The sequence below is a fragment of the Caretta caretta genome, chromosome 1 (assembly GCF_965140235.1).
Source record: "Caretta caretta isolate rCarCar2 chromosome 1, rCarCar1.hap1, whole genome shotgun sequence".
NCBI lineage: Eukaryota > Metazoa > Chordata > Testudines > Cheloniidae > Caretta > Caretta caretta.
The window spans coordinates 201,398,920-201,533,559 of NC_134206.1; the positions used below are offsets into that span (position 1 = coordinate 201,398,920).

Consider the following 134,640-nt stretch of genomic DNA (forward strand, 5'->3'; position numbering starts at 1 on the left):
CACCTCCTCATCTATTGTTGGGAGTGGACCACACTCTGATGGAATTGGCCCTGTCAACACTGGTTCTCCACTTGTGAGGTAACTCCCTTCTCTTCATGTGTCAGTATATTTATGTCTGCATCTGTAACTTTCACTCCGTACATCTGAAGAAGTGAGGTTTTTACCCACAAAAGCTTATGCTCAAATACATCTGTTAGTCTTTAAGGTGCCACCGGACTCCTTGTTGTTTTTGTGGATTCAGACTAACACGGCTACCCCCTGATACTTGACTATAAAACTCGAAGATAGACAAAATAAAGACTGTATCATAATGCATATGCACAAGGTAAGCGCATATGCAAAGTAAGGTTGCACAAGCAATGTAAATCTGGTATTTCTTTACGTTTGAGTGGTTAACTTTGCAAATGTTCTTTTAACATAGTTTTTGTCTGTAATTTACAGTGAGTGTTTCTAAAAAACGCTGTTTAACTGACTGCCCCTTTATTGCCACCTAGTGATCAGAGCAAGTAATTCCAGTTTCCTTTATTACTGGGTTGGTAACTATAGCCTTTATCTGCACTGGAGTTTTTAATTTGAGACCAGAGAAAGCCTGCTGGTGCAAATCACAATTTGCACTGATGCAGGTACATCTGTGTATCTACCAAAAACCCAGTAAAGACCTACCTCTAGCTTGTTTCTCCTTCATTGATTTGAAATGGATAAACTGTAGGATCTGCTTCAGAGTAGCAGCCGTGTTAGTCTGTATTCGCAAAAAGAAAAGGAGGACTTGTGGCACCTTAGAGACTAACAAATTTATTTGAGCATAAGCCTTTGTGAGCTACAGCTCACTTCATCCGATGAAGTGAGCTGTAGCTCACGAAAGCTTATCCTCAAATAAGTTGTTAGTCTCTTAAAGTGCCACAAGTCCTCCTTTTCTTTTTGTAGGATCTGCCTTATCCTTATTATTGGGAGTCTGGCTGGGAACACTGATGGTCCAAAACCATATTCTGATGGGCTAGTTGAACCTTATAGTGATGACATGGCTGTGCACTAACTCCCAAAAATGCATAATAAAACCTCCTGAATAAAAAAAACAGAAATCCCCACACCCACAATGGGGTTGACAGCCAGGAAATTAACAAGGAGAGAGGGGTTCTATCATAATTATCTGTGTCTCCTATTTTTAAATTGAGTATTATAAGCATTAAGTGCAAAGGCAGCCAAAACCCATTTTTATGCCACCTTCTTCCTCTTCCCGGCCCCCCTTACTTTCCATCCCTACTAACCCCCTTCTGGGGTGCATTTAAAGTTGCGTTGTCTGCTTCAGTGTTCGCAAAAAGAAAAGGAGGACTTGTGGCACCTTAGAGACTAAACAGTTTATTTGAGCATAAGCTTTCATGAGCTACAGCTCACTTCATTGGATGCATAGAGTGGAAAATGCAGTGAGGATGTTTTATACACACAGACCATGAAAAAATGGATGTTTATCACTTCAAAAGGTTTTCTCTCCCGCCACCCCACTCTCCTGCTGGTAATAGCTTATCTAAAGCGATCACTCTCCTTACAATGTGTATGATAATCAAGGTGGGCCATTTCCAGCACAAATCCAGGGTTTAACAAGAACGTCTGAGGGGGAGGGGAGTAGGAAAAAACAAGGGGAAATAGGTTACCTTGCATAATGACTTAGCCACTCCCAGTCTCTATTCAAGTCTAAGTTAATTGTATCCAATTTGCAAATGAATTCCAATTCAACAGTTTCTCGCTGGAGTCTGGATTTGAAGTTTTTTTGTTGTAATATCGCAACTTTCATGTCTGTAATCGCGTGACCAGAGAGATTGAAGTGTTCTCCGACTGGTTTATGAATGTTATAATTCTTGACATCTGATTTGTGTCCATTTATTCTTTTACGTAGAGACTGTCCAGTTTGACCAATATACATGGCAGAGGCGCATTGCTGGCACATATCACATTGGTAGATGTGCAGGTGAACGAGCTTCAGTGTTGGAGTTGCTCTTCACTTGGCACCGTACAGTTGAAGGTCCTTTAAGAGCCAGCCCACCGCTTTCCTGGAAGGGGAAACCACTTCTCTTTCACGTGCCGCTGCCCAGCCTCCGGGCAGAGCAGTGCTGGGCTGCTCTGAAATCCACTGGCGCTGTAGAATGCAGAGGCGAGGTAGCTTAAAGATGAACTGCAAAGGGGGGTGGGGGGGGAAGGGGGTCTGAGCTTTTCGTCATCTTTACAAGGGGGAAGAAGGCCTGAAAGGTGGGGTTCTTCCCTCCCCATTATGATGATTTAATCTCAGAAATGAGCGGGGCTGTACAGTCGGATCATGCCTGCTTTTGGAGGGCTTACATATGCAGGGGGAGCCTTCTCTGCCCTGAAATGGGAAAAGGAGGCTGGATGACTCTTTAACAAGGACACCTTTTGTCCTGGGTTTATCGGGCGCTTGAGTTAAATAGGAAGTAACACAATTTCAAACCGTGTGAATAACCTCTCTGCCCCTCTCCATTCATCTGCTTCAGCACCGGCGAGCTCATCCGCCCGGGACTGGGGCTTCTCCAGCTGGCCGGCCAGGGACGGGGCGGTGAGCGCCCAGTGCGGGTGCAGAGTCTGGAGGTGGGGGGGGGGGGCGGATGGGGGCGCGTGGCGCTGGGCCCCAGGGGCAGTCCGCGGGGGGGGGGGGGGGGGGGGCGGGTCTCTGCTGCCCGGTGCCTCTCCCCGCCCCTCCATGCGGAGCCACCGCCCCGCCCGGAAGTGAGCGCCCCGGCCGGGGTTAAGGGCGGCGGAGAGGTCGGGCCGCCGCCGCTGGGCAGAGCGTGTCCCTCCCCGCCGCCATCGCAAGCCCGCGGGAGCCCCCACTGCCCCCCCCCCCCGCGCTGTGCTTTGGGACCCTTCCGCCCTCGCTGCGCCCGGCGCCGCTGCAAAGCGCCCGGCCGCAGGGGGCCTGTCTCCCGGGCCGGCCTCTGCCTGGGGCTCCGCGCGGGACCCAGCCGCCCTCCACGGACCTCCTGCCTGCCCGGCGCGGCCGCCTCAGCCCCACTGGGTGACTCCGTCCTCCCCAGCGGGGGGCCCTGCCTGACACCTGGGCCGGGGACGCTTCAGGGGCACCCGTGTGTGTGTGGGTGTGTGTGTGTGAGAGGGGGGTGCCTCTCCAAGCGCCCTCCGCTCAGGCCTTTGAGCACGACCCACGCTTTCGGGAGCCTGGGCCGCGCGGGCGGAGATGCTCCGGCTCCAGAGGGTGGGGCGGCTGGCGGGGCCAAGCTGCCCGCTCCGGAGACGCAGCGCTGCGTGGAGGAGCGCCACCAAAAATGCGTCGGTTTCGGAAGTGCTGCAGCTGGAGGATAAAAAGCTCACGGGCGTCGTTTTCCCGCTCCAGGGCCTAGAGAAGTATCTAGCCCCGGACGTGAACACTGCCAGCTTCCGGACTTTCAGCCCCAGCCTGGGTGACCTCCACAGGGCGGAGGGGTTTTTCAAACCCTCGGGCAGACACGTGATTCATTACTTCAGTTCTGCCATCCGCATGGACCATGCACCGCAGCTGTCGCAGCCTGAGGTGAGGCCATTGCCTGGGATGGAGAGGAAGGTGGTATCCTTGCTCCTGTGGTCAGAACACCTCCTGTCAGGGAGTCCATCCTATACAGCGTTTTATCTATCTACTCTCCTCTGAAGTCATGCATTTGGGTGCTGTAGTTTTGGCAGTTGGCTTGACTATGTGGAGCCAAAAGAGAGCGTCTCTGTGCCGCCTCCGCCCTCTGTGAACCATGGGGGCTGTGTCAGCATGATCTTATGTAGGGAAACCTGCTCTGCACTGTCAGTTCCCTCAGAGCAAGTGGTGCATTTTTGTCTACACTGGGCAGGGGAACTGATGGAAGGGCAGCTTCTGATGGGCCTGGGGTCCAAGGAATAGACTGAAGCCCTGGGCTTTCTGCAGATGTCCCAAGATTTTACAGATCCTGGAACTTCTACAGAGCTGAAGGACTAAGTCCGTTATGAAGGGAACAAAGTATTTTATCCCTACAGATAGGACAATTACATGGAAATTTCATGTTGTCAGGGCTACTAAGTTTTCAAACTAACTTGGCCCTTTCTCTGGCTTTTGGTATAGGAGGGTATGAATTAGCACCAAGACATTCCCTGAAAGCGAGTCTCTTAGTTACGTATATGACCCCCAGCACCATGGTATCTGAGCACCTCACGATCTATAATATGAGACCCCTGTGAGATAGGGAAGTGCTATTATCCCCATTTTACGGATGGAAACTGAGAGGCTACATGACTTGCTCAGCTTTACACAGGAAGCCTATGGCAGGGTCTAGAACTCCGGTCTCTCAAGTCCTGTGTGAGTGCCTTAGTCACTGGACCATCCTTCCTCATCTAAGGTGCTAAGACCATGAGAACAAATTGAGGGATTTGCAGGAGTGACCAATTCTTGTTGCACAGGTGGGTTTGGATGTGGGAGAGAAAACTAACAATGGTATCTCCTTTCTCCTGTCTCTCTCCAGGTGTGCTTTTTGGGCAGAAGCAATGTTGGGAAATCCTCCTTAATAAAGGCTTTGTTTTCACTGGCTCCAGATGTTGAAGTCAGAGTGTCAAAAACTCCAGTAAGTGATGTTACAGAATTCCCTCCATCTCAACTGGAAGCTCCTGCCAGTCAGGGGAGATGAGAGAAAGAGGTCTGGGGTAACACAAAGCTCTGGGAGCATAAGCTGGATTCTTCTCTGGCTTGCGCATCTTCAACAGAAATTTTAAGGTTCATTTGCAAAAGTCTTCTTACTGGAAATATGAGGTGAAAAGAACCCAGCTTGACTCTCAGAGCCCAGGATGAGTTTGCAGGGCTAGCAGTTGGGAGGAAAAAAATAATCTTTTTACTCGTACGCTGAGCATATTTGATGTGCAGTCACTGAGACAAAACACACACACAGCCCTACCAAGCTAATTTGTAGTCACTTTTTGAGAGTAGTTTGGCACTCGGAGCTAAATCCCCCTACTCAGGTAATGACTGTGGAAGGTCTTTGAAGTAGTGGAACTGTCGCAGTCTGTTCTGCACAGAGAAGAGCAGGCCACAGGGAGGCTGTGCAAGGGGTCGCCACACCCTATGGTCCCCAGAGGGAAGACTTGGAGGCATGGCCAGTGATGCCATGACTCTGTAGATCTATTGGCTTAAACACAACAATTTTTAGTGTGTTACTGATGCTACTTCAGCACAGAGGCTTCAGTGGTGGTTCTGGAGCAGTTCCCTAGGTATCCTGTGTCCTGTGTTCAGCATGTGAGGTGGGGAAAGTATTCCAATGTCCCCAGTACCCATCCACGGTGCCCAAACTGAGACCCTCCCATAGGCAGAGACTAGGTTCTCTGGCTATGTGTGAAGACCAGGATCCGTAAAGCAGTGGTTCTCGACCTTTCCAGACTACTCTACCTCTTTCAGGAGTCTGATTTGTCTTGCGTACCTGCAAGTTTCACCTCACTTAAACTACTTGCTTACAAAATCAGACATAAAAATACAAAAGTGTCACAGCATATTATTACTGAAAATTTGCTTTTTCTCATTTTTACCATATATTTATAAAATAAATCAACTGGAATGTAAATATTGTACTTACATTTCAGTGTATAATATAGAGAGCAGTATAAACAAGTCACTGTATGAAATTTTAGTTTGTGCTGACTTTGTACTGGTGCTTTTTATGTAGCCAGTTGTAAAACTAGGCAAACATGTAGATGAGTTGATGTACCGCTGGAAGACCTCTGTGTATCCCCAGGGGTATGTGTACCCTTGCTTGAGAAACACTGCTGTAGAGTGTTTCCTAAAATCCTTTCTGATACCATGGCTAAATAGTACGGTAAGTACGAGTGTTCTGCTCTAGGGTTATAATTTCAGAAAATATAAATCCAGTACATTGTGTGCCTACTGGACTCTCCTACATGAGCTCATACAGCATCTCCCTCCTCTCAACTACATAGATTTGTGTAGTCACATTTAGACAAACTTAAGCTTATGTATCAGTCGCTGGGATGGTATCCTGTTTCTACTAAACCATGAGGTGCTTCCCTCATTATCAGCTTGTCAGTAACCCAGGACATGTTATAAAGTCTATTTGGCATTTTTAATGAATCTAAAACAGTTTCCAGTCTTCTAGGCCCATCGGATTCTTGGTTCTTGTCCATATTCAGCTCAGATATCTAATGTTGGGCATAAAGAACCTTTTAAATAAATCCATAATCCCATGGTTGTTTAGTAATATTTAATAAAGCCCAACCTTTCTCTCTGCAGGGCCACACAAAGAAAATGAATTTCTTCAAAGTGGGGAAATACTTTACGGTGGTGGACATGCCAGGCTATGGCTACCGAGCCCCCGAAGACTTTGCTGACATGGTGGAGGCCTATTTACAAGAGCGTCAGAAGTAAGAGAACCGTTGCATGCTGTCGTGTTTTACCTGCAGTCTCACAGTGCATCAGAACAGTGGGATGTTTGCATAGATTATAAAAAGGTGGAAGAGTTAAGTGTAGATATCAAGAAGTTATTGCCAACAATGGGGTGGAATGTATTGAGACCATAGTATAGCTTCCAGAGTGAAGTGGTGACGTTACCATTGTTTGAGTCCTGTTTTGAAGCTTGGATGGATCAGAGCTCTGGAAAATATTCCCCTTAGGTGCTATCCTGTATTGACTCCTCTCAGGATGGGAAAAGAGAATTAGTCTCATCTAGTTCATCTCCAAATCCTGTGAGGTAGCCTCTCAGTCCCCATGCTAGTTAACGTAGAAACAACCATTGTTACATTGCCCCTCACTTGTGTTACTCTCTGTATCTTCGTTAGCTTGAAGAGGACATTCTTATTAGTGGACAGCTTGGTAGGATTGCAGAAGGCAGACGACATTGCCATAGAAATGTTGGAGGAGTTTGGGATCCCTTACGTTGTAAGTTATACTTTCTCTTTAAAACACGAACCAAAATAAAAATGCAAATTGGCTGGGCTCAAGGGCATTCTCTAAACATTTTGTACCTTCAGCTAGATGAGCCTCAGCAGTAGAGCTCTAGCAGTAAGTTAAAAAGGTGATCTGCATGGGGGAAAAAGTTGTCTTCCCCCCCTCCCCTTTTTTTTTAATTCATACTGTATAGGGAGGCCTGAAAATCTATTGTCTATGATTGGTTGCGTTTTTTTAAGATCTGAATTTTCAAAATTGACCTTCTTTTTGGTGCCCAGTTTGACACCCCTTAAAGAGGTCTGATCTGAATAGGCTCAGCATTCATGTATTAGTATCCCATTTAGATAGGACATGAAGCAGTTTGAAAGCAGTGGGAGGGTGATACATCTTGGCAAACATTTCCAGGGTTACAGTAAAGCAATGTTCTACCCACCCCCCGCCCGCTCCCTAAATCTTCTCTTTATGTATTTGTGCAGCTTGTGTTAACCAAAATCGACAAAGTTCCCAAGGGACTGTTGGTTAAAAATGTACTGGAGATCCAGGACTTTGCAGAGAAACACACTCAGGGGTGCTTTCCTCAACTCTTCCCAGTCAGGTAAAGCTCACTTCTACTGATGTCTTATTTTTAAGCACCTGAAAAACACCAAACTCACTGACAGGTCTGACAGTTTGGGAGACTGAACTCCTATTTATGCCCAGAACAGGTACAGTGGGCGGTGTCGGGGCAAGTCACCCCCATGCTGACCCCACCCTGTCTGAGGGAGAACCCCCTAAAGAGGTGAGAGGAGAGTTCAGCTTTCAAGGCCCATTCCTCCTTGGGTCTTTCAGATGAGACTGGCAGCAGAGGCACAACATACGGTTGTGGGTTTTGTGGTGTGAATGCCTGTCTGAGACCACCGCACTCATTTTAAACAGACCACATATGGGCAAGAGCTTGGGGCCAGGTTTGAAATGATTTTGGCTTTCTTAGGCATAAGAAGGATAGTACTTGCAATCATGCTGCCCAATACAAATTAACGCTACTTTGCTCTGACTGTATGCAAAGTATCCCCTCTGCAGATGCGGGAATGGGCAGAGAGGCTAACATGCAGTTCTACTCTGAAAAAGATCACATCAAAATGGCATCTTATGTAACGGCTCTGCTGCCTATGTGCAACTTTAACTTCAGTGTTCTTAGTCCTGTTAGCCCTCCAGAGTCTCCACAACTGTGGGAGAGGGAGCTGGGTTCTGTTTTGGTCCAGCATTAACAGACCAGGTAACCAGTTTCTGATTTTAAGCCCAGCTCTGCCCTTGGTTACATGGGTACCACCTTACTGAACCCAGCCATGTGGTACAAACTTAACTGAATGGAATCTAGCATATAGAATCTTGTACGGGTGATGGATGTGTTGGAAAGAACCCAGCTTGACTTCCAGTTTCTGGGGTGAGACTGTGGCAATTTAAAAAATCTCTTTGTGTAAATTGAGCACGTCAAACATGTGACCCCCCAAACGCTCCTTTTACAGTATCCATTTTCAGAGCAGAACTATGCTAAGGTCTAGAACCACAAAGCTATGTAGGCTCCTAAGTGACTTGGCCAAGGACACACCGAAAACCTGTAGCAGAGCTTGAGATAGACCCCCAGATATCCATTCCTCTGCACTTTGTGAAGTCACTTACCTTAGTGCAAAATGCTACCAAAAATCAGAGCGGTGTAATGTTCTATAGCCACTTGGTATGGTATAAGTGACTATCCAAAGCCTGTGCTTTTAGTATCATAGCTCCTCTCCAAGGGTTGCTGTGCCCTTATTAGCTTCTAGCATATGGGCTCAGGATTTTTTTTATTTGATATTGAGCAGTGAGCAATTGTCAATTTGGGGAGGGTGCTGGGGAGATCAGCACTGGATTTTGTAAGAGGAGAACGTGTAAAAGAGTACACCAGTTTGTAACTGTCGTGATAATGTCCCTTTATAATGAGATCCTGAATTAAGTGATGAGCCACAGCCAAGCTTCCATTTCTGAGTACTCTATACCTGATGAAAGTTCAAGTGTAGCTCCTTTATGTAGAAATGTAAGTGAAATCCTGGGACATTGAAGTCAATAGGCCAGCATTTGACCCATGACATTTAAATTAAGTGGTAAAAATCCTGTGTAACATTTTTCCCTTGTTTAAAAGATTCTCAGCAGAGAGCCCTAGTAAAAATATTAAACATCACCTTATTTTGAACGTCTTGTGAAGTTGTTAAACTTGTATTAAGGTTTGCTGCACTATAAACCTCAGCTGCAGAGTTCAGCAACTCTTATTATTGCAGCAATGAACTAAATGGAAGAATTAACTACTAATTTCATTGGATAGAAAATGTTTAGCACACTACAGAGCTGCAGTTTCGAACTCTTGTGAAGCTGCATTTTTGCACCAGAAAGACAAGTCTTTCCTTCTACCCATAAAGCTAAGGGAAGAGAATCTGTGATGTGCCATAACATTTTTTGCTGATTCCATTCTGTGATCATTCAGTAGGTAAAGTTACAGTTGCTGCAGAAACTATAAATTTCCTGATTTTTGTGAGACTAAATTATTGATGTATCAAAAACAATTGGATGACTTTGCAGGTACCCCTTACTCCAAGGGATGGTGGCAGTTTAGCAGAATTAGGCACCTGCATTTGAAGGAAGCAACGACCTGAACCTGTAAATCTTTGTTTCTACAGTTCCATAGAGTATTCTGGCATCCATCTGCTGAGGTGTTTTATAACCCATGTTACAGGAAACCTTCCCCTGATGAATTCCTGACAGACCTACCTCTCCGTGTCCACAACTCTCCTGTTGTACTCTACCCATCCAGCACAATAGGTACCAAACATACTGCTCTAGACATTGCTTTTTGCTTTGTAAATAGTATAAAATAGTGAAATTATTTTGAGGGTTTGTAATAACTTGTCAATGAAAATTTAAGGATGCTTAAACGATTCATGCAGCAGAATGTGATCTATGATTTTCCAGATTTGTTTATTGGTATTAATTTACTAAATTGACAAAAAGTAATAAAGGATTTTTAAAGGCTATGTTTTAACAAGCTTCCACTTGTTTCCCTTCCTTGTTGTGAAGATAGCCTTAACTGTGAAGCAGGTTTTAAATGAAAGCTCAGATGCCAGAACATAGATGTGTAGCAAGAGATAAACACCAGCAGAGTGCATGGGGCTCTGGCTATAGCAACAGCCTTTATTAAGTACATCCAGAATTCACTGATCAGCTGTGACTTTTTCAGTTAACTTGTTTTAATACAGATAATATATGAGAATAGGGTCACCCTATGGAATTAGAACCTGTTGATGTATGTGTTCAGTTCTAAGATTATTGGTGACAAGGAAGTAGCATGAAACTCTTTCCTGCTGTAGGGCTTCCTACCTGGAGGTGGAAAGGACTTATCCTTTCAGAAGTTATGAGAGGATGATGCCTGCAAAGGAAGTCTGGTATACAGGCTGCATGGAGTTATGTGGTACCTCTGCCAGGAGGTAACGCCACTCTGTGCTCTAAAAGGAAATTACCCTAATGTAATCAAGCACCATTGGCTACAAGCTGTGAGGGCTCTCCACCACCCCATCAGTTCCTAGGAGAAAGAGCAGATGAACTAATAGCAGGAGGAAAGCTGTGACTTTGTTGATGGAGCACTCTGCTGGAAGAATTAGTACTTACATGGCATCTATTGCCTTAGCCCTGGTCTACACTAGGACTTTAGGTCGAATTTAGCAGCATTAAATCGATGTAAACCTGCACCCGTCCACACGATAAAGCCCTTTATTTTGACTTAAAGGTCTCTTAAAATCGATTTCCTTACTCCACCTCTGACAAGTGGATTAGCACTTAAATCGGTCTTGCCGGCTCGAATGTGGGGTACTGTGGACACAATTCAACGGTATTGGCCTCCGGGAGCTATCCCAGAGTGCTCCATTGTGACCGCTCTGGACAGCACTCTCAACTCAGATGCACTGGCCAGGTAGACAGGAAAAGAACCGCGAACTTTTGAATCTCATTTTCTGTTTGGCCAGCGTGGCAAGCTGCAGGTGACCATGAAGAGCTCATCAGCAGAGGTGACCATGATGGAGTCCCAGAATCGCAAAAGAGCTCCATCATGGACTGAACAGGAGGTATGGGATCTGATCGCTGTATGGGGAGAGGAATCCGTGCTATCAGAACTCCGTTCCAGTTTTTGAAATGCCAAAACCTTTGTGAAAATCTCCCAGGGCATGAAGGACAGAGGCCATAACAGGGACCCGAAGCAGTGCCGCATGAAACTGAAGGAGCTGAGGCAAGCCTACCAGAAAACCAGAGAGGCGAACGGCCGCTCCGGGTCAGAGCCCCAAACATGCCGCTTCTATGATGAGCTGCATGCCATTTTAGGGGGTTCAGCCACCACTAACCCAGCCGTGTTGTTTGACTCCTTCAATGGAGATGGAGGCAATACGGAAGCAGGTTTTGGGGACGAAGAAGATGATAGCTCACAGCAAGCAAGCGGAGAAACCGGTTTTCCCGACAGCCAGGAACTGTTTCTCACCCTGGACCTGGAGCCAGTACCCCCCGAACCCACCCAAGGCTGCCTCCTGGACCCAGCAGGTGGAGAAGGGACCTCTGGTGAATGTACCTTTTAAAATACTATACATGGTTTAAAAGCAAGCATGTGAAAGGATTACTTTGCCCTGGCATTCGCGGCTCTCCTGGATGTACTCCCAAAGCCTTTGCAAAAGGTTTCTGGGGAGGGCAGCCTTATTGCGTCCTTCATGGTAGGACACTTTACCACTCCAGGCCAGTAACACGTACTCGGGAATCATTGTACAACAAAGCATTGCAGTGTATGTTTGCTGGCGTTCAAACAACATCCGTTCTTTATCTCTCTGTGTTATCCTCAGGAGAGTGAGATATAATTCATGGTCACCTGGTTGAAATAGTGTGCTTTTCTTCAGGGGACACTCAGAGGAGCCCATTCCTGCTGGGCTGTTTGCCTGTGGCTAAACAGAAATGTTCCCCGCTGTTAACCCTCCCCCCTCCCTGTGGCTGAGGGGGTAGCCATGCGGTGGGGGGAGGCAAAATGCGACCTTGTAACGAAAGCACATGTGCTATGTATGTAATGTTAACAGCAAGGTTTACCCTGAAAGAGTGTAGCCACTGTTTTATAAAATGTCTTTTTAAATACCGCTGTCCCTTTTTTTTCTCCACCAGCTGCATGTGTTTCAATGATCACAGGATCTTCTCCTTCCCAGAGGCTAGTGAAGCTTAGAAAGAAAAAAAAACGCACTCGAGATGAAATGTTCTCCGAGCTCATGCTGTCCTCCCACACTGACAGAGCACAGACGAATGCGTGGAGGCAAATAATGTCAGAGTGCAGGAAAGCACAAAATGACAAGGAGGAGAGGTGGCAGGCTGAAGAGAGTAAGTGGCGGGCTGAAGACAGGGCTGAAGCTCAAATGTGGCAGCAGCGTGATGAGAGGAGGCAGGATTCAATGCTGAGGCTGCTGGAGGACCAAACCAGTATGCTCCTGTGTATGGTTGAGCTGCAGCAAAGGCAGCTGGAGCACAGACTGCCACTACAGCCCCTGTGTAACCAACCGCCCTCCTCCCCAAGTTCCATAGCCTCCACACCCAGACACCCAAGAACACGGTGGGGGGGCCACCGGCCAACCAGCCACTCCGCCACAGAGGATTGCCCAAAAAAAAAGAAGGCTGGCATTCAATAAATTTTAAAGTTGTAAACTTGTAAAGTGCTGTGTGGCATTTTCCTTCCCTCCTCCACCACCCCTCCTGGGCTACCTTGGTAGTCATCCCCTATTTGTGTGATGAATGAATAAAGAATACATGAATGTGAAGCAACAATGACTTTATTGCCTCTGCAAGCAGTGATCGAAGGGAGGAGGGGAGGGTGGTTAGCTTACAGGGAAGTAGAGTGAACCAAGGGGCGGGGGGTTTCATCAAGGAGAAACAAACAGAACTTTCACACCGTAGCCTGGCCAGTCATGAAACTGGTTTTCAAAGCTTCTCTGATGCGTACCACGCCCTCCTGTGCTCTTCTAACCGCCCTGGTGTCTGGCTGCATGTAACCAGCAGCCAGGCGATTTGCCTCAACCTCCCACCCCGCCATAAACGTCTCCCCCTTACTCTCACAGATATGGTGGAGCACACAGCAAGCAGTAATAACAGTGGGAATATTGGTTTCGCTGAGGTCTAAGCGAGTCAGTAAACTGCACCAGCGCGCCTTTAAACGTCCAAATGCACATTCTACCACCATTCTGCACTTGCTCAGGCTGTAGTTGAACAGCTCCTGCCTACTGTCCAGGCTGCCTATGTATGGCTTCATGAGCCCTGGCATTAAGGGGTAGGCTGGGTCCCCAAGGATACATATAGGCATTTCTACATCCCCAACAGTTATTTTCTGGTCTGGGAATAAAGTCCCTTCCTACAGCTTTTGAAACAGACCAGAGTTCCTGAAGATGCGAGCGTCATGTACCTTTCCTGGCCATCCCACGTTGATGTTGGTGAAACGTCCCTTGTGATCCACCAGAGCTTACAGCACTATTGAAAAGTACCCCTTGCGGTTTCTGTACTCGCTGGCTTGGTGCTCCGGTGCCAAGATAGGGATATGGGTTCCGTCTATGGCCCCACCACAGTTAGGGAATCCCATTGCAGCAAAGCCATCCACTATGACCTGCACATTTCCCAGGGTCACTACCCTTGATATCAGCAGATCTTTGATTGCGTGGGCTACTTGCATCACAGCAGCTCCAACAGTGGATTTGCCCACTCCAAATTGATTCCCGACTGACCGGTAGCTGTCTGGGGTTGCAAGCTTCCACAGGGCTATCGCCACTCACTTCTCAACTGTGAGGGCTGCTCTCATCTTGGTATTCATGTGCCTCAGGGCAGGGGAAAGCAAGTCACAAAGTTCCATGAAAGTGCCCTTACGCATGCGAAAGTTTCGCAGCCACTGGGAATCGTCCCAGACCCGCAACACTATGCGATCCCACCAGTCTGTGCTTGTTTCCTGAGCCCAGAATCGGCCTTCCACACCATGAACCTGCCCCATTAGCACCATGATGCATGCATTGGCAGGGCCTATGCTTTCAGAGAAATCTGTGTCCATGTCCTGATCACTCACGTGACCGTGCTGACGTCACCTCCTCACCCGGTATCGCTTTGCCAGGTTCTGGTGCTGCATATACTGTTGGATAATGCGTGTGGTGTTTAATGTGCTCCTAATTGCCAAAGTGAGCTGAGCGGCCTCCATGCTTGCCTTGGTATGGCGTCTGCACAGAAAAAAGGCGCGGAACGATTGTCTGCCATTGCTCTGACAGAGGGAGGGGCGACTGATGACACAGCTTACAGAGTTGGCTTCAGGGAGCTAAAATCAACAAAGGGGGTGGCTTTACATCAAGGAGTATTTCAGGCAGGACTTCACGGAGGGTTCCAATAAGAAATGGTGCACCTAAGTTATTGTTCTTATTGGAACAAGGAGGTTAGCCTGGCCTCTGATTGATACATGGCTAGATTTACCTCGCTGCACCTTCTCTGTGAGTGACTGCAGTGTGACCTAGAGGAATGAGTCCCCTAGACGGGGGAGGAGGCAAATGAGTACAAAACAAATCTGGTCTATTTCTTGTTTTGATCCACTCCATCTATCTTTTACATCTTTGGCTGGCAGCAGACGGTGCAGAAGGACTGCATGCCATCCACATCTCATGGCTGCTCGGCCGAAGATGGTACAGTACGACTGCTAGCCATCCTCATCTCTTGCCTGCCTGGCACAAGATGGTACAGTACGACTGCTAGCAATCCGTATCGCCTGCCTGCTCACCATAAGATGGTTCAATAGGACTGACTGCAGGACTAAAGAGAATGACCTGGTCAAGTCACTCCAAATTTAGTCCCTGCGCCCATGTCTGCCCAGGCGCTCCTGGCCGACGTGGCCAGGAGCACCTCGGACGTGACGATGACGGCTACCAGTCATATTGCACCATCTGCTGCCACAAGGCAATGGGTTGCTGCTACTGCGTAGCAATGCCATACCACGTCTGCCAGCACCCAGGAGACATACAGTGACCGTTACCTGAGCGGGCTCCATGCTTGCCGTGGTATGGCATCTGCACAGGTAACTCAGGAAAAAAGGCACGAAACAATTGTCTGCCCTTTCTTTCAGAGGGAGGGAGGGAAGGGGGGCCTGACGATATGTACCCAGAACCACCCGCGACAATGTTTTAGTCCCATCAGGCATTGGGATCTCAACCCAGAATTCCAATGGGCAGCGGAGACTGCAGGAACTGTGGGATAGCTATCCACAGTGCAACGCTCCGGAAGTCGACTCCAGCCTCGGTACTGTGGAAGCACTCCGCCGAGTTAATGCACTTAATGCACTTAGAGCATTTTCTGTGGGGACACACACACTTGAATATATAAAACCGATTTCTAAAAGAACGACTTCGATAATTCAACTTTATTCCGTAGTGTAGACATACCCTTAGAGAGCAAGGCCTGAGGATTTCAAGGTAGGGGGTTCACTTCTCCTTTTTGTACTGTGTTCTCTTGTTTAGTACTGATTTCACTGTGCACATCTCAGAGAACAAGCCAAAATTCTTTAGTGATGACAACTGACCATAAGGGAGTGAACTTCAATGGCAAATGAGGTACATGCTACATATCTGGCCCTACATTGTCCCTCAGTGGTAGCCTCTTATTCAGGGGCACATAATAGTGTGAGACGTTTATCCCACAGCTAAGTTGCATCTATTCAGCAATGCCCCCGACATGGCCTAGCTGTAGCGTTACTGATGGGTAACAGAGGAACAGCCGTGTTAGTCTGTATTCGCAAAAAGAAAAGGAGTACTTGTGGCACCTTAGAGACTAACCAATTTATTTGAGCATGAGCTTTTGTGAGCTACAGTGAGCTGTAGCTCACGAAAGCTCATGCTCAAATAAATTGGTTAGTCTCTATGGTGCCACAAGTACTCCTTTTCTTTTTACTGATGGGTAAGATTTTCTTCCCTGAAGATTGCCCATTCTTAAGCTCTGTTTACACTGATGGTGTGTGGAGAGTACAGGCTCTGTTCACACTTGTCACGGCAGTGGCTAGCTGTATGCCATGGCAAAAGTTTTCAAGAGTGGGAAGTGGCTGGAGCTTTTCATGGGGGCAGGGGAAGGCTTGAGTAGGAGGATGTTACACTGCTAAAAATAGCTCTGTAGAACAAGGAGGTACTCCTGGGGGTTCCAGTGTGTAGGGCACTCTGTTCACCTAAGCAGTGCTGTTAATACCAGTGTAAGCTGGGCATGCTGTGCCTGTACTCTACATGTGACTTAAGTGTAGATTAAGAGGCTGCGTGGTCTAGTTTATGTCTGCTCATAAAAGGAAATGCTTTTTACCCAACCTAGTTGACCTCAGGAATTCACTGTTATTAGATGTTAATCCTACTACGTGATAGTAGCCATTCCTCGAGACTGGGAGTTGCTGGAACAGTAGCCTAATGCAGTACGCTCATTCCTATGTGCTGGAAGCAAGAGAGATCGATCAGAGTAGTTAGGCGTTATAGCCCTGACTCTCCCTTTGTTCTGCTTGAAGGATCTGATTCAATATATAACCATTGTTAGAAGTGCTCAGTATCATAACAGCAGATGTGCTGTCCCAGATGGTACAGCTCTCAGGGGCAAAGTGTGCGCCACATGTTATAGCTCAATATCCGTTCTTGGTGAATAGTTTCAGCATGCTAGCAAACATTTTTCAGAAGCATCCACTTAGTTTTGAGTGCTGCATGCTCTGGGGTCTTCCAAGCTGAGCATCCAAAATTAATGGACACTTCTGCAAAGTGTGTCTTAAATCCTAGAGCTTGATATACATCTGCCTGCAAAACCCAAGGTTCTTAAAAAAAAAAACCCACTACACCAACTGCTAGCAAAAATCTTTACAAAATACCTTTGACTGATTCATTTTTAAATACATAGTTTACATTTGTAAGAATTTAATAAATATATACTTAGAGACAGCACAGTATGGACCAGATCCTGTAGTCCTTGTACATATGTAAATATCATTGGATTGACTTCCTTGGGACTTTGTGGAAGGAATGTAGGACTGGACCACATTACAGTTGTGCTACAGAAAAAATGCCTAGGTGAAGTCCTCCATGCAAGGGTTATAGAGCATCAGCTTTACTTTTATAGTTGGCTAGGATTTGTTTCCCGTTGTCCAAGAGATCTTCAGACATAAATTCTTCAAACACCATATCAGCTTTTTCATTTTGCTCAGCCAGGTATTTCTACGAAGAGAATGTTACCAGTGAGATTTCCAACTTTCTTTTTTAACCTAAAAGACATGGAGCTTGTGTCAGCACCATGTGCATCTTTTATTATTATTCACTGCATTTGGTATCAGGCCATCTATCTATAATTTAAATATTAAAACTGGTTTCTTCAATAAAAAAATTAATCAAATAAACTCCAAGATCTGACTTGATAGTAAAGTAACCAGGTTAAAAACAGCTGTGTTTGACAGTGGTATGCCACCACACTTTGTAAATTCCTAGGGCACAAATCTGATCCCCAGGAGTTCTTGTGAATGAGACACAGCCATGTTGCCTATTAAATCTCAACCCATAGGCTGATGGTATAAAAGCCAATCCTGTTCTTGAGGGAGGTTAGCAGGGCAGAACACTGAAGAAGCTTGGATAATTTGCTGATTTTTAGGAAGCTTTAGATCCCTCTTAAATGTCTGCAGAGTGACTGGTAGCTCTCTGCTCTGTGGCATAATCCCTCTTATTCACAGACCTAAGACTTTTTTTTTGCTATTTCCTGGTACAAACCTTCAGAGAAATCCCAGTTTCATTGAAGTTAATGGTGCAGGATTTCACTCTTAATATCTAAGTATGCCTCTTCTCTCTCCTAGTCTATCATTAGTTGTTTCCACATTTCTCCTTCCTATTAATGTATATATTTCAGATTGGAAACATGCAATCAGAGTCTTGCACTTGGATTACAGTGTCCTAACCATTCACCTTCCCCAGACCTGAAGGAGCGCAGTGAAGCTCATAAGCTTGTCCCTTTCACCAACAGAAGTTGGTCCAATAAATATTACCTCACCTAGCTTGTGTCCAATAGCCTAAGCATTCATCTCACTTCTGTAGCCATCCCCTGCACAGTCACTGCAAGTGTAATTCCATTTTAGAAGGGACTTTGATGGCCCAATACTTTCACTCACCCAGATGATTTACACAGCAAACTACACATCCTTTATGGCTTTAAGTCCTCTTGATTAAAATTGTTTTCCATGAACAAAGGTACTGGCACCATTAATTGTGAAGCAGAAGCTCTAGGGATGGTCAGGAGCCCGGAGTGCTATTTCTAGTTGTCATTTCCCTGCCAGGTGCCCTTAAGTGAATCCTTGGCCCCCTCTGTGCCGGTTTCCCTTCCCACAGTTTGTGTTATCTACTTAGAACATAAGCTTTTTGGGTCAAGGACAGTCTCTGCACAGCACCTAGTACAAGATGTTGGGACCTCTAGCTGCTACTGTAATGCAAACTATAAATCACATCCCACCCTTTGCAGATTGGTAAGTAGGCCTTTGAACACTACAGGAGAGGCTACTGTCATCTTTCCAAAATGATCTCTACATTTCTGATAACGGAAGGTCTGAACAAGCTAGAACATCCACCTACCTTGACAGTACTGAACACCAACAATTCACGTATTTGGAGACCTCTAATTTCTCCTTTTTCCAATACAGCCCAGGAAGAACAATTGCAATTGTTACTGCTATTTCACCCTACATTCAATCAGTGTGGTGACAGCTGTTTTAGGTGAGGTTGGCAGGGCACGGTGCTGTACTTTAGCAGCGCCCAAGCTTTTTGGTAAGAGGTTAGACAGTGGAAGCATTACAAGGGGCCATTTTACCAGTAGACTAGTCGCTTTACTGGCTCTGTTAATAATTTGAAGGGAAGGTAGGGAAGATGAGCTATGGAGTATGAGCGTGTATATATGACTAAGGCAATCAGTCATGAAATATCAATACAAAGAACCCTAGAACAAGAGACTATTCAGCTGCTATTCCCAACACCACACACTGGTTGGGTGCTCTGCTTGCACATGGCAGTTAGTTTCAGCACATTTTTAATCCATATGGAATTTACTATTGTGTCCCTTTGGGAGAAGTTGTGGACTTTTCTGTACAGGAAGGAACAAGGTTCAGCATGCCCAGACAAACAGGAGAGAGATTTGTTCTTTCCAAGGAGCTTGGAGACACCAGTCACTCCCGAGAGAGAGACAGACACTTCTGGGGAGAACAGACCACCTCTTTCTTCATAGCCTGCCATGAACTGGGCAGGACATGGGGAGAGAGAATTAAAGAGGGGTGGAGTGGAAATGTACTGACCGTAAATTGCCTTTTGGGCAATGTACATTTCCTAACCCTGCTTTAGTGTTCATAGTAATGGGTGTGACTTACCTCTTCAGACCCTACATGAAAAGCCACGATCTCCAAGACATGGTACAATTTATCAAGCATTTGCATTTTCTCTTCATTTGTTGTCCTCACAGCAATCTGGTGCCTGAGGAATACAAATACATTCCCTTAATTGCATGCCCAGGCCAAAGAGAAACCCCTTCATTTTAAGGTTGACATGTAATAAATGTTAGAAAAATTCAATAGGCTGGATAATTTAAATCAAGACAATTTAAAAATCACCAAGTTGAAAGCCTCGGTTTAAATAATTGATTTTAACCTACTTTTCCATTTGTACTTCAGTTTCTTTCTACAGGAACGTGCATTCTCATTGGTTGATGAAACTATTAAAACATTACTTTACAACTAAAGCCTTTTCACTAGATTTAGTGCATATTTTTGTTACCTAAGAGGATACACTAGAACTATCTACATTTAAGCAATTATGTATCTTAATATTTTCAGATTAACTGTACATTTTTAGTATGTTAGAAAATGGTGAATGATATTGCTTATTTACTAGATAATTTACTTTTTGCTCTGATTTGTGTCAAGCTGTATTAGGATGGGTAACTTGTGTTTGTTTAAATTCCAAACAGCATATAAAATACCACCTTAAATGTTTTGGATAGATAATCTCTTAACAAAGCACGTTCCACATTTACAACTAAATGATTTATTAAACAGAGAGATTAACTGTACTCAGTGAATTAAACTGGTTGTTTCAGGTAAGCCTGGGAAAATTTTCAAATGAAAGTGACAGTTTAAATTCCTAGTCTCACCTAAGTCTCTTGAAAATAAGACAGTCTCCTAAATTACTCAAGCTGACCATTGTGCCATATTTAAAAAGTTTGACCTCAAAAGTTAGACTCAGGAAAAACATCTTTTATATAGAAAAGCAGCTATTAACTCAGTTTGGTTTTTTTTAAATCAAGGCTCATGGATTCAGCATATTTTTTTTATTTAACGTTTTAAGAGAATAAATTTAGGCCTTAACATTTTGTTTATTTTTATACAAAATTGTAATTTAAATAAAATAAAAATCCAATTTAAAATAAAATCCAATCCTGAAACTAAGACTATAGATAAAACTGAGTATCTATACAGTTTATACATTCTTTAGCAAACATCCAGCCAATTCAGCATGATCAGACATTACAATAACCTTACGTCTAATCTCTCCCAATCCATTTTTAAATCAGTCCAAATATATCAAAAACTTTGTAAAGGCATTGAATCATCCATGTACACCGGAGTATTTTTTAGGTATTATATATAGATGTAGACTAAAATGATAAATCTTAGTTACACAACAATATTATAAGTGCTTTGTATGCTTAAAATATTAACATTCTGCAGTTATATGTATAGGGCTAGACTTTGAACGTACATGGTTTATGTAGCATGGCACAAGATAAAGCAGGGGACTGGGACTCAGATTTGAGTTCTATTCCTGGCTTTGCCACTAGCCTGCTGGGTGACTTTGGCCAAGCATTTTCCTTTTCAGTGCCTCAGTTTCCCTATCTGTAAAATGGAGGTAATACGGACTTCCTTTGCAAAGCACTTTGATATCTACTGATGAAAGGTTATAAGAGCTAGAAGGTATAATATTAGGATTTTTATATGTTCAGCAAATGTGTCAAGTCTTAAGAGCCTTTCTGTAGAACTTGAAAACTCAGACTCTTGATAGATGGGACATGGGGTTGGTGTCACTGGAATGTGTAATAACTAACTTTCACATGACTGGATATTAGAGAATGCATGAACTGTAAAGGATACTGGAACCCTGAACTACAGGATTTCCTTTCTTACAGTCCAGTTACTATTGAAAGTTAACTTCTGAATTTCACAGTATACGAAAATGTGTCCAAACACATACAGGCATTTCGGACTCACTATGGCAGACTCAGGGTAGCAAGGCTGGTTAGAAATGGGCTTTTCCCTTCAAATCAATTTGGTCAGTCAAAAAAAAAAAAAGTTTTCAAAAAGTGAAAAGGTTTTGGTTTCTTGACAAAGTCCATTTTCCACTGAAAGTAGCACGCACTTTTAAGTTTGTCTTTAGTTGAATACTCAGTTTTCCACTGAAACAGACAAAATTTTAACCTGCTCTTGCTCTGCAGCCATAAATTAATACTCCATACTGCAAGGTTCTGGAATGAAAATGTATTAGTGATATAGGAACCATAGTATATGTGCAAGACTAAGGGCTAGTTACACACTCAGTCAAGGAAATCTTATACAAACTACAGAAATTCACCATCAACCCTCCAGAGTATGGTCTTCTCTCTGCATTGATATGCAGTAGACTTCTCAGGAAAAATCTGTTTAAGAAAGAAGACAAAAAAAACCCCACACCTGGATGTGCTGCACTTACTTCTTCTGAATTTCATGTAGCTCATTCATAGCTTCATTGAGGCCCTCATTGACTCCAGTCTCAATTAGGTTTTTATGTATCTCTAGAGCTTGCAGTTCAGCTGCACTTTTTTCTTCTTCTTCTTCAGCCACCTAAGGAAGGATAAACAAATTCTGATCAGCAACATGTTCCTCAGACTAAGTTTACCCACCAATAATTAAAGTCCTAGAACTTGCTAGGAGAATGGGGTCCATCCTCCGGGCTAAACTTAATCTCAAAATCGTGGCCTCTGGAATTGTCCATGCCTGCTGGGATTAGCTTCAGCTTCCGAGCCAGTTTGTGATAATCATCCAGCTGTGCTTCAATCTGGGAAATATGTGGAGTTGGAAGGATGGTAAGAGAGAAAGACACTGAATAGAAAAGGTCAAAACATGGCTACTGCTAACTTTCCATGATGGATCACTATTGTTGCCACCTCTAAGAGGGTACCACTGCCAGGTAAGGCTTCATAGATGCACAGACATTTTGAGACCTCAGAAAAAATCTTTAAAATATTAGTCAGCACTGGAAGCTTTTGAGCGAGATGACCATTTCTGCTATTTATGGAGCAGTTTTTCGGCCATCAATCTCAAGGCACTTTACAAAGGAGGGTCAGTATCATTATCCCAATTTCAAAGATGGGAAAACCAGGGCACAGAGATGTGATGCGATTTGAAGCTCAATGGCCTGTACAGATAGACTTGAGCAGTTTTTAGCTGTCCATTCCTTTCTGAGTAGTTGTATTTTCCTCTCCTGGATGCTTCATAAATGCCTGCTCCACCTATCCTTGAATATTCAAGGAAGATTAGCTAGTGTGTATCCTTGGAAGCTGCCTGTAAAGAGGACAGATGAGATTGTGGAAAAGCATGAGAATGGGAGTGCAGAGATCTGGGCTCTGTTCTCTGCTCTGCCACAGATTCCCTTGTGAACACGGGCAAGAAACACTTCACCCCCTCATGTCTCAGATTGCCGCTCTGTAAAATTGGACTTGTGTAAAGAAATGTAAGATCTTTGGCTGGGAAGAGTATTACAAGTGATAAATAAATTAAGAATACATTTGAGCGACCCAGCCTTACAAATGCAAAGACTGTCAAAGGTACTTATATGGCCCGCATCACCATAGTAGTTGAGTCTCACATTCTGAAGCATTTATTCTCACAACACCCCTGTGAGAGAGGACAGGGCTGTTGTCCCATTTTACAGATGGGGAACTGAAGCAGAGGATAAGTGACTTGCCCAAGGACACTCAGGATGTCTGGAAGGGCAGAAAATAGAACCCGTGTCTCCTGACTCTCAAGCTGACACCTTAACCATAATTGGGCCATCCTTCCTCTCTTGCCTGTGGTTTTAGTCACTGACACAGCTTGGTAAACTTTATGAAGAACAAGGGCCTGCTTCTAAATGGGACATCTCACTATAGCAGTGGGCATGGGAAAGAGGAGAAGAGTGTTGAGTCTGTACGGTCCATGGGACAGGGCATCAGACTGGGACTGAGTCACTAAGCCAGCTGGTTTAAGTCAGCATAGCTGTATTGAAGTCAAAGTTGTTACACTAGTTTACACCAGCAGAGGATCTGGCCCCTTGGTTTAATTCTGTCACTAAATTACTGTGTCTTGAGCAGGTAATGGAATCGCTGTGAGCCTCAGTTTTGTCATCTGTAAAATGGGGATAATTATGTTCAGGCTCTTCAGACTATTTCAAGCTCCTTAGCTATCTCTGCAACTACAGTTGAAAGCAATACACATGCCTGTTGTGGCCTCTCGGGGCCTGGATATCCAATAATTCAAATGGGCATTGAATCAGGCCTTGGCTGCTGATGCACAAACAAGTACATGAAAAAATTCCAGGCCTACTGGAAGCAAGAGCAAAATTGTAAATTATTTTTAATCTGTTAGAGTCATTCATAGAATATCAGGGTTGGAAGGGACCTCAGGAGGTCATCTAGTCCAACCCCCTGCTCAAAAGCAGGACCAATCCCCAATTAAATCATCCCAGCCAGGGCTTTGTCAAGCCTGACCTTAAAAAATTCTAAGGAAGGAGATTCCACCACCTCCCTAGGCAACGCATTCCAGTGTTTCACCACCCTCCTAGTGAAAAAGTTTTTCCTAATATCCAACCTAAACCTCCCCCACTGCAACTTGAGACCATTACTCCTTGTCCTGTCCTCTTCTACCACTGAGAATAGTCTAGAACCATCCTCTCTGGAACCACCTCTCAGGTAGTTGAAAGCAGCTATTAAATCCCCCCTCATTCTTCTCCTCCACAGACTAAACAATCCCAGTTCCCTCAGCCTCTCCTCATAAGTCATGTGTTCCAGACCCCTAATCATTTTTGTTGCCCTTCGCTGGACTCTTTCCAATTTATCCCCATCCTTCTTGTAGCGTGGGGCCCAAAACTGGACACAGTACTCCAGATGAGGCCTCACCAATGTCGAATAGAGGGGGACGATCACGTCCCTCGATCTGCTCGCTATGCCCCTACTTATACATCCCAAAATGCCATTGGCCTTCTTGGCAACAAGGGCACACTGCTGACTCATATCCAGCTTCTCGTCCACTGTCACCCCTAGGCCCTTTTCCGCAGAACTGCTGCCTAGCCATTCGGTCCCTAGTGTGTAGCTGTGCATTGGGTTCTTCCGTCCTAAGTGCAGGACCCTGCACTTATCCTTATTGAACTTCATCAGATTTCTTTTGGCCCAATCCTCCAATTTGTCTAGGTCCCTCTGTATCCTATCCCTGCCCTCCAGCGTATCTACCACTCCTCCCAGTTTAGTATCATCCGCAAATTTGCTGAGAGTGCAATCCACACCATCCTCTAGATCATTTATGAAGATATTGAACAAAAATTCATCTTGCCCTGGTTTAGTTTCATTAGAAAAATACTTGACAGCAACCTCTTAAGTTCCCAACTTTCTCTCTTGTATTTTGACCCTTAATATCAAAACTGCAAAGTTGCCAGATTGCCTGTCCCAGTTCCCAGTAATGGTTTCACTCACCGTCTCTTTGCCTCTTGCATATTTTAGCTCCTCAGCCCATAGCTGCTGCCTCTCCGTCTCTAGCTCCTTGGTAAGCTTGTTGATAGTTTGCTGAAGCTCATCTTTCTCATGGTTTATTCTCTCGATGTCTACAGCTGTGTACAGCTGATTATCAACAGTGTGCTGCAGCCGGGCATTTTCCTGCTTCATCATTTCAGCTTCCAATTCTGTAATCAACAACAAAAAGAAGAGGAGCTAGAGATCTCTGGACATTTGCTAAAGGTCACAGTGTCGCCACCCCTGTTTTTCCAGTATAAACATCCCATTCATCAGTGAGGTGTACTCCTAGCAGTAATACAGATGTGTACTGCTTCCATCTTTAAAGTTCTCTACAAACTTAAGCCTCACAGCACTTGTGAGTAGGTTAACATGGGATCTCCACTTCAGGCTCTACATCAGGGGGTTCAAACTGGGAGTCTGGACGCCTCAGGAGTCACGAGGTTATTACATGGGGGGGTCGCAAGCTGTCAGCCTCCACCCCAAACCCCGCTTTGCCTCCAGTATTATTACGTATTTAACACCATTATAAAAGTGTTTTTAATTTATCGGGGGGAGGGGGGGGTCGCACTCAGAGGCTTGCTATGTGAAAGGGTTCACCAGCACAAAAGTTTGAGAACCACTGCTCTACGTGCACATTTCAGAGGGCTATGTCCCTTCTCCCCCAGCGGTGCTGCTTTGTTCTAGATCAGTGAGATCGACTCAGATCTACTGTTCTTTAAATGGAAGGATTTCAACTTAGGCAGGTTGTGCTTTCACTATTCAGGGCTGAGGGATTTTCCTTTAATTTGAGGCAAGAAAGCTTTGGTGCAAGATCGGTCTCTTCCCATAGTTCACTGAGGGAAGGCAGCAAAGGAGACCAACTGTAAGGAAGCTGGTCCAAGAGGGCAGAGTCTACCCCCGAATCTTGTCATCTCCCACACTCGACAGCCGGACAACTTACATGTTTCTGCCTCAAAAGACAATTCTTCTCCCCCTAGAAATCAAGGCCATGTCTTTTAAAGATGCATCCAGCACCTCCTGGTCCAGGAAGCACCTATCCCTGTATGTACGGCCCCACTGTTTTCCCAGAAAGTACAAGATTACTAGCCAAGTAAAATCTGCTTTAGTACAAATTCATCCATGGAGTAAGTGTATGTCCGTTTCAGAGCCTTCAATCTTCAGTACTAGCCAACAAAGGAAGTGATGATGCATTATCATCATCAATCATCTCTGATGCAGCTTCCTTCTCACCTGATGCCTCACACGCCTCAGTGAGGCTATGTAGTTTCTGATCCAGGACAGCTGAATGAGATTCCAGATTGGTCATGTAAGCCTGATATTTTTCAACATCAGCTTGCAGCGAAGCTTTCAGCTTCCTCAGCATTTCTAGACGATCCTTTGAGGAGAAAGAAGAGTGTTAATAACCTAACTGGTATTTAGAAGAATCAGCCCTGCTTTACTGTGGTTACTGGAAACATTAGTAGCTCAATGATAGATTTTCGGCTGCATCTTTTCTTGAATCAGCTGCTACCAAGGCAGATAATTTTCCTTGCAAGCCTAAATGGTGGTGAACCCTGCCATTCTGTCTATCCCTGTACAATCCTTACCCCAAAAGTCTCTTCCCTCCTTTATCTTATTTGGGTCAAATTTTCAGTCTCAGACTACGAGATATAGTTATTCCCAGCCTGATAAATTAGTTCTTGGGAGTTAACAATTTTAAATTTTATCATTACAACGCCAGCTAGATTGAAACATTAAGAAATTAAAACCTACAGGAGGAAATAAGGTCAGAGGTGAGGCTGTCATGCATCTCAGGAGTCTAATAATGCTTGAGTCTCATGTACCAGATGCACTGCAGTAATAAGTCACAGCTCTGTAAGGACAGAGAGACGCTTCAACTCAGATTTTTCTTGCATTTAGAGCTTTAAATGAGACCTTCAGTATTAATTTCATATCCAGCTTTTAGTTTAAAAAAATTAGCAAGATTCTACTATGAGAGCCTGAGACACTGGACTAGACTCTTCCACCAGCTGGGGCCAGGAGTTCTGAGTGTCCCAGATGATACCTATAGCTCTGGAGATTGTTTCCTTTGTAGCACCTCAGCCCCCTTCCTATCACCTTAGGAAGCAGAATTTCAGATACCCCCGATTCAGCTGCCCCCACCACTTGCTCAGTATGTACACATTACTGGTGAGATTACAGCACCTGGAACCCCAATAAGGGAAGACCCAGCTTTGATATAGTTGAAAGAAGTAGAAAGATGGTTTACTAACTGGCTTGCTTTCCTTCTCTCTCTCTAGCCTTGCAATCTCTTCATTCAACCTTTTGTTCTCTGCTTCTAAGGTCTTCACTTTGGAATGGTCTACTTTAAACACTTCGTCTGCAAGAAACCACACTGGGTTTGAATAACCCTAGAGCCTCGATAGTCATACCAGACAACAGTGCCGCAATACTGTAGCACAGTGGTTCTCACGCTTCGCTGCACCACCACCACCCCCTTCTGACAACAAAAGTTACTACATGGCCCTACATGGGAGGAGGCCAGAGCCCAAGCCCCACAGCCCCAGGCATGGGGGGGAGGAGGGGCCAGAGCCCTGCTACCCCAGACTCAAGCCCTCGGGCTTCAGCATCAGCCCTGGGCCCCAGTGAGTCTAATGCTGGCCCTGGCAACCCCACTAAAATGGGGTTGTGACCCACTTTAGGGTCCTGACCCACAGATTGAGAACTGCTGCCGGGCACTTTAGAAATGCTTAAAGGCAGATGGTATGCAATAACAAGAGATGACACTGCCAACAGGAGAAGCCCTGTCTTGGGAACGAAACAGTCTGAAGAGGAAAATGGAAGTCAAAGGGATTTGCAAGGAGAAACCACACCAAAACAGATTCACTCTTAAAAATGAGCACCTTGCAATGTCCTATGAGCAGGCAGATGAGCTGCTGCTATTTCGTTGAGAGGGTGTGGAATCCTGATCCAATATCAAATCAGCTATTTTTAATCAACAGATGATGAGTTGAGGAGGTATATGCCAAAAGTGACAGGTGATTTTGAGAGCCCACCTTGAGAGGCTATAAAGGAGCCTGGTGTACAGAAAGTGTTGAGCACCCACCCTGTGAAAGTCAGGCCCCTTTAAGGCACCTCCAGTTGGGCAACCACAAATTGAGGCACCAAGTCTCTTTGCACTTCTGAAAATGATGGCCATAGTAAAGACACTTCGACCCTCACTTTTAAACATCAACATTTTCCTAAATAAGATATCTAAATATGAATGTGAGTGCTTAACTCTAAGCACTCAATCCATAGGTAGGCAACACCATTTGAAAAATGCTGATGTTGGCCTTACTATAACCCCTGTAAGGAAGGCAATAAGTGTGACAAGGCCCAGAATTCTACTAGCCTGCATGTGGTTCCTTGCAATAGCAAATTCAGATGGCCACCCTTACTTAGTTTTGCCTGTAGTTCTGCATCCATCTCTTCAAAAGCATCTCCTCCATTCATGAAATGATCATAACACTTTTCAGTGTACTCCATAAGTAGCTGAAAAACAAACAATGTGGTTTTTAGAGCCTTTTAAAAACCCATTAAGCAAGCTTGACATACAAAGCCATGGGGCAAACCAACACCTTAGTTAAATATTATTAAAATGGACATACAAGGTCACAAGTTCTATTTTAAAGCTTGAGCTTAATGACAGCCCACACAAACCACCCTTTTAAATCTAAGAAGGTGCTTTAGGGCAAATCCCCAGTTAGAAGATTGGGTTATTTTTGTTGATTTAAAAAGCAGCTTTCACTTCGGGATCTTTTTGTTTCCTGGCCTGGGTGTCCACTTGCTCGTTGCAAGCTGTGACTTGGGTTTCTCTAGGCCTGACGTCAGGCCCAGAGCTAACCAGAACTGCATGGGCAGCATGCCAGGTGCCAACGTGAGAAATTGACACAGATATGTGAAAATCCCCTTCTGGCCCTGACCAAAAAGGAATCAGACTGAGACCCCACAGAGCAAGAAGCTGATTTTATTTGAGGTGGGAAAGGTATTCCCAAATCTGTAACTTGCCATGTGATTTACGGGTGGGCAGAGAGGAGCAGTTAAACAACCAGCTGTCCTCTGGGCTGCAAGCTCTGAAAATAGCTGCTCCTATTTTTGACAAGCCAAGCAACTGGCCACTGGGGTACAGGGAAAAAGCCTTTGACTTGCATGTGTGGTCCCAAAGTGGGACCCCTACCAGCAACTGGCCACTTCCCCTTGCCAGTTCAGCCCAGTGGCATAAGCAGTATGTTCCCTTCATCTACTCCCACTGCTTCTGTGGGAAGAGCAGCATGTGCTGACAGTGTTAGGAAAAAGAGATGGCTTCAGGCAACAGTCCAAGCTATCAGCCACTTGGTAGGGGAAATGGGGGGGGGGGGGGAAATCGAAGGATGGCAGATCTATTCCTCTCCTTCAGCACTGTATTATAAAGGTACAACTGATAAATGCAAACTTATCTGTCTAAAATGATTTGTCTTTTTAAGAGAGAGCACTTCTCATCCATACATCTCAATGTATTTTACAGGGGTAGATCAGTGTCGTGCTCATTTTACACAGGGGAAAACAAAGCTAAAATAAATTGCCCACGGTCACATAGTAAGTCAGTAGCAGAGTCAAGAACTGAGTCGATTCTGATCACTGTTCCCTTCCCCCCATCCCGTGCATTATCCACCAGACCAAATTGCCTCCCAAAGCATGCTAGAAAACAAGGCTGTCCTTTTCTCCCTTCCCTTCTGTAATTAATCCAATAGCCAGCTAAATCCCATGCCAGTTGTAAACCGCAGGTATCTAACTCATTATAGAAAGCAGTGCGGTTTTTTAATTATTATTTTAACAACAGTTCTTACATTTACATTCTGTCCACCTCTTTTGGAAGAGCACTGAGAACCATACACACTTGAGTATGAACAGAAAAAGGGCTGATCAAAATCCAAATTAAAAAACCCCATACCAAAATGGGAATACATTTACTTCATTCGCTACTTTTCCTGACAGTGTAGTGAACATTGTCTGATGAACAATTAATGTAGTACAAATCCTTATTAACTACAATTTCATCTTTAGCCTCTCCTGACCAGCACTGAGCATCGACAAGCACATCTGAGTTATCTCTCATGACACTGTAGATCTAAAAAGGGACAGAGTAAACCTCACAAATTAGAAATGCACAGTGTTCACTGGAGATCCTTATTTGATATCACCCGTCACTAGCCTCCATATCAGAGTCATATTTGTATTAATAAAACAATGTAAGAAGGCAGAGCTAGCCCCATCCGGGTGAGTTGCACACTCTTGGAGCTCTCTGTTTCTTTGGTGTGGAAGCCTCCTTTTATCTCTAAACAAAAAGCTAAACCCCTGGTACTACAGCAAAATGCTGAAAAAAGGAATCTTGGTCCGACAGGGGCTCATAAGGACTAGTGGGAGAGGGAGGTGCAGGGCCACATGGTGATGGGGTGCAGAGCTACACAGGACCAGGGGGAATGGCTGTGTGGGGGCACAGAGACACATGAGGATTGGGGAGTGGGGACAGGGACACACAGGGACAGAGGGAGTGGGTACAGAGCAACATGGGGATGGGGGAGTGGTTGTCTGAGTACGGGTGGAGAGACGTGGACAGGAAGTGCAAGGACACATGGGGATGCAGGAACATATTGGGACGGGGCAGATGTGCCTGACTGAATGGGAGAGGCTACAGGTCTGCCAGGGTCTGCATGGGAATGTTCCCTAGCAATTCCTCCCCGCCACCCCCCAAAAAAAACCCTGTTCTGTACTTTTCCCACCCTCCAAGTTGACACCTAGGCTCCTTCCCAGCAATTACTTCCCTCTCCCTCACCTCCTCCATTCCCCCTGACTCCCTCAAGCCTTTGCACTGCTTCTGAGGGGTGTGGGAAATACTGTTCTGTATTGTAGTTTAAAGGAATTCTTACTCAATTCTGTATTAATATGCCTAGTAAGGAATCTATTTCTCAAAAAACATTTCCTGAATCTTTTTTGTTGTCTGTATTGTTACACACCTACTTGCTGACTGGTATTTTGAAATAAATGACCAAAAATAATTGAAATTGGTGTGATTATATTGTTATTTATTTTAAAACATGCGCAGATTTTTAAAATTTTTTGTTGCAGAATTCCCCCAGGAGTAAAAAAAGTCTCCTTCAGCAAAATTACATGGGAAATGTTGCTCGGTTAACACAGTAACTTGGTCCAAGTGAGCCCCTGACTTTACGGAATAGCGTTACATCTGTTGATGGAGCACTGGAATCTGTGTTAGTAGATGGTTGGCTGTGACACAGTGGCAGTAGGAACGATGGAAAGAATGGATGAAATACCCAGGATTAATGGGAGTGGTACAACATTCTGCTCAGAGCAGCCTGTTAAATTGTCAAAGGGGAAGAGTTCTCTTCACTAAGTGTCAGTATATATAGTCTGACTTTTACAGTGAAACACAAGCCCCTGCACACCACCTAGATAACTGACACATACATCGGAACTAACATAACTGATGTGGTCAAAAAAGATTCATACTGCAGGGATCATACCCCATTCTCTTCAATCTGTTAATGGCAATACATCTCAAAGAGACAAACGCTTTAATGGCATAGCAGATTCTGAGGAAACACTATGAAAATCATGGGAGGATCTCAAAGGGAGGAAAGAGAAAACATATTTTGAGGATAAGCTTAAAGCACTGCAGCTTGACACAAAGTAGTCAACAGGGCAGGTGTACCTTAAATACACCAGGAAGTCCTATGAATAAAATAGCAAACACCACACTGCAAGATTTTGTACAAGAAATGGGTTACTGTTCCCCCGCCCCCTGACATGTGCCCAGCTGGGTATCACCACTTGTAAAGATTGCCAATAAAAAGGAATTTTCTAGAGGAAGACAGAAAGAAGTTGATCGACTGTGGCTAAGGTAAGAGGCAGTTACTATAAAAAAAGCCACTTTTCCTCCAACAGATGCAGAGACATTACCTCAGCAGCCTTGCCTGCTTATATCTGCAGTCAAAAAGCCAGACAGCTTCTGAATTTAAGATATTGCTGTAGGGCCCTAAGGCTGTATGAAGACAATTCTGGATCTTGGAGGATTATAGTTTTAAAACTTCAGTTCATTTCTATCAGAATTTAATGTAGACTGTTTTCTCTTGTTTATTCTTTCCTCTTACACACCGTGGGTATTGCTATTTGTAATAGTTACTACTTTTCATTTCTCTAGCATCTTCCCTTTGAGGATTTCCAGCTACTTTAAAGAAGATAATGAATATATACTCACAACCCAGCCGTGCAGTAGGGAAGTATTACTGGTCCCATTTTACAAAAGGGAAAACTAGGGTATAGGGATTAGGTGTCAGATTTTTAAAGGCAGTTAGGCACTTTTGAAAATCCAACTAGATGCATCTACCTGTGAGGTACATAAAACCCATCAATTTCAATGGGAGTTAGGTTCCCACCTCGCTCAGGTGCTCTTTGAAAATCTCACTACTAGGTGGCTCTCTGCATCTTCAGGCACCTAAATACTTTTGAAACTCTGGCCTTAACTAGTCCAAAGTCAATGGCAGAGCCTGCAACAGAACCCATATCTCCCTGCTCAGCTCAGATCCACTGGATCACAGCTGACCTCCCTTTTTGTCATCATACCTTGATGCAGTCTATTAACCACACTAGTGCAGCGGCAACCTGAGGCCAGACATGCGGTGCACCCATGGTGTACATGGAGCTTTTTGGCCATGGAAAGGGATACCTACAAGGAAAGAAGAGTTAGAGCAGTTTCCAATTACCTGAGCAGTATTGTAATCAGCAGAGAATTAAAAGACATCTCCCTGCCAAATAGATTTGATTTATTGGACACACACAGACTTCTGCCTATTTTTCTGATGAATGTTCACTATTGTTAACACTACAGATCATGAACTGATTTTATTCCTTTTATATGCATCAACTGATTCTGTCAGCTAAGGTCAAATTGCAGTATCTTTGCCACTTGTAAAGAAGTTAAAAAAAAAAAAAAGCACAACTCAGTTTTTGGATACCAGGTGGGGTTTGTGGCACCGGCAATTAGAAAAATACCCTTAAGTTGTAAATTGAGTACTGTGACACCCTGGCACCCCAATATTCACCACTGTCATGCAATTAGGATATGTTTTGTACAAAGTATGCCTTTGAGATATTCTAAAAGTCTTGATCTGCTAGACATTAATATCTCGTTGGATTGTATCTGCTATTGTCGTATGTGAAATTATGAAATTTGGCTACGTATGTGTTATTGAATCATGTTATGAGGTTGAAAACACCCACAAGCAGCCTTTAGGCCTTTTTCCTGTTGTACCTGAAAAAATGGCTTATTAAGAAAATGCACACAAGCACAAGTATTACCCCAGGAACTGCGTACAATAGAAACCTCAGAGAGAGCACTACACAATGGGAAATGTTTGACCCACGTCACAGGAAAAGAGCTTTCCAGCAAGTGGGAGGAAGATATATAGAGGGAAAATGACATCATGATTGTACCTCACTCTCCCTACAACACCACACCTGGAAACACCTGAGGGGCAATGACTGAACTGTGGGAAGTGATGGTCCCAGGCTAGATGGATTTTAGCCTGTGTATGAAAACCTGGGAAAGCCAAGGCAGCTTGTGCCTTAAGAATCTGCCAGCCTGTTTATCACTCAGGGTGAGAATTTGCTAATTCATGTCCTACTTATCTAGTGTGTTAAGCTCAGTTTGCAGTTTTTGTTTATTTACAAAGGTAATCTACTTTGATCTATTTTCTCTCTCTTATAATCTTTTTTGTATTTAATAAACTTGTTTTTTGTTTTCTCTAAAGCCAGTATGTGGAAATTATAACTTGGGGCAGAAAGCTGTTGCATCTCTCTCTCCACATTGAGGGAGTGGAGAATTTTATGACCTTATGCTTTGCAGTTCCCTGTGCAGTGCAAGACGGTATAATTTTGGGTTTACACTCCAGAGGGGGGCCATGCCTTACCAACTAGGAGGTGCCTTAACTGAGCCTTCCAATGCAGTGCTGATCTCAGCATGTGTGTGTGAAGCTGCAGCTGGGTGTGTCCCTATCTGTGTGTATGCTGGTGAAAGAGCAAGCTTGGAGAGCTTGGCAACTTATCACATAACCACAGTGTAAAAGGGAACCCAGGCTGGCGGGTTAGGCAGGCTCAATAGTCCCACAGTTCCAAGTGGCACCCGGGGGTGGGCGGGGGGAAGCGAAGAGGCGGAAACCAGTCACAAGTACAACTTATCTGGAATCACTGAGAAATGACAAAACCCACGGTGTCATTTCAAAGGGATTTCATCAGTTCTGGAAGAAATCCACAGTGGGATTAGTCAGGCATAGGTACATTACTTGAGTTTCCCTTTTCAGTTTAGATCCGAGGCACTGACTGTGTGAAACATCAAATCTACTGCTCAAAGTATTTCCCTGCAATATCAGAAACCCAAACATCACAGCGTTTTGCTAGTGCATGGGAACCAGAAAGTAAAATAGAGCCAGCTAGTTTCACTGTATATGATAAAGGAAGGGCAAAACGTAGAACAGAAGTGGTGAAAGATGTTGTACCAATAAAATAAAAACCAGCAGGATCTTATTAAAGGGAAAAAGGCAAAATACCACATTTATTGTGAATACAGAAAGAATCATAGTAAGCAGTTAGTTCTAGTTATAACATTCCATTCAATCTCATATTTATTCACACATTCATTCATTCATACAAACACACACACACACACACACACACAGGTTCTGCAAGGTTGTTATCATAGTTACCAGCCTTAGAGTTGCTCATGCCAAGCCACTGGCCAGGTGGCCTGGACATGAGGAGGGAGCAGGGCCTTGTCAGATGCTCATCTGATGCTCCTGGAAGTTGGTTTGCAGAATCAGACCCCCAAAGTTCTCACTTTTTAGAGTCTATTTTTATAGGAATTTCTTCCTATGCCAGTCTATGGGAATTGCTTCATCATGCTGTTGCTGAATCAATCAGCAGATAGCACATTCCTGACGGCTCCAAGATGTTATCTTGTTCTTTGGTTCTCCCATTCTTGAGGCTGTTGGGTGGATTCCAGTCTGCCCTCCGAGGGGTCCTCTGGTTATTTCCACTTGACGCCTTCTTCAGCCGATGGACACTGGATTCTTAGGCTAGCACCTCCCTGATCATTCAGTTATTATCCACACCAAGCATCCATCCACATACATCCTCTATCTCTATTTTAATCACAATTGTTAATACAACAAAAGGGTGGGGAGTCTCTGGGTGCTGTTTCTGTTGTTAGAGTATTGCTTTGAGTCTCTCTCTCTGTGAATTGCTTTGAGAATAGACTCTGTCTTAGAATGTACTAACACAATTAGCAGCTTGCAAGTTTCACACATAGAGGGAGAGAAACAGTACCAAAAACCAAGAGACCTCTTAATTAGTAATACCCTGGAATTTAAACTCTGGGGAATCAAACTCATTTGTGATTTTAATACAGAACTTCTTTAATATGATCCAACAAAGTAAGTTATTTTGGCTTTCACAGTTTTGGCATTACTAGTAATAAAGATGGACTAAAGCACAACAAATTATTGAGCTCAATACAGGAGTAGCTGGGTGAAATTCTATCACTTGTGTTACACAGGAGGTTGGACTAGATGATCTAATGGTTCTTTCTGGCCTTAAAAACTATGATTCTGTAACTCTGAAGTCATACAGGGAAACAAATGTTTTAAGCTAGGATATTTAGCCTAAAGATGCCCTTGTACCAGCTTCAAGCATTTTCCAGTGTCTCTTGAACACTGCAACCTAGCAGTAGCTAGAACCTACACTGGCAAATTGAGCCAATTCACAAAAAGAAAAGGAGTACTTGTGGCACCTGAGAGACTAACCAATTTATCTGAGCATGAGCTTTCGTGAGCTACAGCTCATTTCATCGGATGCATACTGTGGAAACTGCAGAAGACATTATATACACAGAGACCATGAAACAATACCTCCTCCCACCCCACTGTCCTGCTGGTAATAGCTTATCTAAAGTGATCATCAAGTTGGGCCATTTCCAGCACAAATCTAGGTTTTCTCACACCCCCACCCCCACACACAAACTCACTCTCCTGCCAATTCAAACGCTTAAAGGCGGAGAAAAATGTTGAGGTTGAAACACTAGAGGACAGCAGAATATCCCCAAGGGAACACAAAGTAAAAAACAACCAGAGGCTGAGTGGAGTCAGACAGTCATGGAGTCTGAGAGCTGCAGTGACCGGGTGGCAATGCCTTCACTGAAAGGAATTGGCACCTTGTATACCAAAAGGGCACCTGGGTCCCATTGCAGGGCTTGACACAAGAACCACTGCCTTGTTCACACACCAGAGCCTGGATTCAACAGTGGGGACCTTCAGAAAAAGATAAAGTGTTATCAATGTTATGTTGTTTTCAGAATTTTTTTTAATCCGGATCTTTATCTTGACTCTGTCCCTTTGAACATAAGGGTGCCCACTTTATACAATCTCTGATCAGCTCTGGTACATACCCAAGTTCTTTAAAGACTTTTGGGATCTCCTCTTCAATTTTAGAATCAGGAAGTTCATAAGAAGGGCACAAAAAAACATATATAAAAGCAAAAATCCTGCAAAAGTCCTTAGTAGATGGAGTTTGGAGAGATTTCACAGACACATTCTGGGCATAGCCATTCTCCACAAGAAACTAAGAAAGGCAACAGACACAAAGATTAATAGAGACTCCTAATCAGATCTTGACAAAGGTGAGGTCAATGTCTGCATTTATCTTGAGGAACATTACATTTTCATTGCTACTAATAGAAGTCAATATACATACACTGATCAATACATTCTGAATGGGTATTTTCAATTTAAAACAAAGAACTCTCCCTCATTACAGCCACACATTTCTGGAAGACTAACATTCAGAGGGGGAGATAGAGAGGCTCAGAAAAAAATATATTCATGTCTGATGAGCCAGTGAATAAGCTGAGATTTGTATATGCTCTCTGTTAAATCTACAACAATGATAATCATAGCAGAAGGTAAACAACTCATTGAAAAAGTGACTGATTGAACAGATGTTCCTTGTGCCAGCACTTCTGATGGCTCAACAGAATCCGCAATAACTAAATTTTCAGTTAAAAACAAAACACTAAATCAAATGGCATTATTCTTGCCCTTCTAGATGCTAATCTTCCAAATATGACCCAATCCCATGCTGCTTTACTAAGATGCAGGAGAGAGATGCAAACTGGCCCTATTCATCTCTACACAATGTTAATTCTCAAGTCTAATTAGGGCAATTTTAATATCAACTGCTCACTGCTCATTTTAGCAGAAAAACTCAGCTATTTTGGGATTGTGGGCATAACCTGATTAGAGCACCACCACTTTTCTCCCCAATCTGAAACCTGCTTATCATAGTTTCTCCACACAATCACAAGCTATCTCAGTTTTATCTTCTGTGTATCACATGTACAATCCTAATGCTGTAACAGAACCAATTAATCTATTGCCAAAGAGAGCATCCCATGTTTGCATTTAGAGTACAACATTGTTATGAGCAGATGCAGCAGATATTGGTGACACAGTGGGTGGGAACCCAGGTATACCTCACAGAGCTGTCAGATGCACTGCTGGATGTAAGTCTTGTCATGAAGTGGCCTGAGATCCTTTAACTTTTCTGTACCAGCAATAAAGCCCCATGGAGTATTTCGCAATGCTCCAGAACCACTTGTCCTGAAACCAAACAGAGACGGTTAAATTGCTTTGGATCACGCGCTGTGGGCTTTTAGCATTTACAGAATACCCAGAATCACACTGGATAGGATATCCAAAGTGTACAAGAACTATAAAATCCTCATGCTTCAAAGCATAAACCAAACATCTAATGAAGGCAGTTAAGAAAAAAAAAACTGCCCCACAGGCAGGTTATTCCACAACTGTCCAATTACAGCGATTCATACATGCTTCAGAGGAATATCTGACCTGCTACAGTGATCTCATACAGGATAGCAATCTTCCTATGCACTTACATTATTCTCATTAACATAGCATTTGTGCACAATTCCTATGTGCCTACTCTCTAATCTAATGAAAGAAACAATCAAACAGAAAAAAAAAAAAGAGCCGGGGGGGGGGGGGGGGAAATCAAATATTTTAGGTCTTCTTTATACATCAAATAGCAAAAAAGGACACATCTCTATTTCCTCCCCTGCCCCCTTTGCAAGCCACTTTTAAAGCCTAGAGTTTTAATTATTCATTATTTTATATTGGAAATATTGACTGAAACAAGTCAGGAGGCATTGTAACAGTACCTTCTCACAGAGAAGTTGATTTTTCCGTCAGAGCCACCAGTGTACTTAGATATGTTCAGCTTCGATAGTTCTCTAGAGAAAAGATCACAAAACATTACACTGTCATTTAAAGCATTATGAGTGTGCTGCCAGTAGTTTCACAACTATTGTTACACAACCCAAGATTATTAGGAATCTATTTTAATTGTATTTCTGTATTTTAAAAAAAAAAATTGATTACTTACACAATGCTGTCAAAAGCACAGTTTCACCACTTCCCCAGTGAAGTCAGTCTTCTCACTTTGTGTGGGTCTTTTACACAGTAACAATGGAAAGAAAAAACACTGAAAAATAAAAAAGTGTGACATAACTCCCCCCCACCCTCCAAAATAGGCAAGTGGATTGATTAGATGGCAGGTGTCATAATAGTTATTTTAACTCATTTTAATTGACAATTTACTAGATTTCAAGTAGACATTGTCCCTTTAAAGGACTTTTAAAAAGCTTTCATATTGAAAATTCTAATGTGGAGTTGATAATACATTGTAAACTATTTTTGCTATTTTTAAATGGACAGTGTTCTGTTAAGTCAAGTCACTGTGGTGTTCTTGTTTCCATGAACCTGCCTACACAAGCGAAATTTACAGGAGGTACTACCAATGCCACCTCTCTGAAATGATGTTAGCCTTAGGCCAGGTCTACACTATAAATTTACATCAGTATCACTAGGTCAGTGGTTCTCAAACTTTTTTACTGGTGACCCCCTTTCACATAGCAAGCCTCTGAGACTGCGACCCCCCTTATAAATTAAAAACACATTTTTATATATTTAACACCATTATAAATGCTGGAGGAAAAGTGGGGTTTGAGCCGGAGGCTGACAGCTCGTGACCCCCCCAGGTAATAACCTTGCAACCCTCTGAGGGATCCTGACCCCCAGTTTGAGAACCCCTGCACTAGGTCACTCAGAGATGTATTTAGAGGTGAACTAGACATCCAGGTGCCCTTTACCGTAACAGTGAATCTCTTCACACCAAGTCCACAACAAATGACCACAACCCTCCTCCTCTCAGTTACATCAGCATAAGTGTGCTTAGAGATCAGCAGCACATACGTTTCTTGAGGTGTGTATAGACCGGCTCTGCTTGCATCCTGAACTCTAACGGGCAGCAGGGAGGCCCGGCCAGTGCTACCGCTGGAAGATGAGCTCTGTTTCATCTTGTTTAAGTTGCAAGACAAAGGCCTGTCAGCCAAAAAATGCAGAAAACAAAAATGGGAAATATTGATCTTACAGGTCAGACAGAACAGCTATTGGAGAACCCAGCTAGAGCAAGAAGCCAGACCAGAAATGGGGGAAGGAGCAGCTCAGAGGATACTAAACAAGTCCCCCATATTAATGGGTCTCAGACAGACTCTTTTCTCAATTTGGCTCGTGAGAATGACTTCCCTGACTGGGCCCAGTTTTGCTTTAATTCGTTTAAATATTTTACGGCCTCCCTGACACAGAAACATGTCCCATCACGTCCACCTACTCCCCCTTCAAATCAAGCCCCAAAACATCTCACATCCCTGGGCCCTTTCCTCTAATACAGGCAGAATCCACGTGTAAAAGGTCTAAGGGGGCTACAGGGGACCACCCCTGAAGCCAGACCCCGCTCAGTCCCCTGTCACCTGGCAGAGAAGAAAAGTTCTTCTGGTTCCCTCCAGGCCTCAGCAGGTGCCTGCCCCTCCTACCACCCAGCTCCCAGCAAAGCGCACCAGTCACAGCACCCCGCCCCACAGGCGCAGGCAGGCACCCCCACCCGGGTAATAGCGCCCGTGAAAACAAAGGGCCCAGCCCCAGGCGGGCGGGTGTCCCGCGGTAGCGCTCAGCCCCCAGCACAGGATGGGACAGGAGCCAGCGCACCCTGCAATCGCCTCAGTGAGCCTCGAGGGGCCGCGTTCAGAGTTTGGCCCCCGGCTAAAGGAAAGCTCCCGGGAATCGAACCCGCGCCCCGGCTGAAAGGCTGCACCCGCGGGAGCCCCTGAGCGGGGCGGCTCCCGCCCCAGAGCTGCTGGTGTCGGTGGCAGAATCTCTCCCCTCCCGAGAACGGCGTCTCCGGGGGGGGGACTGGAGGGGCTCTGCCTAGCTGGGTATTTATCCGCCCCTCCCCCACTGCTGAACACACCAGGGCAATAGGGCTCTGGGTCCTGCCCGCTCCGGTATATTGTGGGGGGGGGGAATCGGGCCTCGGCAGTCTGGGCTCGCCGCCCGTCTGCCTCAGGCGGCAGCGAGGCGCTATAGCCCACCTAGCCGCGGGGCGGGGCCTAGCCGGGGCGGGGCAGGTGAAGCAGCGGGGGGCGGGGCCGGGCCTGGGGCCGTACAACAAGATGGCGCCGCCCAGAGGGGAAGTGCGAGGCTGCGGCGAACATGGCGGACGAGGAGGAGGATCCGCCGGTGAGTGAAGCTACTAGGGCTTGGGGGGCCCCGGTGCCTCCTTCCCGCCAAGGGAAGGTCTCTCGTTCCCGGCCCGGCCCCCGCCGGGAAACGACTTTGGGGATCGTCGGGGTCTGGCTGCCGCGTCTGGCGGGGACCCGGAGAGACTGGCTGCAGGGGCCCCGGGAGAGTGTCTCTTTCTGAAGATCAACCTGGGGCCTTTCCCGGCTGCTTCGCGTGTGCTGGCCGCCGCCGCCCTTCTCCAGCTTGTACCACACACCCTCCTCCACTCCACTCCCCCCCCTCCCCCTCCCCCCCCTCCCCCCCCCCACACACACACACGGGTGCTAGCAGAGGATGTGGCAAGTCACTGGCTTAGCCGGGAATCCCCATTGCCCAGCCCGGGTAGGGCTACCGAGCGGGAACAATGTGTATAGTGGGGGGTGTTGAGAGCCACTGAACCAAACTGAAAAGGAGTCCTTGTGGCACCTTAGAGAATAAATTGGTTAGTCTCTAAGGTGCCACAAGGACTCCTTTTCTTTTTGCGAATACAGACTAACACGGCTGCTACTCTGAAACCTGAACCAGGCTGTAAACCCTGCGTATCATGGGAACCGCTTCAAGCCCCCGGGGGTGTGTGGCACCCCTAGTTCCAGCATCTGTGCTACTGAAGGTTTATGGTCCTGTTTCAGCTTTTGACATAGTCTGTCTTCTGCCACAAACTGGAAGCTCCCTCCCAGGCTGACTGTTGTGAGTACAGAGAGTGAGAGACAAGGTGACTGAGTTAAATCCATATTGCCAACTCCAAACGTTCAACAATCGTGGGTCAGGCTCACCAAAAATCATGAGATCATGTAAAAATACTAGATTTGGTGTTCTTTTTATTTGCCTTCTGCTTTTTGAGGCTTTAGCCTGCACTGGGGTCACATTTTGAGGCTTTCTCCATAGCCTGAAGGGCTAGAAACTTATTTTTTCTTTAAGAATGAAGGCTGAAATCATCACACAACCACTTGATTCCAGGAGCTGGGGCTTTAAGGAAAACAATCCTTCTGATGAGAGTCGTGACACAATTATGAGTTAGCAACACTGGTTCTTGGGCCAGCGTCTCTTGGTGAAAGAGACAAGCTTTTGAGTTTCACAGAGCTCTACTTTGGGTCTTAAGTACAAATAGTTCTCATGCTCAAATGGAATTCATAATTAGACACATATCCCCCCACACTGTAACTCTGGGGTGGCTTGGGAGATCCTTATGGGGAGGTTGAGATGTTGGGGAGCAGAGGGAAGAAGCTTGGGTTGTGTGACCACCTGGGCCTGTCTGCTGTGCTGTTGTCTGATCTCCCTCTCTGGTGTCTGCCTCACCCTAGTTTGAAGAAGACACTGAGGAAGCCGGAGGAGGCCCAGATGGTGGGCAGGGCAAGAGGAAAAGGCTGTTCTCCAAAGAGCGTGAGTCGACGTGTGTGTGTGTGTGTGTGTCCATGTCCAGGTCAGTAAGGACCCCCCATCCTAGGCTCTCTGAGAGTGGCATTTATGGCATACCAGGGTACTCTTCACTCTTCTGGGGATTATAGTCTGTTAAATGAGGATGTAGCTGTAAATTGAAATAAGCCAGTCAAGGTGACAGGCCCCCAGGATCTCTGTGGGAGTATTGTTGTATAACTTGTAATACAGCTCGGTGTAACTGTAAAGAAGGCAACAGGTTGTACTGCTGCCTAATTAGAGTCACAATTTAGATTGTGTAGTCCCTGCACCCATACCACAGGGAATATGATCCCTCAATATGTTCACTTTGGAGACAAGCACCTTACGTTAAGTTCTGGTAACTGATCTAGGATGCTGAAAATCATTGTCAGCTGAAAAATGAAGCCCTTTTAACTTGTTAGATTGCTTTCTGAACTACAAATCACTTTAATCACCATTATAGAAACTGTTCTTTGGAAGCACAGGAACAGCCACCCTAGATCAGACCCAGGTCCATCTAATCCAGTATCCTGATCCTAGAGTTTGTTGTCAAGCATAGTTCCGGTAGTACCACATGTACTGAATGTATTTCAAATGGTTGTTGCTAATATGGTTTCTGTTAACAGCCACATGGCATCTGCATGTCATTCTTACCACAATTCTATCATGTTTGGGTTGCACAGACTTGTAGATTTGCATTTGTTTGAAGAACTTGTTGCATTTGCTAAGTCTGCTGCATAGCTGGAACAAGGGAGCTCTTTCAGTCATACTATGTTTTCTGTTTCCCCAGTAAGATGTATGATGTATGGGTTTGGAGATGACCAGAATCCCTACACAGAATCGGTAGATATTCTTGAAGACCTGGTGATAGAGTTCATCACAGAGATGGTAGGTTATATTAAAAAATGTGCTTAATTTGTTTCTGGACTGTAATGACTAGAAAGAGCAGTCCATTTAAAAACAAATAACTCTTAGTTATGGACAGTGGTTAGGAAAGCCCTTTCTAAAAAAAATCAGTGGAAGGGAATGGTTTAGTTTTCTAAAGACTCTAAAAGTAGGCTTTTTTTATTTTTCACTAAAAAGACCTATAATTTTAAAAAAAATAAACTTGCATAAATTTAAACCATTAATAAATGTCTTGAACTAATCTAGTAACTGGCTGATTAATCATCTGATTTGCACCCCAGAAGTCACTAACCCTTCATCCTTCCAGGGTTGATGATCTCCTGCATTCAACAGTGTGTATAGCATTTTTAGATGATACTTTTAAAGGGAAAAGAAAAGTCCTGCATGCTCTGTGTGGGCATTGGCTCACATTTCTATTGTTGTAAGAGAAGATTTGCCTTGTTGCCCTGAGCCAGGGATTCCTGGATTCCATTTTTTTAACTGAGCTGTGTGTTTTCTTCTCCTGGGATACAGGAGTTTTATATACTGTACTTCCTAATTTCTTCTCACTACCTGCAACTCCCAGTACTCCTCTATCTCTACATTATTTTGCAAGTTAGGCCTGTCCTCCTGTGCACTTGTGGCTACTCTGATTTTGGTGTCATCAGCAAGTTAGATGACAATTCACTACACGCACACGCACTCAGTGAAGGCACAAAGCAGCTGTGCAGGGTGCAGACATAGGCTTGGCTGTGAATTTTATGTTATGTTTGTGACTTTTTTTTTATGACAAAGCACCTTACAATGTAGCACTTATATGTGAGTTGCCACGAAATAAGATTTCCAGATTTTATTTATTTGAGTTTTGGAGTGGGGTGCATATTGACTGGCACAATAGATCCTGGTCCATGAATCTTGCTCATAGCTGCTATGGTATTGCAAATAGTAAATAACTGGTAGGTAATGTTGCTGCTTAAAAGACTGATTTTTTTTTTTTTTTTTTTTTTTTTACTAGTGTGAAAGGTAGTTCATAGACCACCTAGAAAGGCTCTCCTGACCATAGTTTAGCTAGGATGGTGGCTTTCAATCTCTGGAACTATTGGTTTCCTCTTCAAAAGTGCAAAGCCTGGCTTGTTAGAACCAAAGTGTCAGTGTACCATCTAAAAAGTGTGTAAGGTAACTTACAAGAGGGAAAAGGAAGCATAACTTTCAGTGAAATCATTTACTACTTTTTTTTTAAACAGACACACAAGGCAATGTCAATTGGACGGCAGGGTCGTGTACAGGTTGAGGATATTGTCTTTTTGATCCGTAAAGACCCACGGAAGTTTGCTAGAGTAAAAGACCTGTTGACTATGAATGAAGAACTGAAACGAGCCAGGAAGGCTTTTGATGAAGCAAACTATGGATCTTGATGCTTTTGTGTTGTGCAGAGATGGTAAACGTTATGGCTACATGTTATCCCTATACTTTTTTTTTAAAAGCAATTCTTTTTTTCAATACTGAGAAACTAACCCCTACTGCTTTGAGTTTGTTTTTGTGGGGTTTTTGTGTGTGGGGGGTTTTGTTTTGTTTGGGGGTTTTTTTGGATGGATTTCAGTGCTGAAGTGTCTAAAGCAGCATTTACTGGTTAGAACTGCCAGATAAGCCTGTAAATGTATCTTAATATTTTGTATATTCTTTTTATGCTATTTTAAGAAAAGGCAAGGGAGTTCAAACTAGAAGTGCTCTAGAAGTTCTTCATGCTTGTTTGTCGCACCTCTTGTTTTGAGCTATGGCAGCCTGTCATGTACAAGATGACTGACTAGAAAGCTAAATGAGAAGAGATGCTTGGCGACTGTGCACAGTTCTCATTAGATTCATATATCCTTCACCTGATCCACCAAGTTGATTTCAAAGGAATAATTGAAAAATTAGTGTTTGAACATCATTATGTTTGGAGAGGTTTAAACAGTGTAGTTAGCCAAAGTATTGAAACTTCTACTTTTTGCACGTCTTCTCTTTATAAGGGGGTATTTATGAATAATAAAATGTTTTAACAGTTCACTCACTCCTCTTGCTTTGAGTCTGCGATGTTAAATATATTCAAGGCATGTGAGAATATTTCCACATAAGGAACAAGAATATTTGCACTAAAATGCTGCATGTCCAGTAGTCTTAGGCCCTCAATGGAGTTTTAATCTAAAATATGATTTTTATGGAAATGGCTTTGCTTTTTTTGTGTGCACGCTGCCAGATATTAGTGAGGATGCTGACTTTTTAGGATTTAGCTTCAGTTAGCTGTGACTCTCTAGGCTCACCTCCCCTAGATTTAACTGCACTCTAATAGTTCTTTCCACATAATGTAGTCTAGAAAGACAAAACTGGGTTTTCAGGCATTTATTAACCAAGAGAAGGAAGCAGCCAGGGATGAATAAACAGCAGGTTCCAGTTTCCTTCTGGCATAATAAAGCTTAATGATTCTGTTCAGTCAGAAATAATTTAATAGTTCTTTGTACTGGTGGAAGATGCAGCTGCTGTGGCATTTCACAGCTGGTTTAATGTTTGAAACATTACACTAGAGGGAGCCTTTCAAATCTAGGTTTAAATTCCACTACAGTTGACTTACCTTTCATCCTTAAGACACACATTATTCCGTATATTTTACTCTGCGTGGATCTCCTGCAGAAGGCCATAAACAGAAGTCCTGCCTGTTTGATAGGAACATTACAGATCCTATGGTGCTCCTTTTGAAACAGCAGACATTACCATATTTATCCCTGTAACCCATTGGTTCTCAACCTTTCCAGACTACTGTGCCCCTTTCAGGAGTCTGATTTGTCTTGTGGACAGCAAGTTTCACCTTACTTAAACTACTTGCTTACAAAATCAGATATAAAAATACAAAAGTGTCCCAGCACACTATTATTGAAAAATTGCTTTCTCACCATATAGTTATGAAATAAGTCAATTGGAATATCACTATTTACATTTCAGTGTAGTCTATAGAGCAGTACAAACAAGTCATTGTCTGTATGAAATTTTAGTTTGTACTGTTTTTGTTAGTGCTTCTTATGTAGCTTATTGTAAAACTAGGCAAATATCTCTAGATGAGTTTTTGTAGCCCCTCGAAGACCTCTGCATACCTCCAGGGGTATGCATAACTCTGGTTAGGAACCATTGCTCTAACCCACTGGTGACATCGTTTTGTGATTTGTGTAGTGATAGCTTGTAAGTGGTGTGGGATCTCCTAAAAGAAAGGTGTTAAGTGTGAATTATAGTCTACTACATGCCAAGAGAATTTCAGGGGGAAACCAATCAAGCCACTAAAATAGACAGCTTCTTCCAAGATTGGCCTGCTGTATTATGCTGCAGGACTACTCAAGCCTAGTGCCTGAACGTAGCATTTAACCTTGTAAATAACAGCCTAGAGCGGGGTGGCCAACCTGTGGCTTTTCAGAAGTTAATATGTGGCTCCTTGTATAGGCACCGACTCAGGGGCTGGAGCTACAGGTGCCAACTTTCCACTGTGCCAGGGGGGTGCTCACTGCTCAACCCTTGGCTCTGCCACAGGCCCTCGCTCATCCTCTTCCCCCTGCCCCCAGAGCCTCCTGCATGCTAAGAAACAGCTGATGGGGAGGTGCTGGGGGGGAAGAACTGATGAGGGGCTGCTGATGTATTATTGTGGCTCTTTGGCAATGTACATTGGTAAACTCTAGCTTCTTCTCAGGCTCAGATTGGCCACTCCTGCCTAGAGGACTTTTGTAGAAATTTTAACTTGGGGGGGGGGGGGGGCATTTTTATGCATGGGTAATGTGACTTAATTTGAATACTTAACACCAATGGGGATGGTGCTGTATAAAATGTAAATGTGTCTGTGCTGAAGTGAGGTAGGAGACTTATAGGATGAGGTAGCTTTGTTCTTCCATCTATTGTAAAGATTGGTTTTAAGAAGGAATAGCACCTAGATTATTTTGTGTATTATAAGGCTAGCAGATCCAGTTTTGGACCAGCACCCCATTGTAGTAGGTCCTGTATAATAGAGTATTTAATATACCCCCAACATTCTTCTAGGTGAAAACAGATCACTGGGGCATTGTGATAAATCCAAGATTTCAGTGGCATCCTGGTAACTGCTGTATCAGCTGCCCCCCCCCCCCTTACTCTGCTGTGATACTTACAGGAAACTGACCAGAGAAAGTATTTAAACAAAAAATTGCATCCTCCCCCCTCCTCTGGCACTTAAGGTTTGATCCTGGGAACACACATGTAACTATGAACAGTAGTCCCATTGGATTCAATAAGACTACTCCTGTACAGCAGTGATATAGAAGCAGGACCATAAACTAAGTTGTCCTCAGCATGGACCATGGCTCTGTATGTATTTGTACAGTGACTCCTCACTTAGTCATCCCCATTAACATTGTTTCATTGCTGATCAATGGGGGGACATGCTTGTTTAAAGTTGTGCAGTTCCCTTATAAGCTTCACAATCATCATTGCTGTGTAGAGTATTAAATTGTTTAAGACTTGTACTGTGTGTGTGTATATGTGTGTGTATGTATGTATGTGTGTATATATATATATATATATATATATAAAAATTTTTCCACCAAACAAAAAACTTCCCTAGAATAACCCCCATTTACATTAATTCTTTTGGAGAAATTGGATTCACTTAACATTCTTTCACTTAATCACATTTTTCAGGAACATAACTACAACATTAAGCAAGGAGTTATGGTACATACAAATAAATACAAAATACTTCAATGCTCATAGACTCATAGAATATCAGGGTTGGAAGGGACCTCAGGAGGTCATCTAGTCCAACCCCCTGCTCAAAGCAGGACCAATCCCCAACCAAATCATCCCAGCCAGGGCTTTGTCAAGCCAGGCCTTAAAAACCTCTAAGGATGGAGATTCCACCACCTCCCTAGGTAAATGGAACGTGATTGCCATTCACTTACCACAAGTGCAAATGGCATATTGTCCATGTTAGTGGCCAGTGAGATGCTCAACTGCCTGACGATAGCTGAGTTCTTTGTTCAAACTGCCATGAGTCTATCTGGGTTTCAAATTGCCACCGAGCAGTAGTGAAGTTAAGTATTTCATAACTGATTGATTGGTGCTATTATTCTTGCACCTTTCTCTGAAGCAGCTGGTGCTGGTCCCTGGTAGAAATAGGCTTTACTAGACTAAACAGACCACAGGTCAGCTCCTCATGTATTCTCCATCCTTATTTTCAGTTACTTGTATCTTTCCCAGAAAGTAGCCTTCTGAGCTGAAAGCCGCTTCTTAAGCTATGTCCAGCACTGAGTTATGGAATATTCTACTGAAAAGCTTAATTTGTACCTGCCTTTGGCAGTGTAATAACTCCATGGAAGTGGATTTGTGTCCTCTGATGAAGGCAGAACACTTATTTTTAATCATGCTACAGCTAGACTACTTCAGTGCATTATAGTTGGCTACTACCCTTAAAGTAGCCTCAGCTACATTGTGCGTAAGCTGAAACATCAGCTCACCTCTTCCTCCAGACTGAGTTGTTTTATGCACCTAATCAGCACTTCAAATAGGTAAGCATCTTTCAGAACTGGGGTTCTCAATGAAACCCTAACCCCTGTGACACTTATTTTACAGTGTACCTCCAGCCCTGACTACTAGACTTACTGTATGGATCGCTCTTACAGGTGGGGCTTAAACTTCACAGCACCAGCAGGAATGCATGCTCACTGTATGATCTACATTTCAGATCTGGCCAAGCACTGGAGTTTAGGTAGCTTAAAGCAGTGGCTGTCAACCTTTCCAGACTACTGTACCCCTTTCAGGAGTCTGATTTGTCTTGAGTACCCATAAGTTTCACCTCACTTAAACTACTTGTTTACAAAATCAGACAAAATACAAAAGAGGCACAGCACACTTACTGAAAAATTGATTCATTTTTATCATATAAAAAAATCAATTAGAATATAAATAGTGCTTACATTTCAGTGTGTAGTAAAGTTCTGTATAAAATTTTAGTTTGTACTGATTTTGCTAGTGCTTTTTATGCAGCCTGTTAAAACCTAGGCAAATATCTCGATGAGTTGATGTACCCCCTGGAAGACCGCTGTGTACTCCAAGGACATGCGTACTCCTGGCTCAAGGCAACACTGTAGGAGCCAGCTTATGTGCTCCCATATGCTTTAGGCATCAGAATGGCAAAGACTGCTGTCCTCCCTCTAGGATCATGACGATACAAAGACATTTTGGCTTCTGTACTAGCAGCAAATATTAAAGGGGTGACTGAACCTAGTCTTGGCTTGTTTGAACACCACAAATACTTAGAAAGTATTTTAAATCTTCACTCAGGGCAAGGGAGGGGTTCCTTTGATAGCCAGAAGCAGGTGGCCTGGCTCTTTCCACACGCTAGAGGAATCTTGTCCTCTAGCTGGTTTCTAACATGGTGTTTTATACTACATTCTGTGATTGCAGCACTTATAAAGACAGGTCTCATTGTCATGCAGTAGGACTAAAGAGAGGCATTGTGCTTTTCCTGATGAAGAGATGAAAAACGTATCAAATACACCACTGTTTCCTTAGCAAGGCCCTCTCACCCATGAAGATTTATTGGACTGTCCATCTGAGATATCTCTTCTAAAATACCATTTTGCAAAGAAACATTTAGTAAGACCATCTTCTGTAGTGCAGCCTCACTAGCCCCCACCACGCCGCCCCAATTATTGTGGGGAAATTAAGTATGTGGATTACAGAGACTAACACTTTAGAAGATGGGTTGGGGTCTCCTAAAGGAAACTATTAGAAACATTGTTAAAGGCAGTTATAAAAGCTAGACTGTGGAGTTCTAGAGCAGTAGTCCCCAAATTTTCATGGTTCATACACTGCTCTGTGCACCCCTCCCCCATGTGGCCAGGAGCAGGGCTGTAGCTCCTGGGGTGGGGGTGGGGGGTGGAGATAAACACAGGTAAGGGGGCCAAGGCTGGGGCTGCAGCTCGGTGCGGGGCTGGGAACAGAGCAGGGGCCAAGGCTTGAGGAGGGGCCAAAACTAGGGGTGAGACGGGTGTAGAGTTGAGGCTGCGCATGGGGTCAGAGCAGAGGGGTTGGAGTGGGGTTGGGTGGTGCTTCTTCCCCCACTCCCCATGGGGGCTGGCTTGGGCCCCACTGTGCCCCCCCCAATGTTCTTCCACACCCACCCTTGGGGGGGCATGTCCCACAGTTTGGGGACCTCTGTACTACAGTGACTCACCCACATATCACACCAGTGTTATACACCTATTGCTGCAAAAATGTCATCAATATCATTGTTCTCACTAGCCCCTTTCACTGTAGGTCCAGGGTTTCTTTCCAACGCCACAGATTCAGAGGTCCCCACTTTGTCTTGTTCTCTAACATGCTTGGTAGCACTACAGTCTCCTGCTTTTCTTAAGTGAAGTGAATACTCACACTGCTGAGCAGGAAAGAGGGACACAGCACCAGGCATACTGTCTTCAAAAAGGATGGAAGTGTTTTGTTGAACAAACTCTGGAGTCTTCTTTGAGACAGATTTTGACCTTCTAGACAGTTTGATCTTCCTTTGCTGCCAGGAACTTGCTCTGTGGTACTGCTTTGGCCAACGTGCCTTTTGCAAGCCAGAGAGAAGGTATTTGCAGATAGATGCTTTAACACAGCCCAGTTTTTTCTGCAAGCTTTAAGGTGAAGGGGGAAAAACAAAGCAATTCTTCAGTGAGAGGGGGAAAAAACAAAAGGGTTTCTGCTCTGGCAAAATTCAACCCTCCCAGCGTTGGGAGACTTGGACATTTCCCTTCTTCCCTCACAACTCAGAGGTATCGAAGCATCTTGGAAATCATAAGCCCAGGCTTGCAAAAAATCACCATCCCAGGTAGAAAGAATATTCGCCCACCCTTTCATCTTATTGCAGTGTAGAAAGTATTCATACACATTTATAAAAGCCTCACTGCAGATGAGTGAACAGAATAATGCACCTCCCCTCAAATGCATTTCTAGATCTGTGAACATTCCAAGGGCTTTTCTACACAGGAACTTGCAGTCGTTTCATTGAATTGATTTAATTAAAGCAACTGCACACTGGTGGACTCTAACTTTGGTTTAAGAATAGCTGATTTCTGTCATCTTAAGCCAAAAACCCCACTCATACCAGAACAGCAGTCGCCACTCAAGGTTTTGTACTAGCCTAGCTACATTAGTTTTAATTCAACACTTAGGTGATGCCAATACAATTTTCCCACATAGGTAAGACCTAAATAGTAGGATATATTGAATAACTGTAAAGTGGTGTCCCTGAAAACCGCAAATCCATGTTAAATTACACCTGCCTGCAGCCCTGAGCCTCCACATGCTGCAGCCGTTTGCTTTTCAAAAGTTTGGTTCCCAGAAAGAAAGCTTCTGACTTGAGCTTTTTGCTTTTGCAGCAGAGAACAGCCATTTTGAGTGCTTCAGACAGTTCTCTGAAAGAGCAGGCTTCTCTAAACCTCAACACAAGGGATTTGGCATGCTGGGATCTCGCTGCTTTTGCTTCAGAAAGTGTTAGTCTGAAGTCTACATCCTGAAATAAAGATGAAGGAAGAAATTAGTGTTTAAAAAAAAATCAGTGTCCAATTGATCCTCAACAGGAGAAAAGCTCAGATCCTTAGTGTTAAAGAAACATCATTTACTGCACCGAGGCGCAGTGGTCTGGTTGTTAAGAGCAAGGGACTTAAGTTCAGGAAACTGCAGTTCAATTCCCATCTCTAGCACCAACTGTGAAATGGAGACGGATACCCACATTTGTAAAGCACTCAGATCCGCAAGCAAAGGATAAACTACATCGTCTATGCAAAGCCTCCATGCCAGTCTGAGGAGCTAAGACAAGGTAAGCCAGGGAAAGAGCCCTGGAAGCCACTAGCTTCAAAGTACCAGGGACAGGCAACGCAGAGGGGAGAGAATATTTTCCATCACAAACATACAGAAAAAGCCTTTGGAGCCCTGATGTCCTCTTTAAGAGACACAACGTGTGTTAATTTAAGCCATACAAACCTTTTGGACTCTGGGTTTAAGTTGCCTACATAACGTCTTGATGTCAAATCCCAACTGCTCCCCTAGGGAGGGAGAGAAAGAAAAGATTGTCGCTTAAAAATGGGAAGAGTTAGTTCATGTTGGTAAGAGTCCTTTCCGTAACTGCAGTTTCACCCCAGCTCAGCTGTTCAGTCTGCTGCATAGCCATACAGGAGACATCGGGCCGTAAGCTGCTTACTAACAACTGGCTCACACCAGGGCTCAGCATTGCCAGCTGGCAATGCAAAGAGGGGCGAACAAAGGATCCAGATGTAAGATACATTTCAGCCACCTAGGAGCAAGGAACAAAATGGATGGCGAGATTCACAGAAAGCAACACAGAAAAATTAGGTGGATAAAGAAAGCCATCCATGCACTTTGATGCTTTTGGCTTCTGCCACCAGCCCTCCTGGAAGGGAGGTTTAGTGGTTAAAGCACAGAACTAGGAATCAGAGGATCTAGGTTCTGCTGTATGGGACTTGGCCAGTTTACTTAGCTTCACTGTCCCCTCATTTATAAAATGAGGAGGAGGAATGATAAGAATGAGCTGTCTACTATGTAGACCTACTGAGAGGCTTAAATTGTTCATCTTTGTAAAGGGTTTTGAGATCCTGTACTGTACCGCACCATGGAAGTGCAAAGCATTACTTAACACACTTCCCCCCGCACCAAAAGTCTTCACATATTTCCAGAAAAACAGTAACAAAATTGCAAAGCTTTACACTTCAAAAGAGGACGTGAAAGAGAAGCGTAGGCCAAAGCACACTTCTTACCACTCTTCTGTTAAGAGATCCCAGCATATACCTGGCACAGAGAAGCTTAAAATGAAGCATTTCATGCTGGGACCTGTCGTATCCCTGAGCCACAGGATTTACTCGATTTTATGCAAGTTAGGTAGAACCTAAGGGTTAGGGGCATGTTGCAAACATGGCCCTCCCCACCAACAATACTATAGCAGAACTCTTTACCTTTATTAGATCTCTTCACCAGAACCGGCTTCCCAATGTCAATAGGGCGCTGGATGCTCATCATCTTCTTGCTGCCCCTTGTGGGAGCTGCCAGGCCTCTCTCTTTACTGCACCTGGATGCTACTGCAGGCCCTGTGAACAGTCTGTTCAGCCATCCAGTTGCCTTTTTTGTTGCAAGTACTTTAGGTCTTTTCTTAATCTCCAAATAAAGGGGTCCCAGAAACTCAGTGATTTCAGAAGGGAAGGTAAACCCCTTAATATAAGGCATCTGCTGGGTCCTGGACACCTCCTGCAGCAACCCAGACAACACCCCATATAAAGAAATGAGGCTTTGTAATACACACCTATAAAGAATCCTGGGAAAATAAACACATGGGCATGAGCCAGCTGCAGACACAAGCTGTTTAACTTGTATTCACTAAGCAAGTACACTAATCCTGTACCTGCCTCTCCCTCCCCTTTTCTCCTAAAGAAGTCCCTTTCCTCTTCCCTCCCGCCCCCGACACTTCTGGGTCCTGACTTCATGCTCTCCAACCACCTTTCCTTGCATGTGTTTCGAAACTGGTTCTTCCCTACAAATAGCCTAACCTCCCAATGTAAACTGCTTCCTCAATGCTGATTTCTGGCCTAAGGGAGGGTTAGCAGTTTTGGTTGGACCTATTCCTGGAGGTTTTATCATGATATAATCTTTAACTCCTGGAGACTCCAGGACAATCCTGGAAGCTTGGCAACCCTAAGCATGGGGCAACAGGACAGGACTTGCTCCACTCTATAAGTCTCCATCCAATACCCACCCTCCAGAAACCACTTTTCTTCCCTAGCACTATATCTTGTGGATCTTCCATAAACCCTGGGAATTAGCAGGTTCCCAGGTAACATCCAGCCAAGCCCATTTAACGGGCATTCTTTCATGCACCAAAACATTTTGCATCAATTCAATACAGTTGGGCCTACTTATTTGATATGATACACTTTCCTTTTCAATGTCAACTGGAAAATTATTTTCCTGTTCCAAACGGCTCTTATACAATTTATTATACATGGAGCTATGCCATGCAAGAGAATCTACATTTTTTTTTCAGTCTAATTGCACACTTTGTACACGAAACAATGATGTGACGAGACTGGAACAATGATTTCACTGAAAGAATCAGGAGCATTGAGGACTGGCTCCATTCTATCAATTTTATTTTCAGCATGAGGCAGGTCAGATTGGTTACTGGAAAATCCCAGATGTTAAAAAATGTTGTGGCAAACTGACACCATGTAGTATAGATAGGTATATACAGGGTGAAATGAACTTGGCTAAAGAAAATATATGTTTTGCAGTTCATGTAAAGTGCAGGTCCTGTTAGCAGTTGTGGGAGAGCCTTGAAGGAAGAGGGCTAATTGGAAAAACTGGACCTGGAAGGTAACTGACAAGATAGGAGGGAAAGTCCTTAAAGACACCCTAGTTACCAAGAGTGGTTCAAACTGGTTTAATCAAAAAGAAATTTTCAGTCATGTAGGGTCTGATAACAAAGGTATAACAGGCTGAGTGTTCACTCTGAGTACCTGCCCTGTGCAGCTGGAACCAGCCAACATGGGTTTGAGCATCCCGGGTCTATTCCTGTTGTAAGTATCCACTCCATACTTATAACTGCATGTTATTATATGGGTGTGGTTATTGCTTAGGCATTTAAGACACATTTGGAGCAACTATAAATATCATTTCACCTTTGGATTTAATAAAGGAATTTATGGTTAAATTAGTGTCATGGTAATACCCTGTATTAATAATAAAAAGAAAAGGAGTACTTGTGGCACCTTAGAGACTAACCAATTTATTTGAGCATGAGCTTTCGTGAGCTACAGCTCACTTCATCGGTGAAGTGAGCTGTAGCTCACGAAAGCTCATGCTCAAATAAATTGGTTAGTCTCTAAGGTGCCACAAGTACTCCTTTTCTTTTTGCGAATACAGACTAACACGGCTGTTACTCTGAAACCTGTATTAATAATAATAATTCTAACCACCCTGATTGTGGTATAGTTAAGGTTAGAGAAATTTGCTAAGTGCCAAGTATGCACATTTCACATCCACTACAGCATCCTACAGGATATCCAGTAAGAGAACACAGCTTGTTTGTCGCACCTGAAACTGACAGGTCAAGAGAGAAGGAAGGTGGCACCGACTAGGACTACACCACCCTATTCTGGTGAGACAACTCACTAAGCAGAAAGGCCAGAGTACAGCCATGCCATCTGCTGGTGAAAGTACCCAAGGAAAAGAAGACAGATGAAAAACAGTAAAGATTAGTTTTCAAAATGTACAAACCATAATCTACTTAACAATCCTGAAACCACGGTGTTCAAGAGAATGTATTCTTCCAAACACAGATGCTTAACAGATAGGCTGGAAATTAAGCTGGTTAAGGTTAGACAACACTATAACAATGTACAATGGAACTCAGTGAGCAAAGAGACTTTCCTTAAAAAAAACCTCAAGCAGCAATAGCCTTGGCAATTGTTTAGGCTAGGGATACCCAAATGCAGGCTTACTAGGGGCTGCAATGGCAAATTTGCCAGCAGCATGAGTTTCACACCTAATAACACAAATACACGCATGCATCTTGAAGCTTCTTTAATAGAATTAAAAAAAAAAATTGCTTGGCTGAGTCTAGCAGCAGTTACGAGCCTACAGTAGATCCAGTTCTCACCATGAAGCTGAATGGGGGAGGGCTGCAAGTGATATTTAAGAAAATCATTCTGTAAAGAGAAAGGATACACAAATGCTTTGCAGCAACACTCCAGTAAACGCAGCAAGAGCTTACAGCCTCCCAAGATCTTCACCGCCACCACTTCTGTCACAGGCTGGCTGGGAACTAAGCACTCCCCTGCATTTTCAGATTTACTTTTCCTACATTGTCAGAAGGGTAAGGAGATGGTGGTTACACTTAGCATTTGTATTTTCTTCTGAAGTTTTTAGCAGCTTGGAGGTAATGCTTACTGAGGCCTGGTCTGCACTACAAAGTTAGGTGCCTTTGTGCATGTGTCTATTCTTAAATCCATCTCCCACCTATAAGCACCCTGTTATGGCAACACAGTAACACCCCCTCCCCAAGTGGCGCTGAGCCATGGTCGACGTACTGAGGTTGACGCAGCACAAGTGCGGACACTGTGTTACTTATGTTGACTGTAACAGTCCTCCAGCAGCTGTCCCACAATGCCTGACACAGACTGCTCTGGTCACAATTATGAACTCCACTGCCTAGGGATCACAGAGAGTGGAAGGCCCCCTCCCCTTTAAAGCCCCCTGATTGTCCCACTTGGTGAGCACACCTAGCAGCTCTCCATTGCTGTGTGCAGTTGCCCAGCTGGACATGACTGCTACACACTCCAGACATGCGCCAGCTCAGATTACATAGGAGATATTAGATCTCCTGGGCCTGTAGGGAGAAGAGGCTGTGCAGACACAGCTACAGACTAGCTGTAGAAATGTGGACATCTATGAGCAGATTGCACGGGGGGTGCAGAAGGGGTACGACATGGACCAGCAGCAGTGCCACATGAAAGCGAAGGCACTACATCAGGCATATCAGAAGGCCATGGAGGCCAACAGTCAATCCGGTGCCAAACTGTAGACATGCCACCTTTACAAAGAGCTGCATGCCATACTTGGCAGAGACCCCATCACCACAATGGATACCTCCAACGAGCCTGAGCCACAGGCCCCTGGCATGAACAGCAAGGATGAGGGACAAGTGACCAAGGACCCAGCTATGCTGAGCATCAGGACCTGTTTGAGATTCCACTGCAGTCCAGGCAGTTGAGCATGGGGAAGTCCGATGCAGAGGAAGGAACCCAGGTAAGTGTAACTGTATTTCCCATTACATTGATGTACTGAGCTGTGTCCTGTTAAGGTGGGGGCACCATATCGACTTTTCATTCGTTTACTCATACGAGACGAGGTAGCAGTAGAACAAAGAGAGGTAGCATCGTTATCTGCTTTTCATTGCCCTGTAGAGTTAGGCAAGGGGGCCATATAGAGCAATTTGTTTATACACAGGGATGGCCCTTGAATCCTCCTGACCGATCTCGAAGAAACTTTCATGGAGTTACTCCACAGTCCTCTCCCAAAGGTTTCTAGGAATGGCAGCCTTATTTCTTTCTCACACCACTCTGCGATAATTTTGGCAGGCACTATTGCAGTACACAGGTAGCAGCATAAAGGCCCGGGCAGCAGCTGTGCTCTCTGTTACCCTGAGAATTGAGATATCAGCTAAAATCACCACCCCCCTGCGTGGGAAATGGTGCCAGTATTCAGTGCTGTTGCCTTATACTCACAGTTTCATGCAACTGAGCAATTCCATCCTCATTTTCCTCACGCCCGGCGTGCCACGCTCACTGTGGCTGGTGCTGTGAGTGGCGCCCGGCACAAGCACACCAAAGCAGATGTGTCAATGAGCGTGTCTTGTTTAATTCTTTAGGGGAGCAAGGGATGGGAGTTCTGAACCTCAACTTTCGCTTTCCGTTGTGAATATACTGACAATGGTACCTCTGTGCATTTTATGTTGTTGCTGCCTTGAGGGGTTCCTGCTCCACATCCACTGAACATCTGAGTCAGATAAGGAGGAGAAAGAAGAGGACTTTGGGTGACATGTTCAATGAAATCCTGCAAGCCAGTGCTGTATCAGAGCTCAAGCACAGGGCCTGAAGGGTGAACACTGCAGACGGCCTGGAGAAGGAAAGAGCAGATAGGTCAAAGGCCCAGGAATCCCAGCAGGAAAAGGAGAGGAAGTTGCACTGGGATGTAATGGGGCTTCTCTGACAACAAACACAAATGCTGCAGATTCTTCTGGACCCATAGGTTCAAAAGTCCTGGGCTTGCCTCCCTTTGTAGTCCATGGAGAACTCCATTGCAGCACCTCCTTACACCCCCTCTAACATTCCACATGGCATTATGGGCCGCATCCCTACCCCTATCATTCCACCCCACAGAATATTAAGGGCAACCAGAGCATCACATACACTGACCTGTGAAAGCCACAGTTGCTGTATGTGTAGGTAAAGTGGACATGAACATTCCTTCCCCCTATTTAAGTTCTGTTCCATTAGTTTTTAATGTATTTGCTTTTAAATTGCAGGTTTTTCTTTGCACTTTTTGTTAATTAATAAAATTCTATTATTTCGAAAATAATTCATCTTTATTAGACCACAACATATGCTGTAGAGTGCCTAGCAGTTCTGAAAGTACCCCTTTGTTGTTGGTTTAACAACTCAGAGGATCAATGACCTACAGTGTAATAATCATAAATGTACAGCAAGCGCCACAAAATTAACAAGTACACCGACAGTGTGACATTCAGAGATATACACCAACCACCACACAATTCCTAACAGGCCCCAAACAGCAGGTCTAGGGAGAGCACAGCCTACCACAACACATTCCTGTGACTCACTGTTGATGTGCTCTATCAAAGCCTCCCTGAGCCATATAGCTCCACATTGAGCAATTCTACTAGCCCATGTGTCTGGTTGTTCAAACTCAGCAGACAGCCACTCTACCCCAGCAGCAAACTTGCCCTCTTTGCTTCACAGATATTATGCAGGTCACAGCAGACAGCTGTAACCGTTGGGATGGGTTTTTTTTCCCACTGAGATCCAATCTTGTAAGTGAGCAATACCAGCATCCCTTCAATCTACCAAAAACACATTTAACTGTCATTCTGCACCTACTGAGCAGATAGTTGAATCTCTCCTTGGTGCTCTTGAGGTGGCCGGTATACAGCTTCATAAGCCAGAGGAGTAAAGCGTAGGCTGCGTCTGCCAGGATCACTACTGGCATTTCAACATCACCAATGGTAATCTGCTGGTCGGGAAAGAAAGTGCCTGTTTGTGGCTTTCTGAACAGTCCTGTGTTCTTAAAGATGCAAGTGTCATGCACCGTCCCTGACCAGGCAACACCGATGTTGGTGAAGCATCCCTGGTGATCCACCGGTGCTCGCAAAATCATAGAAAAGTAGCCCTTTCTGTCGATGTGCTCTATGGCAAGGTACTCTGGTGACAAAATAGGGACATGCATGCTGTCTATTGCTCCACCGCAGTTTCGGAATCTCACCACTACAAATCCATCCACTATGCCCTACACGTTGCCGAGAATCACGGTCCAGTGTAGCATGAGACAATTAATGGCCCTGCATGCTTGCATGACAACAGCCCCTCCTGTGGATTTTCCAACTCCACAATGATTTCCCACTGACTGGTGGCAATTCAGCTTTGCAAATTTCCACAGTGCGATTGCCACTTGCTTCTCCACTGTAAGTGCAGCTCTCATTTTGTGTCCCTGTGCTGGAGGGATGGGGCGAGCTCAGCACACAGATCCAGGAAGGTGGCCTTTCACATCCAAAAGTTCTGCAGCCATTGCTCATCATCCCAAACTTGCATTACGGTAAGATCCCAACAGTCAGCACTCCTTTCTCAGGCCCAGAAGTGGCTCTTCACCTTCTGCAGCTGCTCTGTGAATGACACTAGCAACCTTGAATTGGTTCTCGCTATGTCCCACAGCAATCTGTCATCCAAGAAATCATCAAGTTCCTCGCTGATTCGGTTCTTCTTATGGCTCTGCAAATACTGGAGGATCATGCATCCGTCCTATGCTTGCAACACTTATGACAGTAGCACAGAGCTGTGCAGGCTCCATGCTTCTGTCGGAGATAGTGGACAGTGAAGATGGCTCTGCAGTTTCATGGGATTTTTTTTTTTTTTTTTAAAGACAAGAAAATTATGGGATATAGATGGCATTTTGTGATGGAGACAGTTACATACTGAAAAGTTGAGCCCTTGCTCCCAGACACCCCTGCACAACTCATTTCTGCCCCACCATGCATTGTCAAAACTTCCCAAGAGACAGTGAGCTGGACGGTGGCAGGTTGCACACTGGGATACGTACCCATGGTGCACTGCACTGTGCATCGACACAAATACTCCTGGTAAGTATGCACAGAGCCGATGCTAGGAGCCAAGTATGCACGTGCACAAGCAATATACTATCTGTGGCAGCTTTCTGCCAACATAACTTGTGTCGACCAAAGTTTGTAGTGTAGACATGGCCTAAGATACTGTATCACGTAGCAAGAGAATGGGTGGTAAGATATACAGTTTCATGCAACTTACTTGGGACACAACTCCGCCAAGTCTTGAATGGAGCCCGTCAAGTTCATCTGATTTAAACGCTTTAAGCATTGTTCTACCTGGAAAGAGAACAAATACCTTGGGTGGATATTTTCAGAAAAACAAGTTTTTTAGCCTAACAGTTGTCCATTAAATTACGCAACATCTCCCCTTCTCAGTCTGCCAGGGGCAGTAGGTGGACCTTCTGAGTCTTGTACATTGGTACATTCAAATATCCAAATAATGGTGGTGGGATCTCTCTATGACATTACTGTGACAGGAATTTACACTGGGACAAAGAGATTGTTGATTACTGCTGACTCCTGTAGGTTGTATGTTGCTATTTTGGGGATTTAATTAAGTTTTCAAAAATAAAAATGCAAATGACTTCAGAAGGAGGCAGTGTGTCAAGTGGATAGATAGGAAGTCAGAAAACCTGGGTTGTAACCTCAGTTGGGCTACAGCAATGAGCCGCATACTTATTATATTTAGCTAAAATACACCAAAAAATTTTTTTTTAATTGATATTCAGCAAATATATTCAACTTCACTTTTTAAAGCTGCTTTGAAAAACTCGGTTATTTCCCAAGGACAGTTTGCAGAAGTTGTATTTCAAAGGCAATTTGTGGATTATTTTCCCCCACCCATTGAACACAAATATTTGTATTTCTATTATTAATGAATTGTAAGAAGCATGAAATGGATAAAAACATCTAATTACATTTATTTAGGGTCTTAACTTGAACACAAAGGGTCTAAATATTGTTCTTACAGAAATAAATAGCAGAATTCTCATTGACTACAAAGGAGCAAGAATTGGTTCAAAACAAGTGGAACTTACAATGTCTTAAAGGCAAGCAAAGAGAGTTATGAAACTACCAAACCCCACACTTTTGGGATGAAAACAAGCCTGCCAAATTTCTTCCTCAAAAGAAATTTTGAGAAAATTGCAATGGACTAAAAACTGACATTTAGAAGACTCATTCCAACCATAATTATTTCATGAAGCTGCTTCTTGCTGACCTGTTTCAGAGACAAATAGGTTTTATGGTGAGACATTCTGTTGTGGAATGTATAAAGGATCGAATGTAAAACTTTTCCTTCTGCATCCACAGCTTTATTCTTTAGCAATGTGCTGACCTTGTAACATCCTTTAATAACAGCTGGAAGGCATCTCACTGAGGAAAAAATGGAGACATTAATTATTTATTCCATACATGATAAATCATATTAGGACAGCATAAATTACAACAATCCATGTCCCAAAGCACATGGGCCAAAGAAACATACTTCATAAAAGCTAGGAACTACCTGTCTTGTTTTCAAATACATTTGAACAAATACCAGTTTGCTACTCTTGCCTGCAATACATTCTTTAGTCCTTACTTATGATATATAACACATGGGAGTTCCATTAAAACAGAATTTTAAGTCATTTACTTCTCCCCACTTCTTCTGTTTTCCATTTCACTTAGCTTGGACAGTGCAACTTGTGTGTTCTAGTTTAGGCAGTATCACTAGAGCTAGTCCAATAGATTTGGATTTGTGTTCCTAAAACTGCAAGGGAATAGAAATAAAACTGCCAGGAAGTGAGCTGAGGGAGGGGGTTGGTTTTTTTAATCATGATCACTTCTAGTCAGGTTTTGTTCTGTATTTAAACCTCAAACCGTTAGAACTCTGGGACTAAAACTACTAGATCAGACCCTCTAAAAATCCATTCCCAGATCCGTGACAATCCCAGTCACACACATGCTTCACGCAGTGTGCGCCTAGCTGTGTTTTAGAGTCACAGATGATCTGAGAGTCAGGTACTGGTGCCTCAAGTTTGCAGACAGGAAGGGAAAGAGCTAACGGCCCTGTACGTATTGGGGGGAGGAAGAGGGTCGCCACATACCCTGGTGAGTTCTACTTTCCTCCTCCCCAAGGCTGCTTCCACTATAGCCCCCAACCCCAGCATCCTTCCAGTGCAGCCCCCCCGCCCCCAGCATCCCTCCCGTGCAGCCCCCCCGACCCCAGCATCCCTCCCGTGCAGCCCCCCCGACCCCAGCATCCCTCCCGTGCAGCCCCCCCCGACCCCGACCCCAGCATCCCTCCCGTGCAGCCCCCCCCGACCCCGACCCCAGCATCCCTCCCGTGCAGCCCCCCCCGACCCCGACCCCAGCATCCCTCCCGTACAGCCCACCCCGACCTCGACCCCAGCATCCTTCCCGTGCAGCCCCACGCACGCCCCTGCCAACTTCCCTCTCGGTCCCAGCGGACGGTGGTAGGTGCTTGTTCTTCCCAGGGCCCCCTCCCCAGCGCTGCCCTTTGGTCGGCTACCTGCGGGGTGTTGGGCCGGCAGGGCCACCGTAGCGCAGCTCGCCGGCCACGGCACACGCCACCGGTTCCACGCCGCGTCCCCCTGCCCAAGCGCCGCCATTTTGCCGGGGTGGGAAGAGGCGGGGACTCCGAGAGCGGCGATATGGGGGCGGGGCTACAAGAAAGGAGGCGGGGCGGGGCGGAACCAAATGGTCTGGGCGGGGGAAGCGCAGGCTCTCCTGGGCGGGGCCTGGTGCGAGGCTTCCCCCGCCCCCCCCCCGGGCTTCCTCGTGAGCGGCTGAGTCTCGTGGCGCCCCACTGGCCCCCGGGGTCCCTAGCGCGGGGGGCGGGTGAGGCCAGAGCCCCACGTGGGCCGGGTGCTGCCAGGGCCCCGCCTCCGCCCCGCCGGGGCAGCCTGGCCGCTGCTGGGCTTGTGCCTCAGGCCCCAGCTCCTGGAGGCAGGCGATGGGGGGAGAAGCTGAGCTGGCCCCCAGGGCAGGAGGTGTCCCGCCCTCCCGGCTGCAGAGCCCAGCTTGAGAGCGGGACCCCGGGGTAAGCCTTAAGGCTGTGAAGGCGAAGAACCCAGCAGGCATTAGTTTCTTTTTGAGCGCATGAGTTGTAAGCCAATATCATGATTTTTCAGGGGCCTGTAACTTGTGAGCTTTGAACGGCGAGGGCTGGCGGCGCTCCTGCCCCCGCTGAGATCACCCCAGTGGGCATCCACATGGCAGGGATCTGGGGCAGTGTGGCCAAGCCAGGTCACTGCCCCCTCATCACAACTCAAAGCAGCACCAGACGCTGCCAAAACAACAGATGCAAAACCTGCGGCTATATCATCGCTGTGTCGGCTACAATGATCGATGCTCCCCACAGTACACCTTTCAAGAGCCAGGGGTACCACGGGTGTCTATCACAGCATATGGTGTCCCTCATCCAGTAAACTAAATGCCCCATCAATAACTATGTGGGTGAAATGCGACTATCACTACACTGAACTCACACGGGGAAATGATAAAAGATAAAAAACTCCACATGGTCTGTCCATCACAGGCATCCAGACACCTTTCACCAAAGCGGTGTGAAACCTGGGGGCCCTGTCTCATCACTAATGGAGGGGTCGGGCTGGAATAAGCTATACTGATGAAGTCACAGGTTTGCCAAGGTACGCTGAGTCCATACTAGGAGTGTTTTACCAGTATAGCTATACCTTTAAAGCACTGTTAGTGTAAGTGTGCCCTTACTGTTAGGTGATCAGGAAGCATTAATGCTGAACAAAAGGAAAAGCCTTCCACCTGCAGCTTGCTAAGAAACTACCCCTTCCCCGTGGTGAGGATCTGGTCAGAGTGATCCATGTATCCATTACCTCCAGTTGGGTAATTGCAACTCACTGTTTCTGGGGCTGAAGGTGGATAAAATGCAAAAGCTCCAGCTTATATAGAATGTGGTTGCCCCATGGGACATGCCTCTGAAAACACATCACCTCCTTGCTGTCTACTGATCCAGAGGTCTCTTTCAGCATCATTAATTACCAGATGTCTCCTTACCATATTGTATAGTAGATTATTACCACCCCCACCAATGATGATTTTGTATTTTTCCATGCTGAATCTGATTTGTTGAGCCCAGGAGCCACGTTTGTTCTAATTACAAACCTGTTGAAGTCAATGGAGTTACGCCAGACATTAATTTTTTCATGCTTATAATCTTTCAAGGTCCCTTTTAATTTTTTCTCAGTCTTCATTCACTGGTGCTTGTATAAATAGAGAGTAGATGATGAAAATAATAGTGTCCCTTTAAGGAGCTGTAGCCTAAAGTTGCTCTAAATGGTCCCACCTGAAGAAGAGACAAGGCAGAATGGATAAAAGACGGCCAGAATTGCCTATGGCTGTCTGAGGAGTGGTTGTAGAACATCCCAGAACAAAACAAGCACATGGGGAGTAGTGAAAGTAAAAAAGTAGATTGTTCAAGCTGTGAATGGAGGAATATCACTAAGGTCTCTTTGGGAGAGTTTCTGAGATGCTGTGACCAGCCAATAAGTGAGGAGCAAGCCTGGGCCCTTTGCTTTCAATGTTGCCATAAAATGAAGCAAAAGTTGGCTCAGGGCCCCTACCCTGTGGTGATTAAAGGTCTGGGAAGCATCCTTATCCATTCTGATGGTGCTGTTTCCTTCATGGTGCATCCTAAGCCTGGTAAGAACAAAGGCACTGGTGGATGGGGCTCTTAAACAAAAGTCTTCACCCTCTGATAATGCTGTGGGTTTCTTTATTGTGCCTATGAGAATGTACAGCCATGTGATTCTGTCTTTGAAATGCTTTCTGTGGTGAATCCCATGAATCAATCTACAAATAAAAAACTAACTTGTAGTATTTCCTGAACTAAATGTCTATGCTCCTAATGTGAAAGGCTGTATTCTCCATAGCAATTAGAGTATCTACAGAGAATGGAGAAGCATACCAGTAGTATTTCTAAAAAAGAATGAGGAGTACTTGTGGCACCTTAGAGACTAACACATTTATTTGAGCATAAGCTTTTGTGAGCTACATCTCACTTCATCGGTTGCATCCGTTAGTCTCTAAGGTGCCATAAGTACTCCTTTTTGCGAATACAGACTAACATGGCTGCTACTCTGTAACCAGTAGTATTTCTAATGGTTAGAGTATCTGACTAGGAGTCAAAGTTTTTGGGTTCTAGTTCTGTATCTACTGCTCTTCACCACCTATTATATGGGGATGAAATACTTTTTTTTTTCTAGTGTACAGGGATGTTTTGAAACTTAATTACAGTTTGTAAAGTATTTTTGGCCAGAAAGTGCTACAGAAGTTCAATGTAGGACTATTCCTTCTCTTCTCTCTCCCCCCCCCCCCCCCCATTATCTTTGATTATTGAATCACTTGTTTTGTGGGATATTTGTACAAATGCTTGAGACAAGGGGCTCTGGTTTGGAAATTGATTGTCTTCACCTACATGGGTGCACACACCCCCAACATATTTATGTTTTAATCTGAAGCTTTGGTGACCTGATAGCTGCTTAGTCATATTGATGTACTTCCTAGCCTGCTTGCTTTCTGCTGTTAGACTTTCTCTGGAAGTAGCAATTGTGCTGGTATGTGTTTGTCAGCATAAGCTGTGGTGGTGAGGGAAGAGGGACAAGTGGCTGATAAAGACTTGAAGTTCATTTTGTGGCAGCATTCAGAGCAAAGCACCTCTCCCACATTCCTTTTTGCTGAAACCTCTCTAAGGATTCTGTGGCTGTTGCTAGATCTTGTATTCTGGAGTGGACAATAAATATGCCTTCCTTTACCAAAGGTCAAACGGTGCAAAGACGGAGCTATATTTAGGCATGTTCTCTTCCTAGCACACCGCCACCACCACCACAGAGACTACTGGATGCAGAAGGAAAGGAGAATTATTCTTTCTTTGGGGTAACAAACATCCACTAACAGATCACCACCACCATGCGTTGCTCGAGATGGAAGATGCGCCAGGCACCTTCTCTAGTGACCCTTAAATAGTCATATTCGGTTTACCTCCTCTGGAAAGGGGAGGATTGATGTGATCCAAGGCTTCTGGAGGTCTCCACTGTGACACTGTACCCAATATTCTTCATAGTGATATTATGTATGATTAAGCATAATGCATTTTATGCAAGATGAGTCAAGTGAGGTGTCATTGGAAAAGTTATGATTTGCTGAATATGATTATCCTATTGATATGCATTTATCATTTTCTTATCTAAAGTTATGAATATTGACTATTTATATCAAATGTAGTTACACCTGGGTGATGCCCACTAGGCAAGATAGTCTAGATAGCTGGCTGGGAAGGACCTATTCAGGGTAATGAGCCCTTAGGGAAAACACTAGGCCTTAGGAGAAGCTTACCTCCCACCTGGTGAGCCTTCCTGAGAATGCTCCACACAGTCTGTAAGTAATGGTTGCTATGACTCCACAAGGTCATGAGACCAGGCCACATTTCTGGACTCCATCTTGGGATCATAGAATATCAGGGTTGGAAGAGACCTCAGGAGGTCATCTAGTCCAATCCTCTGCTCAAAGCAGGACCAACTGACCTTAATATCTATGAAAATCATCCCAGCTGAGGCTTTGTCAAGCCAGGCCTTGTCAGTGTTTTTCCCCAAACTGAGTTTTGGGTCAAAGGGTTCCCAACATATACTAAAGCTATAGAAGGAAGGGAGTGACATCAGTGGTTCTTCATTCCCCATGCAAGAAGACTCCTGAGAACACCTGAGGAACAAAGACTGAACTGGGGGAAGTGCTGGACCCAGGCTAAAGGGATTTCTAGCCTGTGTATGAAAGACTTGAGGATTCCAAGCTGCAAAGCAAGTGTAGTTTGTGCCTTAAGAATCTGAAGCCTGCTTGTATTATCTCTTAGGGTGAGAAACTGCTATTCATATCCAATCTGTTTAGTATATTAAGTTTAGTTTGTGTGTTTTGTTTATTAGGTAATCTGCTTTGATCTGTTTGCTAGATTTTAAGTGATATCTATTGTAGTTTAATAAACTTGTTTTTGCTTTATCTAAACCACTGAGTTGGAGTAAAGTACTTGGGAATCTTAGCTCAGAGAGGCTGTTGCATATTCCTCTCCACATAGAGGGGGAGATGAACTGGATAATAAATTCATACTGGTTGGTGTTTGGACCAGGGCAGGACTGGACCACTCTGGGGTCTTAGGCTGAAAAGCTGGGAGTTATTTTGGCTGTAGCCTTTCTACTGTTGCTTCATGCTGTGGCTGGTCAGAGAACTTGCATGTAACTTCAGCTGGGTGTGTCCCTACCTGGGTGAATGCTGTGGAAGTGTAGGATCAGGAGTGGGTCTGCAGCTTGTCATATCAGCACAGTGTGAGAGGTCAGAGGGCTCAGTGGTATCCCAGTCAAATCCACCGCCAGCAAGAAACCAAACGCCGACTCCAATTGCCCTCTCTAGTATGGACTTAAGTCTGTAGGGATTGGTAAACTGCTTTATCTTTTTTTCACTTGTTTTCCTTTCAGATGTTAATGAGACTCAACAACTGGAGGAGCAGGTAAGACTCTGGAGTTGAGAGATGACATTCAAGAGCCTGTGATCTTTAGTCTGGCAAATGCACAGATATAAGCCTGCATTGATAAAAGGACTAGCTAAAGGAATCTCGGCAGTCTTGCTCTTCAGTGGTGCAGCAGGTTCATAAGATTCCATGGTCATGGCACTCATGCTATCCCAGTGGCTTGCCTAGGGTGTTGTCTCCTGCATGGGAGTGGAAATCTAGGTGAAGTTCCAGGCTAAATTAAAAAATGACCCAAATTGACTAGGCATAAGATAGACACTGAAGGGGTGGCGGAGGTTGGGTTGTGGCAGGAAATGCTGTCAACGGTGGGTCCGAGATGAAGCAGGCTGCTTTCCCTGCTGCCACAGCTCACTTAAACAATGTTATCTAACTGTATTTGGGTGTTACAACTGAATTAGGCCCCAGTCTCTCATCCCCAGTTGATCCATGGAGCATCTCAGTAGCCGCTTGAATGACAGCAGTAGGATTATGTTGTGTCCAAAGAGGTAGATGGCCTTGAATGTGGGAAAAGGTGCTGGCATGGTTGGGAGGGATAGAAATGTTGGGGTTCCATTTGGGCACTTTATCTCCACAATACCAAATTACTTCAGCATTAATCTGAAAAACCATTTCCTTGGCTTCTGTAGTTGACAGAGTGTCTGGGAATGGTGATCTATAAAGCCCTGGATTGGGGGATTGACAACCATCTGGAGCGAGAGCTGAGTGAATCACTGGAGAAGCTGATCTCCCTCCTCCTGAAATTAGACACTGATGCAACAAAACCAGCCATCACTTTCCAGGATGTCCTCAAGGTTCCCCCCCCCCTTCTTATTTTTACTATACGACCATGTCAAATTCTCTAATGTATCTACACTTACCATACTACCTAGTTGTTCCAGTGTATTCTGGGAAAATCTGGTCTTGGCCCCACCAGCGCATGTGAGCTGGTGCACTCCAGAAGATCCTGCTGTGCAGAGATGGGAAGAAGGGGCAAACTAGTTTCACATTGGTCAGGCTACGTACACATGGCCCACACTGTTTGCAGGAAACCTCATGCCATCTTAGGCCACTGGCAAGGACCCCACACAGTTAGGTGTCATAGCTACTAATTGCAGTGAGGATGGGAAAATACACCATGTGTAATGTCTTAACGACTTACAAACTCAATTAATATCTGTAGCATGGCTAGGCCCTTAAACTCTGGTTCTCCTATGGCTGTCTCCTGGTGCAAGTACCTACCTTGAACTTATGCTCCCTGCAGGCATATTTCTATGAGGTTGTTTGATTCCTACTTCCCTCTCCTTTGCCTGATTTTCCAAGTCACCTGCAGAGATTCAGCTTATTTGGATGGGGTCTAGATAAGCCCCAGGTGGTAAAAAGAAAGTTATGGGCACATCCGTAAGCAAGCATGGTATTAATGCACCTGTCCTGCCTTCAGGAGAGATTCTTGCCGATAAGAGGAGAATCAGTGCTTGCAGCATTCCGTCTACCTAAAACTATTCTTGGCCTGGCAACTGAATGTAAGTGCAGGCAGTCAGGAGAGACTAGTGCAGTGTCAGAAAGTGGACCCTCCCGAGCAACCTTTTCCCATATCCCAAGGGATAATGGGACCCTCTACTCAAAAGCAGCACTGAAGCTAGATGAAGCATTTCCTTTAATCTTAATTAGCCTCTTTTCAGGCCTCTGGTCTCTAGCAGGCAAGACTCTTATGATATAGCTTTGCAAACCCACCTCTAGGCTAGACTAGCCTTTTTACTAGAAGCCCTCCCCATATGGGCAGGTATTTTTGTATCAGTAGAACTTGGGCAGCATGCGGGCACTAAGAAAAACTTTATCCAAAGCAACACATGGTCTCTGGTCAGTGCTCTAGCTTCAAAGCACTGTCCAGACACTAAGCCTCACCACCCCTCTTTCATTTTACATATGGGGAAACTGAGGCACATAAAACCTGATTTGTCCAAGGCCTTATACAAGGTTTCTGAAAGACCTGGGGTTTGAATGCTAATGATTCCTACTTTGTGCTCAGTCCATTAGACTGTTCTCAACGAAGCTTTCTCGCTGCCGGTCAACTGGCTGGTGTGTTCAATGCACAAGCAGCCATAATTTCAGTCTGCCAGGCTTATTTTTAGATTTAAGGAAAACCAAGAATAAAAACAAGTCTTCATGAGAGTACACAGTGGCTTCCTCTAACGTGCTGTCTCTGCCATGTCTCAGAAAAGGGCAGCCTCATCAGAAGACAGTGTTTAAAATTTCCAGTATATAAAAGAGGATAAATTGCATAGCTCCCTACATCATAGTTGGCACAAAATTGAGCTTTCCCTTTCTCTAGTCCTTTTCCCTTTGCCCTTCCAGCAGAAGGGAAGGCTCTTCTGAGCTATAACATGCAAGGGACACAAGAAAAGGTGATCCTAATCTCAGAACCTGAGTAAACTGGAAACTGAGAGATGCAACCTGCCCCTGTCCCCAGATCCTTTATTTCAAGGAGGACTTTTCTCCAACCATCAGTGCTGAGTATATGGCTGAATTTCCTTTCAGATCTGTGAGGAGCATTTGCCCAGGCCCTCTGAGGCTGCCAGCTATTACAGAACAGTCTGCAGGGCTCTCTTTGCTGAGTACATAGATCTTCAGAAACTAATGCTCACCCTACAGAGCTCCAAAGAGGTATTTTGGCACCATCATTAAGCTGTCTTTCTTCCTACCCCACGCACTTAATTCCAGGCTAATCCTCTTGCCTTTTCCCCAAGCAGAAGGTTATTAAGCTAAAGTTCTATTCCCTGCATGTGAAAGGGGTGGGCTTTCTCCCAAGAGCCAGAATACATTAATCTCGTGGATTTGTCTTCCACGTTGTTTTTTCAACTGTTGAAGTTGGCAGTACTGTGACTGGGGCTGGACGGACAGGAATGGTCTAGGAATGACTGGAACAGTACAGACTAATCAGCTCACATCTTCATTTGACAGAGTCTACGAAGAATGGATATGGAGGACTTGCTGGAAAATGACACTCAGAAGGAGAAGGAGAATTACTGGGTAAGGATTTAGAATTCTTGGTGTTTTTTTATACTCCCTCTGTGAGGCCTTCCAGTGACTTCCCAGCTTAAAACAAATAGAGATAAACATAACCAGTTAAAACCCTCTAAATACCAAGTGACACGTTATACTAAATTCTAGCTCTCTCTGGGAATTGCTATCCACACCAAGAGCAGGTCTCTTCTCTTTGGTCTTGTCTACACTGCCAACTTTGGGGAGATCTCCTACTGTAGATCAGCCAGGGACATTCTAGCCACCATGTCACATAGACCTGCTGTGAGCAGGTCTAGATGTCAGGATAGTTGAGGGACATTGGCTTCAACTGTTAGCACCTGTTCAGCTCCATCAGTGCTAAAGCAATGGTGGGAGATTCCCAGAAAAAGCTCATTATAGATATAGCTTCCATATTCTTCTCTCTCCGACCCCCCCTTCCTCTCCATCCCCTCTAGTCTTATCCCTCTAGTTGGTAAACTCCAGGATTGCTGGGGCAGGGACAATGACTTGTTCTGTTCTGTCCAGGCCAGTGAATTCAGTGCTCAACCAAAAGTAAACAGCTCTTCTGATTGGAGCCTTGCCAGGGTAAACCAATGCACTGGAGTCTGCTAAGAGACAGGAACAGCAACCCCCAAGAGACCTGCTCTTTGTCTAAATAGTGTTCACTTTGAAACATAACAAACCATTCATATGAAAATGTTTGTGAAGTTTGTGTTTAGGCATATTTTCAATTTTGTCATGTATTAAAATAAACTAGCAAGTTAACTCTCACTCCCCAGACCACTAAATCAACCTCATAGCTTATTCAGGGAAGACCCAAGCAAATGCATGGGCCTTTGCAGTATGGCCTGAAAGCCCAAGAGACTCCGCTGCACTTAATTAAGAAAAGTGCTGTTTCAAAAGCAAGAGCCCCATTGCCAATCCTCTGCCTCTAGTCTCCCAGATTCAAGCCCCCAAAGAGCCAGTTGCTTACACCATCCTGACAGGTAGCCAGGGCCCACGTTGAGCAGGGCTTCATAGATTCATGTCAACCCCTTGAATGGTATCTGGTAGCTAAAGCAGTCTATGGAGCACAGGATTATACACTTAATATGCTGAATATCACCATTAGGCAGACCCCTCCTTAGGCACATCTGGTGCAGAGCTGTGCTGTCGTAGCTATATACGTATGTTGGAGTATCTAAGGCACCGATCATCTTGACCTCAATGCTTAGATGCCTCTTTGGAATATAACTGTTGCCCCAGCCTTTAAGTGTGAGCCCCCTGACAAATGGCTGAAGTGGGTGGAGCATGTGCATAGCTCCACCCCCGTTTGCATTAATGAGGCTAATGCTGTTAGCTCTTCCTCTGCATGTTGCCCTTTAGCAGGCTAGCTTGTGGCACGGTGTCCTCGGGGAGCTGCAGAATGGTGTGAGGCTGCGCAAGGCCATGGAGCGACCCCGACGTAGCGTTCCTCCCAAGGAATACACCCGCTCTCCCTATGAGCTCTTGACAGAGGACATCCGATGCAAGAGGTACACCCTCCGCAAGGTGAAGGTGAGCAATGGTTCTCAACATGCTTAGTTTGGCATCTGCTACTCTAGCTACCTGGCATCTGACATCTGTTTGATTAAACCCAACCTGTGTCCTCGGAATAACTTCCAGGCTCCAAGGGTGAATGAGAATTCATGAGCTCCACTTGTGCATATAATGGCCACCACATTCACCCACCAACTCACTTCATTTCCAAGAACTAAACTTAGCGCTGTGTAAACCATTCTAGGCTACCTTGTCTGAAGCCACTTCATAAAACTGTCTCTTGCTCGCTACCTTTCCCAGCTCTGGAATCACTGATCTGTCTCTCCACAGGCTCTCCAGGGTGCGTCCTACCTGATCTTCTTGGCAGTATGCCATTCAGAAATGGAGGACTCTTACATGAAATGTATCCAAAGGGAAGCTTACTAGTGGTCTGCCTTAAGCAGAGGGCCTTAAGCAGCACTCACTGACTTGAATGGGGGTTTGGGCAAAATAAGGAAAGCTGAACAAGTTCCCAGCAAGTCCTGTTGTGCTGGCTGAAGTGTTAGTGGGCTCCAAAGCTGCTGATGTGCCCAGAGACGACAATGGAGTTCCTCTAAAGGACTGCAGCATCACCACTCACTTGTCACTGCTTGAGCTAGGTCAGTTTTAAAAGCTGGCATGAGGTTGTGCAGTGTTGCGATGTCTTGCAAGCCAACTCTTTGGCACGAGATGAGAGTTACAAAATAAAAATCTTGCCTAGCACGCTAAACGCCAGTTCTTCAGCTGCTTATTGTATGCCCCCCTAAGGTGAGGGGGAATACCATACCTGGCTCAGCCAAGGCTGAAGAGCTTCACTTTGAAAATCCTCCCCTCGCCCTCCTTCACCAGCTGTCAAACACCAGCCCCTGGACTGTGGTGGTGTCCTTCCAATTGGGCTGAGAAACTGTACTTGAAGCCTGAGTCTGAACGCCGCTAGTAGGGCATACACCATTCACAAGGTGCTTAGATACTCTGGTGATCAGGGGAGAGCAGAGGAAGTACCTTAGAGTAGGCTATATGTAACAGCAACAGACTCCAGTTGTCAGTGGGTGGGATCGAACCTGGGACCTCTGGAGCTTAGTGCATGAGCCTCCACCACATGAGCTGGCTGTTAACTAAGGCTGTAGAGCAGACTTATTGGTCTTTTTATCTCTAAGTGGTCTTGGTGCCACTAGATAAGACTGAACACCACACTCAGGAGGTGAGTGGGTTACGTACACATAGAGGAATAGTGACAGATAGGAGGTGGTATATCACTAGCTGTTATATGTTATGAGGCATAAATTGCAGGTGCACTCAAACCTAAGGCAGCAGCAGAATGAACTGGGTCTTCAATTGTGGTCCATGGATCATTAGTGTCACACATACATCACTGTAACAAAAGCATTTATCAAGCAGTTGTACATGTACCTCCTGCTAGCTACAGTGCAGTCCTTGATCAAAACAGCCTCTGGAAACCACAAGTGAGTCATCAAAATTCAAATGAGCCCCTCTGCACCTTCAGTGCTGCTTTGCATCAGTCTGTATCAAACCAGGGTCAAGTTTGCAAGCACAAATGAGAGGAACAGGCAACACAAGAGGATAAATGGCAAACTGACCTGGAGACCCAGTGCTAGTATCTTCCCCTCACTCTCTGCATTCCCCAGTGCTTTCCTAAAGAGCAGGGCATTAGAGCGAACAGCACAGGTACAAAATACGGCTAGCCAACAAACGCAGCTTCACCCGCTAGACTAAATGGAGTCTGGTTTCACTTTCTCAAAATACTGTCCTCTTGTGACAGCCCTACGCTTGCTGCAGGAGGGGTTGCAGAAGAGGTGCCCATGTGATATAATCTGTTTTAGTGTTCTCCAATGAGAACTTGAGAAACAAACTTGTATGTGTCTGCTAGCTACTTCTGTTACAGTTAACCTGTTTAGGAGCTTCTTAAACTACAGGGGGGTGCTATTCGTGCTTTACTGGGTGGGGAAGTTCTGCTAAGCTCTAATGCATGAAGTCCCCTCTCTGTGTGACCATGGTCTGGATATGTTGTAATTTTGGAGTTGGAGTATGTTGAGGTTTCTTAGAGCCTTGAAACTCCTTATGCTACTTCTATGCATGATCTTTTCATGGGCTGCAGGAATTTTGTAAGCCTTATGCACATACCTAAGTGCTCTACCCAGCTCCCAGTAGATAGTCATGTGCTATTTCTTCACAGGCTTTTCTCCTTGCAACAACATCTTACAATCCTATTGCCCTTTTTACCCTTCACTCCCAAGAAGTGTCTTATAATAGGACTCTTGTTTAATCTCTTGCCTATAAAGATTCTCTTGAGTTAGAGGCACACTTGTGAAATGCCATGAGTGGCTATGTAAGGTCGTGAAACTGTATTTCCTAGTTCATCCTCCATTTCTGGGGAAGGAGGCTTTTCAAGAAAAAATGAACTTTCATCACTTCAGTGTCCTTTTGCTCTTTCAGATCAACAGTGAGCAAAACTGCAAGAGCTCTGAAGGCAACACAGGTCCTTCACAGCCTCCTTTAAAGCCAATAAGTGACTTGTTTAGTTGTGATGGCATGAACAGAAGGATCCCTGAACTGGCTGAAGCAACACTGACCCATCCCATTCCCAAGTCCAGCAAGGTAGCTGGAATGTTAGACCATCCCTTTTTTATATATAGGCCAAATTAAAAGACCCCCTGTGTTACAGGGGGAAGGGAAGATGACTCAGATCTTCAACCTTTTCTCCCCTAGTCATTTCTAACTAATGCAGCTGCTTCTCTTCCTTTTTGCCTCCTAAAATGTTTCTGAACAGTCTTGGTCAAGCTATGGTTCACTTACTATAGCTTCTACTTTGAGTTGGTCCATGGAAATGTTCTCCATTGATTAGCAAAACACTCTATTTTTCCTATAGATTGGAATTTGTGTGGAAAGTGCACAGGTTACAAATGGTGAGAGCGCTGGGGATACAGAATTTCTGGCTGGGTGTGGAGACTGACTTGTGAAACAGTGCACTTCTCAGAAAGGGCATGTCTATATTGCTCTGGGATCTTCATTTTATCCAGTGGCTTTTCATAGCTCTCTACTTCATGTTGCAGGCCTCAGAGAGGAAGCTGAAAGAGAACTCCCCCAAAGAACCCAGTCTGCACGACCTGCTCATGACCGAAATAAAACAGACACACAAGCTTCGACCGTCTTCCACAGAGACAAATGGGAGCAGGCACAAAGGTACCTACTGGTACTGCTGAGCATCCACTAGTAGTAGGCATATGTGTGATGTATGAGTTAGTCATGGGTCAAGTAAGGGATGCTAAGGCACTCGGATCAATTTTCAGAGGCACCAGCATTGCTACTTTTCAGACATAGAATCATAACGTTGTAGGACTGGAAGGGCTCTTGAGAGGTCATCTAATCCAGTCCCCTTCATCTCTGGTTTATGTCACCTGCTAGGGCCCATGTGCCTGGGCTGGAGTCTCACCCCATCTTTCTTGTAAGAGGTGAAAAAGGCTCTACTCCTGTGAGACTAAAAGGAGGCAAAGGGTTGCTGAGCCATCACCGCCTCAGAGGTCCAGTGTGAGACTTATGGAGTCTGTCGTCAGTGTCTTGCTCACTTAGGTTGCAGTTCTTGGTTTGGTTTTGTTTTTTCCAGATACCTTTGTGATGCCAATGTTTTCTTTGAATTCCCTGTGTGGCAATATCTTATCTGTCCAAAATGCCAGTACGGGGCTTACAATTCACAAAGTTAAAAAACAGCTGCTGATCCCTGACTTGCTGGTCCCAGAATTTCAGGTAAGTCCTTTTAAATGAAATCTTGCTATTATAGAGGCTGAAATGGCCAATATATTTTGGCCACCCTGGAACTTCAGGTTCAAAGCCCAGCATGGGCAACTTGGCCCTTCACTCTTCTAGGGTAAATAAATTGGAGTACCAATCAGTTGATATAAGTCCTATCTACCCTCCGGAAATCCAAGCCCTGTGTAAAAATGGATCATTTGTGTAGTATGGATGGAGGCTTTAAAACTGAGGTTCTCAGTACACATTCCATGACTCTTTTCATAAGAGTTGGAATCTGTGAAGCCAATGTTAGCCAAAATGTCTTCTGCTCCCCTTCCCTTTATCACTGATCTACACTCCAGAGATGTCTGCATTTCACGTGTTATGGGATATAGTGGAGATATACTACTCACTGCAAGTTAATCATTCAACCTTCTCTGCTTGTGGAATATCTGAGCAAACAGTTTAATTCAATAAATTAGAATGATCATAATCTTAAAAAATAACCCTATGAGTTGATCATGAACAGTTCTGAGTACTTGGTGTCTGAAATTCAAGCTGTGTTTAATCAGTCACATTTCTTTGTTTTCTGTTCCCTAATGCAGTCACTTTTTTTCTTCTGGCACAAATACTCCCGCACATAAACTGGACATTTTCCTACATGCACTTTTGTCAGTGAAATGCTTTCCTTTGACTTAAGCAATTGCAAATGTGAATGAATATTTGCATAAAATATCTAGCTGTATTTGCACAGCTCCCGTGTATAGTTGGTAGAAACTTGTGATCATTCTGATGACAATGTCTCATATAGCTCCATTGATTCTGAATCCTATTGGTGTATCTCTAGTGGTAAGGCTTGTACAAATGCTCTTGGCTAGCAGGATTGCAGCAGCACAAGCTAACAATTCAGGATTTTAAAACAAAATCCAGTTATTAAGGTTTCCTGTATTCTAAGAATCTCTTAAGCAGTTTCTATTATAGGGTCTTGAACTTCCACTAGTTTAGATTAGAGAGAGGCCAAGGCATTGGTACCTGGAACCATCTGGGGATTAGGCTATGTCACCCACAGAATTTCCTGAGTTGCTTTCATGAGTTCCTGCATGCAAACTGGAGCCAGGGAAAATTTAGCTTCCTGCATGGCCCCAAAGCTGTAGGAGGAGAGCCTAGATTCAAGGGCTTCATCTGAACATCTTCCATCCCTGAAACTTTTGAGGGTGGCTGGAGTTGACGTTAGGATTTGGGTCCCATCTCCACTTTTTAAAATCTTTACTGGGTCAAATTCATCCTTGCTGTAACTCCAGTGGAGTTTGACTCATTATTGCTCTTAATAATCTGGAGCATGGTGTGTGAATTGAGGTGAACAAGCCAGCTAATTTCACCACTACTTCTGCTTACCTTACCACTGCCAGATGATTGGCACTCATAAGAACCCCTGTTGTCTCCCTCATTGTCAATGAGGAGCATATCTGCTATTCTCAGGGGCTATAGATTATGGGGAGGTGACCTTCCCACCCAACCCTACCTCTCTGATGTGGTGTTTTATACCCACTAAGAATCTCCCATCTGTGATCCACAGGAAGCAGACGGGGCATTGAAATACAACTTGGGAGTCATCTCACACAGATCTGTACTGACCTCATGCAGCACAGGTCAGTATGCCCTTTCCTGTCTTACTCTCCCCTCTCACAACATGGTCTAAATACTTGAATCAATGGGTCCTCCACATTCTGATGAGCTGACCCCAGTCCATCTTTCTCGACTTCCTCCTCGTTTTTGAAGTCACTTGTCTGCTAGAGCCATCTGATGTGAGGATCTCCATAACATAGAGTTGCTGGCATGGAGAGTGACCTTTCAAATCAATTCCTGGCTGTGAAACTTCTTGAATCTGTTAAATTTCTAAATAGTAACAAAATTCTTCATGCTTCCAGTTTCAGGCCTCAAGATGTATGTTATGGTAGCAAACATTCAGTGAGGCTTTAGAATGTGTGAATGAAAGGAATAAGTTAATCATTGATTTAAAGTAGGACCCATATATAAACAAAACATCACGGTTTCTTGCTTACATTTCTAATCAGAATGTACCCAATTACTTGGTGCTTCTGTGATTTTTGGGTAAGGGGGAGGAAGGGAAGAGGGTCTTTAGAACAGGCTTCACTGCCTTCAGAAACTGATCAGCCTGTAGTACTTAAGCATTTCACTCATCTAGAGAATCTCTAGAAGTTACCAGATCACATTTACGCTTTAACCCCTTGTTGTCATTTCCTACTTTACCATTTCCAGATTGCTCTGCAGACTGCACATTTACCCCCAAGAGCGTGCCAGTGCGAGGAGACTGTAAAACAAGCAGCTTTCTGAATCTAAATCCGCGACAGCCTTTCTGCCGAGGGAGGTCCAAGTCTTTAAGGAGTGCCCTTCAAATCGAGGAAGATGTAAGTCCTGCATGGGCCTGCAACTCTGCTCCCAGTGGTGCCAAAAGCTGGTAATGAGCTGGCCAGGCTACTGTCCCAAGGGTTGCAGCTTGATGTTAGGATAGAAGTGAGCGCTAAAATGGAACATGGGATGGGGAAAATGGACTTCCCCCAACTTCTGTAATTTGAACTCTTAATAGAGCTGGCCAAATTTTTTTGACAAACTTTTTCAACAAAAAATAGATATAGCAACACCAAAATGTTTTACGAATTTGACAGTTTTGCTGAATTGTTTCAGTTTGAAATTTTTGTTTTGAAAGTGTCAAAATGAAATGTTTAGATTTTTTTGTTTTTAAAATCCATTTTTGGTTCCAAATGACTGTTTGATTAAAACACTTAAATAGTCTAAATCAATCCAAGTTTAAAATATTCTAAATCAAAACACAACGTTTTGTTCAACTCAAACCTTTGGATTTTAGAATTGATAGCAAGCGCAAAAAATCCGTCGTTCACACAACTCTGCTCTTCAGTGCCTGCTCCTCTGCAAGTTAGCACAGCTGGTGCTGTTCCCTTCTAGCTTGGCTCTTCTGAGTATGTGATGGGGTAACTATCCCTTGATGATGAGTAATGTTTAAAATAAATGGTATATGGCTACAGTTCTAGAGCTCCTGCAGAATGTTAAAAATGCACCTGAAAGTGCATGTTCAGCAGAAACTAGCATAACGCACATTCTACTAACCGATAACGTCAGAATCGGTTAACAAGCATGCTACACGGTGCTCCTAACTGAACTTCAGGAATAAGGCATTTCAAGGCGTTGTTAGGAAAACCAAGCCATGACCGACAACAGGTGTCGCACAGGTTCCACTTCTTTCTACTCCACCCCCATCAGTGATGGGAGGTGGGGAGAAAAACCAGCATAACTGCCGGTTTAACGGTGTGCAAGAGTAAGTGTGCTGGCTACTTGGTTCTGTTAGAGATCTAGTGCTCTGTCCTTGTATTTTCCCAGTTGACAAGGCCTAACACCAGTAGTAAAGCAACTGGTACAAAGGGCGCAGCTGTACAGTGGCAACTATAGTCTCAGATCTGGTGTTAACAAGAATGTAGCATCTTTACCAGCTCAGAACAAGGTTCCATACACAGTGGTGAATAGTATGGTGCTCAGCTCCTGTCTGCTAGCAGCAAAGCACGGGTGCTTGAATTCAGGTACAGACTCTTCTAGAAGCCTTCTTCACGCACCCTGTGGACATTAATGCTCTTAATGCATTTTTAGAGTGTTAAATGTAGTAAGATCCTCTCTACTGTAGCTGCCAAGCCTAGAACACTGGAAACAAGAGGGATGGTGAGAATTTGTCAAACATGGCTTATTTTCCCAGTGTGTGTGTGTGACCTAAGGCATATGGTGAAAGCTGGATATCCGAACCCTGTCTGAACTAAACAATGGGCTGTTTCTTGAAAGTATGCTCAGTGTAGCTGTTCAGATGGAAAATAACCTGGGCCTAAGAACTCTTAACTTTCCACATTAAGTGTGGATGCCTTTAGCAGCCATCTTTAATTTAAATAAATAAAATAACCATATGTACTGATTAGCAGGGTGTATGTAGCTTGACTCCTGAGCCTTGATCCAGTTAGGTACTACAACATTCAGCATCACAGTACCTAACTTCTAGGTGTCTAGAAAAATCAGGAATAACAACACAATCAACAAAGTTAGGAGCCTACATACATATACAATGAATGGGGAGAGAGGTGCCTTTAAAAGTGATCGGCAAAGCCAGCATGCTAGGCAGGGAGTCACCTAAGCTAGCCAATGGGAGATGCCAATGGAGGTGTGTTAAGCCCCACCCCTCTCTGAGATAGGCTCTTAAATCCAGGCTACAGGGAGACTCCTATCTGCTCATGATCCAGAAACTGGGAACATTGATCCTGGAGTCAGGCAGTTTAGGCTTATAAATACTTAATTCTTTCTTGCAAGAAGTGCTTGGCTTACTCCACACAACTGTGGGAGAGGGGAGGTTGTGGTGGTGCTGCTCACTTTATAGCTTTTTGTCCAGTGGATAGAGCAGTCACCCAAGTTCAAATCTTCTCTGCCTGGGGTGAAGGAGAAGATTTGAATAGGGGCCTTTCATGTCTCCTGACAGTGTTCTAACTTCTGTGCTATGGGATGTACTGGTGTTTCCTGTTGAAGCTGTTCCACTGTGGATAAACACTTATTGGAGCAAGGGGACTGAAGCTTTCAGGTGGGTCCCTAATAACCACTACAGAATAATCTCTCTGGTGCACTTTAGTATTTATCGATAGAGGAAAAAGCTTCAACAGGAGAGACTGGGGAGCCCACACCAGAATATCCCATAGCTCAGTGGTTGGAGCACTCTTCTGGGAGATTTGAACAGGGCCTCTCCCTTCTTCACTCAGCGGGGACTTGAACCTGGGTCTCTCACATCCCATATACTCAGGGTTTAGCTGATCGCCATATTTGGGGGCAGGAAGGAATTTTCTTCCAGGGCAGATTGGAAGAGGCTCTGGAGGTTTTTTGCCTTCCTCTGTAGCATGGGGCACAGGTCACTTGCTAGAGGATTCTCTGCTCCTTGAAGTCTTTAAACCACAATTTGAGGACTTCAATAGCTCAGACATAGGTGAGAGGTTTTTCGCAGTGGGTGGGTGAGATTCTGTGTCCTGCATTGTGCAGGAGGTCGGACTAGATGATCATCATGGTCCCTTCTGACCTTAGTATCTCTGAATCTATCTATGAATCCCAGCTGAGTGCTCAAACCACTGGGCTGAAAGTTATAGGATGGTACCTCTTCTTCTGCAGGCTGGATTTTGAATGGAACCCAATCTGCTAGGCAGCTACTGAGCATGCCTACTGGATCCAGCCCTGCATGTGAGTTAGCTGGAGGAGCACCACATCTTCCTGGAGTGCTCTGGGAGTTAAGCATCTGGATGCCTAGTGGGAGGCAGCAGTGAGGTCAGGTGCCTAGAGGGTTGACTGGCAGCCAAGTAGGAGTTCTGTGGTCTGCAGTGGAGCCTAAAACTGGGACTAAAGTGCCTAAGTACCTTTGTGGCTCTGGTCCTCCATGCTGAATTTGTACCGCACCTTTAAATGCGGTCCCTTCACTGCTGCAGTAAGACCTGCTGTTTTGTCACCTATCTGCTGCAGAAAGGGATACACCGCATTTTTGTATCGGGGTGGCCTTTTGGACTTATCCTAATACAAAGAGGCCCTTCATTGTATGGGGAGCAGAGAATATAACTGTGGCCTGAAGCTCTTTTTCATGGCTGGTTTTCAAAAACGACTTCTTCAGAACATGGCTCACCTTCCAGCTGGGAGCCAGGTGCGTCCCTTGCCATCCTTCACTCCCCTCAGCCTCTGGCATGGCTGTATTGTGACTCAGAAGGGCACTTTACCAGGCTGCCCTCTTGTCTCAGAACCTGAGCTTGAGAGGAGATGCTTGAGATGACTTGGGCAATTGCTGTGCTACAGACCCATCAGTCACCTGGGGCTGGAGTTCAATTCGGGTTTAGAATCCCACTCAAAGAACTGGCTTTTTTTCTTTGGTCTTTAACTCTTAGCTATCCTTTTTTTGTCTAGGATTACCCCTCTCCTACAAGTTGGCCATCACCAACCATTGCTGAACTGATTGGAAGCAGATATGCCGTGATGTCTGAAATGGAGGGCTCCCGCCAAAGAGATGGTTATAGTAGATCTTCAAGAGCCAGGGTATTTACCATTCCCCCTAGATGTACTGCCCTTTCTTTCTGAAGAACCTGCTGGCTCCACTCCTCTCCATGCACTCCTGTCCTTTCATTCCTGGGAATAACATGTGCCTGATAACCAAATGGATCCCAAGAGGCTTCACTTAACCCTATAATACACTGATCTTCAGGAATCCTGCCCCAGTCCACATGGAAGCTTTAGACACTGCACAGTGTTAAATTTCTAAGTAAGTTTAATTTGCACACTGAGCCTAGACCCTAGCTAGTTCTCCAGTACTCCATGCTGTTGCCCAACAGATCCCTTCTTTCCAAAGTAAGAAAACTCTGTCATAGCTGGCCCACAAGAACCAAATGGGTTTAAGATGCAATACTTAACTAGGATTTCTGACATTCCTAAAAGCTCTAAGCAAATGCAAACCCTAGACTTTTAGCTGAAGGACATTCAGATACTTGGACTATGAGACCAAAGTGTTTTTCTTGAGCAAAAGGAGTTTCTCCTAACATAGTTGTTCACTTCCACTGTCCAACTATGGTGTCCTTGACCCTGAATCCTAGGGTGACCAGATAGCAACTGTGGGGGGAGGGGGGGAGGAAACGGGACAGGGGTGAAGGGTAATAGGCACCTATATAAGGGAAAAAGTCCCAAAAAATGGGACTCTCTCTTTAAACAGGATATTTGGTCACCCTACTGAATCCTCACTTTCTTCACACTTCTGTCGGAGTCCCCAACGCTGCTTGTGTACACCCTGCCTTCTTTCTGCCTCTTCTGTAATAGTCTTCCACGATCCCCTCCCTTTCTTGACTATTGAAACTCTCTCCTCTTTGGCCTCCCCAAGTTCTGGTGCTCCAGGCTGAGACCTGTGGCAATACCACTTCTCACCACCATGTGTGCTTTATTTAAAAACAGAACAAAAAAAACTCCAAGCTATTCCTCAGCTTTTCCTATGGCTCATCCACTTCAGGATCAAAATTTGCCTGACACTTTAATCTCCCTGGAAATAATAGTCTGTCTCATTTCCCTATCCCCACCTTGCTTTCTTTATTGGATGCCTATGGTCGTCCACACAATCTAGCCATCATCAAGAGCAGCTCTTACTGTCTGAATCAAATCTTGTCATCAACACTCAAGTTTCAAATCTTCTCTGAAAACTTCTTTGCCTATGGCTTTTAATTCTTATGTCTCTGCCTTCCTGTATTTGAACTGTTACTGTATGTAGATCTAAAGCCTTCAGGATGCTGAATAATATAGGATATGCTATTCTGTACTGGCAAGAGTTACTTCCCATTGGCATTCATAGGTAACTCTTGTCTGCAGGTCTGTTTCAATTGCCATAAGCAGATGGTCTTTCTGTGGCCTTACAGGTGTCATCTCTGTAGCAGGTAAGCTGATGTAGAAGGACTTTATGGGGCAGGAGAAAGGATCATAAAAACTATTCTAAAGTGTCCAATTGCAGCACTCAATGGAGCAAGTTGTTTATCCCTTTAATTTTGCCTGCATAGTTGAGCACTATTGTAACTGTTTTCTCATGTTGGGAAGACTGTCCCCTTTGTAGTGTCTTAGTTAATTTAATTTTAAAATTCATGAAAGATAATGAAATTCTTACCATTCAAGAACCATCCTTGTTCCCCTATACTTGAGACTGCTCTCCGCTGCAAAGGTGGAATCTGACCGTCCCCAAAGTCCTGGGGCAGATGGTGGCTTGGTTCTAGATCAGGCTCCTAGGCAAATGCTCGGAGTCAGGATCTTATGGATGAACAGTGAAATTATCTGAATGCTTCAGTGACTTGGAACATGTTGAGACCCCTCTGCTTGTTCATAAACTGTAAGATTTGTTCGTGGGGGGGGGGGGGGGGAACAAATCTGGGGCCTGTTACAGACTTAGTCATTTTAACTACATTTGAGGCAAAGCAGTTTGTGAACCGTGGGTCATCCAGCAGCAATCAAACACCGTCATTTGGTGACCCAGTCACACAACCCTAGTACTGAATTGTGAATATTGAGTACATGTGGCAAATAGTGAGTAGTTCCATAGGCTGGAGCTTTTTCAGACATCAGTCATTTAAACTAGTATGTATTAGTCTGTTCACAAATTACCAGTGAACAGGGAAGTTCTAACTGAAGCCAGGTGAATAAGTCAGAATCGCAAATTGTCTTTTGAGCTTATTTGGAAGACACATCTTTGTCTGCAGTATTGAGATCTCCTGAACTCTGTTAAAATAATAACACTGTTTTTTTCCCCTCCCCTCCCCCCTTTAGTGTCATCTGCTGCAATTGCTGCATCAAGGTAAGTCCGTTACTCTGTACAGCAGTTTAACTGATTAATTTCTATGTCTTGACACTCCCCACCATGTCTTACCTAATCATAAAATAATTTCCTCTGTCCCATTGCCTCTTCCAATTTACCTTAAACCTCTCTCTGGGTTGCCTCGAAGAAGATGGAAGAAGCTGTCTCAAGATTCCAAATCAGTAACAAAAATATATACACCCCCAAAAGTATGGTCAGTTGCATAGTCTAAGGGACCAGATGGAAAACAACATATTTTTCTGGCTTCTCTTCAAAGCTTGGCCATTAACTTGCTGTGACGTTAAGAAAGTTGCTTCACTTTGTTCCTCCTTTTACTCCTGTGACAATGGAGATGATGATGCCTATCCATCTTTGTAAAGTGCTTGGAGACCTCTGGGTGAAGTACTTATTACAGTGAACTTCCTGACCCTGGTACAACTAAAATCTCTCCCCCTTACTAGTATATTAATATATCGACTAGTCCTGCATTTGGCAAACTTGCCCTGAGCCATACTGGCTTTTCAAAACTGAGAATTTGTTCTGTTGGTGACTTAAGTTTCATGGCATTCTGGTTCTAGATGTCTGTGCCCTCCAGACCATGTGTGCATCTTCCGCTTAGCTTAATAAAACCACTGAGACTCTCCAAGGAGGAGGACTCGGCTACCCAAGACCAGAAATCCTCACAGTTGTTTTTTGAAGTAGAACATTGGGATTGTTCTAGGTGAGGTTTTTTGTTTTTGTTTTAAATGTAAGACTTTCTATAGTCTCTCACTTTCTGGGTGTCTCAAAGTTCCTTTCAAGGGAAGGCATTGCTTCTGTGAAGTGGGACCAGGGTAGGCAAATACAATGGCTATTAGACATTAGTGCCTTTGGCCAATAGTATGTTACACTGAATGGCTGTCGGCCTACCCATTATCCTGGTTTATTAATGACTCTCTTGAAAAGGGACCATCAGATCTCAGGTTCCGAACAGAGATGGGTAGAGTAGACTACAGTTAACATCTCACCTAAAAGACTTCCATACCTGATATCTGTATCTTTCTCCAAGTTAATGCTATTGCAGAAAAATTCACCCAATAATCCCTATCAGTGTTTGATTTTATTCTCTGGGACATTAAAGCGGATAAAACTCCCTCAGGGTCAAATATATCTTGTATATCACCACAGCTTAGATACAAACTGGGACTCATGTTCAGAGGCAGTAACTTTAGGTGATCCAGAGGAATCCTCCCCTCTGGCAAACTAATAGCATCTTGTGCATAGGCTACAGTATCTGAGTGCATCACAGAATACATAAAGTAGCAAGCAGTCTCTTGGTTCTCTCCTTTTCTGCTAGTATGTTAACTTTTTTTGTCTTCCCCTTTTATTGTGGGAAAGCTATTCCAAAAAGATAGTTTAAAACCTGTCCCAAATGTGTTAAGGTCTGGACATTCTTGGCTCTCGTTATAAGGAGCCCCATAGCTATGGGCCGGTGGCAGGGTAAGGGTTGGGGGAGGTCAGAAGACCTCTTCCTTCTAGTCTGGAGTTGCATTGTCCATTATGAGAGCAGTATTAGGAAACTCTTGGATTTGAAAGGTCTCTTTGGGGCAGACAAGACCTGTCCATTGCAGCATTTGGATTTGATCTACTTTTCAGTGTGGGTCAGTACAGTGTTCGGAGTACAGAGATGATAGCCGTTAGTATTGCTTAACAGGTGGGTAGCTGCATTCAGAACCAGTTGCAGCTCTGCCAGGGTAGCTGCTCTCATTGCAAGGCATGGTACATGGTGGTGATTTGAGGCTGGAGGTGACAAATACAAATCACCAGGGCCAGACCATTTATCAGAAGGTTGTGACCCCCTCTTGACCAACCACAGCTGTAAAGAAAGCACATTAGTAACTGTGGGGATCTATTTATCTGCATCCTAGAGGTCACTGCTATCTTGATCATTGGAGGCCATGTTCCCCCCCCCCACCCCAAATGCAGATGAGCTGGTGCTTGCTTGTTCCAGTCATGTCGTACACTGAAGAGAGTAGAAGGTGCTCAGCACCATCCAGGACTGTGCTCTAGATGAAGTGCTAAGTGGGTGTTGGATCAGATCGGGAAAGGGGTTGGCAGAACACTCCACCTATTTAACTGAAGCCTGGATTCATTTTTGTAACTTTCAGAGTACCACTAGTGTTTGAACCCTATTGCCTAGCACAGTCTCTTGCCTCTCAGAGAGAGACCGTGATGGACTGGCCTTCTATGGACGTCTGTACCAAATGTGAGCAATACCTGTTGCATGTCCTCTCCAGCCAGCAGCAATGCATCCCTCCCAAGAAAAGATCCAGGTCATGGACTGAACTGGAATGACTCCTCTCCAAATGTCTCCTGTCCTATTGAGTCCTTTACATTTTTGTGTTTTTGTTTGTTTTTTTTTCACCTGAAGAAGTGAATATATTAACATAAAGGCCTGAATAAAAGACCCCCTGCTGGATACTCTTGGCTACCCAGAAGGCACAGCTGTTTACTTATAGTGAAATAGTGTAAAACATTGTGGCTCTCAGCAATCTGCTTTTAATTTATTTTTTTAATAAATTAAATAATAAATGTTGAAGCACTATCATGCCTCTAGCATCTCATCCTTCACCACATTGCTGTCACCCATAAAGACAATGGAAATCTAATAGTCACTGCCAAAGGGCAATCCCTATCATCTAAATAGTGAAATAGCACAGTAAGTGGGTGGGAATACTCACCCCAAAGCTCTGTTGCTTAGCAGGGGGAAAATGAGGCTTCCATCACATGATCACAGCACCAAACCCCTCATGCTCACTCTGCCCTTCTTCCTCCCGCCCCCCCAATAATTGGCTCTTTTAACATCACCAGAAATTAACTGCAGATACAGAATAGGATTCTAGCTATGGCCAGCAGACAGACTGCAGGGCTTGCAGCTTGGTTGGTAAGCAAGTCTCTTTGGTGCTTCCAGCTCTTCTGGAGGCTGTCAGTACTGTGCCAGCAGGGCTGCTCCCCTCCTACCTCTCTGTAACTGGCAACCCTCCATCACCACCTACAGTAGTTGCTCTCAGCCCAGTACTTTGCTTTTAGTCTGGCCTTGAACTTTTTCAACTGTTCTGAATTGGACCATGTTGCTGCTTTGTGATGCTTAAGTGGAAAAATAAAGAGCATTTTGGTAAACTCTGTGAAGGGGAAACTCAAATTGTAGGGGTGGAAGGGAAGAGGGTTTGCTGGTATATTTGAATTTTAGAATCCACTTAAATCCTCCCTTTCCCCTTAAGACACCTGTAGAAACAAATGTCATTCAAAGGTAGATTTCTCCTCCCCCAGCTTGTGTGGGAGAGTTTTTCGGTAAGAATTTGACATGCTAGGTAGCTGCTTTCACCAGGACTGTCAACAGGCTTGTGGTGACATTCATGCTGGATGAAGTAACGTCTGGAACTTAAAGGTAAATGGCTGATTCTAGACTAGAGCCACTAGGGCAGAGGGAAGACAAGATGACATCTGAGCTGGATCCATGCTGCAAAACTCAGATCTGACTTTGAAGAGTTTGGAAATTCAAATCAAAGGATGTAAATTGTCAGCTGGGCAGAGGCAGTCCAGACTAACAGTTATTCACAACACAAGCTGAGACTACTAGGCTGTGTGCCTGCCCCAGTGAAGGTAAAGTACTTCAAACACTGAACTGTAGTCCACTCATTAGAGTTGTCCTGAGGCTCCTGTCACTAGCATGCTAGCTTTCTGCTCACTGTGTCATGGTTCAGCTGTAAACTAAGCTAGTCTCCAAGAGACAAGCTGGGGCATACTTTGGTTGTAGAGGACAAAAGTTTACCCCACAGTCCTACTGAACCAGTGCTAAAGTAGAGCAGTGGAAAAACAAAATCTTCTCTCCATTCTTCCTGAAACCTTGAGTTACATTAGTTTGTGACTGGACCATTACAGTAAGCGCTCTGCCCTTATAGGAGAGGTGAACCCACCCACCTCAAACTACAGGTGAGAGTGACTGGCCCATGCCAGTAGTGGAATTTCCATGTGTCATGACCACCGTCAACACAACCCTACAGCCTTTAGATCAACACAAGTAGTCAATCATGAATGAAGAGTGCTCAGGTTGGTACAAGAGGCTGGAACTAGAATGCTGAGACATAACTCTAACTGTGTGTCAGACAAAATATCCCACCAACAAAACTTGTTATATTTCAGAGAAGTCCATCATAAGAGACAGAAATGCCTTAGCTAGGGATTGCTCAAAGAGAGACTTGGCAAACTGATGGAACAAGTTGCTGTGGAGAATGAGGGGATATATAGATATGCTAGTTCTTTTCCATTTTTAGCTAATCCAGCCTATTCCACTAATTTCATAAGTAGGGAGAAGTAAGTAAACCAAAACATCTTTGCCTTTATCTTGTGGTTCAAACAGGGTGAGTGAGGAGGGAACCATGATGAGCTAACACCCATCTCAATACCTGCGATGCTTATCACTTTGTTATACTACAGTAGGCTCAAGTGACTGACCTTGGCTTGGGAAATAGCTTTATGAATTCATCCTCCACCAGTATATCTGTTCTTGTAACAAGCAGGATGTCCATGAATAGTAAAACTGAATTATGTGCTCAGTCTTCCAGCAGAGGGCAGCAAAAGACTGTAAGTTATATTAGCCATCATTTTCTGAACTCTGCAATCTTCTTTCTATTCAGTTGTACCAGTGCAAGAATGGTATTGCTCTCTGTGAGGCCAGGAGTTACATCAATTCTCCCCAGGCAAAGTAGAATCACCAAAATGAAGGAGAATCCTTCAGTCACAGGGATCTGTCCAATCTAAGTGGAATCACATGGTGATTTTAGTCCCTGGTGGAGCAGCATCATGTAACCACAACTATTGATTTCTTCAAAAAAAGAACAGGAGTACATATATCTTCTTACTATATGTTCCATTCTATGCATCTGATGAAGTGGGCTGTAGCCCACGAAAGCTTATGCTCTAATAGATTTGTTAGTCTCTAAGGTGCCACAAGTACTCCTGTTCTTTTTGCTGATACAGACTAACATGGCTACTACTCTGTAACCTATTGATTTCTTGGTGTCCCCTGAAATGGGATCACATGAGTATCGGGCTTTCTTGATGCAGTTAGAGCATGGCCCCATGGCCTTCTGGTCTGACAGGGAATGAAATCAGCTGTGTATTTTACTATGGATATGTAGACCTGAAGAAGAGCTCTGTGGAGCTCGAAAGCTTGTCTCTCTCACCAATAGAAGTTAGTCCAATAAAAGATATTAACTCGCCCCCACCTTGTCTCCCTTACTATGAACAGAATACCTCAAGGCAGGCTGAGAAGTTTTCTGCCATGATATTTCAAGGAACCAGAATGACACTTTCTTCTTTTCTTCACTAGTTGGTTACCTGCAGAGAGACTGCCATGTGCCTTAACAGAGTCCTCCATAACCATTTACCAGCATGAGGAATCGTCATAGACTGTTCAGGCTGTGTTAAGAAACAACAGCAGCTCTTTTCTTTTGCTAGAGACTTAAACTGAACATAATACTTTTGTGTGAATTTCACCCTCTGGCTCCTCAGGCCCTGCTTAGCAGAGCAAGGGTGTATTTCCTTGGCAGGGGAACGCGCTTTGTAGATCTCTTCCTACCTCATACTTGTAGGTCTGAACATGCCAAGAAGCTAAAGAACTTGAAGAGAGTTGGGAGAAGTCCTCTGACAGCATAGCCATATTGTCAGTGTGGGAGTACAACATGTATATGTTATGGACTATCTTCTCCCCTGCCCCGCTGACTTTCCCGGGAATGGTCTCAGCTGAAGTACTGTAATTCTGACCTGAAGGCACTCCCTCTATTTTTGTGCATCTACGGGGACTCACTAATCCAGGTGACAGATTTCTAGGTGGAAGCCTCTGCTATATTGTCCATGTTGTGAGCCAAAATCAGCAGGTCCAGATAACTTGAACCCAAGGGTGTTAAAAGAGCTGGCTGAGGAGCAGCCTAGACCATTAATCTTGATTTTCAATAAGTCTTGGCACACTAGAGAAGTTCCAGAAGACTGGAGGAAAACTACTGTTGTGCCAATATTTTAAAAGGGTGAATGGGATGATCTGGGTAATTTTAGGCCTTCAGTCTGACATCAATCCCAGACAAGATAATGGAACAGCTGATACAGTACTCCATTAATAAAGAATGAAAGGAGGGTAATATAATCAATGCCAATAAACGGGTTTATGGAAAATAGATCCTGTCAAACTAACGTGATACCTTTTTTTTAATGAGATTACAAGTTTGGTTCATAAAGGTGTAATAGTGTAGATATAATATGCTTAGACTTCTGTGAGGCGGTTGATTTAGTACCACATAACATTTTGATTAAAAAACTAGAACCATAAAAATTAATGTGGCACACATTAAATGGATTAAAAATTGGCTAACTGAAAGGTCTCATAATGTAATTTTAAATGGGGAATCATCACTCAGAGGGTGTGTTTCTAAGGAGGTCCTGCAGGGGTCAGTTCTTGACCCTATGCTATTTAACATTTTTATCAGTGATCTGGAAGAGAACATAAAATCATCACTGATAAAGTTTCCAGACAACACACAGACTGGGGAAAGTGGTAAATAATAAAAAAGTCAGGCCACTGATACAGAGTGATCTGGATCTCTTGGCAAGCTAGGTGCAAACAAACAATGTTTTGATACAACTACATCTAAATGCAAACATCTCGGAACAAAGAATGTAGGCCATACTTACAGGATGAGGGCCTCTATCCTGGGAATCAGTGAATGAAAGAGATTTGAAAGTCATGGTGAATAATCAAGTGAACATGAGCTCACAATGCAATACTGTGGCCAAGAGAGTTAATGCAATTTTGGGTTGCATAAAAAGGGGAATCTCAAGTAGGAGCAGAGAGGTTATTTTACCTCTGTATTTGGCACTGGTGCGACTGCTGCTAGAACACGGTGACCAGTTCTGGCGTCCACAGTCCAAGAATGTTGATAAATTGGTGAAGGTTCAGAGAAGAGCCATAAGAATCATTAAAGAATTAGAACACATGCCTTACGGTGATAGACTCAAGGAGCTGAAATTATTTCGCTTAACAAAGAAAAGGTTAACGGGTGACTTTATTACCGTCCTTAAGTACCTGTGTGGGGAACAAATATTTAATAACAGGCTCCTCAATCTAGCAGAGAAAGGTATAACAAGATCCAATGGCTGGAATTTGAAGCGAGACAAATTCAGACTGAAAATAAGGTGTACATTTTTAACAGTGAGGGTGATTAGCCATTGGAACAATTTACCAAGGTTTGTGGTGGATTCTCCATCACTGGCAATTTTAGGATTGATGTTTTTATTAAAATATATGCTATCGGTAAAAAGGTATTATTTTGGGAGATTTGTATGGGCTCTGTCATATAGGTCAGACTGATCATCACAGTGTTTTCCTCCAGATCACTGTGCCAATCTCAGGAATATGGGGTGTTATATGATATATAACAAAACACTGACTGGATGCAATGGGAACCCTACAGGTGAACATCAGTAATGCGCTTGTGACTTCGGTTGCATCTGTTTTATTTCACCTATATACATGGGATATTTTCAGAGCTGCACCTATTTTAGAAACAATCCCTGACATTTACAGTCCGAAACTATTTCTGCATTGGTCACTTCGCACGGAGACGTAGGTCACTGGAGTGGGATGTGTCACGTGTTTGTTAGAACCACTGAGCAGTAGTTTAGGATGGGAATTTTAGAGCAATGCATCAACTAAAACTAAAATGAAGTTATACTTTGGGCTTGTCTATCCGCTGCAGCAATGAGGGACTGATTTCTAAAGCACATTAATAGGCCATGTATTAATTGGTCTGTGTAGATTCTGCTGGTGCACACTAAAAGTTCTCTAGTATGCTTTGATGTAGGACCATTTGAAACAGTACCATGTTAAAGTGCACTAGGGAACTTTTAGTGCACGCCAGCAGGGTCTACACAGATCAGTTAGTGTGCAGCACATCAGTGCACTTTAGAAATCATAGAATCATAGTACTGGAAGGGACTTCGGGAGGTCATCTAGTCCAGTCCCCTGCACTCAAGGCGGGGCTAAGTATTATCCAGACCATCCCTGACAGGTGTTTGTCTAACCTGCTCTTAAAAAACTCCAATGATGGAGACTCCACAACCTCCCTAGGCAATTTATTCCAGTGCTTAGCCACCATGACAGTTAGGAAGTTTTTCCTTATGTCCAACCTAAACCTCCCTTGTTGCAATTTCACTCTATTGCTTCTTGTCCTAGCCTCAGAGGTTAAGAAAAACATTTTTCCTCCCCTCCTCCTGGTAACAACCTAGTAGTCGGCATTTCTGCACCGTGTAGAAAAGCCCTTAGACACAATGCAAATATTATAGTTGGGTGGTAGCACGGCTATTGGTTGAGACTAGCTTACTGCTTAACAACTGATTTTTTTCAAAGAGCTGTAAAATCCACATGCTTTCTTGGATTGTCTTGAAATTTTCTGTACCTCATGGGAGTCCAGAAGGGGGTTAGCAGTCCAAATATGAGATAATTTGAACAAGGTACTACCTTATACAGCGCTTGTATACAGCTTATATACCTCCCAGCGCTTGTATAAAGTGCCATTCAGTCCTTAGTGATTCCGAGCAGTGAGGACCTTGTTTAACAACACTTCCAGCAGCGTCAAACCCCCTGATACATCAGTCCACCCGAACTGAGCACCAGCGATGCTTTCTACAAGTCTTGAGGTTTCCCATCTAGGTACTGTTACTAAGCATGCCCCCTACTTAGCTGGTTTGTTCCAGCGAGATCCCAGGCTAGCAGAGTATGGCTGGGGGCCTTTTTGGCAGGGTTCTCCATGGAGTTTTTATGAGACAATATCTGTCAAGTGTATGTGTGAAGATAAATCAAACAAGCACAGCCATGGCAATTAAATCAATGTGAAATTTGAGCGGCTTCCCCCAGCTGCCACGTGGGCTGAGTGTTTTAGAAGCAGGACAGGGAAAGGTAGCCGGCGGGGGGAAGGAAGAGTGGAAAGGAGACAGTTTCCAGGGAAAGGAGAGAAACAGAGCTGCAGACGGATTTACGGTTGCACTGTTGAAATATTTAGGTCATGGCTGGTTCAGAAAGCAGCTGTTTTGGACCTAGAGGGCATCAGAATGGGAGACTTTAACAATCCATCTGGGATGTGTCTTGCCCATCTCACATTAGCCAGAGTGAGATAGAGATGGGAATTCCATGGGGTCATGGGCAGAGGGAGCACAGTTCCAAGCTGAGCTGAAGTGAAGTGAGTTGGACCAGGGCAAATGGTGTATGCCCCGTATAAAGCCATTGGGCAGATAATAACTGAGCATGGAGAGACCACCAGCTCTCTGCTCCTGCCTCCCCTCCCCGCCAAAATTCTTGAGCTGATCTCTTCTTAGACTCGTTCCCCATTCTCTAACCATCTCTCACCCCTGGAAAGGGAGGTCAGGGTTGAGGTCACTGATGGGGCAGGGAGGGGAAGGTCAGGCATGAGGTTGCCTGCCTGTACCAAAGCTGTCCCGCATAGGAAGAGGGCATTGCAGCTTCCAAAGCCATCAATCTCCTTCTAACTTTCACTAGCTATTCACCTCTCCAAATTTTAAGTGGAAGAAAATACAGCCAAGCTCTTCAGACCCTTGTGTTGCGCCCCTTGGAGCTGCATTCTTGCTCCCGAGTGGTCAGTCACTGAAGCAGAAGAGCCAATATATCATTTGGAATCTCTTTATTTGGAGGTTCAAGTTGGATCGAGGTATCTGCAAGCTACAGTAACCGGGAAGTGATTCCTTGGTTTCTTACAATGGGGCTGCTGTGGCCACTAAGAAAGCATTTGTCATTTCCCCCTGGCTGCACTGGGAGTTTGAGTGCACTTACTAGCTTACGCCCGTGATTCATAAGCAGAGAGAATGGCCTCGCTGAGGAGACAGGACCTAACGCAATTCCAAACCAACAAATCACTTCGGGTTGTAACAAAGCCTGTGGCACTTGCACCAAACGTAAAATGGGAGTTGCATCAGTATTCCATATGCTGTTGACACGTCTTGGAACACAGAAACGTGGGGCATAGATCTGGTGGCCAGATCCTCTGCTGGTGGAGATCAGTGTCTCTCCACTGAAGTCAATGGATCTGGCCCGCTGTAGCGTGGCTTCTGTATGTGACGTCTTGCTCATTTAATTATTGTGATTCAGGTATGATGACAAGTGTTAATTGGAATAAAATTAAAGAAAGATGTATGGTCTTGCTAGTAATAGTGAAAAAAGGCCGTACGCTGTTTGTATGTTGTTTAGTGCAATGGAGTCCTGGTCTGTGACTGGAATCCCTAGGTACTACTCAGTACAACATAATAATTCATAAGCAGTGGATATTAGACACTGTGCCTTCTGTACTGGCTTGGACAGAAGGTTTATGGTCTTATTTACTCAGGGAGCAAATGACCTTTTATCATCAAAAAGCATAGGGAAACTATTGACGAAAACTGGGTTCTAATGATGGGCTAGTTAGATTTATGTGGGTGGAGATATATGGCAGACTGCTTAGCTGAGGCAAATAGCCAAAGCTACTTTGAATGATGGAAATACACCAGTTGACACCAGCCAGAATCCAGCTCACAGTCTTCTACTACCCAGCAGAGATGTTGTAAAAGTCAAATATTCAAGGACTAGGTTTCTGTATGGTTTTTTTAAAATGCGTGTTGTACCAATCTATCGATCCTTATAGTAAATAGACCACCAACCCCCCACCACCACGACTGCAGGGCAGTTGCCAAAAACTGATAATCACAATTTCGGAGGGTTATTTAATATTCAGGATGGACATTCCAAAAAGACAAGAGCCTGTCAAACAAATGGAGTTAGGTTTTTGTTTAAGAGCCTGTTAATGGGAATCAGTTGTTTGCTCTACTCCACAATACTGTGTAAAAAGGTTGCCATGGGGCCACACAACATGACAGTCACAAAGAAACAAGAGGTGGGTTCAACTCTAAAAGATACACCAGCATGTTGCAATGGTGCAATTTTTTGCTAGCCCAAAATAATATTGGGGTCATTTCCATGGTCCTGGAAGACCAGCTTGCAGATCTGAGTTTAGCTCAGGAACCCTGCCAAAACTGGGTGAGGTTTGGATTCAGGGTCCGGCTGGAGCCTATCTGTATAAGAAATCCTTGGTGATGCTTCCCTAGCTGTTCTGCAGCCCCACACTAGTCAGGATGGAAACTACATTCATAGAGGGTCGTAAAGCTAGGGGTCTAATTCACGGCAGTGTAATTACCTTGGAACCGATAGAATTACATTGGCATTAAATTAGAGTGATCCAATGAAGAATCATGCCCAAGATATTTTTAAACCAACTACCTTCAGTCCCCTATACCTCTCACTCCTCATGGTCCACAAGCCTTACCCTTGTATATTACTGACATCAATCATTATTAATTATTATTATTATTATTTGTATTACCATAGTGCCAAAGAGCCCTAGTCATGGGCCAGGACCCCGTTATGCCAGGTGCTGCACAAACACAGAACAAAAAGATAGTCCCTGCCCCGGAGAGCTTACAATCAGAGTAGAAGACAAGAGGCAACAGATGAGCGAAGACGGATGGGGGAGTACAAGGAAACAATGAGACAGTGCCATAATGGGCAGTGATCTCTATATTCCAGCACCCTAACTGTTGTCTAGAGATTTTTGCAGGAATCATGACAAAGAGAAGGGATGATGGAGTCAACCAGTATCTTGGCAGCACCTCTTGGGGCAGGCAGTCATTTGGCAAGGCCTTTGGAACAGATTCCTTAAGTTGGGCACATTTTACTTACCCTCCTGCCTCCCCCCAGAAGCAAGGAATTCATTTTCCTTGTCCTCAGTGAAATATTGCCAAGGCAGCCTACGTCTGCTGGAAAATGGAGAGGAAAAATCATACTACAGCAGAAATGAATGGCAGAAAATCATACCTAGTCCAAGTCTGGGTCGCAACATCTGGGTTACAGCAGCCCCATTGTTATCTGCTGCCAAACCCCTTGCCAGTCTCTTAGTATCACAACACCTCATAGGTTCGCCTCTGAGCCAACGGGCCCAGCTCTGTGTCAGAGCTCTCTACTCAGTCCAGATACTCATTGCTCAGTTCCCACTGAGGCACATAACTGAAGTGGCAACATTTTCAGAGGTGCTCAGCAGCTCCAGTTGTTCTCAGTGGGAACTGATGGATCCTGAGTGCTTCTGGGAATCTGGCCCCTCAGGAATGCTCCTGGCAATCTCTGAAGTTAGGGTTGGATTGCCATTACCAGACTAGCCATGGAGTCCTCGAGCAGGGTGTCTCCACATAATATTTGCTCAGGTGCAGTGTCTTGGGAAGTGATATAAGCTCTGTCCCTTTCCCAGAAAAAGAGTCATTGTCTGCCATGGTTAATTAAAGTTTGCCCTTCACATATACACACACCCCCAGAGTAGAAGTCAGTTTCCCACATTCTCCTTTGATCTAAGTAGCTGTCACCCCAAAATGCATATCATTTCATTGCATACACTTTAGTTAGCATCACATTGGTTTGTGTGTTAATGGGTCCCTCCCCAGGGGCGGCTGATTGTCTTTCCCAGAAGTGTTCCCCAATAGATGAAACCATTCTCTTTTCAGTTCCTAGAATATTCTGTTAGCCTGTATTTGGCACGAATCCACTTTATATCAGCGCTGTTTGCTCCACCAGAGGTCTGTGCTCCATCACAGCTCCATTCAAAGGAAGTGATTGTGTTTCAATGTATTGTATTTTGGAGAGTGAATTTGTCGTCAGGAGAATGAGGGTCAATTCCACCTATGAGGTCCAGGAGTAGTTCAGGCAGGTGCTGTACAAACCTCTTCACAAAAAGCTCTGCATCTCTCTTCTGCCCATGCAGCACCCTCAGTCCTGGGCTCCCCCCATCTCTGCCAATGCACCCCATTCCTGACCTGTAGCAGCCCCTGCTATTCCTCTCCTGGGCTCCCCACTCTCCACAGCTCTGCCAGTGCCCCTCGCTCCTGCACTGCAGCCCCTTTTCTCCCGTTGTTCCAGTCCTGGAGCTCTCCTAACAAGAACTTCCCACTCAAACCAATGTGTAGTGTGGTGTGGATGCTCTGTTTCTGTGGGCAATGTTCCTGACATGTGCTCTCCTTTAAATTTGAACTCAGCAGGCTAATTCTGCCCTCTGCCGGAACAACTGCATTAAGTCTGCATTGGTGAAAGGCCATTGCGTTTCCCCCCAGTCTATCATCAAATCAACGCTCCTCCTGAGTTATACTCCAGGGATGTGGCACTGGGATCCACGGTACAGACCCAACACAAGGAGGCCAGAGCCATCCTCAGGGGAGACAATGTGCAGAGAGAAAGGAGTTAGAGGGGATAAAGGCAGTCTGGCAGCCACCTCAAGTTGCTACTAAGGCCTTGTCTACAGTTTTGCCAACAAAACAGGGGAGGTGTACACGCCACAAAGCTATTTTTGGTGGCAAAACTCCACTGATTTGCTGACAAAATAAAGCCCCCTTGACGAGAGGCACAAAGCTTTTTGCGGCAAAGTTAAAGAGACAAAGCATCAGTGTAGATGCTGCTGTTTGTTTTGTCGACATAACTAGCCTCCCGCAGTATCCCACAACACCTGCCGTGACTGCTCTGTTCACTCTTTTGATCTTGGCTGCCCTGCTGGCATGCACCTCTCCCCTTTCAAAGCGTGGGGAAGTTTTGACATTCCTCAGCCTGGAGAGCTCCCAGAGTTGCTGGGGATGCTGCTCCAGGCAGCTGAGGAGGCTGTGGGAGAACTCGGAGGGAATCACAGAACCATGAGCAGGCAGGCAGAGCCGGCTGGGGTGGGGGGGCGGGGGGAGGAACTGCTGTACTGTACAGAGCTGGGGGCTGATGTGTGGGGGGTGATGTCCCCCTCCCCCCAGGATCGCTTGCTTAGGTTGATGTCTGAACTTAGAGACAGCATCCGACCCATTCTCCCCCACCACACACACTTCCCCAACTCACACTGTCTCTCTCACATATACACTCCCCCCCCCCCACACAATCTCTCACACACTTCCCCAACACATACTCTGTCTGTCTCTCCCCTTTACACACACACACACACACACACACACACCTTCCTTCTGGGGTTTACTTCTCCCTTTCCCCATCTCCTCAACAGGGACTGGGGTGAAATCCTGGCTCTCTGGAAGTCACTGGGAGTTTTGGCACAGACTTCAATGGGCCAAGATTTCACCCCAGTGATCCTGAGCCTTACGCATTGTCTACACTAGAGAGTTTTGTCAATAAAAGTTATGCCACTTTAATTAAAGCATTTTAACTAAACCGTTGTTTCCTGTCCACACTATGCTCTTTGTATTAGCCGAGCGCATCCACAGTAGCTGCTCTTGCATCGACACAGAGAGCAGTGCACTGTGGGTAGCTATCCCACTGTTCAACTGGCTGCAGGGTGCTTTGGGAAGGGTTTGCAATGTCTTAGGGGCTGGTACAGTGTCACATGATGCAGGTTTCTCAATCCCATCTTTCCATGGGCACCCTACTAGATTGCCAGGTGCTTTTCAACTGAAGTGTATGTTGCAGGGGAGGAGGGGGAGAGTGTTTGACAGGGAGTGTGTGTGGGGGGGGGGGGGGAGGGGAACCCTGCAGCTCATGGGGAATAGTCACATCAATCAGTCAAAAATGAATGAATTTGTTCAATAATATTTTCTTTAGATTTGTTAATAAACAAGTTAATAAAGACGAGGGTTGGAATTTTGCTCTCATCTTTTCCTGGCCTCCTCCGATGTCAGTAAGCTCATTAAATCCTATTTATACTGATCATTCTTAGATCCGTGCTTACGTTATGGCTGAAAAAGGGGGGGATGAAAATCTCCATTCAGAAAATGGCTGGCAGGGGATGAAAAAGAATATGCCTTGGTAAAAGTACACTGTCACTCACACTGACACAGACACACACACTCAGAGCTTCCACTGGCCGAGCAATCAGCCCCATTCCATAGAGTTAAGGTCCAAGTCTGGAACACGGAAAACTGTGGCAGCTGAAACAGATCAGCAGATGTAAATTCGTTACAGCAGCAGCAGCAGCAAAGGGCGGGGGGGCGGAATCCCTTGGAGCCTATATCTGATTTGACGGCAATGACCTCTCATTCCTCAAGTAAAGCTCTTTCTTTCCCCAGATCTCCATGTATGGCTGGCATTCCACAATTAGGGAGGCGTCGATAAATCAGTGACAGACAACCATGTGAGGACTTTAGCCTTCCCTGGAAGCTGGAATCGTGCTTCGGAAAGTTCAGATTCAAGTGTTCCCTCTTCATTCCAAGCGGCAGACGAGGAGGCTGGAGTTTGGGAAGGGCGACTGGGTGATGGTGGGGGCAATTGTGCTGGCCAAGCAAATGAGGGGTGAGGATAGCATTGGGTGAGCTGAGGACGGTAAGATAGTAGAGTACTGAGTGAGCCAAGAACTTGGGTGGTAGTAGATATTAGGATTAATCATGATAGAGAAATGTTAGTATTGCACAGTGCTTTGCAACTGGTCAGCATGTGATAGAAACAATGGGAGTCCTGCCCTACGGAGCTTAAAATCTAAAGGCACGTGGGACAAGCAGACAGACACAGTCTGTGCAAACACAGAAGGCAGCATGGTCTAGTGGATAGGGCACCAGGAGGCATGAACCTGGGTTCTATTCCTCGGTTTGCTGCTGCCTTGACGTGTGACCTCAGGCAAGTCACTTCACCACTCTATGCCTCTCTTTTCCCTCTCACCTTTCCTCAGTCCTGTCTATTTAAACTGTAAGCTCTTCAGGCCAGGAGTTGTCTCATAGCATGTGTGTGTACAGTGCCTAGAACAACACGGGCCATGGTCTCCCCATGGGCATCTAGGGACTACTGTAACTCAAATAACAATAAGAAGGGAGCACAAACAAACTGTGGGGCAGGTGAAAATATGTCAAATGCCCCAAGAATTTGGAAGGGAAGTGGTGCTGGGGTGGGCCAAAGATTAGAGAGACTGACAAGGTTGTATAAATGCTAATATTACACAGCCACTTTCCCCTCTAAGTCACTCTTTCGAATCCAGACCAGATTAGTGGGGATCAGAGCTGGGCCCTTATTCAAACAAAGATGTCTCTGGAAATTCAGGGATGGGAGCACAGGGAAGATGCTACATCCCCTTAAAGGGTCTCGCAGCTGGTATGTTCTCCTCACACCCTGGAGAGTGTTGTGTTGTCCTGAGGTACAAGACAGCCTGGGGTTCCCATGAGGCTGATGTAGCTGGGCACCACCCCCAAAGCAGGCCAGTGACTAACAGCCACCATGTAGCCCTAAACTGAGCAAAGTGCTGAAAATGTACTGTGGGTGATGACCCTGCATTAGGCAGAGGGCTGGACTGAGGGGCCTGGCGGGGCTGCCCTGACTCTGATTTTTAGAGGTCAGTAACCATCAGAATCTTTCTCTGGCCCCTTCATCAGAGTGGGACAGGTTATCCCTGATGTAACTCCACTGAGACCAGTGAGGTTATGCCGCGGTGAATTTGGCCCAGCAAGTTGGCAACTGATCATGCCGCCCCTGAAAAGCATGAAGTAAAGCATGAGGCAGTGGGGACTGTGACAAGGGTTCTTTCCTTGGCTGAAGCAGGAACAGGGCCAGACTAGCACTGTGGGCTTTTCTCTGAGGTGCCTCCCTGTCTGGGGCCCTGGACGCGGGAGCTGGGATAGGGGTTAACGGATTTTTTCCATGCTGTTTCTCCAAGATCCCTGACAGAGCCCATCAGGACAGTCTTTTATCAGCGCTGCACACTTTAGTGAGTCTGTCATGACTCACGCACAATGTGCTCCACGCTGGATTAATCCAGCCAGCTTTCATGCTCAGGATGTGGCAACGTGAAGCGAGGGGAGAGAGAGAGAGAGACGAGCAAAGATGGATGCACAGACTAACATGGGCTGGAGAGATCGGAAGCCTGAACCCGGTTGCTTGTCAAAGACAGGATCTCAATTTTAGGGTGATCTGAAGGGGCAAAGAAAGAGCAAACCTAGGTCAATGAGAGAGAGAGAGAGAGAGAGAGAGAGAGAGAGAGAGAGAGGGGTAAAGAACAACAGGTATGTATACTGCCATTTAGTTGCAGATACTTGTTGCTTTCATTATTTATTCATCCCAGGATGCATTGAGCCAGTGGCACTGCCCAAGTTTATTTCCATTGCTACACCATTACTTTTATATCACCCTCAGGTGAGTTTGAGTCTCAGGGATATGTAATATCTCGCAGAGGCCTCCAGGCTGCAGGAAGGCCATTCCTTATGCTAACCCCCTCAAGGGGGTCAGAATCACCACCACCACCCCTCATACACACACACACATACACCCTCCTCCAATTTCTGAGTAATTCTATGGTTTTTTTCCACCGACATAGGCTGGATATGAAAGAGCATCCTACAGGAGAAATTTCCTGCATTTTGGTCCCATCTGCACAACTTACTGAGTCTCTTCAATTCTTAGCCCACCCAACACTATCTTTTTCTCCAAATCCTTGGCTCACGCAATACCAACCCGATTCCCCAAATCCTGGGGTCACTTAGCATTAAAAAACTTTGGAGAACCCACCTATTCCCAAATCACACCAGCTTCAATAACCCCGCCTCACTCTGTGTCTGCTTTCCCAGCACTTATTTCAATAAACTGCTCTGCAGGTGTCAAGTTGAAAAGTCAAGGAGCGATTTTGTGTCTCTGAATTCTAAGAGTCTTGATTTATTAAACTGAGACTCAGTATTGTGGTAAAGACCTAGCAGCTTTCTCAAATGCATGCAGGCCAGTTGGTGGCTGACATGGACCTGGCTATGAACTTTTCAGAGTGCTCTGTCCTTTCATCACTGGTGTGTCCAGAAAAACTTGAGTGGATTAAATCAAGAATCAGTTTTGTATCTTCCAAAATCCTCATTTGGAATCTAGATGGGATCTCACAAGGATCTTGCATCGTTATTGCAATAAAGGATACCACAGAGCACTGTTCACCTTGACTAAAGGATATGTAGGGCCAGATTTTCAAACATGGGTGTACAAAAATGCTTATGCATTTTTAGCACATTTATGTTAGGAATGAAGCTTCCTTCATGCACATGCACTTCTTGAGCAGAAACCTCTGGGGATTTATGTGTCCAAGTAGGATATGGTTGAAAAACTGGCCCATTGATTGCTGCTAACATTTGGCGCTTCCCTTTTACCCCTTTCCCTACTGTAATTTCAGAGAGACCCATTTGTGGTGCTTGGAATTGAGTAACTGTGATTTTTGTTAATTAGATGGCTTCAGAAATATCCAAGATGTTAGTCCTCACTGAAGTCCATGGCAAGTCTAAATTTTTAGAGAGAATACCTCTCCAATGTCCCTCATTTTGAGGGATGTCATTCATTTTAGTCCCAAGTTACCTGTGTTCCACACCAATTTGAGGTCCTCTTACTTTTATTGTTGAAAATTATTTGTATCAGCAATAAATAACCATGAACTTGTACCTATAGAAAGAGTCATTTACAGAAGGAATCCCATGGGATTTTGAGTTCCCTAAATGGGTAATTTCTGCATAACCCTCATTGTGGGTCTTTGTCACACATCATGTCCCATGTCTGAGCCTTGGCAGGTCACGAGGTGTGAAGAAAAGCTATGTTTGATTTTCATGTTGATTGAAAAATGTACCTTTAAGTGGTTTAGCTTCCTAATAGGAGATCGGGGGAGGGCGATGCGTGCACTGTGATGCAGAGGCAGTGGGGAACCATGTGACAAAATAAAGAAGTTCTCTTTGGGATTACTGAATAATCACTGAACTCTGCACAGTCCTCTGAGGAGTGGAATCCACATCACAATTGACAGGAACAGTCCCCCTAGTTGGTAGTCTCAACAGAAATGGACAATGGAGATTGAACTACCTTCTCACCCCTAAAGACAGATCCTTCTAGGGCAGGGTTGATGCATGTGGTGTATTGAAAGCTGTATTAAAATTGACAGGTTTCAGAGTAACAGCCGTGTTAGTCTGTATTCGCAAAAAGAAAAGGAGTACTTGTGGCACCTTAGAGACTAACCAATTTATTTGAGCATGAGCTTTCGTGAGCTACAGCTCACTTCATCAGATGCATACCGTGGAAACTGCAGCAGACTTTATATATACACAGGAGGTATTGTTTCATATTCTCTGTGTATATATAAAGTCTGCTGCAGTTTCCACGGTATGCATCTGATGAAGTGAGCTGTAGCTCACGAAAGCTCATGCTCAAATAAATTGGTTAGTCTCTAAGGTGCCACAAGTACTCCTTTTCTTTTTGTATTAAAATTGTCAGCTCTCACTTTAAATGCTCAGGGATGTTTCCTGATCCTGTTTGTAGGCTAGGGGCCTCTGTCAGAAAGTATGTGGTCTCAACCTAACAGAGTGAGTCTTCAGTAAGGTGAGGTGAGTTGTGCTTCTCTGCCTTAGGGAGCAGCCTGCTTTGTCTCACTCTGTTTTTGTTTCTTGTGTGTTATGGTTCCAAGTTTTTAAGAAATAAAGTGGTGTTACATTGCAACCTTCCAACAAGAGCATTTTATGGTTTTAATCAAACTCCTATGTGTGTATGTGGTGAACATGATAATGCACATTGTCAGGGGTCAGCATGAGGGAAGCTTGCACTGATGCTGCCCATGCTGTAAGTGGTCTGTGATAAAGAGAGTCCTAAAAGGACCTGGACAACTGCTGAGCACCTGCAACTCCAAGTCAGTAACCGTCAACATTTAACCCCAATAGAAAATGTCAGACTTCAGGGCTGTCAGTCCAGCACCTTTCACCTGGCCCAGTTACTACAAATTGACACAAATGTAAGTGAGATCAGAAGGTGGGATTCTCCACTGCCTGGCACCTTGTGTAATGATTTATGCCTGTGCCAAATGGATGTGAAATGCTACCATTCCTTTTTAAACTTTGCATTTATACAGGACCAGACCCCAGATAGTATAAACCGGCTGTTTAAGGGGAGCTTTGCTGATCTACACCAGCAGAAGATCTGGCCCAACATTTTTCCGATAAAACAGCTGTGGCATTCAAGATAGAGAAAAAACAGAATGCCGTGCAACCATATTAGGATGAGAAAACCCTATACACCTTTCTCAGACCTCGCCAATTCAAGAACTGCAGTCATAGTGCTGACAGTAAGATATGTAGAATATTACCACCCAGATATTTTTCACACATCAAATATCCATCCAAGACACTATCAGATTAATTACACCTGATCTGTGCTCCACAAAATGAGACTTTTCACTGATCTTCCTTAGGGTCAGAACCATTAATAACCTCAAAGAATTGATCATCGTTCGCCAATCGTCCTGTTCTGATTGGGCAGTTTTTTACACCTGCTTTCCCCAGGTGCAAGGCCCCTATTCCTCAGAGCACTTAACTTCTTAACTTTAAGCACGTGATTAAGTCTATTCCTATTCAGCAAAGCCGTTAAGAACATCCTTCAGCATGTGCTTGAGTCCCATTGAAGGCAAGGACACAAGTTAAGCACATGCTTAAGTGCTTTGCTGAATTAGGGCTTAAATGACTATGTAACCCACTGCGCAATGTGTGTGTGACCGGCTCCTGAGCCACTGAGGACATGAGTTGTTACAGCCCCGCCTACAGAGGCTTGGCTCTTCAGTACAGGTTGTAGCAGCTCAGGCTTTTAGGTCTAGCGGTCCAAGATGGTGGCTGTCAGGTCCAGTTACTCCATAATTACCTGCATGTACGAGAGATCATTCTCTGTCTCAGGGAACTGTGGATTTACACCAATGTCAAGGAGATCAGAATTCAGCTCCTTATCTAATAGTTACCAGAACAGGGGATCATTGCAGTCAGAGAATCACAGTCAATGGCGCTATTCTGGTTTACACCAGCTAAGAACCCAGAGTGGGGTTTTTTTTGCAATCTGTGCCACACTTTCCAAGGAACAGAAAAACGGTTCTCCAGTCCCTGTGTCCTTTAGAAATGAAAACAATCTCCATTTAACTTTCATGCAGCCTATTAACTGAGCCACCGCCTTGCTCACCGTCTCGCTGCACTTTGCCCAGCTGGGTCGCCCCGGGTGTTCTAATGATTCCCTTTCATTTGATTCCCCAAGCGCTCAGGAGGGCCTTTTCATTTCCCCACCCCAGCAGCATTGTGCCGTTTGGCTCTGGAGCATGAGTTGCTGCCACTGCGGCTTCTCCTTGGCACATGGAAAGGGGCCCGGGTGTCAGAAAATCTCTCCATTGCATGTTCCAGCCCCACCACTCCAGTGTGAAAGGAAATAAATATGGGAGGGGGGAATGCAATAATAACAGTTCCCACTTGTTAACTAAAAAAAATAGAGCCAGGAGGGAGGAGATGGAGAATGGCAACAGCAGGAACTGCTGGGAGTGGGCTAGGGAAGGAGGGAGGAAGGTGGACGAAGGGGGCGGAGGTGGGGGGGAGGTGTCTCTCTCCACAACAGCCATCAATTATACAGGCTGGTTTTTGTTGCATTTTGTTTTGTGAGGTCTGAACTGAAGCTCAGCTGATGAGGGCAAGTTGTGTGTGTGGAGAGGGGGAGGGGGAAGAAGGGATTTTGCCCAATCCAGTAATTCTGAATGGCGGTTTCAGGCTAAATGGAGGGGCCTGAGGCAGTGCAGGCCTGAAAAAGGATTCCCTGGGACTGCGCAGGGGAGAGGGGGAATGGTAGGGGGATAGGAGGCTGGGGGGAAGGGAGGAGAATAGTACAATAATGGGAAAGCAGAGGCCAGGCTGTGGAGCTCTCGTTTCTAACAATGATTCCCATGTGGTTCTCTTTATCTCAGCCATTCAGGAGTCAATAGAAGGAGCTTTTTTATTTCAGCGCTAAGTATGCAGTGCCCCCCTGCCCCTAAGTATGCAACGTTTCTCCCCTTCTGCCACAAAAAAAAAGAGTGAGGGAGATCCTCAATGACATTAAAAAAACCAAAAACACAGCTTGAAAGAACTGGAAGAGCAGTTCAGTCAACAAGTGGCTTTTTTTGCTCCGACTTGCCCTAGGTTCAGTGTGATCGGGTGGAATTGAACATAAGGTTGGCAGAGTTATTCCACCCCATCCCCCCTTCACATACCAGAACTTGATTCTTCCTTGCTGCCCTCCCCCTGCCCACACTCTTAACCACAACACTCCTCACCCACCTCCCCTCCTACACCCACTCCAGCTCCACTGGAGCCTGATTCTCCCCAGCCTTGCACCTGTGTCACCAGTTACACCTGTGGAAGCATTAGCCAAGCAGAATCCTCCCCCTAGTCACCCTGGCAGTAACAATGTACACTCCCTTTGCTAGTTGGAAATGACTCCAGGTGCACAGAACTGGGGCCTCTGGCTTGGGTGGAATTCCTGCTGATTTACGTTGAGGTAAGTGACAGAGAAATCTGATCCAACAGGCCCACAGACACAATGACCCTCTCTCTCCATTATTACCTGGCTTTTGTGGAGGGGTCACAGTTATTTTTTCTGGTGGGTCTTTCTGAGAACACTGTCCATTGTGAGGTGGGAACTATTTGGAAACTGTGGAATTTTAACTTGTATAAAAGGTCCCCAGAGCATGGGCTGGGTGCTTATTCAGTGCTTTTAAATTGAAATGGAAGGATGGGTCAGACCCTTAGCTGGGTCTGCACTGATTTATGCCAGCTGAGAAACTGGGCTTGTGCATGCGTATATATACACCATAGAGGTTTAGCCAGAAGGGACCATTGTGATCAGCTAACCTGACCTCTTGTATAACAGGCCTGAGAGCTTCACCTGGGAATTTCTGCAACAAGCCCATCACTTCTATTTGAACTACAGCATATCTTTTTTGAAAGGCATATAGTCTTTAAAGACTGCGAGTGATGGAGAATCCAACACAAGTTTTTCTGGTGGTTAATTACCATTGCTATTGAAAATTTGTGCCTTGTTTTTACTCTGAATTTGTCTGACTGCAGCTTCCAACTATTGGCTCTCATAATGCCTTTTTATGCTAAATTAAAGAGCTGTTTACTAGCAGAAATCTCTTTCCCATGTAGGTCCTTGTAGACTATGATCATGTCACCTATTAATCTTTGCTTGGATAGACTGAGCTTCCTGAGTTGCTGTTGCTGTTTTCCAGACCTCAGGTCATTCTTGTGGCTCATATTTGAACCCCTTTCCGTATTCAATATATATTGTAACACATGCACCTGCGAGCATGCAGTGCACCTGCAAGATGCTCACTCCAGGGAGCTGTGTCTGCAGTCATGGACTAGATGCCACAATGCACTGGTAGAGTGACAGTCGGAGGGAATACTATATGTGGACATGCTGAACTGCTTCCTGCTGACCAGGCTGGTAAATATGGCTACACTGAGGCACGGGAGGAGCAAATGGTGCTAGAAAAACTTAGCTGCAATGTTTAACCATGCAACTGCCCAGCCCTCTAGCGTAGATGGACCTACAAAGAGAAGACATTATTAGAGATGGAAAAGTCCAACACAATTTAACAGAAAATGATACCCCTGCTGTAGAAGTCTATAGGACAGTTCAAAAAAAAAAAAAAACTACCAGAAGGATCTCAATCCCTATTACATCCTATAGGTTGGTTGAAAGTAAGTTCTTAGAATGCTATTGGTCTCATCCTTTTTAACCCCTATAAGACTTTTGTATAAGGGGAACTGCAGGATTTAGTTCATATTTCAAACCCTCCAATCCCCAACTGAACTTCTGGGGATTTCAGTTAGATTATTTCAGTTCAGGTCCCTTTCTTGCTCCTATTGGTCTAATTCCCCTCTCACTTACTTTGCCATAAACCAGGAGTAACTCCACTGAATTAAAAGGAGTGAGAATGGTATAAAACTGGGGTGAATAAGATCATACTCAAGCCCTGTGTTTAATTGCAGCCATCTAGGGCAAACCAGAGATGTCTTGTGTGATGGATAGATAGAAAGGGATACAGTAACAAGAAAAGTGCAGGGACCAGTTATGTTTAAACACGTTGTATCTATCTAAGGCACTTATATGGTCCCCATCACCTTAGTAACTGACAATCTTTGACTTATTTATCCCCACAATACCTCTGTGAGGTATGGCAGTGTTATTACCTGTGTTGTACAGATGTGGAACTGAAGCATAGAGAGGCTAAGCGACTTGCCCCAGATCACACAGGAAACCTGTGGCAGAGCAGAGACTTGAATCCAAGCCTCTCAAAGCCCTAACCAATGAACCATCCTTCCTCTGCTACCCAGATCAGTCAAAAACACATTGTGGCCCAAGGGCAGCCTTAGTCACAGACTAAGTAGAAAGCTCCCTGCATGAAGGGGCACCACACCAGTATTAGGACTGTCATGGTCACTCACCAACAGGCCAGTCAGTGAACCCTCTTCTCTGACTGCAGATCTTCTACCCCCCTGCCCCAGCCCCTGGTCCCCACACCCAAAGAGCAGAGAGTTGAATCCCCCTTCTGTAGGAGGAAATCACACAAGGGTGGGTCACTGAGCTGGGGGAAAGGACAGGAGAAGGGAGTGGTGGGTTGGTGACTCATAATACCATCTTCACCCAGTACAACTAGGGACAGCTTTGGGAGCACTCCAAATTACTCTGGCAGGACAGGAGATATGAGGCATTGGGTTCTCTTTGGAGTATCAGGGCCCAGACTAGTGGATCCTTCCCACTGCACCTTAATTTACCATCACAAAAGCAATGAACTTAGATGGTACCAGGGCCCAGATCCTCAAATATATTGAGGCCCCTAACTCCCATGGAAATCAATGGAATTTCAGGGCCTGAATCCCTTTGCGGATCTAGCCTCAGGAGACACCAAATATTTCTCCCAACATAGCACTTGATATTAGAGGGGACAGAAATGGGAAGGAAGAACTTTTCTTTGACAGGATAAGTCCTCCTACTCCAGCCCCCAGTTTTTGGGACAGTATGATAGTGATACTCCGGCCTTGCAAACTCACAATGGATGACAGTCCCGTTTCACATGGCAAGTTACATGCTAATGGAGCCCACACATTGGGGTCACTGCTGTGGGAGGATTAGGCCTTGACCCGCTCTTGTGCCACTAGCGTACTATTCCCTGGCTGTGTCTGCAGCAGGCAATCCCAGGCAGTGAGTTAATCGCCTCACTCCCAGAAGCAGCAAGCAGGGGCCCTTGACCCTGTCAGCGATACATTTATAATCAGTGATAAACATCTCTCACACTATCCTGTTTTCAGGCAGCTCAAGTACTAGGGGCTTGATGGGGATGGGGATGGGGATGGGGCGGGGGGAGGGGAGAGGGGAGGGAAGAGGGAGGTGGCTTCTGGTCAGGCCTGCTGAAAAGGAGTTAATTAAAGTGGCCATTTTGCCTTTTCATGCCCTGACATTCATGTCAACTTTTCTTCAGCAGTTCGGAAACCATGTGACCAAAGTGGCCTCCCCTAGCATTTCACGACCAGCTCTCCTCCTTGGCTGGTTTCTCACCATCCCCCTCGTCATCCTCCTCCTCCTTCTGCTGCCCCAACATGTTTCCATTATTTATGAGATGCCTGTTAGGAAAAAGATCTTGCGGTTCAGTCTTTCTTCTTCCCTCTTCTATGCTCTTTAGCCTCTCCTGGCTCATAGCGGTCCATGGCTCAGATGCAGAGATGAGTTTAGCCCTGTGATAACAAGCATAGATTTCCTCCTGCTCCTCGTTCCTGAGACAGGCCATTTTCAGAGAGGTTTTCAAAGTGCGTTAGTTGTGTGTTGCTGTGTGAAATGAGCACTGGGGAAAGATTCTGGATGAGCAGCCCTGGAGACCAAAGTTCTTAGCCACAAAATAGGTACTGTATGAGCAACACTCGTGCAAGGCAGTGCCCTGTCCTGGAGGAGTGGAAAGGTAATTCAAGTCTATAGCCTCTTTTGTGAGGCTGTCAACAAGGTAGCCAATTCTGGTGGCAGTTTTTGTGCTGTGGATACCTGTCCACCAGGAAATGGATCTGCTCAACTCATTTCACATGGACCACCAAAAAATAGACAACTGCCAATTACCTCCTCCCTCTCCTAGACTTGGAAAGTCCCTAACCCATTACTGATCCCTAACCCAGGCTCTGGAGCATTTTGTTGTTAAGAGAAGCAAAACAAACTTCTCCGGCACTATGGTGCTTACTCACTTTAGTGCTGTTATATAGGTATCCATGTGGTTATTTAACCCTTTTAATAAGACCTATAATCAAACACTGGGAAAGCAAGCCACTGGGTCTGCCAGTGACACACTATAGTGGGCTTAATCGGCTTACTGGCGTCCCTTCTCCAGGGATGCACTCACAACGCATCAACAGCCTGAATATTATCATAACTAGGGTTTGAACTTGTATCCTTGTGGTCCATAGGCAGTGGCTTTGCCTAGTAAATCAAAAGCAAACCACCCTCTTGCCAAGCCAATAGAAGCTGTGCTAAAACTAGCTCAGATGGAAGTTGTTCTTTGGCCATCTTATTCCCATGGTGGCCTGGGAAGGTTGTTAACCCCTCTTGGGAAGCAAGATGGGGGACTTTGTCCTGGGAGGTGGTGACTCTGAAAAAGATTTAAAGGTTGTGCTGGATAATAAGCTGAGCTCCCAGTGTGATGCTGTGGCCGGAAGAGCTATTGCCATCCGTGGTTGCATAAACAAGAGCATCTCGAGTAGGAGTAGAACAGTTACCGTATCTTTGTATTTGACACTGGTGTGATCACTGCTGGAATAGAGTGTCACAATTCAAGAAGGATGTTGATAAATTGGAGATGATTCAGAGAAGAGCCATGAGAATGATCAAAGGATTAGAAAACATGCCTTGTAGTGATAGATTCAAGGAGCTCAATTTATTTATCTTAACAAAAAGAAGGTTAAGGGGGGGCGAGGGGTGATCAGAGTTTATACGTACCTACCTGGAGAACAGATATTTAACAATGGGCTCCTTAATCTATCAGAGAAAAGTATTACACAATCCAATGGCTATAAATTGCAGTTAAAAAAATTCCGACTCGAAATAAGACAATAATTTTTGACAGTGTGGGTAACTAACCATTGGGACAATTTACCAAGGTTTGTGGGGGATTCTTCATCACTGACAATTTTAAAATCAAAATTGGATGTTTTTCTACAAGATCTGCTTGAGGAATTCCTTTGAGTGTATGTGTGTGTGGGGGGGGTCCTGTGGCCTTTCTATAAGATGATCACAAGTGGTCCCTTCTGCCTTAGTATCCATGCATCTTGTGAGCATAAATAATAGCAGACCCGCCCCTGTGATCTCTAGATATTTGTGTCTGACACCCCCTCCCCTCCACCCACATTCTTGATATCAATAGCATAAAAATAATAGCTCACAGCCAAACTAAGCCATACACAACTCACCAGGAGTCTGCTTTTGTTATAAACAACACACTCAGGCCAGGTTTGTCTAAACGTTCACTGATGTTCATGAGCTTTTCAGTTGAACCTAGTCCATTCTGAGTACATCAGGGACACTTTATAATTTTTCATCCGTACTACACGTGGGCCCAGGTGGTATTGTCACATTCTGATTTTGGATTTGTCTAAGGTTCAGGGTTCAGTCTGTAGGCCACATCAAGGAATGGGTTGGTAGCTTATTTCAATGGTACGGAAATCTCTGTTGTTGAAGGGTTGCATCCCTTAGAATGGCAGAAATCTCATGAGATCAGCTGCTTGTGCAAGCTGCCTCCAGTGTGGGCTGCACCTCAGGCTTTCAGCCATGTCCCAGACCAAAAACCAGCCTCTCCTTGGTCTGGGTCTGACCAGGAACTAAAACTGTAGGGGAGGATTCAGGACCAGGGATTTTAATCTGACAGTTTGCTCGCCTTCAAAATGTGAAATGGTTCAGATTGAAGTTGCTGGTTTTGAGCCACTCTGATTTAAGTCAGGTGAAACTCATTGGCTTAAATTGGATTGTGCTTTCAGTCTGAAGCACAGGGAAGGGAAAGTGAAGCCACATGGGCCAAAACCAAAGAATATGTTTGCACGTGGCCCAGCTAAAGGGAGGTGACATGACTTGCGAAGGCCACACTGAGGGTCAGTGGCAGAGACAGGAATAGAACCCCCCAAATCCTCTTCTTTACTCACAATACGATCATTGATCTATCAACACTAGTTTGTGTGGGCCAGACCCTCAGCTGATGTAAACTGGGTTAGCTCCAAAGAAGTCAATGGCACTTCATGGATTTTTGCCAGTTTAGAATCTGGTCCAATGTTTGTAAAATGCACTATGGAAGAGTGAAGTGATATTTAAAAATCAAACCAGTTAGGATGATACAAGCAAGGGACCAGGCTGGAAGCAAGTTAACTCCATTTCTAAATGGCAGTGCTACAAGTGACATAACTGGGTCTTATATGATACACACCCTTTTTTCCCCTTCTCTGAGAACGCCATGGGTGTGTTTAGGAGCCCAGTGCCGAGGGTTAGAGAGTGGGGAAACTTTCTCGCCCAAATGATATCTCATTTCTGCAGTGTGTCCAGAGAAACCCCCAAACCATTAAACCCTAAACCTCTTCCTTAAAACCTTGCTGTGCAAACATTCACAGTGAGATTATTGGAGCAACCCGTCCTCCTAGTCCTTTATTGTGTTGGATTTCCAGGGTTGGGGGAGTTGCACTCACATTGGAGGGCAGCAGAAATGGGCAAGAAGCGGGTTCTGGTGAGTGAGACCCACACTTGATACAGAATAAAGTTAACCTTCTGACCTGTCAGCTCCTTCTGAAGGGGGGTGGGAAGGGTTGAAAGGGAGGAGTGAGATGTTACAGACTCAGGGAGTTGAAGCCAAGGGATTTGTAACAGGAGGCCCTTTGGGGCTACTGAGAGAAACACGCAAGGATTTTGAAGACCCCCTTATTTCAGGAGATCAGCTTTCTCGGAGTCTCCTGAACTGAGCGTTCTCACCATCCAGCACAATATACACAAGCACACATCATGTGTGTGCATGCAGATAGAGTGGATGGGGGGGCAGAGGTGGCTGTTAGAAAGCCTTGCTGAGAAAGGTATTTTTCATGGGGGGGTGGGGTGGAGGAAAAAAAAGGGCAGGCCCCTCGCTCCCTACTGAGCCCATTTCTCCTGCTTTGCTGGAGCTGTCAGGCATGAATCCCAGTAGCATTCCGTAACTAATTGACAGTAATGGGGGCCATTGGGAGTCTAAGAATACATGGCATTACCCAGCATGCACTGGAGCAAGGAGGGGAGGGCTGCACAGGGGCAGCTGTAGGGGGAAATAAAGAATGTCTTTTAAACTTCTTTTTTGTGTGTGTGGCTGTTTTGTTACGGAGGTGGGGTGAGGCCAGAGAGGGGCAGAGTGCAAAAGTAATTTTGGAAAAACTTTTATTTATCTGAAGTGAAAAAAGCTGTAAATGGAGGTGAAATCTTGTTTTTATCACAGTTTCCCAGGGCTTTGGGGGTTGCTGCTACAAGGAAAGAGTGGATGGAATTTCAGTTTAAACCCAGTGAAATCTAGGAACTATCTCTCTGTTTTGCATCCCCTCCTGGATTTATAGCAGATTGTAATATACGACCTGCTGGCACAGCTGTTGAGTTGCCATTTCTAGAAACAACCCACCCTGTGTTTTCTTGGCTTAAGGAATCAGCACAGAAAAATCTCCCTCTCCACATGTAATTTGGGATCTCTGGCTCCATACGTTTATTTCCCCCCTCCAAAAATTAAATACATATTTGGGGAAGGGGGGGCAGATTTTCCTCTCTCTTACAACCCTGCCTGTGTGGAGCTGTGCTAGCATCACAGATGGAATTTTGATTTGACTCTCATAAAACCTTTTTCAATTTACAAAAGTCAACATTGCTGAGATGATCTGTTTATAAAAGAAACCGAATGTTTTTTGCTATTTTCCAGATGGAAAGAAATGGAAATCTGTTACATTTCTCAGGTGCCCCTCACCTTAATATCTGGGAAACAGCGAGAGAACTGAGATGCTGGCATTCTTTTAAAAACTTTGATCCTGCAGCAGCTAGGGCAGGATCCCAGCCTCTGTAATAGCCACCATCATGTGTGCTGCTTCAGTGGTGCAAAGTGACTCAAAAGCTGAGCACCTCCTTCACACTGCCTAGCTTAGGAGTATGGCTGGGGAGCCCAGAAGCTGCTGGGTTTGAATCACCCCCCTGGCCCCCGCATTCCAGGGGATGTGAGGATTTTAAAGTGGCATATCAGTTCATCGACTCAGAAGAGACCATTGTGAACATCTAGGCTGACCTCCTGTAAAACACATTTCACTCAGCTATCCATGCGTGGAGCCCAATAACTTGTATTTGACTAAAGCATATCTTATACAGCCATCTTTCGTCCCCTCACATGTCTGGGTAGTGTGTAAAACACAGCTCAGCCAGGCATGAGTGCTGGGCCTCTACTGTTTAGAAAAATATTTACTTTGCGTTTTGAATTTTGCATTGCCTAAATAAGTGCTGTATCTACAAATGACCTGCAGTACGTGATATTAAAGTAATAAGGTCTTCAGAACGAGGACCATCTCTGACTCCCAGTGCAGTGCAGTGGGGCCTCAATCTGGGTGGGACCCCCTAAGACATACCATAATACAAATAAGGAATAATAATGTACCATCAAGATCAAAGACATCTATTTAAAAAATTTCCTCAGCAGCTCAGGTTATTAAAACTGGGGAAAGAACAGGTAAAAATACCAACAGACCAGCCTGTCTCCTGTGCCAAGATATGCTTGGTGCAGAAGACTGTGTGGATGGGGTGGGACATGGTGCCAAGCATATCTTGGCACTTGGATAATTACAACTCCCTGATTCTCAGGCTCCCCTGGCCTCAACTTTGATGTAAATTAGAACAGCCTCAGAGCTGCTCCCACTTACAACACCTGACTATGGTCCCTCAGGAGTCAGACACCAGCTGAGAATTGTTATAGGGGAGCAGAGCTCCACTCCTCCCTCTCTGTCTTCCAGCCCCATCATGCCCCCTACACGGGCAGGGGGAGCAGTTGATGTAAGAGCCAGCACCATCACCATTCACCAACTGAGAGTTGTTCTCCTCCCTACTTTGAGGGCTTAATTGGACGTCAGTGGTGCGTGCATAGGCATTTTGGTGTCTCTCTTTATGGGGATGAATTCCCCCCTGATAAACAGATATTTTCTTACATGATTTTGTTTCACTCTGTAACAGTTGAACAGATCCTGTACAATGACAGAAATAGGGCATGATCACGGACCAAGTTATACCCCCATAAACAGGGGGAGTTACAGACAGCTAGAGATGCAAGCCTTGGGTGCATTGTCAGACAACAGGGCAAAGGCTGAGGGCCTTTAACCACCCATAAAGTGGTCCAATAGCTAACTAATGCCCACCCTGGCTGACATGTAGCTTATTAGTGTGTGGCAGATTATTATTTTTTAACATTTACAAATACTGGAAGAAAGGAGTGCAGTACGCAGCAGCGCCTTCCGTTACAAAAAAGAGTTCCTGGTAGAAGGATTTAAAAAAAGCAGGGACTGGGAACTCTTTGAAATATACTTATCCATGAATATTTTGCTAAACTTTTCTCTGTTACGTTCTCCCAACTCTCTGGTTCCATTCTCCACCCGCACAGATGCCCAACTACAGTCTCAAGAGCAGTTTGTGACCCAAGCATCGTTTCTGGCTCAACGTGTGTTATAAAAACTACATTTGGCAGATCAAACAAGGCCCACATTTGGGCCTACCCAGTTCCCATTCAAGTCAATAGACAGATTTCCATTAACTTCAGGGGGAAACGGAATCAGTCTTTATACCAAACAAAAGTTTAAAATGTCTGCAGAGCCACAAACTGTCTCCACCTGGTGCCCTTAGTCTTACACTCTGTTTGTTAACTCTTTGGGGCAGGGACCATCTTTCTGTTCTGTGTTTGTACAGCACCTAGCACAATGGGGTCTCCTGGTCATGACAGAAGTTCCTAAGCATGATGGTAATACAGAAGCAGTTTGTTGTTATAATTAATTTGTAAGGACATATGGAGTAATGAAACTGCATTTATTTTCTGCATTATGCCTTTATTTTCTGTGTATTGTAACTTTAATTTGCAGCACCAACCGCCATTTTGTTCTCAGAGTTGCTGCTGGTTGGTGTGGTGGAGACACACACTCTGTGCTCTCTAATGGAGACGTTACTTCCATTCTCTTTCTTTCTTGCTATTGTTCTTCCTTCATCTACAATAAAAATCATTCAGGTTTAAATGATGTGTATGGAAAAATGGAAGGGACATTATAAAACTGTCCCTTTTTCTCCTCCTGATTGCCCCAAACCCTGTCCCTACATTTCCTATTCCCTCTGCCCACCTCTTCAAGCTTCCCTTTTGTCTCCCCTATTAACTTCTTTCTCCACTCATTTAACAGCCAGGATGTAGGGACCTTCCAGTATTTCTCAGGATGAGGTTCCAGCTGTGCACTTTTAGAAGTTGGCATCTGTAATGTTCCTTACAGTGGAGAAGAGACAGAGCTGGGCCGTATTGAGTACAAAGGGGATTCTTTACTGAGGCTGCTGGACACAGACAGATCCTGCGGTTCTTGCTAGCTCTCCAGCTCCCAGACAGACTAACACAGCTCGTGCTGCCTCATGTCACCTCACAGACTCTCCCTTGCTCTGGGCTGGATTTATTAGTCATGGACGGGACTACAGACTATGTTATAGTGCGTGGTGTCATCATCTAATAAACCCAACTGGCCAAATAGAACAAGCTGTTGGACTATCAATGTCTGCAGCCAAACTTTAACATCCCATCTCTGGGCTAAATTGTGCCCTCAAGGCACCTGCCAGGAGAAGCTCTTGGAGACACCATGCATTAGACAGGCATTGTACGTCCCGCAACACACAGGGAGCATAGCCACCACCCCACCAACCTCTGACGGGGTGCAGTGAACATTCTCCACCAGGGGCCTACTTCACTGGCCAGTGTGGAGGGAGGGGGAATAACTCTGAACTTTCAGCCAGCCTCGTAGCCTTTGCTCTCAGGGGGAGCAGCCCAGCCCCAGGGAACAATAGGCTTGAATGAGATTTAAAACAGGGTTTCTCAACCTTTGCATCAGGACCCAAAATTGGGTCACCAGAATACTTCAAAGGGTCGCGTGGCAGCTCCTGTGGCTCCTTGTCCCACGCAGCTGGCTGTGCTCGCCTCCCAGCTCCAGGCACTGCAGCCTCTAGGGTCCCAGCGCCACTCAGCTTTGGCCCAGACATCATGATGACGAGAGCCCGGGTAGGCCAAATGTGTGTGAGTGGCCCTGCAACCCCATGAGCCAGGTCACAGCTTAACTCGTACAAATTTGGTCCAGTCAGGGGGGCAGGGCTAACCCTTAGTGGCGCTGCAGCCCTGGAGGTTGCAACACCCAGAGTGGAGAGCCAAGCCCAGCCAGCCCCACAGCACAGGAGCTGCAGGGGTCACCACTGTGGGATGAGTGCCGGGCAGGACCCAACCCCCCAGCCTGGCAGGGCCCAACCAAAACCACCCCGGGGCCTCCAATCTCAGACTATTTACTGGGTCGCGACAGGCCATAAACATTTACAAATGGGTCCTGAGCCCAAAATGGTTGAGAACCACTGCTCTCGAGCCTTTGCTGTCTGGAATGAGTTTGGGTTAGGAGTAGTGTTCAGCGTTTTTAGACAGCAGCCTGAGTAGATGCCATGTGTTTGCTTCCTTAATGTCCGCATCAAACAGTGACTGTTTGCTCAGGCTCCTAACTGAGAAGGGGCTTTTCCAAGGATCACACAGCATGGTTACATAGCCTTAGTAAACTAGAGCTTGTACTCAAGGGGAGCATTGCTCTGCAGCACCATCTCCCAGCAGTCCCCCCGTAAGCTGGTGGAGGAGGTCCAGCTATGACACAATAGTATTTCATGTGGGAGTTTTATTTGTGGTCCCACGTTACAACAGAACATAATTATTTAAACAGAGCCAGAACTCCGCTTCAGGTTGTAGGCTGCCTTCCACTGGATTTGGAATTCTGCACCCACAAAGCCTCCCTCTGAGTCCCACTCAGTTTTGATAGGATTGCCCGTGTTCCTTCTGAGGGACTGCTGGCTTGGTCTTCAGTCCCCACCATTATCGCTCTTCCCTGAGCCCCTAAGTGAGATCTGAGCCAGGAGTTAACTTCCACTTTGCTGGAACGCAAATAGGGATTTGGGACCTTGTCACAACACACTCCCACACGCCCTGAAACTTTCAATTTATCCCTGAGCAATGGCTGATATGACTGTAAAGCTAATGGTATAAGTAACTCATGCCGTGACAGCCCAGATGTATAAGTGGGGTGAATATTAATGGATTCACAAGAAGCTGCAGCAGAAGAAAGAGCGGCTGGCTCCTTGGGAGCATTTCTGAGCGGACCTGCCCTTTGCGCAGTGCCAAACAATAAGCAAGGCTGGGCTCGGCGATGGTCTGCATGAGGGTGTGAAGTCGCTAGCCATTGGGCAGAAGGCAGGCCAATCTCAGGGGCTTTTAGTCCCATGTACACCTGCTTTACGCATCTGTATGAGGTTGCTCTCTGTTCAAATTAATGCCTCATTCATGAGGGTCAGGATACGGCCTTTGACTGAAACCTTTGGCTACAGTCCTTTTAGGCCTGTAGGCGACAGGCAAAGTGGATTCTCTTTTAACTCGACAGCTATCCCTACTACTTTGGCCATGCAACGGCCCCTGGATCAGCTCCTTACCAACAGGCTTTCTAAGCTGCCAAGGGAAATCCTTCATTTGATGTTTCGTCATTTAGTTCCCTGCCTGTGATCAGCAACATCCACATCAGGCGTGGCAACCTTATGTAGTCTTGATAGATGAACTTATGCCTTTGAAGTCTTCATCAGACTAGATATTGCACCTGTAGACTAAAGTGATGCCTGGGCACTTTAGAAACATCTGACTAGATTCAATTAGATTTACATCACAGTGTGACACTAGCAACACTGTAGTTAGGGCTCAGATTGCTAGCCTAACCTCCTCTTTCCAGCTGCTCACAACAGCTAAAAATTCCTTTTCTGCACCTCAGTTTCCATAACTGTAAAATAGCCCTGTGTTATGCAGGAGGTCAGGCTAGGTGGTTTCAATGGTCTCTTCTGGCCTTAAACATCTTTGAGTCTATGAATACTAAAGCAGTTCAAAACTGCATGATTAAAAATCATGTCAACCAGGTATGGAGCCAAAACAAAGCCTGGAGCCAAACACACCTGAACTTTGGAAGAGTTCAGCTCTGGCTTCAGGCCCAAACTTTGCAGCTCTTGTTCAAAAGGCTTGTGAGCCTTAGAATACTTTGAGATGAGCCTGGTGTGGGTAATGCATTTATAATGAAATCCTAACCCAGGGGATTTTCATGGGGCTTGGGGTCTGTAAGGGAAATGTCTCACCTGGCTCTGGTAAAAAGTCACCTCCCTCTGTCTGAGAGGCTTCCATTCTCTTGAATGTTTGGCAACTGTTTAGAAGGAGGGAGTGAGAAAGGGGAACTAGAATGGGGGTCAGCTTACCTACATGCTGTTTTTGACTTTGCTACTGATCCCCTGTGTGACCTTAGGCTAGTCACATCACCTCTCTTTGCAGCCGTTTTCCCATCTATATAAATCTGAATGGCAAAGAGATAAGTCGATGAAAAGAATGGGATAATGAGAATATCCAGGGTTAGAACAGTAATTAAAGAAAATTGGCGGGGACATAAACCCACATGCTTCAGGGTTCAAGCCAACCTTTATCTATTGGGGGTCAGGAGGAAATTTTCTCTGGAGCAGGTTGTCCTATAACTGCCTAATGCAGAAGTGGGCAAACTTTTTGGCCTGAGGGCCACATCTGGGTATGGAAATTGTATGGCGGGCCAGGAATGCTCACAAAATTGGGGGTTGGAGTGTGGGAGGGGATGAGGGCTATGGCTTGGGGTGCAGGCTCTGGGGTGGGGCCAGAAATGAGGAGTTCAGGGTGCGGGCTGGGGCTCTGGGCTGGGGCAGGGGGTTTAGGTGCTGAGGGGACGGCTCTGGCTGGAGGTGCGGGCTCTGTGGTGGGGCTGGATGAGAGGTTTGGGGTGCAGGAGGTGCTCCAGGCTGGGACTGAGGGGTTTGGAGGGAAGGAGGGGTATCAGAGCTGGGGCCGGGGGTTGGGGCGCAGGAGGGGGTCAGGGGTGCAGGCTCTGTACAGCGCTTACCTCAAGCAGGTCCCAGAAACAGCAGCCTGTCACCCTCCGGCTCCTATGCGGAGGTACGGCCAGGCAGCTCTGCGCGCTGCCCTGTCTGCAGGCGCCTCCACTGCAGTTCCCATTGGCCATGGTTCCTTGGGGCGGGGGCAGCGTGTGGAGCCCCCTGGCTGCCCCTATGCATAGGAGCCAGAGGGGAGACATGCCGCTGCTTCTGGGAGCCATGTGGAGTGGGGCAAGCCCCAGACCCCACTCCCCAGTGGGAGCTTGAGAGCCAAATTAAAACATCTGGAGGGCCGGATGCGGCGGGTCATAGTTTGCCCACCCGTGACCTACTGGAAGGTTTTTTTTACCTTCCTCTGAAGCAGCTGATGCTGGTCACGGACAGGGACTGGACTAGAGGAACCATGGCTCTGAGCTGGTTTTGTTAATTCCTATATTGCTATAGTTACCCACCTTTGTGGGTATGGATGCTGTGCTATGTATGGATGAAAAACACCATACACATGGTGCTATTAAAGATCGTCAGCAGAAAGCACTGTAGAAGGACAAAGTGAAATCCCCATCCTGCAAAGGCTCACAATGGGACTACTCACAAAGTTAAGCGTGTGCTTATGCCTCTGCAGGATTGAGGCCTACCATTGTTATTGCGCTGGGCACAGGTTGAAGAATGGGCTCTCCTTCCCCACCAGTAAGGGCATCAGAGAACCCTTCTACTCCCATACGTCTGTGGGGCAGCCAAGTTGCTAGTTTCCTGGCAGTCGGACTGCACCTTCCCGTCCACCTCTCTCTTGGTCCTTCGCTCTGGGCTGCATCCCAGAGTGGGAGGTGGTGGTCGCCGGGGTGGGGAGGGGAAGCAACTTTTTAAATAAAAAATGATAAGCGATGAATAGATCGGCTAATCCCGGGAAACCTTGAGAATACAGAGCAGCATTTGTGGGGCCTCCCTTTTTTCTTTTCTTTTTTAAATTTTCTTTTCTTTAATTTCGCTGCAGCACATATAATCAATTATGGCTTGAATCAGGGATAAGGGGAGGGGAAGCACTTCAATTCATAAATCAATTTTATACGGTCATCAGTCAGGTTGTGAATGCAAATACCTCTGTCGGTTTAGGTTATTCAGAATTAATTGACTCCCACCGGGCTGGGCTGCAGCTGGAGAGACGCTTTCTCACAAAGTCTACTCGGACTCAGCATGGGGGCGGGTGGGGGTGGGGGCTGGCTTCCTCCTCCCTCCTCCCTCCTCCCTCCTCCCTCCTCCACCTCCTCCTCAGCTTTCCCCTCTAGGCGTATTATACTATTGAAGGTGGGGGGAGCAGTGAGTGTGTGTGTGCAAGAGAGAGATGCTTGAAGAAAGAAAGGGATATGCAAAGATTAAAGTCACAAACCCCCTCTTCAGCCCTGGCCTGCACAGAGACTTTTATGTGATTAGAAATGCTCTGCTTTCAAGGGTTTGCTTTTAAGTCTTGAGCTTCTCTTGAGCTTCTCAGATAAGAAAACAAACAGCAATGTCAAAGCCCCTGTGCTCAGAATTTGAGCTAGAATAGTGTCATTAAACAGCCACTTTGCTACAGAGACTTGGGCATTTGGGTCATGGTCTCAAAGCCAGCCTAGGTCAGGAGTGATTGAAAGTCATTCGCCTCCAGTGGCTGTTTTGGTGGCCTAGTGGAAATGAGCTGGGTGGGGTTCAATCCACCCTGGGGACACATCACAAAAGCTACCCCCTGAATTCCCACTCATTGGACCCTCTCTCTGGTGGTTGCAGTGGAGAGGCCAAGGACTGGCAAGGGCCTGGAGACTGAATTACCCTCTCATCTCTAGAGACAGTCCCTCTTCTAGCTTATTGTGAATGCACATGGCCAGAGCAATGCGGGGAAGCTGGCTCTGTGCTGTACCTGTTTTATGGATGAAGAGAGGACTTCAGTATCCCTGGCTGTCAGTCTGGAACTTTTTGGCTGCACTGATTCCTTGGCGTCCTTGGGTCAGGGACATTGTTAATGGCTCTCCGCATAAGGCTTCCCTGTGACCTTGTGACCTGCTCCCCCATCCCTGTTTTTCATTCTTTGCCCCATGTAATTAATTGATGTTCTGAGATTTGTGGCGCCTCCTGACACCTGAGGGTGGACCTTGTGCTGTCCTGATGGGCTTTGCCCAACAACCCAGAAATCAAATAGGCTGGCACATTCCAGAGGGGGAGGCCATTGTTGAGCTCTTTTGATGGGTTAGCCCATGGCACAGAAGGCAAAAAGGCAAATCTTTGGGAGACATCTCTGGGCTGAGTAGGGGGGAAGATTATTTTTCTTGGGGAGGTTCAGCCAAACCCAGGGCGGGGTCCTGACCTGCTTGTGTAGGTGAATGGGCACAGAGGGGGACTTGTAATATGCACTCACCAGTGAGTAATACTTGCACAAATAGTAATATCTAGCTCTGATATAGTGCTTTTCATCAGTAGAGCTCGTTGTAAAACACTTTGGAGCGGGGGATAGGGAAACTGAGGCACAGAATGGGGACATGACTTGTCCAAGGTCACCCAGTGGCAGAGCTGGGAATAGTACCTAGGTCTCCTGAGTCCCACTGCAGTGCTCTATCCACTATGCCACATTGCTCTGATCATTGGAGACCTGATTTACAGCTCAGCCTGTCTCGGAAAGTAAGGTACAGGGCATATCCATGTCCACTGTTGCACAATGGACTAGGTACATCAGGCCGTGGACAACATTGGAGGCATGGATGACTAATTCATATGGTCCTCTGACAACAATCGTCTTGGAAAGCTGAAAGCCCCCGGGACTCTGGGGAGGTAACAAGAGCAGGAGAGGAAGCTACAGTGCTGAAGCTGTGCTGCTGTAGTGCCCGTAGTGCAGACAAGCCCAGAATGAGGGTGTTCACACAGGGGTTTAATGCAGTTTAACTAATCTGCTTCAAATTGATCCCTTTAGTTAATCTGGATTAATTTCCCTGGATTTCCCTGTATAGACTAGACCAGAGCAAGCCAGGTGCGGAGTGAGTCTCCCACACAGCTCTGCTAAATGTGCATCACGCCTGACCTACAAAACTCCTTGCTGTCCCACACATATCTCTGCCAATGCCCTGGCTGCTTCAGTCACCCTCCATTCCAGTCCTGGGCTGCCCACACAGCTCTGCCAATGTCCCTCTCTCTTGATCTGCAGCCCCCACAGCTACTCCAGTCCGGGGCTCCCTGCACAGCTCTGCCAATGCCCTTCCAGGCCTGGGTCTTTCCCATCATGCTGAATGGCAGCACTTTGACACTATGGGCAAATGTATACTCAGTCGATAAGGACGAGAATCACAAACTCATCTTCAATTGTCATGTGAAACAAATTTGTGCCACTGTCTCCAGAAGTGACAGATTGGTTCATTAACACGAGCATCGCTCCTTTCTTCATTCTTCGAGTGAGAAATCTAGGAGAACAAGGAGAATCTTATTAGTGTCTGACTCACTTCCTGCTATGTGTTGAACGGCGGCCTGTTGTGAAGAGCAGACCTGACCTGGGTGCAAATTAGAGTTAAATTTATTGATCAGGCTGTTAATGTGAGACATTGGATTTGACACTGCAATCTCACACTAGCTCATCTGACAGATCTATGCATGGTACAATGCTATGATTGCTGTACAGTCATCAATGATTCCTACCTCATCCTGCCAGCCTCTCATCTTACCAGCCCTCCCTTCCGGACTTTTGATTGTCTAAAGATGCCCAGGAGTTTAGGCATCTGATTCTTTTTGTGGAAGGCCACATGGTCAAATTCCCATGCAGAGTGTCATAATGTTATGTTTGGGGTCAGAAAAGTGATCGAGTAATTATGGCCCCTTCCTGTTCCACAGTTCTGCTCTCTGTGTGTCTTTGCACCACACCTGCTCCAGGTTTTATTCCTGTCAGCCAAACAGCTATAGGACAGTGAGTTGGATTCTATTCTTTCCTTACAACGTGTGAGCAAAACTCTCAGCTGAGTTCTGATGGCAGGATCTTTAACATGGGTGACCGAGTGAGAGCCAGGACACGCCCAGCTGAATAGCTAGATCCCATGTGGAGTATGTGGCACTGGAAGTTAGTAAAAACATTTCTGAATTTATAAAACTTGAGCACCTTTGATACAGAATCAGTGAGAGTGAATTGGATCATGTTAGCAGTGATTTTTCAGAGTCTATGTGTTTCTGTTTGCTCAACAGTCAGAACAGAGTCCCTCTAGATCCTTCTTATTATTGTTACTCATGTATTTAAAGTCAAATACTAAAAGTGACCAAGATCCACAAGACCTGATTCTCTTCCCTGCACGATACTAAAAACTCCGTGAGAGAATCAGGCCACAGGACATCAGCCACAGGTCAACATTTCATAGACCGAAGCCAGTGCTTTAACAGCTGGGATTGTTGGGAGGTGTGAGCCCCTTGTTTTACTACACAGCCCCTTTCATAGAGGCCTGGGGGAAGGAGGGAGAAACTTTACACCCGTGGTGCGACTTCTGAAGAATTTACAATCATCTTTCCTAGAGACACTAAAGATTTTATAGCCTTGGTACCCAAGGTTACAATACCCTGTGGAACTCAGAGCTGAGCCCATGCCCGGGACCCTTGGTCTCACTAGCAGCTGGAAGGCAGCCTGTAGCTTCACATGGGGGAATTTTATTTTGGCAAGGGTGGGGAGTGAGGAAGTTGAGAGCAGGAAAGACAGAGGCGGTGGAGGGGAGAGAAAGAGGGAGAACAAAAGAATGTGGGGTGAGACAGCAGTGGGAAAAGAAGCAAGGGGAAGAAGTAAGAGAGGAGAGTGGAAAGAAAGAGGGGAGGCAGGAAGGCTGCAGGAGTAGGGGAAGAGAGACAAGAAGAGCAGCAGAGAAAGAGGGAAGGGAAAGAAGAGGAAGGAAGAAATGAAGGGGAGGAAGAGATATAGGGAATGAAGGAATGAAATGGGAGAAGGAGAAAGGGAGGTCAGAAGAGAGAAAGGAAGAGAAAGGGAGTGAGAGGAGAGAAAAGGCCTGGGGTGATATGGCAGCTGAGGGCAGGTATATCAGGAGAGCTTGGAAACTTTCCAAATACATCTAGAAAATGAAGCTTTGTACTGATCTTCTGAAATGGGTCCCAAATTATTTGGCAAATAAACTCCAAAAGCCAGTGACCCAGGGCTAGGATTCATCTCATACCCACACACCCAGACATGCACACCTCCCCACACACAAACACACCCACACATACACCCTCATAGATTCTAAGGACTGAAGGGACTATCGTGATCATCTAGGCTGACCTCCTGCATAACGCAGGCCATAGAACTTCTCCAAAGTAATTTCTAGGGCAGATCTTTTAGACAAATATCCCGTCTTGATTTTAAAATTGTGTCAGTGATGGAGAATCCACCGTGACCCCTGGTAAATTGTTCCAATGGTTAATTACCCTCACTGTCAAAAATATACACCTTATTTCCAGTCTGAATTTGTCTCGCTTCACTTTCCAGCCATTGGATCGTGTTACACCTTTTTCTGCTAGATTGAGCAGCCCATTATTAAAATTTGTTTCCTATGTAAATACTTCTCTTCTTAGCATATGTGCAATGTGCCTCAGGTGGAGTCACCAGGATTCATCACTAAATTTGGTCCGGTGGTTGGATCATTAGCTTCCCAGGCTTGGGCTGGCTACTGACTGGGAGCGTGACATGAATGTTGATCCATGCCCACCATGTAAGTAATTATAGACTGTAATAAAATCACCCCTTAGCCTTCTCTTTGTTAAGCTAAACAGACTGAGTTTTTTGAGTCTCTCATTATAAGGCATGTTTTCTTAACCTTAAATCATTCTCACGGCTCTTCTCTGAACCCTCTCCAATTTATCAACATCCTCCTTGACTTGTGGGCACCAGAGCTGGACATACTATTCCAGCAGTGGTCTCACCAGTGCCAAATATAAACGTAAAATAACCTCTCTACTCTTACTTGAGATTCCCCTGTTTGTACATTCCAGGATCACATGAACTCTTTTGGCCACAGCATCACACTCGGAGCTCATGTTCAGCTGATTATCGCACCACAGCCCCCAGATCTTTTTCAGAGTCACTGCTTCCCAGGATAGACTCCCCCTTCCAGTAAGTATGGCCTGCATTATTTGTTTCTAGGTGGATACATTTACATTTAGCCTGATGAAAATGCATAACGTTTGCTTGTGCACACTTTCCAAGAGATCGAGATTGCTCTGAATCAATTGTTCTCTCATTATTTACCCCTCTTTCACTTTTTGTGTCATCTGCAAACTTTATGAATGATGATTTTATGTTTCCTTCCAGGTGACTGATAAACATGTTAAATAGCATAAAACCAAGAACTGATCCTTGCAGAGTCCCACTGGAAACACACCTGCTCAATGACGATGACCCATTTATAGTTACGTTTTGAGACCCAACAATTAGCCAATTTTTAATCCATTTAATGTGTGTCATGTTAATTTGATATCATTCTAGTTTTTTAATCAAAATATCGTGTGGAACCAAGTGAAACGCCACATAGAAGTCTAAGTATCTTATGTCAATACTGTTACCTTTATCAACCAAACTTGTAATTGGATCCAAAAAAGATATCATGTTAGTTTGACAGGATCTATTTTCCATAAACCCATGTTGATTTGCATTAATTACTTTACCCTCTTTTAACTATTTAGTAATGGAATCCTGAATTAGCTGCTCCATTATCTTGTCTGGGATTGATGCCAGACTGACAGGCCTATAATTATTTAGATCACCAGACAGGATCTATAGCTAAATTCATGAACTACAAGTGCATCTTTTCCTCCCACATTTGTACATCCGATACACACATGCTCATCTATGTACACCCCTATATGCATATCCTTGGACTCCCCCACAACTCCACTCACCACATATGCACAGCCTCATACACATGCTCCTGTCCCCTACTCAAAGAGACAAGCATGCACAAACCCACCCCCATGTCCTCATATATGCATACAATCACAAACATGCACACATACTCCCTGACCCACACCCTCAAATACCCACAGTCTCAACCCCCATTCAAACACACCCTCACGTGGTTCCACACCCCATGTGTGCATACTCTCTCACACACACACTGCAAGACCAGACAATTTTTTTTACAAGCACAATGTATTGACTTATTCCTCAAGCCAGCCAGCCACAATCATAAAAATAAATTCCTCAAACCCAACATTAAATGCAACACATTTTTCTCTGGTTATAAAGGACAGAAACTGATTTACAACGCAGACTTTCTCGACTTTTATAGACATTACGAGTGCCCTGGAAAGGGATGGGAAACTGGGGGCTGTGGAGACCTGGCAAGAGTAGGATAGAGATGAAGGGCACTACAGTAGTTTAATTTTCTATTAAAATCCCTCCCCACAAGCTGTGTAAACATTTGCCTGTTAAACAAACACTCTACAAAAGACATAGACTCTACACTGTTAATGAGACTAACTGCTCATGCTGTACTAGGAACCTCCACAAAAAACCCAGAGGAGTTAAGGCAGTGTGCAGCCTTAACTGGGGCATATCCTGACCTCTGAGTAGCAATCTCCCATCAGTAGGAGTTGAGGGTGTTGAGCATCTCTTGGGGCAGACTCTTAATGTTCTGTTCATGGAGGTTTGCTCTGGGATGACTAGGAGTTTATGGATAACTAGGGCCTGGTTCTCCTCTCACTTACACCAGTATAACTCCACAGGGTCAATTCAGCCCTGATGGAACTCCACTGGCTTCTCTGCAGTTATAGATAAATAAGACTTAGAGGAGCTGATTCTCAAAGACACAAACAGGTCACTTTCTGGCCATAAATGATCAGTGGAGAATTACCTTTGGGAAGGGGAACTCTTCATTGGCATGAAGATGGCAGCGGCAGCTCCTGCACCATCTACTCCCCACCCCAGCATAGGGGGATTGTTGGGGGACAAAGCAGGTATGGTGGGTCATCACCAATTCTCCACTGGCTTAAATCCATAGGGACATCATACCAGTGGCAGTGCTCACACCAGGGCTAGACCAGTGGAGTCAGGAAGTTATACCTGGCTCACTGATGATCTTCCCCATAAGAACATAAGAATGGCCATACTGGGTCAGACCGAAGGTCCATCCAGCCCAGTATCCTGCACCACTCCTGCACCCACTAGTTTCAGTGGAGATACTCCTGATCAAGTGAGAGGCAAATAGGGTCCCAGGGCTTTAGAATGACCCAAGCTTTCAAAAGAAAATCAGGGAGACCTTTCCAAGGATTAGGAGAGGAATGGGGGTTGTGCCGTGTGTCTGTTTGGGGAGGAATAGGAAAAGGGGTAGAGAAGACGGTGTGAGTATGTGTTTGGGGGTGGTAGTCCTGCAGCAGAGCAGCTCAAAGTAAGAAAGCACAAGCGGCAGGCACAGCCGCCCATTAAGTGATGGTTGGGAACGGCTCAGAGCGCTGACATTGTTGCTTTTGGACCTGCCGGAGAAGCATTTCCTCTGGCATGTAATTCGGCCCTTGCACCTGCTTTCCAACTTTTAGTGAACACCACTGTCTTTTGAAGGCTTAACCTGGAGCGTGATCATTCTCGGTGCTTTTCAGGTGCTTTGTTTGTTTTTTTTCGTTTTGTACTGGGTACTTCAGCTTCCCAAGATAATAACCAAGGAGCATATGGGGATGGGGGACAAACTAATATGAAACAGACAAGCAAATTAAAAAAAAAGTTGACCAGACTTTTTGGAACAAGAAATGAGACTCAGAAAGAAAGGGAAAGGTTGGATTTATTTTGGTTTGAGATTTGAGGCCTGTTCTTATGTAATCACAGAGTCATAATACTTAGAGGCGGCAAAGATAAAGGCAGTCGACTCTATTATGAACCCAGCCCAACCAATACATGTTTCCTGTAGTCTAATGGTCTCCAGTGTTTTGGTCTATTTGTGATGGGGTTTATACCACTTACGTAGACTGTAAGCTCTATCCTACTTACAACCTACCTATCTGGTTGTAACCTCAGGAACCAATCTAAACAATTTAACCTAAACAATTTCTCTCCCTGCACCCCTCAAAGACTGGCTGCAAATGGTGGTTTGCTCCATCCCTAACTCAGAGATTTTCAAAGATTTCCAGAGCTGTTGAGTCCATCCACAATCACAGTTAGAGAGGCACCTGAATTTAAACCCTAGATCCAAACACCTCCAAATGTTAGGTGTGTTGATGTGTGTATATTTGTGATATCTTTGAACCTGAGCCTGCCTAAGTCAGAGGACAAGTCTAGGCTACAAAATTAAGTTGATCTCAGTTACATCAACTGCAGTAATTGAATTGGTTTTACATATCCACACTACTATCCTTGTGTCAGCGGTGTGCATCCTCACCAGTAGCGCTTGCACCAATTTAACTGCCAGTGTGGGGCATTGTGGGATGGTTTCTGAAAGGCAGCAACGGTTGACCAATGTTAACGTTAACCAGGTAATCAACGTCTACACTGACACTGCGTTGACCTAATAACATTGACTTAAGTGCTACGCCTCTTGCGGAAGTGAAGTTGTTAAATCGGCGCAGTGGGTGAGTTGTAGCAGTGGGAGCAACATTTTAGTGTAGATGCTTACATAGTTAGGTCAACATAAGCTGCCTTATGTTGACCTAACTCTGCAGTGTAGACCAGGCCCAAGCTACCTCCAAGTCTAAGCCTGATGAATCACTCCTGAGCCAGAAACTGTGATAAGTCATCAGAGGCAATTTCCAACAGGTCTTGTGATAGGCCCCATGCCATTCTACCAGGGTTCAGCCAATCCACAGGTCAGGTGATTTTCAATTCTTCATGGACATGGTTAAGTACTTGCACCACATCCACAACAACTGAAAACCAACCTTGAATTAGCCAAGGATTATAAATGATATTCTGATTTCCATCAGCAGGACATCCCTCATATCGTGGTCGGGGATAAGGTATGGCTCTTGATGCAACACCTGGGCACTGTCCACCATCACTCAAGAAAGCTGGACTATCAATATCTTGGCCGATTCTGGGTCAGCCAACAGATTAATCCAGTGGCCTTCAAACTCCAACTACCCAATATGATGAAGGTGTACCAGTGTTCCAGGTTTTTCTGCTGAAAAAGTACACCAACAACTTCTTTCCCAGATGAATTCAGCCACCTCTTCCCCCAGTCATGGTCTTGATGCAAGAAGAATACCTGATGAAACAGATTTTGGATTCCAAGGTTTTCTGAGGGAGGCTCAGGTACCTCATTGATTGGAAGGGCTATGGTCTAGCCGATAGCTCATGGGAGCCAGCTGACAACCCAAGCTACTTCAGAAATTCTATCGGTCATACCCTGACAAACCAGACCTGAAGATGCCTGGTAGGCATCTTTTGAAGGGGGGGTTGGGGTGGAGTGATGTGGTATCTCTGTGTCTGAGCCTGCCTAAACCTGATGAGTCATTTGTGAACCAGAAAGCGTGATGAGTCATCAGAGGCAATTACCTGCAGGTCTTATGATAGGCACAATATTCAACCAGGGTTCAGCCAACCCACAGGCGAAGACCTCTCCTGGCATACAGGTGATCCCCAAGGCAGCTGTACAGGCTCCTAAGGGAAGCAGTCTCTCCAGTCCGCTCAATGTCACTGGGAACGCTGGCTGGGAACACTCCAATGGCCAGTCATTTCAACTCATTGCTCCTGCTCTAGCTGTGCCTGTTTCCACGCAAGCCATCCCCCAGTCTGCATCTGTTCCTTCCTCTGCTGGCCTCCTGGCCATTCTGATAATATTAAGAATTCGTCCCTCACAGTGGAGAAGAGACAAGACTGGGCTGTCATGAATATAAAGAGGATTCTTTATTGAGACTTTCTGGACACCAACAGACACTGTGGTTCCCTCTGACTAACTAGCACAGCCTGTGCTGCCCAGTATCATAGCACAGGATTTCCCTAAATCCTGGCCTGGACAGAGCAGCCATGGAATAGTTTGCTGACTCCACTGCAGAACCGCAGCCTGGATATGGATCTAAATTTTGTGACTGGCAGCTTTCATTATCATGGGCTGAACCGAAAAGGGGATGGCAAACACAGCCAGACTTTCAGAGGTTTGAAAACCGGATGAAACTCTTGCAGCTTGGGCCCATACCATTATACTCTGCTATGGAGATGAAGCTTTGATTCTCTGAGCTGCGCCGTATTTCCTGTTTTCTTGCCTACTCAATTTAGTAACCACATTTTTTACTTGAGTGTGACATCAACTTTAAAACTAAAGGACACTCCACTAGTTTGGATGTGGTGCCCACAGTCATTTTACACTGGGCTCACACCAGCTCTGTCAGATCAAGCCAGGGGAAGAGGAGAGGGAAACTGGCTCTCAGGCTAAGGCTTTCTAGGTTCTCTACGTAATTCACACACAAAAAAACATTGTGCCAGTCGAATTCAAACTGCAGGTGCTCAGCACTGATCGGAGCTCCTCGAGCCATAAAGGGAAATGAGTATGAGACTGATTAAAACATTTTCCATTGAAATTTCAAAAAATTTTCACCAGCTTTAGGGAAACTATCTAGTGATTAGTGCAGGGAAGTGGGTCTCAGGACTTCTGGGTTCTACTCCTCATTCTGCCACTGACACACTATCAGTCAGATTGTGAACCCTTTACTTTCAGTGGTGAGCAATTACTTACTTGAGTAGCCACAGTGAAACCACTGGGTTGACACATGTTAGCAACTACTCAGCAGTGGACATAAGGAGTTGCCAATCTGGCCCTATGCAATTTTAGGCAAGTTACTTAAGCCAGCAGTTTGAAAGCCATATGCCTAGAGTTAGACACCTGACTCTGTATTTAGTTAAATAAATGACCTGATTTTCAGGGGTGCTGAGCCCGCCCAGCTCCCATTGCCTTCTAAAGGAAGGGAAAGTGCTCAACACTTCACTAGATGGGGCCTGCAGCTTTATGCTAGACACTCGTTTTCTCCCTAATTTTTAGGAGGGGGTGGAAACAATTTGATCTCTTAATTGCCCCAAGGTAAGATCCAAACCCGAAAATGAGCCCGTCTCCCAGGCAGGGTGAAGCAGGCAGCTGGTGGCATTTCTTGGATGAGATCAGAGAAAGCTGATTTATGAAGCAAGGAGAAAGCAAAGTGCTTTTATGGGTAAAATGTTCTCTGCTTATTTCCTTTCTGTCGGACTGCGTTCCTCCCACGCTTCTGGCTTAGAGCTAGCTCCCTACAACCTATCATAAGCATTTCAGCATGTGCTAATTTAATTGAACAAGGATTCTGGCAGACACTTGGGAATAACATCCCAATATTAGCTGGAGGCTACAGTCTAGTAAACCCTGGAGCACTCTGCTTCCTCTGCGTTCAGGAAGATAAGGCCCTCCATTCAGCCTTGCATTATGTACCTTCTCTATGGAGCCATAAAGTTCTAGGATCTCAGCAGAAGGTCATGGCTGACAGTAAAGTGGGAGTGTGGTGCACCTCAGAATAGGGTGACCAGATAGCAACTGTGAAAAAATGGGACGGGGGTGGGGGGTAATAGGCACCTATGCAAGAAAAAGTCCCCAAAAAAGGGACTGTCCCTCTAAAAACGGGACATCTGGTCACCCTACATCAGAACCTACTTCAAACTCCTCCTTCCCCTTGGGCCCAAGCTGCAAAGCTGGGAGCCAGAGCTGAACTCTCCCAAAGTTGAGGGACATTTAATTCAAGCTCAACTTTAGTTAGAATAGCTAATAAAATCAGTGCAGGAGAGAAATTCACAGGTGTATCTGTGCAATTGACTTCTCCTCCTCCAGAGGGGCTCTAGGTACAGGTCAGCACACTTACGAGTCCAGTTGAACTCAGCGTGGGAACCTGGAAAGAATTGTGGCTAACATGAGAGACTGCAGTGAACATTCTAGAACCTGTGGTGGAGAATCTGAGCTGAGTGCAGGGCATTATATGCAGGGAAAGGACGTCCAGTACAGTTGATTTATGGGATGCCCAAGGCTGGGGTACAAAATTCAAAGTGCTCACTAAAGAGAGGGCATGGGCACCCTGAGATTGAGCTGGGAGTTCCCACTACAAAAGGGCATCTGCAGTTCCCATCCCTCCACATAAGCCCTCTCAACCTGACAGGTGTAGGCACAGCCATTGTCTTGATTGCTTGGCGCTGGGGCAATTGGAACAAAGCTGGTACCTCTCGTGAAATGTGAGGAACGCCTTTATGTGTTTTATGAGCACACATGGTGACAATGGTATATTTCTCTATGACTGAGGAGTCTGTGTACACAGAGACACACGCAGGTACACACACATCAATCTGTGCTCATAAAGAAGCAGACCCAGAGATACCCACTGATATACATAGAGTCACAGAGGCAAAAGCATAGTGAGGTACACCGACGCACACAAACAGCCAGACGCAAACACACCTTCACAAAATGCAATCAGCCAAGAAGCTGGAATCAATAGTGAAATCAGACATGGAGCAAGAAGCTGAATATTTAAGTGAAGAGAGAATCCTGGACTTAGGACCAAACTGCAGTAGGTTTATGGGGAGGACAGAAAGGAGGGGAAAGAGAAAGCTGTGTGAATCAAGCCAGTTTTCTCTCCTTTCTCTTTTAAACTCCACTGAGTCAGGAGTGCTCATTAAGGATGGCTCTCATTTCCCTAATTAGACTGCCCCGCTCTCTTTGCAGGGCACCAGACCTCCGCAGTTCAGCAATAACATGACACTTGTTATTTTACAACCCAGGCGGGGGAGGAAGAGATGGCTTTGTGATGTGCTCCATGGAAGAAAGCGAGCTCAGAGAAATCTGGGAACCTGTGTGTGTGAGTTTGGGGGGAGCTGTCCCCGTTAATGAGAACTTTTCCATTCTCTCCCTCTCCCCCCATCCCTGTGTGCTCCAGTCCCTAATACACACGTACCAGGAATTACACTAAAAGGAAAGGGAAATTATTTTCTCTTTTCTCCAGGCTGTTCTTCAAAGCCAAGATGTTTGGGAGTTGTTTTTTTTTTAAACAAATGAGGGCTGGGGTTTTTAAAACAACTTTTGGGCAAAGGTGCCTCAGGCAGGGCTGGAGCTGATCCAGTCTTGATGCTGAAGAAGGACTTGGTGGCAGTGATGGTGAGATATAAGAGGCATCGACTGCTGGACTGGATAGGCACCAGTCCATGCCGGGATGGTGTCCTGTTGAGGCAGACCATTCATCCGGTTTTAAACCAAACAGTCCCCCCCATCTGGATGTGGTTTTGTCTGGTGTCAGACAGAGGACACTATTTTGAAGAGCATGACATTCCGCCTCCACCAGCATGGCCTCGCACGCACACGCTGGCGGGGGCGGGGTCATGCCAGTGGGGTAGGCCCAAGCCCTTCCCAGACATACCAGAATGTCCTGTCTTCTGGGAACGCATGAGAGGCCACCCTCATCCTGCCTCACAAACAGCGCAGTCTCAGTTTGGTTTCTGACCCTGCTCTTTCTTTCGGCCATCTTGTTAGTGTCAGTTCACCCACAATGCACGGTCTCCCTGTTTGAAATAGTAACAGACATTTGACCTGGATTTCATAGTATCAGTATCACTTTGCCTCTCTGCCTCAGGATTTATCTGGCCCTCATCC

At 45.2% G+C, this 134,640-nt stretch overlaps 4 protein-coding genes and 1 pseudogene across 9 annotated transcripts; 3 read left to right on the top strand and 2 right to left on the bottom strand.

Moving 5' to 3' along the window:
• The first annotated feature begins 2,713 nt into the window (after positions 1 to 2,713).
• On the top strand, positions 2,714 to 27,073 carry GTPBP8 (GTP binding protein 8). 5 transcript variants are annotated; one of them, XR_012664693.1, is made up of 7 exons: positions 2,714 to 3,532; positions 4,482 to 4,580; positions 6,251 to 6,381; positions 6,796 to 6,895; positions 7,381 to 7,499; positions 9,592 to 9,733; positions 27,055 to 27,073. XR_012664693.1 is itself a non-coding variant. In XM_048817630.2 (6 exons), exons 1-6 carry the CDS (start codon positions 3,200 to 3,202, stop codon positions 9,671 to 9,673), a joined length of 864 nt encoding a protein of 287 aa, XP_048673587.1. In that variant the 5' UTR covers positions 2,715 to 3,199; the 3' UTR covers positions 9,674 to 9,945. The 5 variants fall into 5 exon arrangements, 1 of the variants encoding a protein (XP_048673587.1); XR_012664691.1 differs by lacking the exon at positions 27,055 to 27,073 and adding an exon at positions 10,930 to 11,617; XR_012664692.1 differs by lacking the exon at positions 27,055 to 27,073 and adding an exon at positions 10,279 to 10,906.
• LOC125621136 (kinetochore protein NDC80 homolog) lies at positions 16,785 to 40,328 on the bottom strand (annotated as a pseudogene).
• A 73-nt stretch (positions 40,329 to 40,401) lies between these two features.
• Positions 40,402 to 44,857, top strand: TAF13 (TATA-box binding protein associated factor 13). The gene is made up of 4 exons (XM_048817643.2): positions 40,402 to 40,491; positions 41,835 to 41,913; positions 42,719 to 42,816; positions 44,058 to 44,857. The coding sequence occupies exons 1-4, from the start codon at positions 40,465 to 40,467 to the stop codon at positions 44,226 to 44,228; spliced, it is 375 nt and encodes a 124-aa protein (XP_048673600.1). The 5' UTR covers positions 40,402 to 40,464; the 3' UTR covers positions 44,229 to 44,857.
• Positions 44,858 to 48,716: 3,859 nt separating this feature from the next.
• Positions 48,717 to 62,417, bottom strand: RMP64 (ribonuclease MRP subunit p64). 2 transcript variants are annotated; one of them, XM_048817681.2, is made up of 9 exons: positions 62,280 to 62,417; positions 61,101 to 61,138; positions 59,964 to 60,040; positions 55,576 to 55,707; positions 55,126 to 55,203; positions 52,812 to 53,167; positions 51,826 to 51,887; positions 51,126 to 51,355; positions 48,717 to 50,477 (listed from the first exon to the last, which is right to left on the bottom strand). In XM_048817681.2, the coding sequence occupies exons 1-9, from the start codon at positions 62,377 to 62,379 to the stop codon at positions 50,057 to 50,059; spliced, it is 1,494 nt and encodes a 497-aa protein (XP_048673638.1). In that variant the 5' UTR covers positions 62,380 to 62,417; the 3' UTR covers positions 48,717 to 50,056. The 2 variants fall into 2 exon arrangements, with proteins under 2 accessions (XP_048673638.1, XP_048673629.1); XM_048817672.2 differs by having other exon boundaries at positions 60,984 to 61,138.
• Positions 62,418 to 64,069: 1,652 nt separating this feature from the next.
• Positions 64,070 to 86,536, top strand: LOC125632132 (protein spire homolog 1). The gene is made up of 16 exons (XM_075124393.1): positions 64,070 to 64,447; positions 67,267 to 67,298; positions 67,946 to 68,110; positions 69,834 to 69,959; positions 70,257 to 70,325; positions 71,685 to 71,855; positions 74,310 to 74,471; positions 74,927 to 75,056; positions 75,478 to 75,617; positions 77,179 to 77,251; positions 77,883 to 78,031; positions 81,603 to 81,731; positions 83,043 to 83,107; positions 83,985 to 84,012; positions 84,591 to 84,733; positions 86,160 to 86,536. The coding sequence occupies exons 1-16, from the start codon at positions 64,189 to 64,191 to the stop codon at positions 86,344 to 86,346; spliced, it is 2,028 nt and encodes a 675-aa protein (XP_074980494.1). The 5' UTR covers positions 64,070 to 64,188; the 3' UTR covers positions 86,347 to 86,536.
• Positions 86,537 to 134,640: the final 48,104 nt, after the last annotated feature.

Bases quoted from the DNA above. Each gene is read 5' to 3' on its own strand.
- GTPBP8 (XM_048817630.2), top strand. From the start codon at position 3,200: ATGCTCCGGCTCCAGAGGGTGGGGCGGCTGGCGGGGCCAAGCTGCCCG. The intron at 3,533-4,481 runs GTGAGGCCATTG...GTCTCTCTCCAG, and splicing joins CGCAGCTGTCGCAGCCTGAG to GTGTGCTTTTTGGGCAGAAG. The intron at 4,581-6,250 runs GTAAGTGATGTT...TTCTCTCTGCAG, and splicing joins TCAGAGTGTCAAAAACTCCA to GGCCACACAAAGAAAATGAA.
- TAF13 (XM_048817643.2), top strand. From the start codon at position 40,465: ATGGCGGACGAGGAGGAGGATCCGCCG. The intron at 41,914-42,718 runs GTGAGTCGACGT...CTGTTTCCCCAG, and splicing joins AAGGCTGTTCTCCAAAGAGC to TAAGATGTATGATGTATGGG. The intron at 42,817-44,057 runs GTAGGTTATATT...TTTTTTAAACAG, and splicing joins TAGAGTTCATCACAGAGATG to ACACACAAGGCAATGTCAAT.
- RMP64 (XM_048817672.2), bottom strand. From the start codon at position 62,379: ATGGCGGCGCTTGGGCAGGGGGACGCGGCGTGGAACCGGTGGCGTGTG. The intron at 51,888-52,811 runs GTAAAGAGTTCT...CTCCCTCCCTAG, and splicing joins GGTGAAGAGATCTAATAAAG to GGGAGCAGTTGGGATTTGAC. The intron at 50,478-51,125 runs GCAGGTGTAATT...TTCACCTTAAAG, and splicing joins GTGGAGGCTCAGGGCTGCAG to CTTGCAGAAAAAACTGGGCT.
- LOC125632132 (XM_075124393.1), top strand. From the start codon at position 64,189: ATGGGGAGTAGTGAAAGTAAAAAAGTAGATTGTTCAAGCTGTGAATGG. The intron at 71,856-74,309 runs GTGAGCAATGGT...TTGCTCTTTCAG, and splicing joins ACACCCTCCGCAAGGTGAAG to ATCAACAGTGAGCAAAACTG. The intron at 74,472-74,926 runs GTAGCTGGAATG...TTCATGTTGCAG, and splicing joins CCATTCCCAAGTCCAGCAAG to GCCTCAGAGAGGAAGCTGAA.